General features: G+C 46.9%; 2 protein-coding genes across 3 annotated transcripts; one reads left to right on the top strand and one right to left on the bottom strand.

Moving 5' to 3' along the window:
• Window positions 1-14,952: 14,952 nt before the first annotated feature.
• serinc1 (serine incorporator 1) lies at window positions 14,953-47,806 on the top strand. Its single transcript, XM_072499352.1, has 10 exons — window positions 14,953-15,100; window positions 26,152-26,313; window positions 28,355-28,542; window positions 32,598-32,677; window positions 36,737-36,874; window positions 37,219-37,388; window positions 39,730-39,820; window positions 42,506-42,647; window positions 44,556-44,783; window positions 46,425-47,806. Exons 1-10 carry the CDS (start codon window positions 15,062-15,064, stop codon window positions 46,561-46,563), a joined length of 1,377 nt encoding a protein of 458 aa, XP_072355453.1. The 5' UTR covers window positions 14,953-15,061; the 3' UTR covers window positions 46,564-47,806.
• A 629-nt stretch (window positions 47,807-48,435) lies between these two features.
• On the bottom strand, window positions 48,436-82,805 carry hsf2 (heat shock transcription factor 2). Of its 2 annotated transcripts, XM_072499350.1 has the most exons (12): window positions 82,633-82,805; window positions 80,239-80,347; window positions 71,012-71,139; window positions 69,209-69,333; window positions 67,662-67,737; window positions 66,103-66,164; window positions 64,240-64,321; window positions 64,019-64,143; window positions 61,572-61,820; window positions 60,814-60,919; window positions 56,303-56,372; window positions 48,436-49,091 (listed from the first exon to the last, which is right to left on the bottom strand). In XM_072499350.1, the coding sequence occupies exons 1-12, from the start codon at window positions 82,723-82,725 to the stop codon at window positions 48,805-48,807; spliced, it is 1,512 nt and encodes a 503-aa protein (XP_072355451.1). In that variant the 5' UTR covers window positions 82,726-82,805; the 3' UTR covers window positions 48,436-48,804. The 2 variants fall into 2 exon arrangements, with proteins under 2 accessions (XP_072355451.1, XP_072355452.1); XM_072499351.1 differs by lacking the exon at window positions 56,303-56,372 and having other exon boundaries at window positions 48,913-49,091.
• Window positions 82,806-144,179: the final 61,374 nt, after the last annotated feature.

A 144,179-nucleotide genomic window follows, 5' to 3' on the forward strand; every position in this document is an offset into this window, starting at 1 on the left:
TGGGGCGTCCTGGCCTAGATGGGCCAGGCTGCGGCCCGGGCGACTGGGATGGCGAGCTGCCAGCCTGTCCTGCCCGTTGCCCACCCGATGCACCTGGGACGGAAAGGGGGGAGTCCGAGGTGTCGCGGTGTACCGGGGCCTCCCCTACAGAGGGAGCCGGGACGGACCACACCACCTCCTCCTCCCTCGGGGTGCCCGATGGCCCCCAGGCCTCTACATGGGTGGGGGATGCGAACGGACTGGCCATCCGACGCCCCCCCCGACATCTGGCGCTGCCAGTCCTGGAGGCCCGTGCTGGTATCGACAGGGGTCTGCAGGTTTGCAGCCATGGAGCCCAGGGGGTTGGCAAACCCTGTCTGTGACAGTGCGACGCCGGCTCGCACATGGCCACTGGCGCCGATGCCCTCAGCGATGGCCTGCAGAGACTGGGCCATGGCCTGCTGAGACTGGGCCATGGCCTGCAGAGACTGGGCTATGGCGTTGAGCGCCTCTGCCATCTGGCGCTGGCACTGGCTCATGGCCTCCTGTGAGAGGGCAGCCATTTCCTGGGCCACAGACGCCGCCTGCACGGAAGGCCCCAGGCCTCGCATACCATTCCCCATGCCTGACACCGTCGCACCCATTGCCTCCACCGCGGACGCCACCCATGCGGTGTCGGCCTGGGTGGCACGCATGACCGGCACCACTCCCAGCTCCTGGACGCGGGTGGACTCCTCCACCTGCGACCGCAGCCGCCCGTCACCCTCTTCGATCGTCTCCGGGTCGGTGGTTGCATCGGATCTATGTGTGGGTGTGGTAACTGCAGGAACCCGGGATGCATCTGGGCGGCAGATGTTCGCTTGGGCTGGGCTGCCCTCCGACTGCCCGGTCCCTCTGCTGCTCCTACCTCCACCTGCTGTACCGGGACGGCTGTGTTGTGCGCACCAGTGAGTGTACCAGATGCCTCATCACTAAAGTGCCCAACCGTGGTGAGTGTTTCTGCGATGGTGGAGGGTGTTGGTGACAACAGTGGCGTTGTGTCGTGCTCTTCGTCCCACTCTGAGTCCATGGCACTTTGGGGTGGGGGTTCGTCTCCACCCATCCACTCTGAGTCACTGTCCGGTATTTCGTCTTCCTGGGTAGTGCTGTCCCGGGTAGGGGTGTCCTGGGTAGTGGTGTCCTGGGTAGTGGTGTCCTGGGTAGTGGTGTCCTGGCTCGGATGTGACGGGGGCCTGTGGCTGCCCCCCTCGTCGCTGGGTGGTCGCTCCCGCACGTGACGGGGGTGTCGTCTCCCTGTTGCTCCAGGTCTCTCCGTCTCCCGTGGTGTGCGAGGGGCATCCTGCGGGCGTCGCATGCTGGAGGGTCCGGGTCTCTCCGTCTCCCGTGGTCTCCGAGGGGCATCTTGCGGGCGTCGCATGCTGGAGGGTGCGGGTCTCTCCGTCTCCTGTGGTCTCCGAGGGGCATCCTGCTGGCGTCGCATGCTGGAGGGTGCGGGTCTCTCCGTCTCCCGTGGTCTCCGAGGGGCATCCTGCGGGCGTCGCATGCTGGAGGGTGCGGGTCTCTCCGTCTCCTGTGGTCTCCGAGGGGCATCCTGCGGGCGTCGCATGCTGGAGGGTGCGGGTCTCACCGTCTCCTGTGGTCTCCGAGGGGCATCCTGCGGGCGGTCTGCATCTGCGGGGATGGGTGCCTGGATGTTTGGTCCTGCGATACACAATGAAGCATGCATGGTTAGACATCAGGCATTGATCAGGTGATACGGGGGAGGGGGATATAGGGGAGGGGGGATATGGGGACGGACTGTCGGTGGCTCATTCGCTAGTACGCCCCCGACCTCTGCATCAGCAACCTCCCGGTCCTCAGGTCCGCCAGCCAGTTCCAGGGCCCTTTCCTCGTGTACGGTCAGTGACCTCTCATCAGCGGGCCCTCCTCCAGTCCTCACATGCTCCCTATTGTTGTGTGCGCGCTTCTCCTGTGGGGGGGGGGGCAGGGGTAAAAGGCAACAGTGTTAGGCAGGTATATGAATGCACGCCACCGGTTGCACGTGCATTGCAGTGGTTAAGGTGAGGGCTGGATTCACTTGGGGATATGGGGGATATGGGGGAGGGGGGATATGGGGGAGGGGGGATATGGGGGAGGGGGGGATATAGGGGAGGGGGGATATGGGGGATATGGGGGAGGGGGGATATGGGGGAGGGGGGGATATGGGGGAGGGGGGATATGGGGAGGGGGGATATGGGGATATGGGGGAGGTGGGATATGGGGGATATGGGGGAGGGGGGATATGGGGGAGGGGGGATATGGGGGAGGGGGATATGGGGGAGGGGGGATATGGGGGATATGGGGAGGGGCGATATGGGGAGGGGGGATATGGGGGATATGGGGAGGGGGATATGGGGAGGGGGGATATGGGGGAGGGGGGATATGGGGGATATGGGGGAGGGGGGATATGGGGGATATGGGGGAGGGGGGATATGGGGATGGGGGGGATATGGGGAGGCTCACCCTGCCTGCTCTGACGAGGGTGTTCACCTTCTTGTGGCACAGGGTGCCTGTCCGTGGTGTGAGGGCCACAGCGGTGACGGCTTTGCCACTTCCCTCCACAGACGCCGGCTGTGGCGTGGGGCAACTCTGCGGCCGTGCCCGGGATACAGGGCGTCCCTCCTCTGCTCCACCGCGTCCAGGAGCACCTCCACATCGCGTGACTGGAACCTCGGGGCTGAGCGACGGCCAGCCATCCAGTCGGGTGTTGCGGTCGGGTGTTCCGGTCAGGTGGGGGGGAGCAGCGCGGCCTTATGAGCCGTCACGCCGTGCGGCACGTATGACGCTGCACGGCGTGAACCACTGCGCAAGCGCGGATCCCGTTACGTCGCTGCTAGCCCATTTCGGGCCGGAGACTATCGACCCATTTTTCCGACGTGACGCAAGTCGGATTTGCGCCGTTTTTTGCGCCGATCGGTGGACTTTCCGCCGATAACGGAGAATTTCGCCCCTGAATTCTGGATTTTGCAAATCCAAAATCATATAAATGTTTATTCCAAATTCAACAATATCATAATAAAAGGTCATATATGTTAGGTTTACTTGACAAAATACACCAACAAACAAGAAAGAGAAAATAAAAATATGCGCTTGCATAACTGTATTTAAGCTGTACAGTCAGGTAAAAGTAAATCTTTCAACACCACTAAATGATAAAGCAAAGGTCTGAACAAATCATGAAGATTAATTAAATATCTTCATTACAAGAGGTAAGATGTTGACGCTTAATGAATGATAATTGATTATTGAGCTCACAGCTCGATTGAGAATAATCACCTGGCAGGTTCAGTCTTCAACTAGTGGATACTTCAAACCTCAAACAGGTGAAACCTTGAGCTGGATTCTCCGTTCCTGCGGCCAAGTGCCGGGTCGAATGGAGAATCCACAGGAGGTTCACGTCAAAACATTCGGCGCAAATCCCTGACCGATTCTGGTACTGGTGAGGGACTAGCACCAGCGACGACTGAAACTCCCTCCTCCCGTGCCGAAAACGGACGGAGAATGGCCGGGTCACGGGCCGCACATGCGTACAGCTAGCGACCTGCACCAGTCGCACTGTACAATATGGCCCCGGCTGGCCGCAGACCCAACCCGCCATCCGCGACCCCACAGCTCACCCCCGGCCAGTGGCACGGATCCCAGCCGAGTGTGGTGGCGCTGGACACAGTCCACAGCCGGCACGCTGGGATCACAATTTGTGGGACCACTCGTGTCCCGCACCGTCGGCAACTCAGCCATCAGGGGCAGAGCATCGCGGGTGGGCCGGCCGATGAGGAGCCAACAGCATTGTGGTTGCGCGTGGCATGCGTCATGTTGGCGCCATTTCAGGGGGGTGGAGCCTAACTAACCTGCATCAAACCGGCACTGTCCCCGGTTTTGATGTCAGAGCCCATTCTCTGCCCAATCGCTGATATGATTTCGGCTTTGGGACACGGAGGATCCCGCTCCTTGTGTTTACACTGATGCCGACGTTTATTTATTAAATAATGTTTATTTTAAGCGTTAAAAATTCAGAATGCAGTGAACTCATTATACAATATTTCAATGTGTTTTTCAGTGTTCTGCACTGGTAGTATTTTTTGGTTTGAACAGAAATGAACACAACAGATTTAGTCATTATTGAAACGCCACAGCATGTATCAGGTAAGAGAACTGCCAGATTGGTTCTGGGTGATAAAGAATAGACGTTAATTATAGAAAATAAAAGATATATTCCACAAAACTAATACATTCGAATTTATGATGAAGGGAGAGCAGATTCTATGTTAGTGTGATGTAGATGTCATTAAAAAACTCATAACTACATATATATTTCATGCTCAGTAATTCAGCATCACTTGAATATGGTGCATTTCAATTTGGAGACCACCATCAATAAGTAGGTCTTCCAAAGGATTTTACTGTAATTGGAGAAAACGATCACTGGCATAGATGTGGGTGAAATTTTCTGTTCTGTGAATACATATTTAAATATGATAATAATAATCTTTATTGTCACAAGTCGGCTTACATTAACACTGCAATAAAGTTATTGTGAAAAGTCCCTAGTCGCCACATTCCGGCGTCTGTTCGCGTACACAGAGGGAGAATTCAGAATGTCCAAATTACCTAAGACAGGGCTATAGCGAGGGACTGAATAAATGGCAAGTTAGCAGTTGATATTGCTTCAACAAACAGAAAAAACGAAAAGTTTTCTTTGCAAAGGAGGAAGTGAAAAATGACCTTAAGGCAAATTAAAGAAATTATAATGGAAGTAAAATACTAGAAAAGCAAAATACTGGAATTCTGAAATAAAAACAGAAAATGCTGGAAGTCCTCAGCAGGTCTGGCAGCATCTATGAAGAGTGGAACAGAGTTTAAATTTTGAGTCTAATATGACTTTTCTTTGGAACTGGTGAGAAGTAGAAATGTGATGGATTTCAAAGAAATGATAACGCTTACAGAGTTGTGTTTCTATCACACTTTGTTGAACAGTTACAATCACATATTCATGACTATGCGCTTTGCTCAAAAGTAGGTCCTTGGCTTATTGTCTGTTGATGTTTCACGCTGAGGTATTTTTGGCGCGGGTGTTATCAGTGGAGTTTGCTGTTACCTTCCATTCTCAGGGGAATGAGGAGGCAAGTCTCAAGTTTACCTTAGCCAGAGCAGGAATTGAACCTATGCTGCTGGCATTATTCTAAACCACACACTAGCTATCCAGCCAACTGAGCAAATCACCCTCCACCACGTCCCAAGAAAGTTTTATTTTGATAAAGGGGAAGGATAATTTGGTGTTGTACATTTTATTCAATGTACAGTTAACGTCAACAATATAATTACGGCGGAATCCTACCAAAAAGTAGCAAAGTGTCAGCCCTGTGAGAAAAACGGTGCAAATCTCAGCATTTTTCACGGAATAGTCATAGACGTTTACAGCATGAAAACAGGCCCTTCAGCCCAACTTGTCCATCCATCCAGTTTTTACCACTAAGCTAGTCCCAATTACCCATATTTGGCCCATTTCTCTCTATATCCATCTTTCCCATATTACTGTTTAAATGCTTTCTAAAAGAAAAATTGTACCCGCCTCTACTACTGCCTCTGGCAGCTCGTTCCAGAGACTCACCACCCTCTGTGTGAAATAATTGCCCCTCTGGACCCTTTTGAATCTCTCCCCTCGCACCTTAAACTTATGCCTTCTAGTTTTAGACTCCCCTACCTTTGGGAAAGGATGCTGACTATCTACCTTCTCAATGCCTGTCATTATTTTATAGACCTCTGTAAGATCATCCCTAAGCCTCCTACGTTTCAGGGAAAAAAGTCCCAGCCTATCCAGCCTCTCCTTATAACTCAAACCATCAAGTCCCGGCAGCATCCTTGTAAATCTCTTCTGCACTCTTTCTAGTTTAATAATATCCTTTCTATAATAGGCGACCAGAACTGAACACAGTATTCCAAGTGTGACCGTACTAATTTCTTGTACAAGTTCAGCAAGATGTCCCAACTCCTGTAATCAATGTTATCATCAATGAAACTAAGCATGATGAATGCCTTCTTCACCACCCTGTCCACCTGTGACTCCACTTTCAAGGAGCTATGAACCTGTAATCCTAGATCTCTTTGTTTTATCAACACTCTACCATTAACTGAGTAGGTCCTGCCCCGATGGCCGGTTTAGCTCAGTGGGTTAGACAGCTGGTTTGTAATGAAGAACAAGGCCAGCAGTGTGTTTTCAACTCCCATATCGGCTTACCCAAACAGGCGCCGGAATAGTGACGACTAGGGGCTTTTCTCAATAACTTCATACTTGTGCCAATAAAAGATTATTATTATTATTATTCAATCTACCAAAATGCATCACCTCACATAAATTCCATCTGCCATTCATCGGCCCACTGGCCCAATTGATCAAGATCCCGTTGCAATCCGAGATAACCATCTTCACTGTCCACTATGCCACCAATCATGGTGTCATCTGCAAACTTACTAACCATGCCTCCTAAATGCACATCCAAATCATTAATATAAATAACAAACGGGACAGCAAGGTGGTGCAGTGGTTAGCTCAAGGCGCCAAGGTCCCAGGTTCGATCCCGGCTCTGGGTCACTGTCCGTGTGGAGTTTGCACATACTCCCCGTGTTTCGCCCCCACAATCCAAAGATGTGCAGGGTAGGTGGATTGGCCACGCTAAATTGGCCCTTAATTGGGAAAAATTAATTGAATACTTGATTACTTGGGTAATCCAATTAATTGGAAAATATTAATTGGGAGGCGCACCGCTGGCCAAAGGCCTCCAGTTTAAAAACAACCCTGTATAACCACCTTTGTCTGCTGTCATCAAGCCAATTTTGTATCTAATTGGCTACCTCATCCTGGATCCCGTGAGATTTAACCTTATGCAACAACCTACCATATGGTACCTTGTCAAAGGCCTTGCTAAAATCCATGCAGACAACGTTGACTATACTGACCTCATCTACCTTCTTGGTTACCCATTTCGAAAAACTCAATCAAATTTGTGAGACATGGGGCTGGATTCACTGGTTTTCAGGCTATGTCCTGATGCTAGCGTGGGAACGGTGGTGTTTTACGACCAATAAATCGGCGCAAAACGGTCACCAATCCTCCATCTGGTGGGGGGGGGGGGCTAGCAGGCAGGCAGCATAGAGCGCCCGGCTCCAGCTGCAGATACAGCTGGAGAATTGCTGAGTCCGTGACCACGCATGCGCACAGCGGCGGACTGCAGCGGCCGCGCCGTACAACATGGCGTCGGCCATGAGCGGACCCGGCATGCCAAATAGTCCCCCACTTTGGCCAGGCTCATGACCCCTGGACCAACTCCCAACAGGGCACTCAGCACCTGTCACAGTCCCCCCTGCCTGCGGATCGGCTCTGCTCCGACTGTGGCGCTACTGGACTCAATCTGCAGCCGCCACGCCGAGTACCCGACAAAAAATAGCGTGAGAGTCCCACGCCGTCGGGAACTCAGCCGGTCGGGGGCAGAGCATGGGGGGGGGGGGGAGGGCCTCAGGTAACGTCCTGAGGTCGTCAATACCGTGTGCGGTGTACTCCTAGAGTACGCCGCTTTGGAGGGGCGGAGCATCGCAAAAGCGGCACCGCCCCCGATTTTGCCGTAAACGGGGATTCTCCGGCCGATCGCCAAACGCGATTTGAGCTTCGGAGACTGGAGATTCCCGCCTACTATTTCCCACTCACAAAGCCATGCTGACGTCAATCCTCAGGCACCTACCTGTGGCTATCAATGATTCAAATATCTCTGCTCGGGGACCCGCAATTTCATCCCTACTCTCCCACAACATCCTGGGATACATTTCATCAGGTCCGAGAGGTTTATTTACCTGATGCACTTTAAGACTACCAGCACCTCCTACTCTGTAATATCTATACTCCACAAGACATCACTATTTATTTCCCCAAGTTCTCTTACATCCCTTACAGTAGTAAATACCAATGTGAAATATTCATTTAGGATCTCACCCATCTCTTCCGCACATAGATGACCTTTTAGATCCTTAAGTGGCCCTACCCGCTCCCTCATTACTCTTTTACGCTTTATCTATTTGTCGAAGCTCTTTGGATTCTCCTTTGCCTTATCTGCCAAAACAATCTCATGTCCCCTTTTTGCCTCCTGATTTCTCTCTTAACTCTACTCCAACTACCTCTATGCTCTTCAAGGGATCCACTTGATCCCAGCTGCCGATGCACTCATATGCCTCCTTCTTCTTTTTGACTAGGGCCTCAATATCCCGAGTCATCCAGGGTTCCTTACTTCTCCCAGTCTTGGCCCTTCACTCTAAAAGCAATGTGCTTACCCTGAACCCTGGTGAACACACTTTTTGAAAGCTTCCCACTCACCAGCCATCCCTTTGCTTGCCAACAGACTCCCCCAATGAAGTTTTGAAAGTTCCTGTCTAATACTATCAAATTTAGCCTTGCCCCAATTTAGAATTTTAACTTTTGGGTCAGACCTATCATTCTCCACAGCTATCTTAAAACTAATGGAATTATGGTCACTGGTCCCAAAGAGGTCCCTCACTAACACTTCTGTCACCTGCCTTTCCTTATTTCTAAAGAGGAGGTCAGGTTTTGCCCCCTCTCTAGTCAGGCCATCCACATATTAAATGAGAAATTCCTTCTGAATGCAACACATTTCTCTCCATCCAAGCCACTAATGCTATGGCTGACCCACACAATGTTGGGAAAGTTAAAGTCCCCAACTATTACCACTCTATTTTTCTTGCAGCTATCTGTAATCTCCTTACATATTTGCTCCTCAATTTCCCGTTGACTATTTGGGGGCCTGAAGTAAAATTCTGTCAAAGTGATCTCTCTGTTCTTATTTTTCAGTTCTACTCATATAGACTCTGTGGGCGAACCCTCACATATATCCCCTCTCAATACTGCCATGATATTTTCCCGAATCAAAAATACAACTCCCCCTCCTCTCTTATCTCCTGCTCTCTTTCCTATAGCATCTGTACCCTGGAACATTGAGCTGCCAATCCTGCCCCTCGTTAGCCATGTTTTGGTAATAGCTATAATATCCCAGTCCTATGTACCCATCTATGCCCTGAGTCCATCTGCCTGGCCCATCAGGCCTCTTGCATTGAAATAAATGCAGTTTAATCTAGACTTCCCTTGCTCTCTGCGCTGCTTTCTCAGACCATCTATCCGGTCATGTTTTGTACACTATTCCTGTGTTTTATTTCTCTTAGCCTTACTTGATGGTTTCACTGAGTTCTGCACAGTCTCTGTACTTTGTACTGTGACCCTTTTTGATGTTTGACTTTGGTTTCTCTGCCTTTTGCTTTTCCCCTTACTGCCTTTTGTTTCTGTCCCCACTTTAATTCCCTCTGACTTCCTGCATCGGTTCCCATCCCCCTGCTAAATTAGTTTAAACCCTCCCCAACAGCACTAGCAACAGTCCCCCTAAGACATTGGGTCCAGTCCTGCCCAGGTGCAGACCGTGCGGGTTGTACTGGTCCCACCTTCCCCAGAACCGGTTCCAACGTCCCAGGAATTTGAATCCTTCCCACTTGCACCATCTCTCAAGCCACGTATTCATCTTAACTATCCTAACATTCCTACTCTGACTAGTACGCGGCACTGGTAGCAATCCTGAGATTACTAATTTTGAGCCTCTTTGCCAAAAAAAAGCGAGTGGGCTTAGTTTACGCCGTGAATCTGGCAGGGCGGGACTTTGGACAGCCGGGAGCTGGCTCCAAACAGGTCAGGACGCCATCTTTAACGGGCACCCCAACCTGCGCTGCAGTCGAACGGCCCCCAGCCAACACCACAAAGGTCCCGAGGGCTCCCTCCCCTGGAATTCATAACCGGCACACGATAATTATTCTGGAGAGGGTGCTCACTAATTACATGCCAATGTATTAAAATGAGGTTCCTGGGCTCCCATGGCGTGATTTGCACTACTCCACTGGCGAGAGGGGGTGAAAGTTCCAAAACCCAATCACGTGATTCTCTCTGGATTTTGAGCCTGTGACGAATTTCTCACAGTGGTAGAGTGCAGGCTTAAAATTGCACCCTATGAAGTATATTTAATAGAAAAAAACTATAAAGTACTCAGCAGAGATCTGCAATCTTCGCCTTCATCTCTCTAATAATGCCCCTTATTCATTTAAGTTACCTGTGTCTTGGAGTAGTTTCCTTTACTTCTAAGTGGAACATAAATTTGGGAGATCCTAGAAGTCAATCTGGAGCCACTTAATTCTCGGAAAAAATGTTCCTAGGAAGGTTGGTTACCTGCTTTTGTTTCCTTGTCCTGTTGAATATTTATCAATATAAAATAACTGTAACTCTCAATCCCATTCCTAACTAAATATTCATGCAGGCAACACCTCTAGGAGTCTCATCTTCTAACTTGCAGTTCTAGGCAGCAGAATCATATTGTCACTTTCCTTTGTAGCTGCTCCAATGTTATTGTGATATTGATAATAAATGCCTTATATGTGTAATGGGAGCAAAGTTTCATCGCTGCATCTAACCTTTTGTAATTCTCTTTTAGTTAAGTAAATGCAAATTTTAAAATTGGCTTCCGATGCCTTTATCTTTAAGTTCCGTTTGTCCTTATGTTAAGGCACTGTTTAGTGCCAGAATGGAAATAATTGGATTATTCCCTGTCAGTCACAACTGGTGACTTCACTGCTGTAAGTGACTAAGATTGATTATCTGTGTACGTTAGGAATTATCTAACCCTCCTCTATTCACTGCATTTTATTTTTTTTAAATCAAGAAACATTGGTGCAGTTTTGGTAATTTGTTCTACAGTTTGCAGAGACTCTTTTTTTAAAGTGACGCTGTAAACTGTTTGCTCCAATGCAGTTCTTAAATAGATTGTTGCTGGGTAAATAGACTTGGCTTGTTTTATAATAGTATGCTTGTTGTGAGTTTTACCATCGGTCTCGCTGCAACACCCATTCATTGATGTCAAAACACTGGAGGCGGGAGTGCACATCAGGAAAATTCCCAGCTCCACAAACCTAAATCGGTAGGAAGTGATCTTTGTTCTGTGATGGCAGGTGTTAACTGGAGTTGGGCCTGCCACCCCAGAAAAGAGTTTGGAGGTAGCCACAGGTACCTGCCAAGTGCATAGGCAGACTGTTTGATAGACCCACCTCGGTGCTCCAGCTGTTCCAGCTGTAAAAACTGAACAGAAAATAGTTATCTGGCCCTCATTCCCTAGACCAACTCACCCAGTCCTTATGTTCCATCTATGCCAACTCATGCCACCTGATTCCCCCATCCATTTCCCTTATCCTCTCACATCCTTCAGGCTAGATTGTACCCATCTACCCACCCCCTCATATCCTCCATGCCAAGCCATTTCCCTCTGCCCAAAGCTCTTTATAGTGCCATGACAACTTAGTGCCAACATATGTCATCCCAAACTGCCACAGCCTACAATTAACGACAATGCAGGTGAGCCAGAAACTCACAAGAACAAAATGCCAAGATTTTGACATAAATATTCCGTCAGAGATTTAGGTGGGCAGGAATGAGAACAGGAGCAGGAACCTGGCCGATTCAGAGTCTGCATTTTTTTTGATAAGTATTTTATGCAAACAAAAATCTAAGGACATGGCATTTCTTCTGATATGGAAAAGGACAGACCCCTGAGCCATGCCAATAGTCTTCTGCAAGTCATTTATCAATTGTGGAATACAAGGAATACAAAATCATTCACGCAGGAAGAGCTTTTCATTTTATTTATAATCATCCCCTGCTGTGCTATATTTCAACAGAGCTAGTTGATTTGCCACCAAAGAATGTCGTTCTTCAAATGTGAAAATGCTGGAAAATCTCAGCAGGTCTGGTAGCATCTGCAGGGAGAGAAAAGAGCTAATGTTTCTAGTCCAGATGACACTTTGTCAAAGCTTTGACAAAGGGTCATCTAGACTCAAAACATTAGCTCTTTTCCCTCCTTACAGGTGCTACCAGACCTGCTGAGATTTTTCAGCATTTTCTCTTTTGGTTTCAGATTCCAGCATCCGCGGTAATTTGTTTTTATCTGGTAGTTAAAGATGATCTCTGAGACTGTGTTTTTATGGAGCTGTAGCAGAAATGTGGCAGGGTGTTGTTCCACCAGGCACTCAGCGTCCATTATCACTCCTGGATTTTTAACTGGACATTGACTATGTCTGCCCATATTTGGGTGAACATTCAATTGATAGGTTAATGACATAAATACATGCATTTCTAATTTTTAATGTTTTATCAGCGATGAACAGTTAAGAATTTTGTCATGCTTCCAAAATCCAGCATTACCAAGGAGGTGGAGCTTTAAAAATGAAAAGTTTATCTTTCCCGGTCTAAATTCTTGTTTTTTAAAGACATATTCACAAATAATTATCCTTCCATGGCAACAGTGGAGGTGGTTGCAGAGATTATTCTCACCTCCTCATCGTAGTGACTCAGTAACGGTAATGGTACTCTTGGGACACCGCCAAAAAATAATTAAATCCTATGGGGTCAATGCTCAGAGCTGAATCAGAAAATCCAGCACAATATTTTGAAATCAATGCTGACAACTTACTATGTCATCTGAGCTCTTTAGATGAATGTTGATAGAATCCAATAAAATTATTTGCAACATCGTCCTTAAAGCAAACTAACTTCATTGTGATTTTATGCCTCAGTCCTTTAAACAAAATCATAATAATGTTTCAGCCCTCAGATATAGCTGCAAATGCTATGAATGGTTTAGCCAAAGACTACATCTGGAATTTGACTGGAATGTTCACTTATAAAAATTGTTGTGGACAAAGTTGTAGTTTCCTGATCACTTGTCAATTTCCAGCTGAAACAATCAATTTGATGTTCAGCATGCTACCTAATATTAATATAATAATTGAAAAAGATGTTTTGTTGGCTTTGCAATTGTTTTTTCTATTTTCAGTGATTGGCTGATCAAATAAAAATACATGTTTTGTTGGTTGTTTGTAATAAGCAAAGTACAGACCACACTCAACCAGCCTACGCTTACAAAATCCATTCAAAATGCCTACTGTTAGATGTATTCTGTGATTGGGTAGCACTTGCTGAACAATCCTGAGTGTATTACACTGTTAGCTACACTAACAACTAATTTAAGACAATCAGTTGAGCTTGTCATGTGTCTTATTTATGCTCGCTAGCTGTGTCATACATTACTATGCAGGGATCCGTTGCCTGCGAACAAAAAAATATATGTTCAAGCCTTGCAACTTTTTGAACGACATAGTAGTTTGGGGAACCGATACTTCCCCGTTTCATTCTCCGTGCAATGCCTTGGTGAATCAGAGTCCATTTGTCTTTTTCTCTGTCGGATAAATTGTGATGATTTGAAATTTGGCATTTGAATTTGTCCTGGTCAGTACAAGACAAAGATCTTCGGCAATATGTTTCTTTTCAGCAATATCTGTCTATGTCACTTTACCTTCTCTAATGAAAGTTTCAGTTAATCACAACTAACTTTTATTTAACTACCCATACTCACTATGCTTTGATTCTCAAAGATCTCTTCAAATATTCCTGTTTGGAATTATGGTAATTTTGGTCAACAAACCTAATCATTGAGACCTAGGATTTTTGCCACATTCTTCTTTCTTCATAGATTTTTCCATTTAGGTGCTAAATAATCACCTAAAATAGTACATGGAGGAAACTCCGACATCAACGATTGTAAACAGAAGGTAGCAATGCACAACAGGGGTATTGTCAGGAATAGAAATGCGATAACTTAGAAAGAAATGGATGGCAATCAAAGAGGAAATAATGGATGCTTGTGAGAAAGGGAAATGAATAGTAATTGAGGAAACAGGGAACAGATAGTAACGAAGGGGAATTGGAAGTAATTTAGGGAGAAAAAGGAAACAACTGGGAATAGTGCACACTCGGGTGGAAATGAAGGAGAGGGTAGCATTAATTGGATGGGAGAGGACAGAAGAGAGGCTTGAAAAAATTGTTACAACACCAGGTGAAAGTCCAACAGGTTTGTTTCAAATCACTAGCTTTCGGAACACAGCTCCTTCCTCAGGTGGATTCCTCACCTGAGGAAGGAGCTGCGCTCCGAAAGCTAATGATTCGAAACAAAACTGTTGGACTTTAACCTGGTGTTGTATGACTTCTTACTGTGCCCACCCCAGTCCAACGCCGGCATTGCCACATCTTGAAGAAATTGAGTTAAGGAGTTTCAAAAAATGTGGAATAGGTTATCCAAATACAAAAAGATCTGTATAGGTTGGGAAGGTAGCCTGACCGACGGCAAATTGTAATTAATGAAATGGACAAATGCGATGTCACAAGACTGGCAAAGGGAAATAAATAATGAGAATATAACTATTCATCTTCACCCAAATGTAGTGCTGCAAGAGATTGTAGAAGAGCTACTGAAGGATTTGTTAGGGAAGATTTGTTTTCTACCTAAAGATAGGTCTGACTTATGGCGCCACGACCTCCACCTCTGGTAGGGCAAGGAGACAGGTCCCAAATCCACCTCAGCTGGAACAAGGATTGAATAGTGTGCTGTTGGCACCAGTCTGATACACACAGGCCATCCAGCACACCACTATCCTTCCCTCCCTCCATTCTAAGCTTCTTGCTCAAGAGGTAGGAATACTACCCAATGTGTCACCAGACCTTTATTATGGAATGAAGATTTATAAAGGAGGGGATTTGTAATGGCACTGGACACAACAAAGGAGTCATATTTGGAGATTCTGGTGAAATGCTCATTGTAAGCAGCAGAAAATAACATTGAGGAGAATTCATCAATACAACAGTTCAAATTCATAATATTGAAACAATGCAACAAAAAAGTAGCTGTCTACACCATGGAGGGGACCATATATCTGCACATTTTGGGAACAAAAGATTTTGGAATGTTGTTGCTGAGGCTTGGCCAGCTCCGGAAGGGGCTGTGCTGCTGAATCAGGGCTGGGGATGAGACTGAGAGCGGAAGCGGTGCGGGTGTAAACAAGCTGTCAGTCACTCTGCGGGTCGCCTTCATTCCCAGGGCCAGGAGCCGGAGCGGCGGTGGCAGCAATGGGAGCTGTGCTTGGGGCTTGTTCGCTGGCCAGCTGGGTAGGTGCACAGCTTCAGTGCAGTGATCCGCAGATAATTTAGCGAAAGCGTTCGTCCTAAAGCGGTCGCAAATGGATTGCCTGTGCGGAGAATACGCCGGCTGGCTTTCGTCATCGCTGCAAACAGAGCGGATAACAAAGAGGGAAAAGTAAAGCCTGTGACCGGATCCTAGCTGCTGGGGGTTTTCCTCTTTGCATTTCTGCTGCGAGCTATTTTATTGGGGGGGGGGGGGGGTTGCAGGATTTTTTAAAAGTCCCGTTATTGAGTCTGGGCTGTTTTTAAAAAATGCGCTGACCCGGTGAAGTCACTGACTAGTGATACTGAAGATCTGAGTCATGATGGACTCGGGTCTTTAAATAGCGAACGGCCTTGATCCGATTATGTCAAATTTCGGATAGCTTTCTGTTTAAAAATTGATCGCTGGTGAGGGGAAAATGCATGCGTTGCACCAAATGCCTGGCGACTTATGCCACTCCCTTCCCCACACAAATACCCTGTCCATAGCCAGGTTGTGAAGGAAGCTGGATTGAGTGTGCTGAAGGATGACATTTTGACTGGAGACAGCCTTCCTTAGAAACCTCTAAACCTCTGCCTGCGTTAAATAAGCGGTGAAGCATTACAGTGAGGGATGATGGGGGTGCTACAAGGCACATCTCCATTACAATGGGGAGAAAGGATGATATTCTGTTGTTCCTCATATTTCTGTTTTATGGAAACGGTGTCAAGTGAGGTTACTTCAGCAAATGCAGAGTTTTCAGCAACAAATCTCAAGCTGCCAGTTTGATTGGATGCAAATTGCACGGTGTTATTGGACTGGGCTGCTGTGCAGATAGAGCCTACCTTAAAAAATTCCTCATTGATCTATTGGTTTCCCTTTTGATGCACTATCAATTACCACAAAGACGAGAATCGTGGAACAATTGAGGCTTTATTGAGCAAAGATGTTGTGCCTCCTGTAGCTGGAACCAGAATGGCTGCAGCTCAGGAGTGCACACACATTTATACGCCACCTACTGGGCGGAGCCAGCAGGCAGGGATTTACCCTTGTACCTCTAATATACGGGCAGTGCCATAATACATGTAATATACTACTAGTGATGACTACCACATTCACCCCCTGTTAAAAAAAGAGTCCGGCGGGGGTGGTGGAAATCATTACAAGCTAAGTCTGTTGGGGGCCTTGATCCTCCTCTGCGATCGCCTCAGTCCTGGTGGTGATGTGGGCGCCGACTCCGTCACTTGCAACTCCGGAAGCGTGTTGTCTTCGTCTTCGTCACCTCTGAGTGGAACCAGTGGGAGGACGGATCCTGCTGGGGTGGGGGCTGCGGTGAGGTTCGCTGGAGGGAAGGTGACTGGCGCAGGGGTGAATGAGGCAACCGGGGTGGGGGGGTGCCAGGGCGGGGGTCGTGTGTGGGGATCCCGCGGGTGCCAGGTCCCGGAGGGAGACTGTGTCTTGGCGCCCGCCGGGGTGTGCTACGTAGGCGTACTGTGGGTTTGCATGTAAGAGGTGGACTTTTTCGACCAAGGGGTCCGACATATGGGTCCGCACATGCTTCCGAAGGAGGACGGGGGCAGGAACTCAGCCATGTTGGGAGCGAGACCCTGGAGGTGGACTTCCTGGGGAAGGGAAACACACGTTCGTGAGGGGTCTCATTAGTTGCGGTGCAGAGGAGCGAACGGATGGAGTGGAGTGCGTCGGGGAGGACCTCCTGCCAGCGGGAGACCGAGAGATTTTTAGACCTCAGGGACAGCAGGACGGCCTTCCAAACCGTCCCGTTCTCCCTCTCCACCTGCTCGTTTCCCCGGGGGCTGTAGCTGGTCGTCCTGTTCGAGGTGATGCCCTTGCTGAGCAGAAACTGATGCAGCTTATCACTCATAAAGGAGGATCCCCGATCGCTGTGGATGTAGGTGGGGAAACCGAACAGAGTGCGGGGCTTTAATGACCGTGGCAGAAGTCATATCGGGGCATGGGATGGCGAAAGGGAAACCGGGAGTACACGTCAATCATGTTCAGAAAGTACGTGTTGCGGTCAGTGGAGGGGAGGGGCCCTCTGAAGTCCACGCTGAGATGTTCAAAGGGGCGGGAGGCCTTCACCAGGTGCACTCGATCTGGGCGGTAGAAGTGTGGCTTGCACTCCGCGCAGACCTGGTAGTCTCTGGTGACGGTCCTGACCTCAATGGAGTAGGGCAGGTTACGGGTCTTGATGAAATGGAAGAACCGGGTGACCCCCGGGTGGCAGAGGTCATAGTGGAGAGCCTGGAGTCGGTCCACTTGTGCGCTGGCACATGTACCACGGGATAGGGCATCAGGGGGCTCGTTGAGCTTACCCGGGCGATACAAGATCTCGTAATTATAGGTGGAGAGCTTGATCCTCCGCCTCAAGATCTTGTCATTTTTGATCTTGCCTCGCTGTGTATTATTGAACATGAAGGCAACCGACCGTTGGTCAGTGAGGAGAGTGAATCTCCTGCCGGTCAGGTAATGCCTCCAGTGTCGCACAGCTTCCACAATGGCTTGGGCCTCCTTTTCGACAGAGGAGTGCCAAATTTCGGAGGCATGGAGGGTTCGGGAAAAGAAGGCCACAGGCCTGCCCGCCTGGTTGAGGTTGACGGTTAGAGCTACGTTCGATGCATCGCCCTTCACCTGAAAGGAGAGGGACCCGTCGACTGCGTGCATCGTGGCCTTGGCGATGTCTGCCTTGATGCGGTTGAAGGCCTGGCGGGTCTCCGCCGCCAGGGGGAAAACTGTGGACTGAATGAGTGGGCGGGCCTTGTCCGCATAATTAGGGACCCACTGAGCCTAATAGGAGAAAAACCCCAGGCATCGTTTCAGGGCCTTGGGGCAGTGGGGGAGAGGGAGTTCCAGGAGGGGGCATATGTGATCGGGGTTGGGCCCTAGGACTCCATTTTCCACTACGTAGCAAAGGATGGCTAAGCGGTTGGTGCGGAACATGCATTTCTCCTTATTGTACGTGAGGTTAAGGAGTTTGGAGGTCTGGAGGAATTTTTGGAGGTTTGCGTTGTGGTCCTGCTGATTGTGGCCGCAGATGGTGATGTTACCTAGGTACGGGAAGGTGGCCCGCAGTCCGTACTGGTCAATCATTCGGTCCATCTATCGCTGGAAGACCGAGACCCCATTAGTGACGCCGAAGGGAAAGCTAAGGAAGTGATAGAGGCGGCCATCTGCTTCGAACGCAGTGTATTGGCGGTCCTCCGGGCGGATGGGGAGCTGGTGGTAGGCGGACTTCCAGTCAACAGTGGAAAAGTCTCGATACTGTGCAATCTGATTGACCATGTCAGATATGCTTGGGAGGCGGTACACGTCGAGCTGCGTGTACCGATTGATGGTTTGACTGTAGTCAATAACCATCCTGTGCTTCTCCCCAGTCTTCATTACCACCACTTGAGCTCTCCAGGGGCTGTTGCTGGCCTCAATGACCCCTTCCCGCAGAAGCCATTGGACCTCCGACGTGATGAAGGTCCTGTCCTGGGCACTGTATCGTCTGCTCCTAGTGGCGACGGGTTTGCAATCCAGGGTGAGGTTCGCAAACAGGGAAGGTGGATCAAACTTAAGGGTCGTGAGGCCGCAGACGGTGAGGGGGGGTTAGGGTCCGCCGAATTTTAAAGCTAGGCTTTCGAGATGGCACTGAAAATCCAGGCCGAGTAACAGGGCAGCGCAGAGGTGGGGGTGGACGTAGAGCCGAACGTTGCTGAACTCTATGCCTTGGACGGTGAGGGTCGCGATGCAGTGCCCCCGGATTTCCACGGAATGGGATCCGGAGGCCAGGGAACTTTTCTGGCTGATGGGGTGTACCGGGAGGGAGCAGTGCCTTACCGTAGTGGAGTGGATGAAGCTCTCAGTGCTCCCGCAGTCAAAGAGGCAGGTCGTCTCGTGCCCATCGATCTTCACCGTCGCGGTCGCGAGGTTGCGGGGCCGGGACTGATCCAGGGTGATAGAGGTGAACTGCGGCAGATGCTGGGAGGTCCCGGGCTGGTCAGCGGTGGCGGAGGTAGCGGCAGGCGATGAACGGCCAGACGAGCAGGGGTCCTGAGGCGATGTCCAAAATGGTGGCAAAGATGGCGGCTCCGACGGGGTGCACATGGCGGGCGGCATCAAAGTTGGTGGCGCCCACGGGCCACATGTGGCTTGCGGTGAGGAAGATGACACCGCCCACGGACCGCACGTGGCTTGCGAAGGGGAAAATGGCGCCGCCTCTGGGTCGCACGTGGCGGGGTGTAGGAACGCCAGGCCTGGAAACAGCGGCGACCGACCGGGCCTGGCAAACAGCAGCGAAGTGTCCTTTCTTCCCACACCCGTTGCAGGTCGAGCTCCGCGCCGGGCAGCGCTGCCTGGGATGTCTGTTTTGCCCGCAGAAATAACACTTAGGGGCCCCCCAGAGTTGGCTGGCTGCCGCACGGCACAGGCTTGCGGTGAGCTGGAAACGGCAGCTGGTGGGGCCCACAAGGGTGCCGCGCGGTCGGGGGTGTAGGACTGAACGTTACAGGAGGCCACTTCTAACGAATTAGCGAGCTGCCTAGTTCCCGCAAGATCGAGCGTACCCCCTTCCAGTAGCCGTTGGCTTCATGCCCGTGACGTAAGCATCTCTAATTAAAAGTTCTGCATGCTGGACTGCCGAAACTACCTGGCGGTCACAGTTCCTACCTAGGATGTGCAGGGCATGCCAGAAATCGTCCAGGTACTCCCCGTGGAGTTGCTGTCTCGTGGCCAGGAGGTGCCTGGCATATACTTGATTGACTGGTCGAACGTAATGTCCCTTCAGGAGCTCCATCGCTTCGGAGTAGGTGGGTGCATCCCGGATGAGGGGAAAAATGTCAGGGCTCACCCGTGAATAGAGGACTTGGAGCTTCTGCAAGTCCGAGGGTTCTTCAGCGGCTGACCTGAGGTAGCTTCTAAGCAGGCTAGCCAGTGGTCAAAAACGGATGTAGCGTTGGCTGCTTGTGGGCTCAGCTGCAGGCGATCAGGCTTGATGCGGAGATCCATCATTTAAAAAATTTTGCTCAATAGATTGATGCACTATCAATTACCACAAAGACGAGAATCGTGGAACAATCGAGGCTTTATTGAGCAAAGATGTTGTGCCTCCTGTAGCTGGAACCAGAATGGCTGCAGCACCGGCGAGCGCACACATTTATACACCGCCTACTGGGCGGAGCCAGCAGGCAGGGATTTACCCTTGTACCTCTAATATACGGGCAGTGCTGTAATACATGTAATATACTACTAGTGGTGACTAACACACGTTTAATTACTCCTTTAATTCACTTAAGATACCTGTGCACTTGCCCAAACAGATAGAACATAGAACAATACAGCGCAGTACAGGCCCTTCGGCCCAGATGGGTGGGAGATGTGGGGTGATGTGCCTTTTTTAAATCTAGGGGTGATTGTATGTAGGTTGAAGTAACAAAGGAACGAATCATGATCTAATGCACAATCACTTGTGTAAGTACAACCATATTAAATAAAACAGATACAAAAAAATAACTAATTTCTGTTATGATTCTACACATCCTTCTGATGAGTGCAAGCTCTAACAATAACTCTAGCACCACCAAATCTAATGATTATATACTTCTGTTGATGCCAAAATAAGTATATTCGTGGCTTAGTCAGCTTTCAGACTATAACAGATCATAAAGGAGTAAACTATACTGCACAATGCACTAAACGGGTATTCCAGTATTGAACTATATCTTTACTACATGTATTATTCTTGTTGGACATAACAAAATCATAATTTGCTTCAATGCATGAAGTAATATAAGTTTTTAGTTTGTGTAATTCTCTTCCCCAGAGAGCAATGGAAACTGGGTCATTGAATATATTCATGGCTGAGTTGGGTAGAATTTTTGATCAACAAGGGAGTCAAAGGTTATGGGGGGGGGGACAGAAAAGAAAGCCACAATTTGATCAGCCATGATCTTATTGATCGTGGAGCAGGCTTGTATGGTTAAATGGCCACCTCCTACTCCCAAATCTTGTGTGTTTTCCAACTAAAGTCATTTAGAATTAACATCTCAAAAACGTATATCTCGGGAAAACATCCTTCATTGCTTGGCTTCACTATACAACCAATAGACTTCTACAAAGACAAAAAAAATCATGAGAGATAGTGTGCACAGTTTAAGTAGCATAAAGGAGTGATAAAGATCCGACCAGGGCACAGTATGACCCTCTCCTGCTCCATTGTCTCAATGGGAGTGTTTCATTGTGAATTCATATTTAAGAGACGAAGCCATCAAGGTATAGTCTTAAATAAACCAAGTGATATGTAAGATTTTTAAAAAAATTGTTGGATGTGATTTCTCAGGGAGGGGGGGTATCACAATATATATTTTGAAAGCTCATTTTTAAAAATTAATTTCATGGGATGTGGACATCGCTGACTGGGCCAGCATTTATTGCCCATCCCTAACTGCGTGGCTTGCTAGGCCATTTCAGAGGACATTTAAGAGTCACATTGCTGTGGATTTGAAGTCCCAAGGATGGCAGATTTCCTTCCCGAAAGGACATTGGTGAACCAAATGAGACAATTGACAATGGTTTTATGGTCATCATTAGACTTTTAATTCCAGATGGATAGCTGTGAGATGTAACATCTCCAAACGAGGTTAGCTAAATGTGAAATATTCACTGGAATATAATATTAAAACAATGAGTTTGCAGCTGGACATTGTATTTGTCCAAAGGCTGGATGTGATTTAACAAACATGTGTGATTTTTGAATTAGAAATATACAAAAGAATTATGGGAATAGAAAAACTACACCTGGGATATTAATTTAAATTACATTGCAATATTAGAGAAAAGAAACATTGGTTCAAAGTTGAAGGCCAGTTTGACAAAAGGAAATTATTCTCTACACAGAGCTAAATCAATATTTAGAATAGGCCTCTGAACAGCAAACAAAACAAAAACCTTGGCATCATTTTGAGATAAAAATGTAATTGGCGCCGTTTTTCTGGATTGGGTTGAATTTAGTTAACAAATGGCTTTCCTTATCCTGAACTATGACATGAATGTTGTCTGCCCATTGAACAATAGTTTGGTGCAGGTTAACGTTTAATCTTTGAAATTAGGTCTTAGAATAGTTCTAATGCAACATTTATGATGGCAGTTGGCATATTATGCCTCAATTGCATTAAGGAAGAAAATCATTGCTCTGTCATTGTCATGGTTTCAAACGTTTATGTTGGAATTGGACGGTGTTCATTCCACTTTTAATGCTTTGGAGTAGGTGTTCTAGCACATTAAATGTCTGGGCTCCCAACCAAGCCTGATTATGTAGCCTCATTTAAGTTTGTTGAAACAGAGGCAACATTGTTTCATAGCTCAGGTTCTCTGATCTCTCCTGTCAATTTCACAAATGTTTGTTTACACAAGATCAAGGGTTTGTTGTTTTTGATACTTCAGAGGGCCAGTGTGATTGACGCTTTTGTTAGCTTGCAATGATGGCTTTTTGAAAACATAGGAGCAAGTTATGAATTGACTACTTTTCAAAAATTTTTTAAACACGTATCACTGTACATTATAGGTGGGTATTGTCTCTAGAAATGTGTAATGGGCCAAAATGCATAGAAAGGCCATAGCTTGGCATAGGGTATATGAGGAACCATAGGGGAGGGGAAAGGAAGAACTTGGCAGAAGGGGCATGAGGAAGATCTTTTGAACTTACTTTTTAAAAGATTGCCTCATGCAGAATATGGTTCGTGACCCCTCCAAGGGTCGTGAACCTCGGTCCCCTGAGGGATTGTGAATCTTAGTCCTCTGATGGGGGGTCATGAACTTCGGCTCTTTTAAAAACTTGGCTTGACTCCATGAAAATTGCAGAGAGTAGGCCATATCTATCTCAGCACTGCAGCCAGCCAGGTCTGGCGTTCCAGTTATGGGCTTTTGACAGGAACCAGCCTGCACTCTTTGAAGGCACTCCCTTAATCAGACAGCCAAGAATGGGGTCAGGAATCCTGGATGTGGGACTCGCCTGCTATTTTTAAAAGCTCCCCAGTCAACCCTGACTAGGTGAAAATCCAGGCCTTGGTGCCTGTTTCTTATTCCACAGCATGTTACTCTCAATTGATCCACATTACAATCTGCTTTCCTTAGTGAAATTATTTAACTTGCCTAACATTTCAAAATATTATCCGTGCTCTCAATGCAAGTGCTATAAAAGTACCCTTCCTCCCCCAGTATAATTTGGGTATGTTGTGAAAACCAAGAATCCCAAAATAAATCTCTGCTGATGTCTGCAGGTTAGTTTCCATAAATGGTACCTAGTTCATGTCATTTCACATCTGCTTTTTATTGCTGAGACGGTTTTAAATCCAGCTACCAAATTCAATGAAATTAATTACATTTATTTTATTGTTTTTAAAAAAGATTTATTCCAGTTTGGATCAGAGGAATGTGTAGTCTGTCTAGCCCCACAACACCACAGGTCACACCATTAGTTTAAAAGTTTAATTCACTCACAAAAATGGCCAATCGTTTACCTTCGCAGCTTTTAGAACCAGAATATAAGACTGTAAACAGGCTTCTTTCAGTAAACTCAGAATGATTTTTGTTTCATAATAAATCACTTTTTAAAAAAAACAAATTGCAAGAACTGATTAGCATACAGTTCCAGAAGTATAGCTATCTACCCATTTTAACAATACCCTAGCGCACAAAGGACAAACAGATAAGAGATGGGCTTTGAAGAATAGGCTTTATAAAATAAAGGATAAAGTTTGCATGGTGTTGATGCTGTTGATCTGAAGCTCCCTTGTGTGAAGACAGGCTGCTATTGACTCCAGTAAATGTCTGGAGGTTCTCACCAATGAAGCTTCAGCTTGGAGGTGAATATAGAGCTGGATCAATTCTGTATAGCGCAGAATTCCAAAGACAGATAAGTTCCTCTGAGCTGAGGCTTCTTAGCTGGGTATTGCCCAGTCAATTTATTTCCAGTCAATGCCAGGAGAAGGCAAGCCGGGCAGCCTATACTTTCTCACTTCAGCTCCAACTGAATACAAAGACAAAAGTCCAAAACTTAAAGCTCATTCCTGTCGTATGGTATCCAGTAAATCATTAGCCTTTGCCTTTAAACCAGTTTCCCCCCTCCCCTCATCAATTAAAATAATTGCAGTGCAAACAGGCAGACAACTCTTCGCCCTCCAGTACAATGCTGGTCTGACAATTTTGTGGAAAAGAAAATACATTGTTGCTCCCAGTCCAAAGATAAAGCTATGACATTTCGTAAAACAAAATCCAAGTGTCCAAATGATGGAATATCCTTCCACGTTTTGAAAGGAAAATACAGCTCCAGTCCCAACAGATCTCACATTTAGCTATTTTAGCAAATGATATTGTTAATCTAAGTGAATTATTTCCAAATAGTTAGTTGCTTACTGAATCCCAGTAGATAAGTGCGGTATAGCTTAATATTTTGAGCCCATGCTGATTATTCCATTTAGTTTATTTTGTTTGGACTATTTTTGTTTAACCAGCACTCTTTAGCATGTTCATGTATTTGATTTTATTCAAGTTTTCAATTGTAAAACAAATGAAGTAAAATTGTGATAAACAGAAAGTAGGGTTTCTGGAAAGAATTGTCAATTGCACTGATGCCAGCCTGTACTGACAGGATTATACTTTCTTTTTGGCATTATCATATTGTAAATGTTGGTGTGGCAAAATCGTGGCATGATGGCAATGCCAGGATGGTATCCGATCTTTGTGCCTGCATGTTCTTTTAAATTGTTGATTTAGAACATAGAACATATAGTGCAGAAGGAGGCCATTTGGCCCATCGGGTCTGCACTGGCCCACTTAAGCCCTCACTTTCACTCTATCCCAGTAACCCAATAACCCCTCCTAACCATTTTGGACACTAAGGGCAATTTATCATGGCCAATCCACCTACCCTGCACGCCTTTGGACTGTGGGAGGAAACCCGAGCACTTGGAGGAAACCCACGCACACACGGGGAGGATGTGCAGACTCCTCGCAGACAGTGACCTTGCAGGGAATCGAACCTGGGACCCTAGCGCTGTGACGCCACAGTGCTAGCCACTTGTGCTACCGTTTTGCCCTAAGGATTTCATAGAGTCATTTAAAATACTTCTTTCGTGAGCGGCATGTGGCACAGTGGTTAGCACTGGGACTGCGGCACTGAGGACCCGGGTTCGAATCCCGGCTGTGGGTCACTGTCCGTGTGGAGTTTGCACATTCTCCCCATGTCTGTGTGGGTTTCACCCCCACAACCCAAAGATGTGCTGGTTAGGTGGATTGGCCACTCTAAATTGCCCCTTAATTGGAAAAGAAAAATAATTGGCTACTCTAAAAATACTTCTTTAAAAATGTCGACAGGCAGACTTCTCTTTGCCCGCCTCAAGATACTATATGAAAGAACCATAGAATTTTAAAGCACAGATTTTGATCTAATTCATTTGTACCATGTCTTAGAAAGCCTTGTTCACTTGGGCGCCATTTTACTTTTTGTTTCCATATGCCCTTATTTCTTTTTCAAACGACTAAATCTGTTTTTAAATACCTTCACACATTCTGTTACCTCTACTTTTTTTCTGAGGCTACTTTTTTTCTGAGGCTGTCAGTCTTCTTCAGCTTTCTGTTCTACCCCTTTGATTACCTTTAGCTTTCATAATCGTTATTGGTCAAACTTGCAAGGAGAGGAGAGTTTGAGGCGTGAATTACTATGGGGGGGGGGGGGGGGGGAGAGGTTAATGCCATGTTGACATTACCTCCCCCTCCTCTCTGTAACTGTTTCCAAGATTTAAAAAAACGTGTTTGTAGTGCAGATGCTTTATCCGAATTCATTTCAGCAATGTATGAAAATAATCCCGTGTATACTCTTTCATCAATAATGGGGAGAGAATTAATGAAAGAATAAAAACTATACAAGTTCTTGTAGGTACAGTGCAGTATTATACATTTCACTTACAGTTACTCCCAATATCAAATGCAAACATTCATGGTTTCATGATTTGCCTTTATAGAGGTAGAGTGTCATTGCTTCTTTTCTCTCTCTTTGCAGATACCCTGTTTATGTGGTAGTGCACCATGTCTTCTCTGTGGCTGCTGCCCAAGTGGGAAGAATTCAACAGTGACTCGCTTGATCTTCGCATTCTTTCTGCTGCTTGGAGTGGGAGTGGCTTGTATTATGTTAATGCCAGGAATGGAAGAGCAGCTCAAAAAGGTTGAGTATTCCGTTGGCAGTATATTCCACTACAAGTGCAAAGCATACAAACACATCTTAATATTTTCGATGTGGGAAATTTAGAATAAATCTCTTTACCCGAAGAGTGATGAAAATGTGGAACCTGCTACCACAGGGTATCGTTGAGGGAAATTATATAAATCATAAGATATAGGAGCAGAATTAGGCCATTTGGCCCATCATGTGCTCCGCCATTGGATCATGGCTGACCTCATCCGGCCTGAACTCCACCAACTTGCCCATTCTCTATAACCCTTCAACCCATTACCAATTAAAAATCTGTCTAACTCCTTAAATTTACTCATCCATCGCATTCTGGGGTAGCGAGTTCCACAGATTCACAACCCTTTGGGAGAAGTAATTTCTCCTCAAGTCTTCTAAATTTGCTACCTCTTATCCTAAGACTATGACCTCTCGTCTGCAATGCCGCACAAGAGGAAGCATCTGCTCCACTTATACTTTATCCATATACTTTATCAGCTTTGACAAAGGGTCATCTGGACTAGAAACGTTAGCTCTTTTCTCTCCCCACAGAGGCTTCCAGACCTGCTCAGACTTTCTGCAATTTTCTCTTTGGTTTCAGATTCCAGCATCCGCAGTAATTTGCTTTTATACTTTATCCATACCTTTTATCATCTTGTATATCTCAGTTCAATCTTCCCTCATTCTTCTAAATGCTAAGTAGGCCTAAACTGTTCAATCTCTCTTCATACGACAAACCCCTCATCTCTGGAATCAATCTATGAACCTCCTCTGAACTGCTTCCAGTGCACAATACTCCATGTGTGGTCTCCATTATGCCTTGTACAGTTGCAACAACACCTTATGAACGAGGATCCCAAAATCCCTCTGCAAAGGAGCACCCCAAAATCTCTCCCCATTTAGATAATAAGTTGCCTTCCCATTTTTCTGACCAAAATGCATGACCTCACACTTATCAATTTAAGAGAAAGTGGATACATAGGAACACCACTACCTGGAGGTTCTCCACCAGCCACTCACCATCCTGAATTGGAAATATATCACTGTTCATTCACTGTCACTGGGTCAAAATTGTGAAACTCCCTAACTGCACCCTGGGTGTATCTACCATATGGATTAACCATATAAATACTGTGGCCAAAAAAGCAGATCAGAGGCTAGGAATCCTGCAGTGAGTAACTCACCTAAGTTCAAGAAGGCAGCACACCACCACCTTCTCAAGGGTAGTTAGCGACGGGCAATAAATGCAGTGTGGTGAATGTATAGTGCTAATAATTCACCAGTGGATTTGTATCATGTCCTGCTGTTGTGTTATGTTGTTAACCCTGTGGGCTCCACCTATGGGCCATTGTGTGGCTTCACCCACAGGGGGCTATGTTGGGACATGTACAGGCTCCGCCCATGGCTCCTCACCTTAAGAGGAAGTATAACGTGCAGCTGACCTGCAGAAAGTTCCCAGTATTGTACCAGTCACAGGCAGGCACTGTTCTAAGCTGATTAAAACCACGGTTTACTTCGCGTGTCTTTGAGTGAATTGATGGTCGCATCATGCAGGCCTAGCGAGCGAAGCTCACATCCCAGGAATTACATAGTTGTTCACACCACCCTCTTCCAACTGAGAGGGACTGCACTCACCTGATTCATTCTTATCTATTTAATTTTGGTCAGAGGATTGCCAACATTGACTGCTTTTCCCATTCCTGCACGGCTCCCTCTGGTTTCCCCCAAGGATTTATACTTGCCACCCTCTTGTTTCTCATCTACATGCTGCCCAACTACAACGCCTTCAGAAACACAACTTCATGGATGTGATTCAGCCACAATATTTCTGAAGTGTCATTTTGGGCGAGTTTGGTGGGATGTTTCCTGCTGGCTTTTTGGGTGAGATCCAGTCCAGACCTGGATTCACTCACACGTAGTCATTTTTTGGGCCTTGGTTTCTCCCTGGTTTAGCCAACACTTTGTACTAATGTCTATTTTTAAAAAATAATGATGCCTGAATAGTTTTAATTTCTGCTATCACCTCTTTCCTATTCAGATTCCTGGATTTTGTGATGGCGGGATGGACATTCCTGGAGTCCATGGTCAGGTGAACTGTGACGTGCTGGTCGGATATAAGGCTGTGTACCGGGTTTGCTTTGGCATGGCAATGTTCTTCCTCCTTTTTTCCTTGCTGATGATTAAAGTTAAAAGCAGCCAGGACCCAAGAGCAGCAGTTCACAATGGGTAATATGCATCAATTCCATTTTAAGAAGAAGGCATAGGCCGCTAGCTGGGCATACTTCAGGGACTCTGTTATTAGCAGTTTGTTTTCATACAATAATCGGGTAATCAGCTATAAGCTTTGTAGTTTATTTCGCTAGTCATGTGACGGGAAGTAACTTTGTTATAGTTTAGTCAGTGTATCTGCTCTTGAGCCAACGTTTGTACCACGTTTTGATTTTTTGGTATGAGGTAGCTGAGTTGACCCCTTATGTCATGGCTGCAGCGAAAAGGAAAAAGTGACCTGCTCCCAGGCTGTGCCAGTGCCACTATGTACCGGCTGTAAGGAGGTTTGTAAATGGGCATCAAGTGTAATAAATATTCACTCAAAAAGTCAGTTAAGATTGGAAATATGATTTAAACTTGTTTTGTAATGAAGTTTTCTTATGCATTGGAGATTAGTAGATTTTTAAAAAATGCACATGCTTTCCTTAGGCCTCATGTGAGTTTTCCCCCTCCTTCAATTCATCATTTGTGGTTATGCCTTTAATCACCTTGATCCCAAGTTCTTAAATTATTTCCTTCACCTCTCCATTTTCCTCTCCATAAGATCCTCGGTTTTTGGTCACCCTATCCAACTTTATTCTTTTTGCTTTATTTTTCTTTTGTTCTTTACATGTTCATGAAACATTCTGGAACATTTCTACATTTAAGGCACTGCATTTTACAAGTTGCAGTTGATTGTCTTGTGTAACTGCAATGATCATCTCAAAGTTGCCTCCTTTCCAGATTGAAAAGCCCAAGATTCATCAACTTTTCCTTATAGCTCAAATCTCTGAGAATAGGCAGGACTCTCGGGGTGCGATTTGATCACTGCGTTGCCTCCAGCACGGATCTGTGTGTGCTGGTTATGGCGGGCAAGGCTAAAATCGCGATTTGTGCCCGGCACAAATCAGTGTACCATCTAACCAACCGGCTCTCAATGGAGATTTCCGGAGGTCGCCCAAATATAGCGAGCATATCCTTAACACTAATTTGCATTAACTTCCATCTCATCAGCGAGATTAGGGTCGAATGTAACGGCCTGCCCGGAATTAACCGGCTTCCCAGCGAGAAATCACACGGGCGTCATTAAGTACTCCTTTTTTATAAAGGCAAAGCTGGTGCTGAGGGGAACTGAGGAGGTGAGTAGCCGTTTCCATTCTCTGATGTGCAGCTCAAGGGCTCTGGAGCTGCCCCAGTTCTTGGGGAGTGTAGAGGAATCCCTCAGGGGGGGTTCAGTTTGGTCAGGAGGCTGAAGCATCCCAGGTCTGGGGTCAACCCTGGTGGGGTGGGGGATCATAGAATCATAGAAGTTTACAGCATGGAAACAGGCCCTTCGGCCCAACCAGTCCATGCCGCCCAGTTTTTACCATTAAGCTAGTCCCAGTTGCCCGCACTTGGCCCATAACCCTCTATACCCATCTTACCCATGTAACTATCTAAATGCTTTTTAAAAGACACAATTGTACCCGCCTCTACCACTACCTCTGGCAGCCCATTCCAGACACTCACTACCCTCTGAGTGAAGAAATTGCCCCTCTGGGCCCTTCTGAATCTCTCCCCTCTCACCTTAAACCTATGCCCTCTAGTTTTAGACTCCCCTACCTTTGGGAAAAGATGTTGACTATCTACCTTATCTATGCCCTTTATTATTTTATAGACCTCTATAAGATCACCCCTAAGCCTCCTACGCTCCAGGGAAAAAAGTCCCAGTCTATCCAGCCTCTCCTTATAACTCAAACCATCAAGTCCCGGTAACATCCTAGTAAATCTTTTCTGCACTCTTTCTAGTTTAATAATATCCTTTCTATAATAGGGTGACCAGAACTGCACACAGTATTCCAAGTGTGGCCGTACCAATGTCTTGTACAACTTCAACAAGTCGTCCCAACTCCTGTATTCAATCGATTGGGTGTGAGGATGTCAGATTTTTGTCTGTGAGAACTTCAAGCCATCTTTAAATATTGTGGATACCCATAACTTCCTGTCTGTCCTTCCAAACACCAGAACAGAGCCATATTCTTGGTTATATGCTGAAGGTCACTTTAACTCCCTTTGACTGTGACTGTGAGCAGCCTCTAGCTTCACAGCTGAAGACTGATGCTAATAAGGAAATGGCCTTGTTGGTTGTGAAAGCACTTCACAATTCTCAAGTGGATTCTCGTGGGTACACATGCCATGGTTTAGACGATGATTATTGCATCGCATTTCAATCCAACTTTGAAGCATCAGCACCATAGAGGCAGTAGTTAAAAATCACGCACTCAAGAGCTGGGCTTAGCACTGGGGATATCCTGGCAACCAAAGGGTGAGTGTGAATCAGGGCAGGGCACCTGAGCATGGTCTCCCTACTGTTCCCGGCAGCGGTCTAGGGGCTCCTGATGTGGCCGGAGGGGGGGGGTGGGGGGGGGGTGAGTGTGCAGTGCGAGGTCTCCAGCACAACCAGCTCGCTGAATGACACTATGAGAGAAGGCAGGACACTTATGGGTGGGGGAGGATTGGAGGATTTGAGGGTCCCGGGGCTGAAGCCCTAATTGATTATCGGTCTCTCTCGAGCTTCAATTTCTTACAGGTACTAAAATAAACAGTAGTGTTGGTCCTGCAGAGGATGCCCTTGTGGTGCTGGTTGCTGCCCTGGCCGCCAGACACCGGACAAGGTGGCAGCAATGTCGATGCAGGCTGGAAGTGGCACCCCATGTGAAGGGGGCTGTCACACACCGTGAAGACCCAATCACCTATCAGGCCGAGGAGGAACCCAGAGGGGGCTACCAGTGCTGGGCCAAGGCGTACAGGCGTCATTGGTCTTTTGAGCAGACGACAGACAGCATGTGCTGCGGGAGACTGTACGGCCCCTGTGCCATGTCCTCGCGGACTTGGTACCCCGTGGAGGAGGAGGATATCCACTCCCAGTGTCTGTGGAAGTCTCTGCAGCCCTGAGCTCCTATGCTGCTGTTCATTCCAGGGTTCGAGCGGGGATTTGTGCGGCATTTCACAAGATGCAACACAAATGCTCTGTATGCCTGGGCATCTGACTTTTATCAGCTTTGAACTGGACCAGGCTCAGCAAGATGCCCGGGCTGCAGGATTCACTGCCATCGCCGGGGTGCCTCAGGTCCAGGGGGCAATTGATGGCACGCATGTTGCCTTGCACGCACTGGGACATCAGTGAGTGCCCTTTATTAACAGGAAGGGGTTCCATTCGGAGGCACTTTACCCCTCTTTCCACACCCACCCCTCACCACACAAGTATTGGAGGTCACTCTCCGCCCCCAATCTTCCCTCAAATAAAAACCCACTATTGATGTTACTTATTTTACACTTGCAGGCAAATAAAATAAGGCACAACTTTTACCTCTCCAATAGTTGGTTACATCTTTATTGAAATTTACTGGGCAAGGAGTATTAACAGCTTGAGATATTAGGTTGAAGTGCGAGGGGCAAAGTTTAGAGGAGCTGTGCGAGGGAAGTTTTTACACAGAGGGTAGTGGCTGCCTCAAACTTGCTGCTGGAGGAGGTGGTGGAAGCAGGTAAAATAGTCACATTTAAGGGGCATCTCGGCAAATACATGAATAGGATGGGAATAGAAGGATATGGGCCCCAGAATTGTAGAAGGTTTTAGGTTAGATAGGCAGCATGGTCAGCGCAGGCTTGGCGGGCCGAAGGGCCTGTTCCTGTGCTGTGCTTTTCTTTGTTCTTTGTTCTTTAGAACTGGATGAGCAGTATAATGAAACATAAGAGAACAGCAGTGTTTAAACAACAGGATGTGCTGCTAACCTCTGACTGTTTTTCCTGCCCTCTTACATTGCATTGATACTGGCAAGCTTCTGGTATATAATATATTTGACTACATTAACAATATATGTACAATTGATTGGAATGAAAATATTGACGAGAGATGTGATAAATTGTTCAGACACATTGAAATACTGTATTAAATTTCCTCTTGCTGCTGTAAAATCTCTGCTGCAGTCATGATAAGGATACAAGATTGTCTACTATTTTAGAGACAAGCTGACCAACTTTTTTTTTTCTTTTAGGTTTTGGTTTTTTAAATTTGCCACAGTGATTGCTATCACAGTGGGTGCTTTCTTCATTCCAGAAGGACCCTTTACAACAGGTTTGTATAAGGCATGTAATGATAACACTACTCTGTTGACATTCTTTAACTTGGACTTAGACGATGCATTTTAGTTGCACGGGTAGAATTTTACCAAGATTGGTCAGTCAGGCTCTGACTGAAAACTGGCAGGCTTCTCTCCAGAGACACAGCTGAGTTTTCAGGCCAGGTTTTCTGGCACTTACAAACTCTGGGGGCATGGTGTGCGCCATCACTCTGTCAGGGCGGGGCATTATGGAGCCAATCCACAGACATCTGCATCTAAAATATACTTGCCACCCCCCCACCACCCCACGGACACGGAGGACCACTTCCATCATGCGAGTATCGGGGGCACTTTACCCCTCTTTCCCCACCCACCCCTCACCACACAAGTATTGGGGGTCACTCTTTTCCCCCCTTCACACCACAGCAGTATTGCAGTCACTCTCCCCGCTTCACATCACCCCCACCACACATTTTTTGTTTTTTAAATAAATTTAGAGTACCCAATTAATTTTTCCAATTAAGGGGCAATTTAGCGAGCCCAATCCACCTACCCTGCACATCTTTTGGGTTGTGGGGGTGAAACCCAGGCAAACACGGGGAGAATGTGCAAACTCCACATGGACAGTGACCCAGAGCCAGGATCGAACCTGGCTTTAAATACGCTAATCAGGCTCGCGCCCTTCACTGGCGTGAACTGGATCGCATCATCGGAATTGGCGGGGAATTCAAAACTAAAACCTCACCGTTGTAATCCTGCTTTTGGCCTCTCGCGAGATTTAGCAGCCAATACAAGATTTGTGCCCACTGTGAATTCGACCATTAGACCATTAAATTTTTTTATCTTGGTATATCTTATGTGCATGAAATCTGAATAGAATTGCAATACACTACTATTGCAACATTGTCAAATAAATAACTTCGGGTCTACCAAGTGTCACATGGTCTCAAGTTGAAGACATGCATCATTTCACATAATGCATAGAGAAGGATCCATGCAAGGCCAACTGGGAGAAGAGAAGTTGATTTTTTAAAAACTTTTAATTTACTGAACTTGCATTAACTGAAATTAGGATCAGAGGTGATGTATCTGATCTTGAAGAGCTTAATGCCGACACTGAATACAAAGACATTGATAAACATTTTTTTTTAATCTCAGGAAAGCCAGGACAGGTTTGTTGGCGAATCTTGTTTAGCCAATTTGATTGAGTCTTTGGTAAGGTAACAGAGAAGATTGATGAGGGTAGTGGCATTGATGATGTCTATATAGACTTCCAAAAGTGTTTGATGGAGTGCCACATAATAGGCTTGCCTGCAAAGTTGCTGCCATGGAAGCAAATATATAGTGGCAGTATGGACATGAAATTGGCTGAGCCAGGAAACAAAAGTGGTGAACAGTTGCTTTTTGAACTGGAGGAAGGTATACAATGGGGTCCCTATTAGAAGTTTTTTTTGATCTGCATTGAAGACTTGGACATGAGTATACAGGGTGCAATTTCAAAATTTGGAAATACCACTAAATATTGAAGTAGTGTGAACTGTGAGGAGGAAGGTGATGGACTTCAAGAGGAGATAGACAGGCTGGTAGAATGGAAAGATGTATGGAAGATAAAATTTTAGTGCAGAGATGTGATGCATTTTGGTCAGTAGAAAGAGGAGGGACAATGTAAAATTAAGGCTACATTTCTTTTTTTTTTAATAAATCTTTGTACACAGGAAAAGAAACATATATATACACATACACACATATATAGAAGATAAGGGCACACCCAAACATACCAAAGAAAAGAAAATAGTAAATAGTAAAAAAAGAATACAGTAAACAATAAAATAGAATAACTGGCAGGGTATTATGCACCAGCTCAACAGCAGCAACTCTGTACACCTGGCAAAATTATTTACAACACATAAGTAGGCGACTGTTTGTGGGGGGGAGGGAGGGGGGGTGGAGACTGGGGAGGTAAATATACATTTGGGTGCCGGAGAAACAATTACAGAGGGCAATAATCGAATGGGTTTGGTGTTGTCGCTTGCTTCTCCCGGACGGATCTCGCGCTCACCTCCGCTTCTGCCGTTCTTCCTGTCTTTCATCTTTATTCTCCTCGTTCCCTGCTCCTGGAGATGCCATGTTCGTTATTGTATCCCGTGCCTTCCTTCCGGCTCTCATTTTCCTGCCTCCCCCCACCTCCCTGGTTCTCACTTGTTCCCTGTCTCTTTCCCTGCCCCCCCCCCTCCTCCCCCTCTCCTCCCCCCCCCCCCCCTCCCCCCGCCCCCCCACCACTCTCCTGTGGTTTGCCTTTCTTTCCTCTTAGGTTTGGCTGTCCCCCTCCCTCCCTCCCGGTCTATCTCTCCCTTTCATGTTTTGGCTACTTTCCCCTGTTTCTTGGCTACCTGGCTATTCTTCCTCTTGTTTGTTGGCCACAAACAGGTCCCGGAACAATTGGGTGAATGGCCCCCATGTTCTGTGGAAGCCGTCGTCTGATCCTCAGATGGCGAATTTGATTTTCTCCATTTGGAGAGATTCCGAGAGGTCGGACAGCCAGTCTGCAGCTTTGGGTGGTGCTGCTGACCGCCAGCTGAACAGGATTCTACGGCGGGCAATCAGGGAGGCAAAGGCAAGGACGTCCGCCCTCCTCCCCAAGAGTAGATCTTGTTGGTCCGAAACCCCGAAGACCGCCACTTTCGGGCATGGCTCCACCCTCATCCCACCACTTTGGACATTGCCTCGAAGAAGGCTGTCTAGTACTCCACAAGTCTGGGGCAAGACCAGAACATGTGGGCGTGGTTGGCCGGGCCTCCTTGGCACCGTTCACATCTATCCTCCAACTCCGGGTAGAACCTACTCGTACGGGTTCTTGTTGAGTGGGCTCGATGTACCACTTTTAGCTGCGTCAGGCTGAGCCTTGCACACGTGGAGGTGGAGTTGACCCTATGCAGTGCTTCGCTCCAGAGTCCCCACCCTATCTCAATCCCCAGGTCCTCCTCCCATTTATTTCTTGTTGCATCCAGTATGGTGTCGGCCCTCTCTACCAGTCGGTCATACATGTTACTACAGTTTCCTTTGACTAGTATGCTGGCGTCCAGTAACTCTTCCAGTAATGTTTGTCGTGGTGGTTGTGGGTACGTCCTTGTCTCCTTTCGTAGGAAGTTTTTGAACCTTAGCTCGTTCCCCCTGGGTAGCTGGAATTTCTCTGTCAGTTCGTCCAATGTTGCGATCCTGCCGTCCGTGTATAGGTCCCTGACTGTCAGTGTCCCTCCACCCTGTCCCCACCTTTTGAAGGTGGCGTCAGTCAGTGCTGGTGTGAACCTATGGTTGTTGCAGATGGGAGCTTTGTCCGACATTTTGGTCAGGCTTTGTCCGACATTTTGGTCAGGCCAAATTGCTGCCGTAGTTGGTTCCAGGATAAGGCTACATTTCTAATGGGGTGCAGGAACAGAGAGACCTAGTAGTATAAGCATTCAAAATATTGAAGATGGTAGGGTAGGCTGAAAATATGTGATCCTATGATTTAAGGAAGGAAGTTACGATGAATCTTTATAAAACACTAGTTTGGCCCTAACTCCAGTATTGTGGCTCGATTGTGGACATTGTGTTTTAGGAAGGATGTGAAGGCTTTGGAGGAGGTGCAGCAAAGAATGGTACACAGACGAGGAACTTCAGTTTGTGGATAGATTGCAAAAGCTAGAGTTGCTTTCAGAGAAGAAATGTTTTGAGAGCCGATTTTGTAGAGGTGTCCAAAATCATAGGGGAGGTCTCATAGATAGAGAGAAATTATTCCCATTGGCACGGAAGGGGCTTGAACCCGAGGACCCAGATTTTAAAAGTTATTGTATTTCAATTTTTATACAAACCTATTGTGAAAAGGTGCCCAATTTTACTTGGAATACTTTATACAACTCTTAGGCCCTTTACTTTTTTCCTTTGAAATTTATCTTCACTGATTTGTCACTTTCATAATATATTCAAAATACAGCTTTTTGTGTTTATGTGCAGAAATGATTTTACATATTTACATATTTTAAACGTGATGTAAGCTCTACCGATTTCTCAGCCTCACTTTGTGTTCCTTGCAGTCTGGTTCTATGTTGGAATGGCTGGTGCGTTTTGTTTCATCTTAATCCAATTGGTCCTACTCATTGACTTTGCCCACTCTTGGAATGAATCGTGGGTTGAAAAAATGGAAGAGGGCAATTCCAGGTGCTGGTATGCAGGTAAGGGAAGCAAGCTGAAGAAGGGTAACTCCTGGGCCTGGTGGGATTATGCAGATTTTGGCGGGGCAATTTAGAGTTTGTGCTGAATACTGATGCTGTATTCCTTCATTCATTAACGTGTTTGGCTGAAACATTGATTGTTTCTCATTGGGAGCCTGCTGCAAGACATCGCCATTCATACCACCCAGGCTATGTGTTCATCCTCTTGCCTCATGCCTCAGAATATGCCTACCGAAAGCAAAACCGTTCTAAATGCTGAATTTTTAAAAATATGGTTCGCTGAAATGACTGTTCCAGAATCCCAGAGAACTAATTTCTCACAATTTGCATAATCTTTCAAACAGCACTGCTGTCAGCAACAGGAATGAACTACCTGCTGTCGCTGGTTGCCGTAGTTCTCTTCTACTGTTACTACACACGCCCTGAGGGCTGCACGGAGAACAAGGTCTTCATCAGCTTAAATATGCTGTTATGCATAGCTTCCTCTGTCATGTCCATCCTCCCAAAGATACAGGTATAATCCAGAAACTTTAGAACAATTGACCTAAATTGTGGAGGTTGAATGATAAAATCCAGCTCTTTCAGTTTTATTTTGTTTTGCCAAAGTAGGTGCTGTTTCAATGGTGTGTTGTAAATATATTATCTGCTCTAACAGAACGTCAATAGAAAAAAATATATAAAACAATGCCAAAGGAACAGGAATCAAGAAATAAATGTACTTAATCAGTAAAGTTTAAGACTGTTCATTGCAGCTACTTTCAAACATGGGCCTTTGTTATATTTTGGAGTCATAGTGAACTTGGCTGTGACTGATACAGACCAATGTTTATAGAAACTGGAGTAGCCCATTCAGCCCCAGAGCCTTTCTACCATTATGTTAGATCATGGTTGTACACCTGCATTTTGTTCATATCCCTTGATATCCACTACTTAGCAAATTCATTTGACCCATAATTCACAGCATTTTGCAGTGAAGAGAGTTCTAGATTTCCGTTACCTTTTGTATGGGGGTAAAATGCGGCCTTATTTCACTCCCAACCATCCTAGCTCTAATTTTAAGATTATGGTCTCTTGTGAATTCTCCTCTAACAGGAAATAACTCTTAAATAAATAAATAATACAAACCATGTTTATATAACTTGTCCTCTTAGCTTCACCTTCAGGCCTTGTTATCTTTCTGGTCAATCTGCTATAATAATAATCTTTATTGTCACAAGTATGCTTACATTAACACTGCAATGAAGTTACTGTGAAAAGCCGGTAGTCGCCACATTCCGCCGCAAGTTCGGGTACACAGAGGGAGAGTTCAGAATGTCCAATTCACCTCTTTCGGGACTTGTGAGAGTAAACCGGAGCACCTGGAAGAAACCCATGCAGACACGGGCTGAACGGGCAGACTCCACACAGTCACTGACTCAAGCCGGGAATCGAACCTGGGACCCTGGCGTTGTGAAGCAATGGTGCTACCACTGCTACTGTATCGGGGTATATGGTGGCATAGTGAATGATTAATACAGAATCCCAGACTATTGCTCTGGGGACAAGGGTTTAAATCCCATCATGGCAGCTGGTCAATGGCACCACTGTTGGTTGTCATTAAAAACCCATATAGTTGACAAATGTCCTTTAGGGAAGGAAATCTGTCATCCTTATTTGGTGTGGCCTACATGTGACTCCAGGTCCACAGAAATGTGGTTGACAGCCCTCTGAAAAGGTGTGGCAAGCCACTTGATTCAAGGGCAATTAGGGATGGGCAATGAATCCCATGAAATAATTAAAAATAAATCCCTCTAAAGCCACTATGACCTTCCAGAGATGCAGTGCTCAGAACTGAACACATTACAAAATCACTCTGCAAATGAAGAATTATTTCCTCACTTTTGAATTCAAATTTTCTTGAGATAAAGATCAACAATTGTACCTGTGCACTAGCTTTTAATGATTATTGTATATTGGCAAGCAAAAACAACTCTCAGATGAAAATATTCCTATGTGACTTTCTTGGATCCAAAGTGATTGGCTTTACACCCTCCCACATTGGACGTCATCTACCCAAGTTTTGCCAACTTATTTAATCTCTATGCCCCGGTGGAACTTCCTTCTCCCATTCATACAACTTACTGCATGTCCTAACTTAGAGTCGTCTCTAAATTTGTATTTGCAAATCTATTCCTTCATCCAGTTTATTTTCATGCTGAATAGCTGAGGCCTGAGCACCAGCCAATGCAAATCAATGGGTGTTCCCTTTATCCCTGCTCTTGTCTCTCACCTTCCAATTAATTATCAGTCCATGCCTCAAGGTCATCTCAAATTCTATGCGTTATCATTTATGATACTCTTGTGCAAACCCCTATTAAATACCTTCTGGCAGTTGGTCTAGAAAATATCTATAGACGCTCTCTTATCTACCCTGCCAGCGACCGTTCTCTCAAAAATCAACTAGGTTAGTCAGACATGGTCCACTTTTCACAAATGTGCAAGTCAAATGTGTTTTGTGAAATATATACAGACCTGAGGAAGACAAAGCTGTGACAGTTGACCGACAAATGACAAATTAGGTAACCTAATAGAATCAGATAACAAGTGTATGCTATCTGTATAAATGGAGTGTAATAATAATCATTATTATTAGTGTCACAGATATGCTTACATTAACACTGCAATGAAGTTACTGTCCAAACTCCTCGTCACCACATTCCGGCACCTGTTCTGCATGTCTTGCATATAAAAAGACTGTTGCATGTGTGCATATACAAATAAGTGTGCATATAAAAAGACTGTTGAAACTAAATAAATCTTTGTGAAATGAATGTTATAAACATATTGAAGAAATTGTTGATGTTTTGTTTTTGTAGGAGTCCCAACCTCGATCTGGTTTGCTGCAATCTTCCATCATCACATTGTATACCATGTATCTAACATGGTCTGCTATGACTAATGAACCAGGTAATTTGTTCATTTTTAGTTATTGCGTTTTAGTTCCTACATTCCACTGTCCATGAATAATGTCGTTCAGGAGATAGATTATTTTTGAGTGCATTATGAATAATACCCCGTGATATAAACTAATCCAATTTGGGGAGTAAAAATTACCTCTAAAGTCCAATAGTCCTCCAGCAGCGAATAGCAACCTTTTCATTTTGTACAATGACACTGTGGTACTCCAGGATGCTGCTAGATTGCCTTTTTATTTTTATCTGATTGCGATTGCAGAATTGCTAGGATGGCATTGAAAATTGCACTGATTTAACTTTCTCAACATGCTTTGGTTTATATTTCCTGTTTGGTAAGTAGGCTTTATGGAAGCAGTGGGCTTTATTTTCTCTTTCTTTTAAAATGTAAATTTATTAATTCCTCCAGATGGTACCTTTTAAAAAAAAAAAAAAAAAATATTTGCATCTAGTTGTTTCTCAGAAATCTGCACTCAGACTTGTCAAGGTTCATGCGCGCTTAGAGAAATTGTGTCAGACCAAAAACAAGTGGTAAAATTGCAACTGGTGCTGCCTTGGCCAATACCTGCACTAAAAATGGTGCTTGTTGAAGTAACGCGGTTCTATTGAATTTGAAGAGATGTTTTCTTTGGCAAGTGGGGCGGATATGATCACAATATTCCCAACAGCAATCACAAATTAAAATCTAGTTGCCCCAGTAATTAAATCAGTTATTTGGCTGTTGAGAGCAGGTTAATTTTACATTAATCAAGGGCAGCACAGTGGCGCAGTGGTTAGCACTGCTGTCTCACAGCGCCGAGGTCCCAGGTTCGATCCCGGCTCTGGGTCACTGTCTGTGTGGAGTTTCCACATTCTCCCCGTGTTTGCGTGGGCTTCGCCCCACAACCCAAAGCTATGCAGGGTAGGTGGATTGGCCATGCTAAATTGTCCCTTAACTGGAAAAAATTAATTGTGTACTCTAAATTTATTTTTACATTTTTTTTTGTTAATCTGCTTCTGCATATACCTATTAATAAACGCCACAGACTATGGTCTGTCTGCTGGGGCTGGAAACAGTGTGCACCTCTCAGGCTGCATGCTTTTCATGCAATGTATATGGCTGCATGCTTTTCATGCAATGTATATCACACAAGCATCGCCGTTGTTTGAGGCAGCTCAGAGTCAACATGCTCTGTGGAGGAAAGTTAAACTTTATAATAATAATCTTTATTAGTGTCACAAGAAGGCTTACATTAATACTGCAGTGAAGTTACTGTGAAAATTCCCTCATCACCACATTCCGGCAGTGTTCGGGTACACTGATGGAAAATTCACAATGTCCAATTCACTTAACAAGCATATCTGTCAGGACTTGTGGGAGGAAACCGGAGCACCCAGAGGAAACCCAGACACTGGGAGAATATGCACTCTTCTACAGGTGTGCCATAGAGAGCATCCTAACCAGCTGCATCACAGCTTGGTATGACAATTGCTCGGCCCAAGATCGCAAGAAACTGCAGAGTGGGGTGAACTCAGCCCAACGCATCACACGAGCTTGCCACCCCCACATTGATTCTGTCTACATCTCCCGCTGCCTCAGGAAGGCAGACAGCATTGTCAGAGACCCCTCCCACCCAGGCTTTGCCCTCTTCCAGACCCGTCCATCAGGCAGAAGATACAGAAGTCTGAAGACCCGCACATCCAGACATAGGAACAGCTTCTTTCCCACAGCCACTAGACTCCTCAATGACTCTCCCTTGGACTGATCTGTTCCCTGTAAGAACACAATCCATGACGCCCTGCTCTTGCTCATGTCGTATTTGCTTTGTTTGGCCTTTGTTCCATGCTGTAATCAGTTACTTAATTGTCGATGTACTTTTTCGCATTCACTGTAACTATCACATTCTTTTTTGTCCACTGTGTACATTTCTTTGGTCGCAGAAAATTAGTTTTCATTGTACTTGGGTACACGTGACAAAAATCAAATCAATCAATCAAATCAGCCCGGGAATCGAACCCGGGTCCCTGGCGCTGTGAGACAACAGTGCTAACACCTGTGCTACCATGCCGCCCATTGCACCTTTCGCAACGTCCAATTTGAAATGTTTTGCAAAGGTATTTTTTCTTTCCAAATATTGTGAATAAAATATATTTTTGGGAGAAGAATGATCCCACGAGTTTGTGATACATCAGTCGAGTGAAAATTCTTAAATCATTCAGTAAAATGAACTGAAATGATGGCTGAGTTTTACTGTGATGTAAAGCTGAATGTGTTTTGCATATTGTAATTGGATACAAAATGTGACTCCGACAACATCAAGTCAGATTGAAGCACTTTTCAAAATTAGGTTACAACTATTTGCCTACGCTGAGTGAGTAAAGCACAGATGCCCTTCGGGCTTCATGGATCAGCATGAGTCCAAAACCTTCTGCGTTCTATCTTCAATTAAATTAGCAAACTTCACGAATAATTTATTTTTCACGGTGGATTAAAAACATTGGCATCAGGAGAATGCTTTGCCTTGTTCAAAATTTAGTCAAGTCAAATCTTTAAATCACATTTCTTTCAAGATAATGGGTCTTTAAAAGAGAATATTATGTAGTTTACTATCTTGATTTTGTAAGAACTTGAAGTATAGACAATAAGTTGAAATTAATCACATCAAGGGGAATTTACTTTTGCATGTTAAATTGCTTACAGACCGAAAATGCAATCCTAGCTTGCTGAGCATGATCGGCTACAACAGCACAGGAACCCATGTCCCTGGTCAGGTCATCCAGTGGTGGGATGCACAAGGAATTGTAGGACTGGTTCTATTTTTGCTTTGCGTTCTTTATTCAAGGTGTGTAACCATCAGATCTGTACTTCTGTTAATAGCTGTCTTTTTTCCTAATGATGTCACTTTGATTAGGAGGCACTTTTGAAACAAAAATCTGTTTGTCAGAAGCGTAACAACAAGAGCAAATGTGAGCTAAAGTGACTGTTGCGTGAATTGTATTTGTACTATGTAAAATAATGTGGGGTGGGTGGGCTCTCAGTTTACTTGTAATTTACATACTCAATTGCTACTATATATGATTTGGGTTGTCATTCCCTCAAAGTAATCAAGCAATATATAGGACAGAACCTTGGCATAGAGCCATTGCAGCACAAAAGGAAGCCATTTGGCCCATCAAGTTTATGCCAGCACTCTAGTTAATCCCATTCCTCCTAGTCCTGAAAGTTTATTTCCTTCAAATGCCTCTCCAATTTCCTTTTGAAATTATCGATCATCTCTGCTTCCCACCACCTCTTGCAGATGAAAGTTTTCTGGGTTATTACCACTCTACATTAAAAAAGAAACTTATTCCTCACATTCCCCTTGACCTTACCCAAGATCATAAATCTGTGTCCCCTAGCCTTTGTACTATTAGCTAATGAATTACAGCTTTCACTTTCTAAATATGTCTTACTCTTGTACATCTCAAACAGGTTTTCCCTCAACCGCCTTTACTCCTGAGAAAATAATTTCTCTAACCTAACTTTGCAGCTAAATTCCCTCATTCCTGGAACCATTGCTCCTATGCACCCTCTCAAAGACCCTCACATCCTTCCTAAAGTGTAGGTACAGAGCTAATACTCTAGTTGTGGCCTAACCAGAGCTTTATAAAGTACAGGATTCTCGATTTTGGACACTATGTTCTCCCACCAGAGGATATTTCCTTCACATTTGAATGCATCTCAATTAACCTGCTTTGATGCTAACCACAATTGTATTAATAGACTTGCCATGATTGACAGCTGCTCACCGCATCATAAGGAGCTAAGTGGATGTGTCTCATAGGGTGGGGGGGGGGTCTCTGTTCGGACGGAACTCTTCTGAAGGGTGCTGGGGGGGTGGTGGTCACCCTTAGCATGCATTTGTGGTGAATAATGGTGACCTATTATTCTCATCTTGGATGGGAGTATGCCCCTACTTGTCAGTAGGGGACAGAATTTACTTTGTGGGGGAGGGGGGCCCACCGCTGGACCTCCGTATTGGACCGCCCCCTTTAAACCCGCCTCCCATCTATTGACTCTGTCTACACCTCCCTTGGGAAAGTGGGCAACATAATCAAAGACCCCTCCCTCCCAGCTTACTCACTCTTCCATCGGGCAGGAGATATAAAAGTCTGAGAATACGCACTAACATATTCAAAAACAGCTTCTTCCATGCTGTTACCAGACTCCTAACCAACCCTCTTATGGACGGATCTGATCTCTTCACACATCTTTTCTACCAAGTAGTACTACACCTGATACCTCTGTCTATGGTTTTACATTGTGTATTTTATGTTTGCCGTATTATGTATTTTCCTTTCATGTACGGAATGATCTGATCGAGCTGCACGCAGAACAATACTTTTCACTGTACTCGGTACACGTGACAATTCTCCACAGGTGGGGACATTTAGTCTCCAGAACGGAGCATCCTGGCCAATAGGTGACATATTTTCCATAAAACGTTTCATGTCATAATGACAAACACCAAGATGAGTGCTCCAACCCTCGACAAATTTTACAACAAATTATTTTTCTTTGCCAGTTAATATTTCCCTACTTTGAGTAAAATAAGTGTTAAGTAACTTTTAACAAGAGAAAACAGATGAGGGTAATGTGCCCACGCAGACAACTTACTATTGAATAACTGTTCAATTGCAATAATTGACCTTTTTATGTTGATTTTAAATGATCCCTGAATGTGATTTTAAACTTTTTCATTTTCTCACAGTATCCGGACATCAAACAATAGCCAGGTTAACAAACTGACACTAACTAATGATGAATCTACACTGATAGACGAAGAAGGTCGAAGTGATGGTTCCCTGGCTGATCGTAACAATGAACATCGTGCAGAGGACAATGAGAAAGATGGTGTTACATACAGCTACTCCTTCTTTCACTTTATGCTGTTTCTTGCTTCTCTTTATATCATGATGACATTAACCAACTGGTATAGGTACGTATGCATTTTAAGTCAAAAATCCTTACTGCTGATAAACTACGATCAAAAAAGTTACTGGTTCACTCTGCTCGGTTTTCGAGCAAAAATTATGAGCAATGTCTGTAGAACAAAGAGAAATATAAAAGTGGAATTCCAACACCAAGGAATTATAGAGAATGTCGGCTAATACTAAAAATATGAACCACTTTTGTTACATTAGGTAGTTTAAAATGAAATGAATAGGCATCGTAGCTTCAATGAAATGTGATACATTTCATATTTGTATTTTTTGTTGACATAGAACCATAGAATTCCTACAGTGCAGGAGGCCATTTGGCCCATCGAGTCTGCACCAACCTCTAAAAGAGCATCCTAACTAGGCCCACTCCCCCCATAACCCCATAACACATCTTTGGACATGAAGGAGCAATTTAGCATGGCCAATCCACCAAATCTGAACATCATTGAGCTGTGGGAGGAAACTGGAGCACCCAGAGGAAACCAAAGCAAACACGAGGAGAAAGACCAAACTCCAGTCACCCAAGGCCAGAATTGAACCCGGGTTCCTGCTGCTATGAGGCAGCAGTGCTAACCACTGTGCCGTGCTGCCCTACTGAACCAAAAATAAATCTGTGGCTCCTTAATGGCTTCGTTGTTAAATTAGGTATTGTGGAATTAAGCCATAAAGATGAATGCATTCTCAGATTTGATGTTTGTGCAAAATACTTTATCTTGGGAACATATCAAATAGGAGCTATTTGGCCTGTTGAGCATGCTCCACTACTCGAGTAGATCATGTCTGATCCTCTACTTTTGCTATTTTTCTCCACTATCCCCATAATTCTTGATGTCATTAGTATTCAGAAAACTATTGATTTCAGCCTTGAACATTCTCCATGGCTGCTTTTCCACAGCTCTTTGGGGCTCACCCGTCTTAAGTGGCTTGACCCCTCTGAGACTGTGTCCCCTGGTCCTGGTCTCACCACCCAGGGGAAACATCCTATCCACACCTGCCCTGTAAGAATTTGTAAATTTCAATGAGATTATTTCTCATTAATAATCTCATCACCTCAGTAATTAGTCTGGTGACCCTCCATTGCACTCTTTCTCTATAGAAAGTAGAGCGAAGGAGACTGCTACTCCAGATGCAATCTTGGGAGTTGCTGTCTTTTGTCTCAATGGCCCAAATTGGCTATGGTTCCTGTTGTTGATTACTGTTCAGCTAAAGAATGTACATGTGGGTTTTGGGTGAGAATTGAATTTATGACTCTTAGAGTTCATAATCATCATAATGCTCGGCATGAGTTTACCTGAAAGTATAACTTGCTGACCTTGCACTCCTGGTAGGAAACTATCTGCTGAGGTCGCACATCAGAAATTCCAGTATGTTCTGTACAATCTTCCAAATATCAATACTTGAAAAATCAGGCTGAGAATTTGAAGTATGTGCTCTCCTGGGGAAAGGGAAGTTAGAAAAATACTCCAATGACTAGCCACTTTGGCAAAGTGATGGAGGGTGCTTTCACCTGTTGCCAAATCCATTGAGTAGCTAAAATTATATTTTGAAGGATGCTTAACTTTTAAGTCTGGCATAGTGTAAATTAGCAACTTAATGCAAAAACACAATCCAAGTTGCTTCTTTGCCTCCTTGCTCAGCCCCGATTCCTCATATGAAACAATGACGAGCAAATGGCCATCCGTTTGGGTGAAGATTTCTTCAAGCTGGATCTGCATCATGCTCTATGGGTGGACGCTGATTGCTCCACTTGTTTTGACAACTCGTGAGTTTGATTGAAGAGTGCTAGCATGTGATTTTCTGTTGCGATTAAATGGCTTTGTCATTTGTCTGCAAATGTAGATTTGACTTGGCGATTAAAATTAAATGTATTTGGAAATGACAATTATAAATATGGATGTTCTACCATATGGTAGAATCTATTTTTCCCTCCATTTAATTGCATAACTGGAATAAGTTAAATATTTTAAGATATTTGTTCAATGCCACCTGAAGCACCTTGTAATCTGGTACTGACGACTGAAATATGAACATGGGTCATCAAATCTTTTACATCTGTATAGAGGTTAGAACATGTGACTGAATCTCCAAATAAAGTAAATTGTGCACAAATTTGGAAAATATATCTTTGGAAAAGGGTAAATGAAACTGGTTTGTTTTAAAAGTACATCAGTCTTGAGAAATATGTAACTGGTCTTTCTCGAAATTTTCTGCTTGGTTTAGGCGTGTCTAAGAAAAGGCTCATCAGCATTATGTACAATAGGCCACACTGCAAAATAAATTTGTCTACTGCTATGCTGTTACAAATGCAACTGTTTTAAGTATTGTAGGGATTGTTTTACTGGCTTTTTGAGTGCACTTACTAAACCTGAGTTAGTCAGCTCGTGCTGCTGATTAACTTGCCTCGCTTTCATCTACCTGAACTTAATACACCTATTTTGCTGTGTGAATTTGGTTGTGGAGTTTAATGTAAACAGTATTAAAATGAGTGAATTTGAGTTCCCACTATTTACACTGATTATTTGACATCAAGCTTGCTGGCTACAGTAATATAAATTTGCAATCTATATCAGTTGATGTATTGTGAAATCTCCAGACATAGGAACCCAATGTAGCTTCAGTCTACATGCATTTTGGTAATTCAGACATCCTTCATGATCACATACAATAGTAACTAAATACATGTTCATGAGTGATTACAATTATAGTTTTAAAGACCAATCTCAAAGTTTTAATGCTTCTGAGGACTTTGGATTATTTTAAAATTCACCATTACTGTTCCACTTGGCCTATTTTGGTGATCATTTAGTGAAGAGGATGTCTCTTAGCTCAGTCTTGTTTCTAATTACTGCTGTTTGTTACCACACTCACTTTGATTGATGATCAGAATTAAATTAGACAACACCTGCAAGTATTAGCCACTTTGAAATAGGGGGATTGAGATTTAATTATGTATTGTTGAGATTGTTTATTTATGTGAACTATGTGTTGTAATGGTTTCAAATAAATCATGACAAAGGAAGTGAGTTTTCATTTTGCAAAAACTTTGTTAGTCTAAACTGATTCAGATTTGGGAACTATGGTGCAGCTCTACAGAGCACAAACTTAGCTTCCACTTAAGAGTAATTGCTCACTAGTATAACTGTTGTTGGAATAGATCACAAACTTACCATTTGTCATCTCTGGTACTGACTTTACTCCCGGTTTATATTATGTTTGCATGTGCTAGATTTCAATGCATAATTCTTACCAATGGAATAATACTACTCATAACCACCAAGTGCAGCATTGGACCAAGTATACACTTGTCATGGCTCAACCTCAGCTGACTAAAGACATGACCAAAATAATATTTTACAGAGAGATTTCATGGATGCATGCCTGTTTAGACAAGTGAAAATAAAGTATGACTATAGCATCCTGTGATATTAAGGAGAATGTTATTTTCTTAACACTTTTGAGCATTCTAAATCTACTCAATTTCCTTCTTATTCCTCAAAATAAAAGACCAACAGCCTTAAGGAAATGCAAGGCATAGCCTGTTGGTGTGATGTAATTTGTCTACACTTCAGAAATGATTGCTATGGCAAAGAATCTGGTTACATCAGCTGTAACAGAGGTCACGGAACCATGCCCAAGCTTTATCCAAAACAGGATAGTAAAGGTTTTTTTTTTTAATGGTCATGGAATGTGACATTTTGCACAATGCAAAATTGCAAACAATTGATTTCAATTTCACACACTGCACCATTCGTAACAAAATAAAACGATGCCGTGGCGATAGTACAAAAAAAAGCACACTTGACGTACTTACATAAAGTTGCATTTCTGATGGAATTTTTAGAATACATGGAACAAGGTACTTTGTATATATTAGCAAAAACTTGAATACAACATATTTACATGAAACATAATACAGGACATGAACTACATAAACCATTCTTACAGTATAAATTAAATGTTTCAAGTTTTAAGTTAGTCATTAGCTAGATGTACGGATAAGGACCTTTAACTTATTGGCTAACTGTCCAGTAAAGAATTTTCACCATCTAGAGAATCTGAGGGAGCCAATTCACATAAGTAAAACAATGTTTCTTCACTTGCTTCTTCTTCTGTGAGAGGTTCCAATTTAAAAAGTTGACTGGTCTTTTTTTTCTCATTTTCCCCATCTATCTCATTTCTCTGTAGATGATTGTCCTCATATGTACACTTGAGACCTGTAGTGGGTTCCTTTTCTAATATAGATGATGCATTTCCATCCAAGAAAGTTAGCACAGGGTACATATTGTATTGCATCAGTTGCTTTCCTGCAAACCAAAAATGAAAGGAGTTTTTTTTTTTATATAAAAAGAGAGGAAGGACAGAAAACATAAGCAGACAGCAATCTTTCCACAGAACTCTTGGATAAAAGCATTAAACATTTATTAAACAAACTAGCGTAAGCATTTTTTCTCTGAACAGACAATTAATTGTTTTACAAACTTCCCAGAAGGCAGAAGGAAAAATATCATTGTGTTTACGTTACTGTTCTTGTAATTGAGATAGTCATTAAAAACTCATCAAGTTTGGATCAGCTTGTGACAGAGCCTACTAGGGAACAGGCAATTCTGGATTTGGCGATGTGTGATGAAGCAGACTTGATTAGGAAACCCTTAGGGAGCAGTGACCACAATATGATAGAATTTACCCTGCAGTTTGAGGGGGAGAAGCTGAAATCAGATGTAACGGTATTACAATTAAATAAGGTCAACTACAAAGACACGAGGGAGGAGCTGGCCAGGTTTGATTGAAAAAGGAGCCCAGCAGGGGAGAGAGTGCAACAGCAATGGCAGGAGTTTTTGGGGTTATTCGGGAGGCACAACAGAAATTCATCCCGAGGAGGAAACATGCTTAGGGGAGGACAAGGCATCCATGGCTAACAAGGGAAGTCAAGGACATCATAAAAGCAAAACAAAAAACATACAAAGTGGCAAGGATTAGTGGGAAGCCAGAGGATTGGGAAGCCTTTAAAAGCAAGCAGAAGAAAATTGAAAAAGCAATAAAGGGGTAGAAGATGAAATGAGTGCAAGCTAGCTAGTAATATAAAAGAAGATGGGAAGTTTTTTTTCAATATATAAAAAGAGGTGCAAAAATAGACATTGGCTAGATGTCTGTGTGGCTGGAGAAGTGGTAATAGGAAACAAAGAAATGGCAGAGAAACTGATTAGTTACTTTGCATCAGTCTTCATGGTGGAAGACACCAGTGGGATGCCAGAGCTCCAGGAGAATGAGGGGGCAGTGGCCATCACTAAGGAGAAGGTTCTGGGGAAACTGAAATGTCTCAAGGTGGATAAATCACCTGGACCAGATGGACTACACCCAGGGTTCTAAAAGAGCTAGCGGAGGAGACTGGAGTCATTGGTGGTAATCTTTCAGGAATCACTGGAGGCAGGAAGAGTCCCAGAGGACTGAAAAGTAGCTAATGTAACACCACTGTTTAAGAAGTGAGGGAGGCAGAAGATGGTAAATTATAGGCCTGTTAGTCTGACTTCGGTCATTAGTAAGATTTTAGAGTCCATTATTAAAGATGAGATCGCAGAGTACTTGGAAGTGCATGATAAAATAGGACTGGGTCAGCATGGTTTCGTCAAGGGGAGGTCATGTCTGACAAACCTGTTCGAGTTCTTTGAGGCGGTAACAAGGAAATTAGACAAAGGAGAACCAGTGGATGTGATTTATTTAGATTGCCAGAAGGCTTTGACAAGGTGTCGCACAGCAGTCTGGTAAATTAAGATCCCATGGTGTTAAGAGTAAGATCCTGGCATGGATAGAGGATTGGCTGACTGGCAGAGAGTGTGGATAAAGGGATCTTTTTTCAGGATGGCAGCCGGTGACTAGTGGTGTGACTCAGGGGTCAGTGCTGGGACCATAACTTTTCACAATATACATTCATGATTTGGAAGAAGGAACTGAAGGCACTGTTGCTAAGTTTGCACATGATACAAAGATCTGTAGAGGGACAGGTAGTATTGAGGAAGCAAGGGGACTGCAGAAGGATTTGGACAGGCTAGGAGAGTGGGCAATGAAGTGACAGGTGAAATATAAATGTGGGAAAGTGTGAGGTTATGCACATTGGAAGGAGGAACTTAGGCATAGACTATTTTCTAAATGGGGAAATGCTGAGGAAATCAGAAGCACAAAGGAACTTGGGTGTCCTTGTTCACGATTCTCTTAAGGTTAACGTACAGGTTCAGTCGGCAGTTAGGAAGGCAAATGCAATGTTAGCATTCATGTCGAGACAGCTAGAATATAAGACCAGGGGTGTATTTCTGAGGCTGTGTAAGGCTCTGGTCAGACTCCATTTGGAGTAGTGAGCAGTTGTGGGCCCGGTATCTGAGGAAGGATGTGCTGGCCTTGGAAAGGGTCCAGACAAGGTTCACAAGAATGATCCCCGGAATGAAGAGCTTGTCCTATGAGGAACGGTTGAGGACTCTGGGTCTGTACTTGAAGTTTAGAAAGATGAGGGGGGATCTTATTGAAACTTACAGGGTACTGCGAGGCCTGGATAGAATGGACATGGAGAGGATGTTTCCACTTGGAGAAAAAACTAGAACCAGAGGACACAATCTCAGATTAAAGGGACGATCCTTTAAAACAGAGATGAGGAGGAATTTGTTCAGCCAGAGGGTGGTGAATCTGTGGAACTCTTTGCCGCAGAATACTGTGGAGGCCAAATCATTGAGTGTCTTTAAAACAGAGATAGGTAGGTTTGTGATTTATAAGGGGGAGGTTTGTGATTTATAAGGGGGAATCAGTGGTTATGGGGAGAGGCAGGAGAATGGGGATGAGAAAAATATCAGCCATGATTGAATGGCGGAGCAGACTCGATGGGCCGAGTGGCCAAATTCTGCTCCTATGTCTTATAGTTCACCAATGCCCTTTAGAGAAGGAAATCTGTTGTCCGTACGAGGTCAGGCCTGTGTGTGACTCCAGACCAACAACAACTCTTCACTGGCCTAGAAAGACCCCCCCCCCCCCCAAAGTACTGGAAGGGGATTGGAAGAGCAAATACGTAAGCACATTTCTGAGTGCATAAACAATAGGGCAGTAATAATTGGGGACTTCAACTACCCTATAATCAACTGGGATACGAACAGTGTGAAGGGCACAACATTCTTGAACTGTATTCAAGAGAACGTTTATAGCCAGCAAATAGCAAGCCCAAAGAGGGCACATTTCTAGATTTAATCCTAGGAAATGAAGCTGGGCAAGAGGATGAAATAGCAGTGGAGGCCCGATCAGTGACACTGACCATAATAGTTAGATTTAGCTTAATTATGGAAAAACGACAAAGGTAGAACAAGGGCACAAGTTCTAAATTGGGGGAAGAGAAGGTTTAGAAAGCAGAGGGGCGAACTGGTAGAAGTTGCCTAGATGCAGCTACTAGAAGGGAAAAATAGCGCCAAATGAGTAGGAGGAATTCAAATAGGCAGTGTAGACATGTCCCCACAAAGAAAAAGTGTGTTACAGCCAAATCTAGAGCACCTGCTCTCTTGAAACATACAAGCAAAGGTAAAGCAGAAAAAGAAAACTTGAGTCACAAAAGTAAAAAAGGAAATGAGAAAAGCAAAAGAGAATATGAAAGAAAATCAAAGAAAACACAAATGTTTTATCAATACATTAAGAGCGTGAGAATAACTAAGGAAAGGGTATGATCTCAGAGATACACATATGCAGAAGATGCAGACAGGGTCCTCAATGAGTACTTTGTTTCTGTCTTCATCAATGAGACATTCTAGTTAAAGATGAGTGTGAAATATTAGATAAAATAAACAGTGAGGGGAAGTGCTAGGGACACTGACATCCTTGAAGGTAGATAAGTCACCAGGGCGAGATGGATTGCATCCCAGACTTTTGAAGGAAATAAAGGAGGAAAGAGCAGAGGCTTGGAGGATTATTTTCCAATCCTCACCAGATACAGGTGAGGTACCGGTGAGGCATATCTGTCAACATTGCATCATCATTCAAAAAGGATGAGAGGGATATGCCAGAAAATTATAAGCTGGTCAGTCTGACTTCGGTGGTGGATAAGTTACTGGAATTAGTTCTGACACACATAATCAATTGTCACTTAGAAAGGCACGGAGGGATCAGGGATTATCAGAATTTTGGGGGAAACTTGTTTAACTTAATTGAAAATTTTGAGGAAGTAAGAGGATCGATGAGGCTACTTTAGTGGATATGGCCTGGATATGTAGTGGACTGATCAACCTACAGCAGGCACCTCAAAGCACTGGAGAGTTATCAGCAGTGGTGCCTTTGCATGACCCTCCAATACAGAGTATTCTGGCTTGGGTCACTGTCTGTGCGGAGTCTGCACATCCTCCCCATGTGAGCGTGGGTTTCCTACGGGTTCTCCGGTTTCCTCCCACAGTCCAAAGATGTGCAGGTTAGGTGGATTGGCCATGATAAATTGCCCTTAGTGTCCAAAATTGCCCTTAGTGTTGGGTGGGGTTACTGGGGTATGGGGATAGGGTGGAGGTGTGGACCTTGGGTAGGGTGCTCTTTCCAAGAGCCGGTGCAGACTCGATGTGCCGAATGGCCTCCTTCTGCACTGTAAATTCTATGAAAAAAAGAAAAGTTGACCAGGATGTTACCTGGTATAGAGGGTATTAGCTATGAGGAGAGATTGAATAAACTGGGATTGTTCTCCCTAGAGAGACGGAGGATGAGGGGCAATCTGATACAAGTTTATAAAATTATGAGGGCTATAGATAGGCTGAACAGTTGGAAGCTTTTTTCCAGGGCAGAAATGATAATTACAAGGGGGCACAAGTTCAAGGTGAGGGGGATCAGTTCAGTGGAGATGTGGGGGGGAAGATTTTTCAGACAGTGGTGGTGGCCTGGAATGCACTGCCAAGTGAGGTGGTTGAGGCAGATACGTTAGCGACCTTTAAGGCTTATCTAAACAGACACATGACGGGGTACAGAAGGATATAGGCGGTTGGTCTAGATAGGACACATGATCGGTGCAGGCTTGGAGGGCCAAAGGGCCTGTTCCTCTGCTGTTCTGTTCTTTGGGAGTAGGGGAACATAACTTGCTGCAAGTTTAGGCAGGGACAGTGGGAGTATTGGACGACCTGAAGTTTACAAAGGGTTAGTGATAGTCAGAATAATTGACTCCAAAGGCAATGAAAGCATCAATAAAGCATGATTGGCTCAGTAGCTCTCCTGCTTCTGAGCTAGGAGGCCCTGGGTTCAAATCCCACTCCAGGACTGTTGGCCATGGAAGGAGCGCCCATGTGGTTCAAAGCAAGTTGCGAAACAGCCTGAAAAATCCTTCCAAATACCACACCGTCCTCCAAGGGAGAAAAAAGGTTCAGGAGAACCAACTGCTTCATCATGACCTTCCCTCCATCAAGGTCAAGAGGTGGGATGCTAACATGACGACTTCACTGTTCAGTGCTCAAGGGCGATCAGGGATGGGCAATAAATGTTGACCTAGCCTTTTAAAAGTTCTATTCACAACTCCTCAAATAATAAAGCAGTCTGTTCCTACATGCAAGACTTAGGGGAAACATTCAGGTTTAGGCTGATATGTGGCAAGAAGCATTTGAACCACACTACAGCCAGGCATTGACAATCCCCGACAAGAGATTCTCACAATGTTCCCCATCATATTCAAAGGAATTACTACCAGTGAACCAATCAACAACACCCTAGGCGGGTCCACATTTACTCAGAAACATGACTTGATCAGCCAGATAAATCATTTTCTTAGGCAGTCCCTCCGCATCACAGATGACTTGCTTCCACTCTGGTCCAATGGGTTGAGGTCTGTAGCCTCCAAACATGCAGGACAGCTTGTGCATGGAGGATGAATTGTTGAGGTTTACACTGTCTCAGACACCTTGACTTGGCTCCTGCATGTTCTCAATAAAAGTCTCTCGATGCCTTCCCAACTGAGTCCTTTTCATTTCTGTTAGCCACAAATCAGAGTCCCATGAATCAGCAGAGATATTTGACCTCTTCAAAGATGCTTTGAGGGCATTCTTAAAACGTTTCTAGTGATCTCCTGGGAGTCTCTTGCCACAGGTTCGATTCCAGGTCTGTTCGGAGTCTGCGCTTTGTGTCTGAGTGGGTTTCCTCCCACAAGTCCCGAAATACGCGCTGTTAGGTAATTTGGACATTCGGAATTCTCCGTGTATCCGAACAGGCGCCGGTCTGTGGCGACTAGGGGCCTTTCACAGTAACTTCATTGCAGCGTTAATGTAAGCCTACTTGTGACAATAAAGATTATTATTATTAAATGTCATGCCCAGCCGCTCTGGTTTGAGTGATTAGCGCCTCAATGTGTGGCATATTGGCTTGGGAGAGGACACTGCTTTTGGATAGCCTTTCTTGCCACCAGATTTGGAGGGTCATGCAAAGGCACCACTGCTGATAACTCTCCAGTGCTTGGAGGTGCCTGCTGTAGGTTGATCAAGTCAACTCTGTAGACGAGACCAGGTCAGAGGCGGAGTATTCTGCAACAAGCTATTTGCCCCCAACCCTTTCCAACATCCAGCAGACTCAGGAACGGTGACGGGATATTCTTCACTTGCCTGGATGTGTGCTTGCCAACAACACTTGAAGCTTAGCTTTAGACCAATCACAGCAAAGCAGCTAACAGAGTGCATTGCCTACAGGATGCACCATGCTAACTTGCCAAGTCTTCTTTGACAGCCCCCAACCCAAATTCATGACCCCTACTGCCAAAAAGGGCAAAGGCAGCAGGCATGTGGGTGGAGACACCATCAACTTCATGGCCCACTCCAAGTCACACAACACGACTTGGAAAGACATCACTTTTCCCCTCATTTTTGCAAGCATGAAACCCTACACCACTCCCTGACACCACTGGCGCTGCACCACACAGACAGTAGCAGTTCAAGGTGGCCCATCAACATCTCGAAAGGAATTGGGAGTGGGCTAGCCTTTTATTATTTCACTCTTTCATGAATGAAATTAAAAATTTCAAGGAATCTCAAGGTGATCGCTCAAGGTAATGCATTTTGCCAAGAGATGTTTGTCCATGGTATAATGCTTTAGGTCCACATCCTTTCAGGGTCTTTTGGATCAGGACCAAGAGTCAGAAGTACAGAATTAGAAGTGCATCTCCTCCAAGACACAGGACTGAATCTTACTGAAAGTTGTGCTGACACAGATGAGCGAAGAAGTTAGCATTGTGGTTGGTGCCCCTCATATTTTAAGGTAAGGGAGGACCAAAAACACATACTTTTCTAGTCCAGCTTTACCATAGATTTTAAGAATCTGGAGATGGGACTATGGTCAGAATATGAAGGGGCCTCACTAATGATCTGATCCACAAAGCTCTGTCTATTCTGAACTGCATAGAGACATGCTGTTCTTGTCCAGTACTTGGCGAATTAAGTGCAGCGGGGAGGAGGAGGAAGAAATTTCACCTCCAATCTCATTACAACTGCTCCAGATGCACTCTTACGGCAGTTAATATACCACAAATCCTGCAACCACTAACCAGTATCAGAAGACTTGTTTTCATCCACTTTAGATTCTGTTCCATTATGGTTTTCTTTAGCTCCCGATACCTGCCATTAAAGAAATTCACACCTGAACATTATATTAAACTTAAATGATTGTATGATTTTGCGAACGATATATAATTCTCAAGCAATTTGCAGTTCATCTCGCTCACATTACTAAAAGTGAAGACAAATTTTAGAATTATACTTTCCTGACTGCTCAATAATATAACACAAAAGGACATTCACAGTTGCTTGTCTGTGAACAGCATAAATCTTAAAATAATCAAGATAACGATAAACAATGTTTACAGGTGGTTTCATGCAAAATATATAGGAAATCAAGAAGCTACTCTGTAAATAGGCATACATCAGGGCCGGGATTCTCCCTTCTGGGGACCAAGTGCCCACGCCGGCAGGAGAACCGACGCCAACCACTCTGGCGTCAACAGCCCCCAAAAATGCGGAATTCTCCGAGTTCGTGCATGTGCCGAAGGGCCGGCATAGTTCCTCACATGCTGCGCAGACCGGCCGGCTCATCTTCTCTGCGCCAGCCCCCGGGCAATATGGCGGAGCCCTACAGGGGCCGGCGCGGAAGGAAGAAGTGCCCCCATGGAACAGGCCCGCCCGCAGATCGGTGAGGAGGGATGACTGGCTCTCAGTCTTTATTCAACACACCCTCTGGGTGTTTAATCCCTTTCCCATGGGTACCTTTTCCAAACCCAATAGCTATGTTTAAAAGGAGCCAATTTAAGCAGGCTTTAAGAGTTTTTTAAAATTATAATAATCTTTATTAGTGTCACAAATAGGCTTACATTAACACTGCAATGAAGTTATTTATTAACCTCCAAAAAGGTAAGGATGTACATTCATATAGATTAGAAGTATAAATCGAGTCCAATAGTGAGTAAATACAAAATAAAAAGTGATATGGAACAATCCTTGACTTGTGAGTAGATGAAGTGTGCAGCTGTTACGAATTGATTCCAGTATAGCTGACTTCTACAGGCAAATAGTTGATTCTTAGTTTCCAGTTCCCGGTGGGTTGGCTGAGAAATGCCTGCACTATTTTTCAGCTGCAATCCTTTTGCTGCTTGGGCTGACTTCCCCAGACAGAGTTCTTGGATATTCCGATAAAAGATGGCTTTTTTTCAGGGTGCTGCTTCTGTTACAGTATCACACAACTTCAGTGTGGAATATCATAGAAATAGGATCTTCAGAACGGTTTGATGATTCGTGTGCTTTCTCCATCATTGCGATACTTTCGATACATCATTGAGATTCATTCTCATTTAATCACAAAAGGGAGGAAAATAGATAAAACAAAACACTCACATTCATTCACTCAGCAATTGGTCAATACTAGCTGATCCTAAACTGTTTATATCCTACCTAATCTGGATAATCTGCTTACATTTTTTCCTAAGAAGTTGGTTACATTCATTTAGAGAGCAGCTTTGTATCAAAGTTTCAGTGTTCTTTATCTTATCGAGAATGGAACCCAACTAAGTAAATATAAAATAAAATGTTACATGCAACAGCCTTGACCTGCGAGGCCTAGATGTCGGTGTGCAGCCATTACGAATTGCTCCCAGGAGAGTTGACTTCTGTAGATGCTACAATTCCAGTTGGTGTTATAACTATTAACTCCAGACTTCTTGGAAACCTCTCTTATTTCTTTAGCTTTGTAACTAGCAAGAATGTGTGCTTCTGGCATTGGTTTTCTTAACCATTACTCCGTAGTATGGATTTCCTTCTAGCAAGGCGGAGAAAGATATTCCCACTTTAGCCTTCTAAAACCATCTGCTTCTAGCAGAGCTGTGAGAGCTGTCTTCTCTCTCGTTACCTATCTCTAACTGCAATCAAAACAGCTAAACTAAAATTGAACAGCTTCTCTACTTAACAAGGCTCCAGTTGCTGAGCAATCACTGCTGGTTTATTTACTCTTGCACAGTAGCCCTCTCGAAGCACAATAAAATCAGTTGGAATTAAAACCAACTCCCACACATACAAACACATTAAAACTAATCTCGACACATACAAACATTTGTCCAGCATGAATCTAACTATATGTTTTATCCTTCCGGGCACAAAACATTAAGATAAATCCATTTAAAAGTACACCTCGTTTCTAATATTCACCAATATAAATATATCCCTTAAAACTTCCTTTATTTTCTGAACACGTGAATAATTGATTCGCCAATTTCAGTTTCCTGGGGTTTGGTAGAGTAATTCCAGTCCTTTTCTCAGCTGCAATCCTTTTGTTTCTTGGATTGACTCACCCAGTCAGAGTTTTTAGATATTCCTGTGAAGGATAGCTTTTTGCAGGAGCACTTCTGTTACAGTTTCACATACCATGTGAAAAACCTCCAGCTACTTCTCCTCACAGGCAGCCACTGGGACAGCTCCTTTATATATCCCTTCTTTGTATATTCCAGGTGGAAAGCAGGAATCACTAGTCCATCTAGGCAATTGCATCCAGAGTCTTTGAGATGAGGTGGCCATTACTTTCCTTTTCTCTTTATCAGAGATGGTCATTGGTCTTTGGATGCTTTCGAAGTACCCTGTCTGGAAACGGAGTGGTCCCATTGTCCCTTAGGGAAACACCCTGCAGCCATTCCGGTCAGCTACTAATTATACATTTTCAGCCACCTTCAGGGTTTAAGTCCATTTTAAAATATAAAACTCAGGTCTTTTTAAAATCCAGTATTTCAATTTAAAATCCAGTATTTAAAGTGTATAATTCAAGTTTTTTTTTGCCAACATCGTGATGTATATTTAGTAAATTATAACCTGGTGCCATAGGAACAAATTGCTATTAAATGTTTTCAATAGCTACATGAATGCCAAACCTACTATATGTAGAAGAATGTCCAATTTGTTAAGAGGAATGCAGTCAACTGGATTTTACCATTTATAACCGTCAAGGTTTTCAACAAGAAATATTCATGGTTGCATGTATTTGTGTGCAATGGGCAAACTCCATCCCTCAGCTACTTACCACAAATAAACCATTTTGCATTTAAAACAAAAAACGTGCTCCATTGTTAAACTTTACTTAAATATTTTGTTCGCATTTCTGAACAAGAGAAAGTTGGATATATGGCAAAGAAAAAGGCCATTCAGCCTAACCAGTCCACACTACGACCAAGAAAGCACAACAGCGTCTATACTGCCTCAGGAAACGAAGGAAATTCGGCATGTCCACATTGACTCTGACCAATTTCTACAGATGCACCATAGAAATCTGGCTGCAACACAGCCTTGTACGACAAGTGCCCAAGACCATAAGAAACTACAGCGAGTTGTGAACACAGCCCAGTCTAGCACGTAGCTTTCCTCTCAACCTCTGACTGTCTACACCTCCCGCTGCCTTGGGAAAGCGGCAGCATAATTAAAGACCCCTCCCACCCAGATTATTCTCTCTTCCAACTTTTTCCATCAGGCAGGAGATACAAGTCTACGAACATACACCAATGGTTTGAAAACAGCTTCGTTCCTGGTGTTACCAGACTCCTAAACGAGCCTCTTATGGACTGAACCGATCTCTCCTGAGTAGTATTACACTCAGTATGCTCACCCGATACCTGTACCTATGTATTCACATTGTGTATTTAGTTATGTCTTCTGTTTTTTCATGTATGGAACAATCTTTCTGGACTGGATGAAGAACAATACTTTTCAATGTACCTCGGTACACGCGACAAATCAAATCCAATTAATCTTCATGCCCGTGTATGCAGCCAGCTGGGCTTCAAGATAAGACACCACAAATTCATCTGTGTACTGCAACTCTACCATGTTATTCGGTCTTATGAAAAAATAAGGCCCTATCTCATCAATCTCACTGACACATGGGAACACCACAACATCCAAATCCCCCTGCAAGACACTCACCGTCCTGATTTGGAAATCTATCACCTGCTCTTCTAGGAAGAAAGGTAACTCGATAAAGTTCTCCTGAACAGGGCCAATCATTGGTCTTTTTTGTAGGTACAGTTCCAATTCATTAAAGTAAACTCACCACTAGCTAACATGAACTTTGATAGAAGATCAAAAAGCAGCCCTCTCCACCTAGTACTGAAGATAAATAGATGAAGGAAATAATAAAAATGTACCTACAAATTTCTATATCAGACCCAATAAGCAACTAGAAAGCAACCAGTATGAAGTTTGCAAATTTTCTTAATGTGAAGTTGGTTGACAGCACAGCAAGGAGTTATGAAATAGGAATACTGCATCTTATGAGTGCGATGCATGGCAAAATTCCTTTCTTCCTCGTAGCATGTTTCTGTGTTCTAAATAAGGCCCATCAGCTTCTATACACAGTGACAGCATTTTTGAATAACAGGCAAAAAGAGATAAATACCGTCATTTAAAGTACACAAGCTATCATTTAGAATGCAGTTTTAGCTCATGTGCCAAGTAACAACTACTTCCGAATTATAGACTTGGAAATAAATCAAAGACTGAGCTAAGACCTAACCAAATGATGGGTACTTACATCTGATAGAACATCTGAATCCACATTGAACTGCTTTCCTGATAATGTTGCCTGAAAATCTTCTAAGCTACAGTCAATACTGTCCAAATAATCCATAAGTTCTATCCTGTAAGACCAAAGATAGTTTAAATACTCATTAATTAAATAGCAAATTTAAATACTCAAATAATTCTTGTTCAAGAATCAGAAAGCAGTTTTCAAGCCAAAACTGATTCACTGGCTATTTAATAAGAACTGCGGTCAGAATGACTGTTACCATTAAATAAACAGCAAGGTGCCAGGATTTATAAATACATGCACCATCTACAGAAAAACTATACTTGAACAATTTGGAGTCAGTTCAGAATCAGGAAATTCACACAATGATCTTCTGAATAACCTCAAGTTCAAATGGATCGCATTTTACATTAAGATAAAATGCACAATAACAAATTAACCCTCAGGTGATGATTGATAGACATTGGTCTCAAGATGAACATACTTTTAGACTACATCTAGACTATTAAATATGGTGATGAAGGCGGATACAACGCTGTACTAAAAGAACTAGAATTTGCATTCTAATTTAGGAACCCTTATAACCAATGGATTAATGCAATCACTCAAGCAGGCAAAGAAAGCAACTGATTTGCACACAGCACAGATGAATGGATGACTAAATAATTTATTTTCAATGATGTTGCCTGAACGGCAAAGGTTGGCCAGGAAATCAGGCAACTCAATACAAATAAATCATAATATTCCTCACATTTACTCACTTGCCAAGAAGGTTTATGTTCTGGGAAATAACTGCATTTTCATTCAAAATGGAGTCCATCATGGAAATAGGATCTTCAGAACTGATTGATGATTCAGTGTTTGTTGTTTCAATACTATGATTCATCATAGTGTTCATAACATGGTCAGTACTGCATACATCCATTATCTCAGATGAGGCAAGCTGTTCCTGACTTTTAGCAGTCTCTTCAGACAAAGAATTTTCCTGTTCTACAACTCTGGACATGTCACTAAAAATGCACAAAACGTTGAATTTAAAAGATGATATAGGGAACATTTCTTTTTAATACTGTATGAAAAATGATACACTAAAACTTGAACAAAATAAACTAGGAATAAGAAATCTCATTTTGCATCAAGAGAGCCAAAGAACAATATCCATAACCTATCAAAAACTTTTTCTAACAAAAGGGTACCCAAATCCTATTGGGGCCGCACAGTGGTTAGCACTGCTGCCTCACAGCACCAGGGAGTTGGGTTCAATTCCGGCCTCTGTGTGGCGTTTGTATGTTCTCCCCACGGGTCTGTGTGGGTTTCCTCCAGGTGCTCCGGTTTCCTCCCAGAGTCCAAAGATGTGCAGGTTAGGTGGACTGGCTATGTTAAATTGAAGCTTAGGTTCTGGGCTACGGAGATAGGGTGATGTGGACGGGGGAGTGTAAACGGGTAAGGTGCTCTTTTGAAGGGTCAGTGCACTCGATGGGCCAAATGGCCTCCTTCTGCACACTAGGGATTCTCAAGTTAGTCAATTTAAATGTAATTTTCTGTATCTCTCAATGATTTTTCTCCCCATTGGTCCTTGGATTTGTAGAGTCTTTCTGAAAATCGCTGAATAATTTTCTTCCCACACAACATTGCTAGCACCATTAGTCTTTTCCCATTTGCATTTTTGGCAGAAGAGGATCACTGAAGACGATGCTTAATAGTATGAGGAACATGGTGTCCACTGCAGAACAGCATCTGCAGACACAGATGAACATATCGCACTTTGGGAGACAATTAATGCAGACAGAGGAACCTAATGAAAAAGTGAAATAGCAGACTCAGTGGTAAAAGATATGGAAATGTTTGGTTGTATTTTTAGAAGCACCCTGGTGACAGTAGGTGACATTTTCAATTACATACTGCAAAGTGGCATATCAGCATACCGATTGACCAGTCACTTAGAGTGAACCAACCAGTTCTGTTTCCCCCAGTACATCCCATTAATGACTGGGAGAAACAATCTTCATAGTCTAGGTCAGGCAACCATCTGCAAAGCATTAACACTGGCCATAAAGATAGCTGCAACGACCATGCGGTGTAAGGCATAGCACTCAACAGTTAAGTCAGCTGTGACCCAAATGTTTCTAGATTATGTTGACATTTAAGTTATAAACATGCACTTTTATAAGGACATTATACCATGCAAAACAATATTGGATGGCATTCAACATTTCTGTGCTATCTTACATTTTTCCACTTATTCAATTTGAAGGACTAAAAATAAGTTGGTGAATGCAGAAGCAGGAAACACCAGTTTGGGTGCTTTGATGTAATTGTGCCCTTTTAAGAAATCTCAAGCAATTTGTGGGCACTTATGCAGGCACACTGAAGCTTATGTACCACAAACTGTAGATGAGATGGCGAGGTAAATGTCATTTGGTGATGCTATCATAGGAGTAACGCTGACTGAAACATATTCTAAAACCGTTAGACATGCAAGCTCCCTATTATAGAATTTACAGTGCAGAAGGTAGTCATTCGGACCATCGAGTCTGCACCGGCTTTTAAAAAAAGTTTACATTTTATTACATCCACCTATGGATATGGATGGATGTGGCCCCAAGTTAATAATGCATTTGAAAGACGGCATGTTCTACACAACCTTCCTCAGTACTGCATAGAATATCAGCCTAGATTGCGTTCAATCATAGTGCAGATTTCAAATTCACGATCTTCTAACATGCATTTCTTCGGAGGGTATGAACCCTTACAACAGAGACAAAAGTATTACAAAATCACACCGAAGCTTTGATTACATTATGTTGGTAACCAATCATGCAACTCAATAAAAGGCAAAATTACCAATATAAAAATAAAGCTGGATCCAGGGAAGAGATTCAAATTTAGGACTTGTTCGAAATCCATTGAGTCAAGTCTATTGTACAGAACCCCAAAATAAAAATATATTTTAAAACTTTTTGGCATTAAATATAGTATAAAGATAATTTATTGGAAACAACAATACCTCAACATACTAGTTAGACAATGGTATTAATCGGAGAATGGCATACGACTAGCAGCCATTACTTTCTTACGACAACTTTCTACTATCAAAATTGTAGTGCAAGGCCATTTGTAATCTAGAACTCATTTCTATAATTGAGTGCTGGAATTTGATGCCTCAAGTGTAAAAGAAAGATCAAGCCATTAGGAACTGAATTCATACTCATTAACAGTAAATGTAGATACTTCTTCAGAATTTTCTGTTTTTGTGTCTGTTATGTCACAAATAACGATGTCATCTACTGTTCTGACACATTGCTTCACACCATTCGGTCCATGCACAGGTACCTACCAGGAAAAAGGTATGTATTGTAAATTATTTTTCAGTTCATATGGCCTTTTTAAAAAAAAAAAAAATCACAGAAAAACAAGGTTTTTATTTACATGGGTTGTATCGTCTGGCTCCTTTACAATATGATGAAAATATTTTGGCTTAGAAGGTCCAGTGGTATTAATCATTATTGGCCTATAAACAAAGAAAGCAAAATTATGTTTAACCCCTTAATGAACATAGCAAGCACATATAGCACCCTACTGTCATATCTCAAACAGTATGTTAACTTTCCTCATGATAATTTAATTGGGCGGCATGGTGGCACAGTGGTTAGCACTGCTGCCTCACAACACAAGGGACCCGGGTTCAATACCGGCCTTGGGTGACTGTCTATATGGAGTTTACATGTTCTCCCATATCTGCATGGGTTTCCTCCAGGTGTTCCAGTTCCCTCTTACAGTCCAAAGATATGCAGGTTAGGTCAATTGGCTATGCTAAATTGCCCCTTCGCGTTCAAAGATGAGTAGGTTAGGTGGGGTTATGGGGATAAGGTAAGGGTTTGGGCTAGGTAGATTGCTCTTTCAGAATCAATGAGCCAAATGGCCTCCTTCTGGACTGTAGGGATTCTATGAGTCTTTCTATGAATATGCATATGGGAGAAAATACAAACTACATCCTCAACTACAGAATACATCTACTCGTTCATTTCATATATAATTTAACTACAGCTGACACACATGTTTTATAGTACCCAAATAATCCATTAGACTTCCTGGAAACTATAAAGTTGCTTGTGAGCTTCTAATTTATCAGATGGTACATATCCCCCACCTAATTCCTTATAATAATTTCCATGTAAACATTCAAAGCTGTTGGTCCGCATCTAAGCCAATGGAATTCCAAGCATTGTACTGTACGTTAGATTCCAGACCAAGGTGGCAATCTGCAGTGCAATGGCAACGCAAGACTCGGACATACAAATATCATCAACATTTTAGAAAAATCAGCAATAAATTGCAATCACAAGTAATTGTATGACAAACTCGTTATTGTGATATTCAAAATTCAGGTTTAAAGTAACCGATTGTGAACAGTTGTACACTGTCTAATGTAACTCATTAACAGTAATAGGGAATAAATGACATTTCTAAAAATATTGTTCAAATTTATAACCGCCCCAATTAGAATCCGTATCACATTTTTAAATAACAGAGCTTATAAAATACTCTTAAAGATTAAACTTGTGATAAGTTTCCAATTTTATTAAACTGCTTTCGCATTTACGACAACGCTCGAAAAATCTGAATTAATTTATAAATGTGTCTGCTTTACACATATTTTATATAGCAAACTCCAATGTCGGAGATGACCAATTTTTATTGTCAAATAATAAAATTGATCATTCAGAATTATGAGTTTAACAAACATTTATTCGAGATAAACTGTAGGATAGGCAATTAAATCATTTCAACGTTAGAAGGTAGAACAAAAGAAATCCTAAGGAATTGTGACTGGTGAGTTAATAATATAATTGTTTGATTGTTTAAAAATGACCATAGCTGTAACTGCCTTGAAGATGAATATTTAACTTTTTAAATGTAAAAATGGTTGTGAGCACGTATTCAAATACTGTATGAATTTTATGAACAAACCTTGAACAATGTACCAAATCACATTCAGAATACTTGCTGTACAAATACTTCGTACATTTTGGAGAAAATATCATATTCATGAACACTTAACCATCTCACGAATTTGACTGATGAAGCAAATACTTAATAAATCCAGATGAATTAAAAGTCACCATTCTAAAAATCGCCTGCACTCTGAGAAGCTCTACTTTCAAAGTTAACATTATATTTACACAAATTAAATAATTACATTAGTTAAGTGGAAACTTAGAATGTTTGCAAACAACAGCTAAGAAAATGAGGCTGTTGAATTATTAAACATTATAAAATAGACATGCATACCTTTTCCGCTTCAAGGTAACAATTTGGTTATTCTGGACCAAGCTAACGATAAATTTAATAATCTGAAAAATATGCAGTAAAACCATTTATAATTAAAAACCCAAAATGAAGTCTGTAATTAAATCAACATTTTTGACCTAATAGAAAATCATAAAATAGGTCAATCAAGTAGAACCCTACTGAAAATTACAAAAAAAAATTATATATTTTACCAAAGATCAATCCATTTTTTCTTTTAATTTCTTATTGTTAAAGTTAAGCAGGTCTCAAAGATACAAGAACTTCAGACAACTGGCATTCACATCCCACCTTTATAAAACATTCCAACTGCAACGTAAACAGACAAAAGTTGACATCAAGCCAACGGCAGCTACAGCTTAGTCAAATCGATGTTACAAGGAGGGTCTTACAGGATTAGATTGCTTTGGGCCTAAATGGAAAAAAATACAGCTGTCAAAGGTGGGGCAAAAAATACACCAGAGAGGGAGGAACACAGTGATCTGAGATATAAAGCTGGAGGGGATGATGATTCTGAAGCTGAGGGGGAGACATGGGGGATTTGAACATCAAAATGTGAATTTTAAAATTGAGGTTCTGGTGGACCAGGAGCAAATGTAGCACAGCATCATGCTGAATGGGTCCTAGCATGGGCATGAGATTTGGGATCAGCTCAAGTTTCTGGAGAATGGAAAATGGAGGGCCAACCAACAGGACATTGGAATAGCAGAGTCAGGGAGTAATAAAATTTGAGGCCGGGATTGATGTTATGCAGGTGGAAGGAGAACTTGTGGTTGGGAGGATAGCGGGTCGAATGTTCAGCTGAGGATGCTACGGTTGAACAGTCCGGTTAAATTAAGGGTGGCCAAGGAGTGGGATGGAATCAGTCATTTGGAAACTAAAGTTTAAATGGAAAATATTGCAGTCCATTGAGGACCAGATATCAGATAAACTGGCTTTACAGATCAGCGAGATAGAACTGTGCGTTGCCAGCATACATGTGGAACTTATCACCATGGACAAAACCTTACAGCCTTAGATTCGGGTGCAACTGCAAAACCATTTGTCGGTCGCAAACTCAACCTCCTGATTAGTGAGCCTTCTGGTTGCAGTATACCAGGGCAAAGCAATAAAGTGTCTTCCCCGGGGCCTCTTGACGTTTTACTATAGGCAGAGTGGGGGTGGGCGAGGTTGTCACCTGACTGTACAAAATTAATTTTGAGGACATTTTTCTCCAGTCAAGATGTCAAAATTGAATGTGAACACATAACAGTGCAGAAGGAGGCCATTCGGCCCATCGAGTCTGCACCAACCCACTTAAGCCCTCACTTCCACTTCTCCCGTAACCCAATAACCCCATCTAACCTTTTTGGTCACTAAGGGCAATTTATCATGGCCAACCCATCTAACCTGCACGTCTTTGGACTGTGGGAGGAAACCGGAGCACCCGGAGGAAATCCACGCAGACACGGGGAGAATGTGCAGACTCCGCACAGACAGTGACCCAGCGGGGAATCGAACCTGGCACCCTGGAACTTTCAGTATGTGAGGAAAAGCCTTACCTGTCGGATTACTTGCTGTTGCTGTGCATGTTTCTGTCTAAGATCTGCAATCTCTCTCCAAAGTGTTTCATTCTCCCTGTTGCGCAGAGAAAAAAAAGCCTCTTGTAAATACCACTGACACTGGTGCTAATTTAATAGTTCTGAAGTGAAATAGAGATGATCAAATAATCATGGAATTCCAGTTTGCTAAAGCTCACAGCAGTGGGCAGGGGGGCAGACGGGAGGAGTACAAGTGGAAGAGAGGGGGAAGGTAATATTGATTGATGCTACATACAATTTGGACATTCTGAATTCTCCCTCGGAGTACCCGCACAGGCAGTATGTGGCGACTCGGGGCCTTTCGCAGTAACTTCATTGCAGTGTTAATATAAGCCTACTTGTGACAATAAAGATTACTACAATACTGTATAACACTGAATTATCACCATCAAACACAATGAAAATTCTATCATGTGCGTTGGGCTCTTATATAGGATTTTACAAATTTATACTTTTAACTTCTGGTCTCACTAGCCTGATTCATTTTGAAGTAATGTTTTGCTGCTCAAAGGTGTTACACTCCAAGCACTGGTTACCCTTCAGTACATCATCCAAACAATCATTCTTTTGCAAACCTTGACAATGAGTGTTGGCAGTCTGTTTTATCACCGCGGGTATTCAACTTTCGTCATCTACATGCATATATCTTTGAGATATCACTTGAAAGCAAGGTTGGAGATTTTGCCCAACAATTGATCCAGAAGCACTATTTTAAATTTAGGTTCTATACACTGAGAATGCCTAACTGAGCAAAAACTAAGAATCAAGCTTGAGACTCTCTGCTATTGATTTGTAATAATAATCTTTATTAGTGTCACAAGCAGGCGTACATTAACACTGCAAAGAAGTTACTGTGAAAATCCACCAGTCGCCACACTCCGCCGCCGCCTGTTCAAGACACGAGAGAATTCTGAATGTCCAATTCACCTAACAAACACGTCTTTCCACGCAGGCACGGGGAGAACGTGCAGACTCCGCACAGATAGTGACCCAAGCTGGGAATCGTAGGTCACTGGTGCTGTGAAGTAACAGTGCTAACCACTGCGCTACCAAGCTGCCCATAATTAATTAATTCATAAATTTAATTAACTGATTGAACTGTCATCGTAAGTGATTGGGAAACAGAGATACACAACAAATAGATCCTCTTGTGAAACTAGAATGTAAACTGTAGGATTATGAAGTAAATCTTACAGAATATATCAAGTTGAGTGCCTCCTTATTGGAAATTGGCTCAACTGCTCAAACAGATATTACAAAACATTTTTTAAACTGCAAAATTCAGGCAAATATAAATATATGGCGCCCAATGGCAAAAAAAAGCATCCGGAAAAATGTTCACACTTTTAAGGGATTACAATTCTCAATTTCTCATTTCATTCTTGTATTTGCTGCACTCAAGTGATCCAAGTCAAGGAGCAGGAAATCTTGTCCCTACTTGGTTGTCTAGCTAACAAGCTGTTTTTTTATTAAGAATGCAAACACAAAAGAACAGAACTTAGCAATACCATTTCAAGGAAGTCAATCTTGAATCAAGGTTTTCTTGTTTTCCTTGAATTTCCTGAACACTAGATAAAATTGCATTCAAGCCTTCTTGCTGGATTTTAGCTTCTTCTGGCTTAATCGAGGATACCTAAGATAATGTAGGCATATTATGTAAGTTGAGTTAGCACAACCAAAAACACAAGCCACTGACAGCTACATTTCCATTGGCTTATCTTTCTCTACTACCCACTGAGATCCAAACTCATTTGGGAAAGGATGTTAGGATAGTTAGAAGAATTATAGCACCACAATAATGCAATGGAACATAATTTCTGAGTTAGGCATAACACCAGAACATGCAGTGTCCATTGTGCTTGAAAGGCTCAATATAAAAGTTCTCCTTAAAAAAAACCACTACATTCAAATACATGCAAAAACCCGAATAAATGTTCACATATGCCAATATCTCTTAAGGAAGCATCTTAAAGAGAAAGCAAGGCTGGGACGCTCAGGGAGGGAATTCCAGAGCTCAGAGCCTTGGCAGTTGAAGTCATGGCCACCAATGGCAGACTGATTAAAACTACAGAAGCTCAAAAGAAGAAACACATATCTCAGAGGGTTGCAGGGCAATGACATGACAGAGAAAGGTTGGAGTGAGACCACACAACAAATTGGAAACAAGGATGAAAATGTTAAAGACAAACACTGCTTAACTGGGGGCTATTGTAAGTAAACAAGTATAGGTGTGACTATGAACCAGATCTGGTGCATTTTGAACATGGCAGCAGAATTCTATATGACCTAAAGTTTAGAGGGTAGTAATGGGAAGACTATCCAGTGGTGCATTGAAATAGTCATATTTGGAAGTTAAAAAAAGGCATAGATGATGATTTCAGTGCTGTTACGGAGTTAGGAAGTGTGAGGCAGTGAGCTGGGTGCTGTCCATGCACATGTGAAAACTGATGCATGTAGCATGTAAGAATAGCCCAGGATAGATCCTTTGGAGACACTACAGGCAACAGTGCAGAAGCGGGAAGGGGAACTTTTGCAGATAATTCTCTGGTTACAACTGGATAGGTAATAGGCTGCAGCCTCACCCAACCCAGCTGGATGAAAGCAGAGGTTTTGGAGCATGGTGTGGTTAATCAAGTTAAAGGCACATTGGTTATGTCTGGTCGGTATAGCAACTCGGATAGTGTGAACACGGTAATGGTGTTTAACAATGCACTTAACTCACCTCTACAGTGCAAAACAAATTAAGACCACCTCAGAATTAGTCCCAGTGTGTAATCTGGCCCAAAGATCAATTTTCTTAGATATTTCACAATAAAGAAACATATAATTCGTGAATTTACAAATGTAACCCGATTCAGATTTAATCAGGATGTAGGTATAAATATGAACTCAAGTTTTAAGCTTACAAACACCTTTAGCTCCTTCAAGTCTTCACATTTCAGTATACTTTCAGATAAGCTTTTTTTGGCAAAAGCATGCAAGGTAGCTGGACTGATCATAAGACAAACTCTCAATTTCAGATCAGATACTATAGCACAGGTTCACATTAGATGCTATTCCCTTTTAGCCTCAGCTATCACTTCCTTCTATTTCCATCCCTAACCTTCCACTGTCAACCACTTGTGATATTGAATAGTTTAAGAAACAAGTTGCTGAAAGGAAGAGAAAATGGAACAGTGCTCAGTCAGCATTAAAAAAGTTAACCATGCAACAAATTAACTGAAAAGTGAAAAAGGACAAGGCACAAAAGAAAACTAAAAATAAAGTAAAAGCATTTTTTTCTGCAGTACATTGGAAGTTTGGGAACTCACCTTTCTTTTTATGTTTTCCAATAATTCATCTTGTCCTTGCTTGAAATAAGGATGCTGAAATTCTACAGGCCCATCACGTTCTTGTTTAACTATGCCTGCATCAACATTCAGTACTTTACGAAAGCCATCTGCAATGCAATTATAGGTTATTTCATCTTTGGTAGGTTCCTCAAAGCACTTTATTCAAACAACAAGAGGTAACAAGAAAGATAAAATATTGATGTCCAAAATTCACATTCAGACACACAAGTAAAACCATTTTTCCATCATATTATTATAGATTCATTGCTATAACTGAAACAGGTTTAATCTATTCAAATTAGACCAGAATCATTGGGTCAAATAAACTGACTTGCTGCTTGAGTATTCCCAAAATTAAAAGACTATTCACTTCAAAGTCTATGTCCCAACTTTCTGCCAATTAAAAGCCCAAGACTAAGCATCAATCTCATGGTACGTCTCTGGAACGACATTCTTTTCCACGAGGGAACCAAAACTATTCAGTATCCTAGAAGCAGATATACCAGAGCTTTATATAAAGGACAATCATACGGGTAGTGCAGTGGCGCAGTGGTTAGCACTGCTGCCTCACAGCAGCGAGGTCAGTTTCGATCCCGCTTTTTTCTTCATGAGCCGACCATGGGAACCTTATCAAACGCCTTACTAAAATCCATGTATACGGCATCAGCTGCTCTACCTTCATCTACACACTTAGTTACCTCCTCAAAGAATTCAATCAAATTTGTGAGGCAAGACCTCCCTTTCACGAATCGGTGTTCACTATCCCGGATTAAGCTGCATCTTTCCAAATGGTCATAAATTCTATCGTTCAGGACCTTTTCCATTATCTTCCCGACCACCGAAGTAAGACTAAATGGCCTATAATTACCAGGGTCATTCCTATTCCCTTTCTTGAACAGAGGAACAACATTCGCCACTCTTCAGTCCTCTGGCACTATCCCCGTGGACTGCGAGGACCCAAAGATCAAAGCCAAAGGCTCTGCAATCTCATCCCTTGTCTACCAAAGAATCCTTGGGTATATCCCATCTGGCCCTGGGGATTTGTCGACCCTCCGGTTTTTCAAAATTGCTAACACATCCTTCCTCAGAGCATCTACTTCCTCCAGCCTACCCGCCTGAATCACACACTCATCCTCAAAAACATAGCCCCTCTCCTCGGTGACCACTGAAGTATTCATTCAACGCCTCTCCTATTTCTTCTGACTCCATGCACAAGTTCCCATTACTGTCCTTCATCAGCCCTACCCTCACCCTGGTCATTCTTTTATTCCTCACATAAAAGAGTAAAAAGCCTTGGGGTTTTCCTTGATCCGAACCGCCAAGGACTTCTCATGCCCCCTCCTAGCTCTCAGCCTTTTTTCAGCTCATTCCTTGCTACCTTGTAACCCTCAAGCGACCCTACTGAACCTTGTTTTCTCATCCTTACATACTCTTCCTTTTTCCTCTTGACAAGACATTCAACCTCTTTTGTGAACCATGGTTCTCTCACACAGTCATTTCCTCCCTGCCTGACAGGGACATGCCTATCAAGGACACGTAGTATTTGTTCCTTGAACAAGCTCCACTTAGAAGATTGAACAAAGAAAACTCTGCAGGCACATGTGATTGTATTCAAGGGCAATGGCAGAGGGGGGGCTCTGCCTTTGCCCATGAATACAATCACACCCAAACACACATGCAAGGCAGACACAAACAGCTAAAATCTACTTCACACCTAAACAAAACAAGAACTCTAAGCTCATTGTCTAAAAAACCTATTGTAACGAACTGCAGCAAACCCTTCAAAACTGCTCCCGTTAGCTAACTCTGCAGTTAACAGGGAGGCTTCTGACTAGAGTTAAGAAATATAGTTACAAACATCAAAATACTTAAACCTTGTGCTTTGAAAGGAATCTATGTTAGCATAACAAACAGAACCCCTCAGAACTGAACCCCAAATCTAAACAACTGTAAAAATTCAACCCCAACAAGAACAAGAAAATACAAGAACAAACATGAAAACCCAACAATGCAACAATTCACCATGCCCAAACCCAAAATCCAAATACTCAATTACACCATCCAAACTTGTGTTTTTTAACAAAGGAGTCTGCCTCCCTCGGTGGGTCAAATATATAGTCCTTCCATCAAAAGCTACTCTCAGCCAAGCAGACCACACCGGACTGGACTCCATTTTTATACCGGGTGGCCTTGGCTCTGTTGAATGCAGCTCTTCTTCGCCAGCTCTGCTCCAAAGTTTTGGTAGAACCTGATGGCAAAGCCTTCCTATTTAAAGTTCTGATGTTTCTTCGCCCATCTCTGAACCCGTTCTTTCTCCTTGAAGCTATGGAACTTTACTACTACTGCACGCAGTGGATCCTTGGGATGAGGCCTTTGCCGAAGTGTACATGGGCTCAGTCAAAGTCAGGAGGGGATGCAAATCCTTCCTCGCCCACCATCTTATCGAACATATCTGGAAAGTACTCCCTGGGCATTGGGCCTTCCATCCCCTCCGGCAGCGCTACAGTTTGAATATGTTGTCTCCTGGATCAATTCTCTAGATCATTTACCTTGGCCTTCAACGACTTGTTTGCTTCGACCACTGAAGACAGCTTTGATTCCAGTGAGGCAATCCAATCACTGAGGCTCGAAAGGGCCACTGCCATATCTTTTATTGTGGCTCCATGGGCTTTCACGGTTTCATTATTTTTTTCCCACAGCTGCTCGGATGGGGGATAAGGCCTCTTGCATTGGTTTCTGGACGTCCACCGACATGTCCACTGGGGCAGCACGATAGCACTATGGCTTCACAGCGCCAGGGTCCCAGGTTCGATTCCCCGCTGGGTCACTGTCTGTGTGGAGTCTGCACGTTCTCCCTGTGTCTGCGTGGTTTTCCTCTGGGTGCTCCGGTTTCCTCCCACAGTCCAAAGACGTGCAGGTTAGGTGGATTGGCCATGATAAATTGCCCTTGGTGACCAAAAAAAGCGTTAGGAGAGGTTACGGGGATAGTGTGGAAGTGAGGGCTTAAGTGGGTCGGTACAGACTCAATGGGCCGAATGGCCTCTTTCTGCACTGTATGTTCTATGTACTCCTCATATGACAAGCTCTTCATTCCATGGATGATTGAATGGCGGAGCAGACTTGATGGGCCGAATGGCCTAATTATGCTTTTATGGTCTTATTTCCTGAGACCAAAACTCTCTCCGTCACAGCCTTAAAATATTTAACAATGGGGAGACAGTGGCACAGTGGTATTGTTATGTGATCCAGAGACCCAGGGTAATACTCCGGGGCCGCACGTTCAAATCCCACCATTGAAATTGAATTCAACAAATATCTGGAATTAAAAGTCTAATGATAACCATAAAACCATTGTCGTAAGAAACCTATCTGATTCACGGCCACAGATGCATCTGTCTATAACAGTATCAGCAGGAATGGTCATCGCGCTTGTGGAGACAAGTCCTGTTTTCACATTGAGGATACCCTCCATCATGTTGTGTGGCACTACCATAGTGCTAAATGGGATAGATTCAGAACAGATCTAGCAACTCAAGACAGAATGTCCATGAGGGCCATCAGCAGCAGCAGAATTGTACTCAGCCACAATCTGTAACCTCGTGATCTGACATTTCCCCACTCTATCATTACCACCAAGCCAGGGGATCAATCTGGGACAATGAAGAGTGCCGGAAGGCATGCCAGGAACAGCACCAGGTATATCGAAAAATGAGGTGTCAACCTGGTGAAGCTACAACACTTGTGCGCCAAACAATATAAGCAGCAAGACAGTGCTAAGCCACAATCAACGGATAAGATCCAAGTTATACAGTCCTGTCACATCCAGCTGTTAATGGTGGTGGACAATTAAACAACTCATTGGAGGAGGAGGCTCCACAAATATCCCCAACCTCAATGATGGAGGAGCCAGCGCATCTGTGCAAAAGACAAGGCTGAGTAATTTGCAATAATCTTCAACCACAAGTGCCAAGTGGATGATCTATCTCGGTCTCCTCCAGAGGTCCCCCGCATCACAGATGTCAGTCTTCAGCCAATTCAAGAAACAGCTGAAGGCACGAGATACTGGAAAGGCTTTGGGCCCTGACAATAGTACTGAAGACTGGTGGTCCAGAACTTACCAGACCCCTAGCCAAACTGTTCCAATACAGCTACGACACTGGCATCAAACCAGGAAAATGGGAAATTGCCCAGATATGCCCTGTACACAAAAAGCAGGACAAATCCAACCCAACCAATTACCACTATCAGTCTACTCTCAATCATCAGTAAAGTGATGTAAGGGGACATCAAAGGTGCCACCCAACGGCACGCACTTAGCAATAATCTGCTCACTGACACTCAATTCAGTTTGGGTTCCACCATGGTCACTCAGTTCCTGATCTCCTTACAACTTTGATTCAAACATGGAGAATAGAGCCGAATGCCAGAGGTGAGGTGAGAAAGGCTGCCCTTGACATCAATCCAGCATTTGAAATGAAATGAAAATTGCTTATTGTCACGAGTAGGCTTCAAATGAAGTTACTGTGAAAAGCCCCTAGTCGCCACATTCCGGCGCCTGTTCGGGGAGGCTGTTACGGGAATCGAACCGTGCTGCTGGCCTGCCCTGGTCTGCTTTCAAAGCCAGCGATTTAGCCCTGTGCATTTGATAGTATGGCACCAAGAAGCTAGAGCAAACTGGAGTCAATGAGAATCAGGTAGAAAACTATCCACAAAGGAAGATCGTTGCACTGGATGGAGGTCAGTCATCTCAGTCCTGAAGCATCACTGCATGAGTTCCTCAGGGTAATGTCCTAGGGTAACCATCTGGAGCTGCTTCATCAATGACCTTCCTTACAACAGAAGGTCAGATGTGGGGTTGTTCACTGATAATTGCAGAATGTTCAGCGCCATTCGTGACTCCTCAGACACTGAAACAGTCCACATGCAGCAAGAGCTGGACAACATCCAGGCTTGGCTGACAAGTGGCAAGTAACATTCACACCACGCAAGTGCCAGGCAATGATCATCTCCAATGAGAGAATAAAACCATTCAATGGCATGACCATCACTGAATCCCCTATTATGAACATCCTGGGGTTACCAGTGACCAGAAACTAAATTGGACTAGCCATATTGGCTACAAGAGCAAGTCAGAGGCTAGGAATCCTGTGGTAGGAGGGGTGCTACACCAAAGATCTGTTGGAGAATGCCTCTGAAAATCCCAGCTAAGCATTTGCATGCTAACTGCCCAGAAGTGTCATTTTCCCCTGGACAATTGTGCTGTGAACCATCTGAAAAAGCAGTTTGAATCGCTGACTTCAGGCTCCATCAGGTTTACATGAATAGTTACTCAGAAAACCTGAAAGAAATAAAACATATAACCTGTGCGTAACTGTTTCAAACACCCAGACATACTTCTACATGGGATTCCTCCCCACACTCCTGATACCCCCTCCCACAAACCCCAAAAAGATCCCCCTACCGCAGATTCTGATCAAGGACCACCATACCCAGGTCCCCTCCCCCACCCAAACACACACCCACACACAGGTCTGCGAGGGAGCAGCGGGTAGTGTTTTCTCCATTTTAAAACTATATTAGGGCAAGGTGAGAGCTCTAGCTTTAAATAAAACTTCTACTGGGCATAAAATTAAGGTAAGAATCTATCAACTAAAGTTGTGGCAGGGAAGCTCAATCCTGTGTGTTGCAGCATTTGGGGAGTCAAAGACGGTCCTTGACAGTCTGGATGATCACAGGACGTGCCACCGATTTGATAAACTGGAGTTCGGGAGGTGCATCCGCGAGGCCGAGGTAGACTAATAGCATGTTTTAGGCGTGGTCACCCCGCAACCTAAGGAAGTGCAGTCAGAGGGAACGGGTGACCACCAGGGGCCGGTTTCGCTCAGTTGGCTGGACAGCAAGGCCAACAGCGTGGATTCAATTCTTGTACTGGCTGAATTATTCATGAAGGCCCCACCTTCTCAACCTTGCCCCTCGCCTGAGGTGTGCCCATCAGGTTAAATCACCACCAGTCATCTCTCAATGTGTGTAGAGCTGGAAGATGTAGGAGACGTTTTAAATGAGTACTTTGCAACTATGTTCACTATGGAGAAAGATGATGTAGGCATAGAAATCAGTGAAGGGGACTGTGATACACTTGAACAAATTAACATTGAGAGGGAGGAGGTATTAACAGTTTTTGCAGGCTTAAATGTGGATAAACCCCCAGGTCCAGATGAGATGTATTATGCTGCTGTGGGAGGCAAGGGAGGAGACAGCAGAGGCACTGATAATTTTTAAATCTTCTCAGGTGAGGTGCCGGAGGGCAGCTATTCAAGAAGTGAAGTAGGGAAAAACTAGGAAATTAAAAGCCAGTGAGTCTAACTTCAATGGTAGGGAAACATTCGGAGGGATAGAATTAATCTCCACTTGGGGAGGCAAGGATCAATCAAGGATGGTCAGCATGCCTTTGTCATGATTGAATTCTTCAAGGTGACTAGGTGTGTAGATGAGGGTACTGCAGTTGATGTAGTCTACATGAACTTCAATAAGGTTTTTGACAAGGTCTTAAATGGTCAAGATGATAAGAGCCCATGGAATCCAGGGCAATTTAGCAAATTGAATGCAAAATAGGTCCCTTGCTGTTTGTAGTGTTCATTAATCATCTGGATGTGAATATAGGATGCATGATCAGTAAGTTGCAGATAACACACAAATTGGTGCGGCAAATAGTGCAGCTTTCGATTATAGGACATATAAATGAGGTGGTTTATGGACAGAACAGCGGCAAATACAATTTAACCCTGAAAAGGGAGGGGTAATGCATTTTGGGAGGACAAACAAGACAGTAATATACAATGAATGGTAGGACCCTAGGAAGTACAGAGGATCAGCGGAACCTTGGTGTACATGTCCACAGAGCCCTGAAGACAGCAGGACAGGTAACCACAGAATATCTACAGTGCAGGAGGCCATTTGGCCCATCGCGTCTGTGCCAACCCTCCAAAAGAGCATCCTACCCAGGCACACAACACTGCCCTATCTCTGTAGCCCCATCTCACCTCCACATCTTTGGATACTAAGGGGGAATTTAGTATGACCAATCCACCTAAACTGAACTGTGGGAGGAAACCGGAGCGCCCAGAGGAAACCCACGCAGGCACAGTGACAATGTGCAAACTCCACACGGACAGTTGCCCAAGGCAGGAATTGAACCCACCATGTCGGCCTATATAAAGGTGGTTGAGAGGGCATATGAGATACTTGCCTTTATTCACCGAGGCATAGAATACAAGAGCAGGGAGCTGTATAATACACTGGTTAGGCCACAGCAGAAGCACTGTGCGCAGTTCAGGTCATCACACGATGGGAAGCAAGTGACTGCACAAGAAAGGGTACATAAAGAGGGTATAGAGTAGATTCATCAGGACCTTGCCTGGAATGTTTCAGCTTGAGAGAGACTGTAGAGAAGCCTGAGGGGGGGACCTAATTGAGGTGTATGAAATTATATGGAACATAGATAGGATGAATAGGGAGGAACTTGTCCCCTTAGCGGAGGGGTCAATCACCAGGGCATAGATTTTAAAAATAAATAAATTTAGAGTACCCAAATATTGTTTTTTCCAATTAAGGGGCGATTTAGCGTGGCCAATCCACCTAACCTGCACATCTTTGGGTTGTGGGGGTGAAACCCACGCAGACATGGGGAGAATGTGCAAACTCCACACGGACAGTGACCCACAGCCGGGATTCGACCCCGGGTCCTCAGCGCCGCAGTCCCAGTGCTAACCACTACGCAACAAGCCATCCTCCCAGGGCATAGATTTAAGGTAATGGGCAGGAAGTTTGTAGGAGATGCGAGGAAAATCTTTTTCACCAAGAGGCTGGTTGAAATCTGGAGCTCTTTGCCTGAAAAGGTGGTATAGAGGTGAGACCACTTAGAACATTTTAGTATTTAGATGTGCACTTGGAAATGCCATCGCATACCTATGCTATGGCTACCGATCAAGTGCTGGAAAATGGGAGTAGAGTAAATAGGTGCTTGATGGCAGGCAGCACAGTGATTCTCACTACTGCCCCACAGGGAACCAGGTTCAATTCTGGCTTTGGGTCACTGCCTGCGTGGAGTTTGCACGTTCTCCTCGTGTCTGCCTGGGTTTCCTCCGGGTGCTCGGGTTTCCTCCCACAGTCCAAAGATGTGTGGGTTAGGTGAATTAGCCATGCTAAATTGTCCTTTAGATTCCATAGATGTGCAGGCTATGTTATAGGGCAGATGAGTGGACATGGGTAGAGTGCAGTTTCAAAGCGTTGGTACAGATTTGATGGGCCAAATGGCTTCCTTCTGCACTGCAGGAATTCTATGACGGCCTGCGTGGATATAATGGGTAAAGGGCCTCTTTCAGTGCAGTAAAGGCTTTATGCCTCTATGACTTGACCCCCGACAGGACCACACAGAACCCACCCTCACTGTACTGCCAGACAGCCTCCACCTCGACTCATCCAAATCCACCCCCCCCCCCCACCCAGCCAGACCTCCACTCCCCGAACTCTCCCCTGACTCAGCTAGATCCCCCACCAACCACTCCCGACTCAGCTAGACGTCCTCCCGAACCATCCCCCGACTCTGCTAGCCCGCCCCCCCGACATCCCACCAGACTCAGCTAGACCCCCCCCCACACCCGACAGCCCGCCAGACTCAGCTAGATCCCCGCCATCCCCCGACTCAGCTAGACCCCCACACCCCGGTCCTGCCCCCACCACAAACCAGGTTGGATCACCTTCCCCCCCCCCCCCCCACACACACCTCGAAACGGCTGGAAATCCCTTAACCCTCATCTACATATCTTCTCCCTGGCCCGTAATTTTCAATCAGATCTTTAAACGTATCTGCTCTATGGCAAAAAAGTGGGCACATCTCCATCACCCTCAGACTTCAACACTGGGCCCCAGGGACAGCTCATTGCCTGGATCTCGTTCAGCCCATGTCGCAAGGTCAGACGTTGAAGAAATTTGGGCACAAGCAAGTGGATACGAAGAGGCAATCTGACACGGACTGCTTCTGAAAAAGTGACCTCATCCCACGGTCCAGTGTTGAACTTTTGCTGTACTGCCTCCAATAAATATCCTTTCTCAAATATGGCGAGCAAAACTCAGCAAAGTCCTGCACAATTGAAGCAAGACTCCTTATTCTTGTACTTCAATCCCCACGCAAATGCATTTATACTTACACATATTGAGCTGCCGCACAAAGCTAGCCATGTTGTTGTGTTTGAAATACTTGGGCAGAATCTCTTTGGCGAATCGCTGCTCATCCAGAACCAGGAATCCGTGGCCATTCTAGTGCGGAGAAGGGGAACAACAAAGAAAATTAACCCACTCCACAGTGAAACTTCTTAAACTCATGCTGACATCTGACGCGTCCTCACCGCCCGGCGAAAATCCCGGCCGCAGGCTCCCCCCACCCCCGGCCGCTGGCTCGCTCCTCCCGGCCGCAGGCTCGCTCTCCACCCCCCCCCCCCCCGGCCGCAGGCTCGCTCTCCACCCCCCCCCCCCCGGCCGCAGGCTCGCTCTCCACCCCCCCCCCCCCCGGCCGCAGGCTCGCTCCCCCCCCTCCCCCCCCCCCCGGCCGGAGGCTCGCTCCCCCCCCCTCCCCGGCCGGAGGCTCGCTCCCCCCCCCTCCCCGGCCGGAGGCTCGCTCCCCCCCCCCTCCCCGGCCGGAGGCTCGCTGCCCCCCTTCCCCCTCCCCCCCCGGCCGGAGGCTCGCTGCCCCCCTCCCCCTCCCCCCCCGGCCGGAGGCTCGCTCCCCCCCCTCCCCCCCCCCGGCCGGAGGCTCGCTCCCCCCCCCTCCTCCCCGGCCGGAGGCTCGCTGCCCCCCCTCCCCCTCCCCCCCCGGCCGGAGGCTCGCTTCCACCCCCCCCCCCCCGGCCGCAGGCTCGCTCTCCACCCCCCCCCCCCCCCGGCCGCAGGCTCGCTCCCCCCCCCCCCCCCCCCGGCCGCAGGCTCGCTCCCCCCCCCCCCCCCCGGCCGGAGGCTCGCTCCCCCCCCCTCCCCGGCCGGAGGCTCGCTCCCCCCCCCCTCCCCGGCCGGAGGCTCGCTCCCCCTCCCCCCCCGGCCGGAGGCTCGCTGCCCCCCCTCCCCCTCCCCCTCCCCCCCCGGCCGGAGGCTCGCTGCCCCCCCTCCCCGGCCGGAGGCTCGCTGCCCCCCCCGGCCGGAGGCTCGCTGCCCCCCCTCCCCCCCCCCCCCCCGGCCGGAGGCTCGCTGCCCCCCCTCCCCCCCCCCCCGGCCGCAGGCTCGCTCCCCCCCCTCCCCCCCCCCCGGCCGGAGGCTCGCTCCCCCCCCCTCCCCGGCCGGAGGCTCGCTCCCCCCCCCTCCCCGGCCGGAGGCTCGCTGCCCCCCCTCCCCCCCTCCCCCTCCCCCCTCCCCCCCCGGCCGGAGGCTCGCTGCCCCCCCTCCCCCTCCCCCCCCGGCCGGAGGCTCGCTCCCCCCCCTCCCCCCCCCCCCGGCCGGAGGCTCGCTCCCCCCCCTCCCCCCGGCCGGAGGCTCGCTCCCCCCCCCTCCCCCCCCCCCGGCCGGAGGCTCGCTCCCCCCCCTCCCCCCCCCCCCCGGCCGGAGGCTCGCTGCCCCCCCTCCCCCCCCCCCCGGCCGCAGGCTCGCTCCCCCCCCTCCCCCCTCCCCGGCCGGAGGCTCGCTCCCCCCCCTCCCCGGCCGGAGGCTCGCTGCCCCCCCTCCCCGGCCGGAGGCTCGCTGCCCCCCCTCCCCCTCCCCCCCCCCCCCCCCCCGGCCGGAGGCTCGCTGCCCCCCCTCCCCCTCCCCCCCCGGCCGGAGGCTCGCTGCCCCCCCTCCCCCTCCCCCCCCGGCCGGAGGCTCGCTCCCCCCCCCTCCCCCCGGCCGGAGGCTCGCTCCCCCCCCTCCCCCCCCCCCCGGCCGGAGGCTCGCTCCCCCCCCTCCCCCCCCCCCGGCCGGAGGCTCGCTCCCCCCCCTCCCCCCCCCCCCCGGCCGGAGGCTCGCTCCCCCCCCTCCCCCCCCCCCCCGGCCGGAGGCTCGCTCCCCCCCCCTCCCCCCCCCCCCGGCCGGAGGCTCGCTCCCCCCCCTCCCCTCCCCCCCGGCCGGAGGCTCGCTCCCCCCCCTCCCCCCCGGCCGGAGGCTCGCTCCCCCCCCTCCCCCCCCCCCCGGCCGGAGGCTCGCTCCCCCCCCTCCCCCCCCCCCCGGCCGGAGGCTCGCTCCCCCCCCCCTCCCCCCCCCCCGGCCGGAGGCTCGCTCCCCCCCCCCCCCCCCGGCCGGAGGCTCGCTCCCCCCCCTCCCCCCCCCCCGGCCGGAGGCTCGCTCCCCCCCCCCCCCCCCGGCCGGAGGCTCGCTCCCTCCCCCTCCCCGGCCGGAGGCTCGCTCCCCCCCCTCCCCCCCCCCCGGCCGGAGGCTCGCTCCCTCCCCCTCCCCGGCCGGAGGCTCGCTCCCTCCCCCTCCCCGGCCGGAGGCTCGCTCCCCCCTCCTCCTCCTCTCCCGGCCCGCATCTCCGTTGTTCTCCTGCCGGGCCCACGACCGGCTCTCAGGCCATGGAGTCGCAGTTATCTTTGGTGGGATCCCGGCAACTGCGGAGGTGAGGTGAACCCGCTGCCGTCGGTTACCTGATTCCAGCAGATGAACTCGTTGGTGTGCGGGTCCTCCACCAGGGCCCACAGTTTGGTGAGGAAAGCCGGCACGGGAACCGCCTGCTTCATCCCCGCGGCGGCCCGAGCGCCCCACGTGACCCGTGCACAACAACAGACCAACTGCCGGCCTGACGTCACCCGGCGCGCGCGCGCGCGCGCACACCCTTCTAATGAGGGGGGGGGGGGGTAATGATATGCACACAATAAGATACAGACAGGCAGTGACAGACACCCAGTACAGCCAATCAACACACAGGACAGAACACAACCAATCACCAGGCAGAACACTAGAAGGTGGTTTCCCACTATAAAACACACGAGGCATCAGCACGCTGCCTCTTTCCACTGGTGACAACTGGAGTAACAGTCAGGGTGTAGATAATCAGTTAGTACCTTCTACACGTGGTTCAGAGCTAGTCTGGTCTAGTTAGTTATAGTAAGGACGCTTGGGTTAGTAGAGTGTCAAACCCACAGCGAACTGTGCACTGCTCAACAGGTTCAATAAAACATTTGAATGAACCTCAACATTTGGAGTGTACTTTCCAGTACAGCTGCATCCAGTTGCAGTCCGTGTTACTCCAGGGTGATTAACACAACGGGGGGGGGGGGGGGGGGGTCTGAGGGGTCTGAGATGGGAGGGGGCTGTGTAATAATAATAATCTTTATTGTCACAAGTAGGCTTACAATGAAGTTACATTCATAGTGCTTTTAATATCCATCACATAAAAATTGGTGATGAGGCAGTGGCAGGAAGCAAGGTGGTGCTGAAAATTTGTGGCACATTGTGCACACCAAGGTCCTTCCATAGAGAAAAATTGTGGGAGTTTTTTGGCAATGTGGGATGAGAATACAGAGCGATGCATCTCGTGTATAAAATATATACGAGAACTGAAGTCTCTTTTAAATAAGCACTCACCTCTCCCAGCAACCCTGCAGCCTGTGGCCTCCTCCAGGAACTGAAGTCTCTTTTAAATAAGCACTCACCTCTCCCAGCAACCCTGCAGCCTGTGGCCTGCTCCAGGAACTGAAGTCTCTTTTAAATATCTTCAGCTTTACTGAGATATCCTTCATGCTTCCCAGCTCACCGTTGAAGACAATGGCATGTTTCTTCAAGATTTTGGGTCGATCTGATTCCGAGATCTGCCATGAGGTTTACCTCGGCCCAATTTAATCGGATCTTTTCCAGCCAAGTTGTTCCCATTAGTGCCGGATAATTTCCTTTGACTATATGCAAATACAAATATGCCGTCTGTCCAATTAATTTCACTGTTAAATCAATGTGCCTCTAAATAGTACCACTTCGCCAGTCCAGGTTTTTAACACGATCGTCAACCGTTGCAGAGTGATATGTCGGAACTTTTCTTGATAATCTCTGACACCAGCAAGACAGCTGCCCCGTGTCCAGCTCCATCTTCACCGGCTGACCATCCACTAATGGAGTGGCCCAATATTCGATTGTTGCTCCAGCAATAGCGAGTACATTTAATGGCAATTTATCAACGGCCTTGAATCAAGTTTCTTCTCACACCATTTTTGCTCCATGTGGACACTTTTCCTTTGATACAGCTTGCTATTTGTTCCTTCCTGCAACTTTTGCCTGAAGCTTGTTTCTTTTTCCAACAAACCCTTTCTGCCAAAATTTCTGAAAAAAGTGAAATTTGGAATGTTGCAGCCGGCAAGACTGTGGGTAACACACCAGGGCAAACACCACTACTTCGAGACGGCGGAGGAGGCGTGGGCATTTATTCAAGAAGAGAAGTTGGACTAGATTTTAGGAATGGATGTTTGGAAAGAAGTAGCGAGGTGGTGGCAAGGAATTGTAAAGGGGGGAGAGGGGGAGGGCTTATCTGTAAAAATAAGCGAGAACCTTCAATGAGGCTAATCTGTTGGACGGGAGAATTTGTTCTCCCCCACCCCCAGAGGGGGGGGGGACACGAAGAAATGTGGGCGCCGGTGGGGAAGGAGACAGGGAAGGGGAGAGGGAACTGCGCCACTAGGGGCGGGGCCGAGAGGTAAGCGCGGGCTTTTCTCCCGCGCTACGGAAATTGTGGCGGGAAAAGTGGGCGCAGGAAGGAAGGGGGCCCCAGGGAGGCCAAGGGTAAACGGGGGAATCCGAGGTCAGCCAGAGTTTGCTGACTCCCGGAGGCAATATGGGGGAGCAATCAAGCTAGAAGGGAATCTAGTGGGGTGGGTGGGTGGGGGGGGGGATTAACTGGGTTGCTGCTGCTGAGGGTAAGGGGGAGCTGATATGGGATGGGATGGTCGGGACGGGAGGGCGCCGTCTGGGGGACAAACGGGTGCGTGGGACCCGGGTGAGGAGCTGGTTTAAAAAAGGGGATGGCTAGTCGACGATGGGGGGTAAAGGGCCCCCCAACCCGGTTGATCACGTGGAATGTGAGAGGGTTGAACGGGCCGATTAAGAGGGCAAGGGTATTTGCGCACCTAAAGAGGCTAACGGCGGATGTGGTTATGCTTCAAGAGACGTACCTGAAAGTGGTGGATCAGGTCAGATTAAGGAAAGGATGGGTGGGACAGATTTTCCACTCGGGATTAGATGCGAAAAATAGAGGGGTGGCAATACTGGTGGGGAAACGGGTACTGTTTGAGGCTAAGACCATAGTGGCGGACAGTGGGGGCAGGAACGTGATGGTGAGTGGCAGATTGCAAGGTGAGGCGGTGGTGCTGGTGAACGTGTATGCCCCGAACTGGGTTTTATGAAGCGTATGTTGCGGCGCATCCCGGACCTAGAGATGGTAAATTTGGTATTGGGTGGGGGAACTTCAACACGGTGCTGGACCCAGGGCTGGACCGGTCCAGATCTAGGACCGGGAGGAGGCCGGCAGCGGCCAAGGTGCTTAAGGGGTTTATGGAGCAGATGGGAGGAGTAGATCCCTGGAAATTTGCTGGTAGATGGGAGGAGTAGATCCCTGGAGTAAGGAGTTTCCCTTCTTCTCCCACGTCCAGAAAGTATATTCCCGGATAGACTTTTTTGTCCTGGGAAGGGCGCTGATCCTGAAAGTGGCAGGAACGGAATATTTGGCTATAGCCGTTTCAGATCACGCCCCACACTGGGTGGATCTGGATCTAGGAGAGGAGAAGGAGCAGCGCCCACTTTGGAGATTAGACATGGGACTGTTGGCAGATGAGGGGGTATGTTGAAGGGTGAGGGGATGTATTGAAAGGTACCTAGAGGTCAACGATGATGGAGAGGTCCAGGTGGGAGTAGTATGGGAGGCGCTGAAAGCGGTGGTTAGGGGGGAGCTGATTTCCATAAGAGCCCACAAGGGGAAAGGAGAGGGTAAAGAAAGGGAGAGACTGATCGGGGAGATTCTGAGGGTGGATAGGCAATATGCGGAGGCCCCGGATGAAGGGTTATACAGGGAAAGACGGAGACTACAGACGGAGTTTGACCTGCTGACCAAGGGTAAGGCGGAGACGCAGTGGAGGAAGGCACAGGGAATACAATATGAGTATGGGGAAAAGGCGAGCCGACTGCTGGCCCAACAACTTAGGAAGAGGGGGGCGGCGAGAGAGATCGGAGGAATTAGGGACGGGGAGGGAAGGATGGAACAGAGGGCGGAGAGGGTGAACGGGGTGTTTAAGTCATTCTATGAGAGGCTGTATAAGTCCCAACCCCCGGAGGGGAAAGGGAATGATGCACTTCTTGGACCAGTTGGAGTTCCCGAGGGTTGAGGAGCAGGAGGTGACAGGTCTGGGAGCGCAGATTGAGGTGGAGGAGGTGGTAAAAGGAATCGGGAACATGCAGGCAGGAAAGGCCCCGGGACCAGATGGGTTCCCGGTGGAATTTTACAGGAAATATGTGGACCTACTGGCCCCACTCCTGGCGAGAACCTTCAATGAGGCTAAGGAAAGGGGGACACTACCCCCGACGATATCGTTGATCCTGAAACGAGACAAAGACTCGCTGCAGCGCGGGTCATACAGGCCCATCTCCCTCCTAAATGTAGACGCCAAGTTACTGGCCAAGGTGATGGTGACTAGGATAGAGGACTGTGTCCCAGGGGTGGTACATGACGACCAGACAGGGTTTGTTAAAGGGAGGCAATTGAATGCCAACATACGAAGGTTGCTGGGGGTAATGATGATGCCCCCACCGGAGGGGGAGGCGGAGATAGTGGTGGCGATGGATGCAGAGAAGGCATTCTATAGAGTGGAGTGGGACTACCTGTGGGAGGTACTGAAGAGATTTGGATTTGGAGAGGGGTTCATCAGATGGGTTCAGCTCCTGTACGGGGCCCCGGTGGCAAGCGTGGTCACAAACGGGCAACGATCCGACTATTTCCGATTACATAGGGGCACAAGACAGGGGTGTCCCTTGTCCCCGTTACTGTTCGCTTTGGCAATCGAGCCATTGGCCATAGCGCTGAGGGGCTCTACGAAGTGGAGAGGGGTGTTTAGAGAAGGAGAGGAACATCGGGTGTCATTATACGCGGATGATCTGCTGCTATATGTGGCGGACCCAGTGGAGGGGATGCCTGAGATAATGCAGACACTCAGGGAGTTTGGAGAGTTCTCGGGATACAAATTGAACATGGGAAAGAGTGAACTATTTGTGATGCACCCCGGGGAACAAGGCAGGGGAATAGACGATCTGCCGCTGAGGAGAGTAGCAAAGGACCTTCGATATCTAGGGACCCAGGTGGCTAGGAACTGGGGAACCTTGCATAAACTTAACTTGAAGCGACAGGTAGAGCAGATGGAGGAGGACTTTAAAAGGTGGGACATGGTGCCCCTGTCATTGGCGGGTAGGGTACAGGCGGTCAAAATGGTGGTCCTCCCGAGGTTTCTTTTCGTGTTTCAGTGCCTCCCCATACTGATTACAAAGGCCTTCTTCAAGAAAGTGGATAGGAGTATTATGAGCTTTGTGTGGGCTGGAAAGGCCCCAAGGGTAAAGAGGGGGTTCCTGCAGCGTAGGAGGGACAGAGGGGGACTGGCACTGCCGAGCCTGAGTGATTACTACTGGGCCGCCAACGTGTCTATGATATGTAAGTGGATGAGGGAAGAAGAAGGAGCGGCGTGGAAAAGGCTGGAGGTGGCGTCCTGTAGGGGAACAAGTTTAAAAGCACTGGCGACGGCGCCGTTACCGTTTTCCCTGAAAAAATACACCACAAACCCAGTGGTGGTGGCGACTTTGAAGATTTGGGGGCAATGGAGACGACATAGGGGGGTGACGGGTGCCTCGGTGTGGTCCCCGATAAGGAACAACCACAGGTTCGTCCCGGGAAGGATAGATGGGGGATTCCAATCTTGGCAACGAGCAGGAATTGTGAAATTGAAGGACTTGTTCTTGGACGGGACGTTCGCGAGTCTGGGAGCACTGGTAGAAAAATACGAGTTGCCACCTGGGAATGCCTTCCGATATATGCAAGTGAGGGCATTTGCAAGGCAACAGGTGAGGGAATTTCTGCAGCTCCCGCGCAGGGGATCCAGGACAGAGTGATCTCGGGGGCATGGGTCGGTGATGGTAAAGTGTCCGATATATACAGGGAAATGAGAGACGAGGGGGAGACGATGGTAGAGGAGCTAAAGGGTAAATGGGAGGAGGAGCTGGGGGAAGAGATTGAAGAGGGGCTGTGGGCAGATGCCCTAAGTAGGGTAAATACCTTGTCCTCGTGTGCCAGGCTCAGCCTGATCCAATTCAAGGTACTACACAGGGCGCATATGATGGGAGCAAGGCTGAGTAGATTTTTTGGAGTAGAGGATAGGTGCGGGAGGTGCGGAAGCCTGGCAAACCACACCCACATGTTTTGGTCATGTCCGGTATTGCATGGGTTCTGGGTGGGTGTGGCAAGAGTGATCTCAAAGGTGGTGGGGGTACGGATTGAACCAAGCTGGGGGTTGGCTATATTTGGGGTTGCAGAAGAGCCGGGAGTGCAGGAGGCGAGAGAGGCCGATGTTTCGGCCTTTGCGTCCCTAGTTGCCCGGCGAAGGATTCTACTTATGTGGAAAGAAGCTAAACCCCCGGGCGTGGAGGCCTGGATAAACGACATGGCAGGGTTTATAAAATTGGAGCGAATAAAGTACGCACTAAGAAGTTCGGCTCAGGGGTTCACCAGGCGGTGGCAACCGTTCCTTGACTATCTCGCAGAGCGATAAGGGAAAACAGGAAAGACAGCAGCAGCAACCCAGGGGGGAGGGGGGGGGGAGGGGAGGGTACATGTGGGTCCTTGGTTTTTTTTTGTTCTTTTCCATGCTAGTTGTTTATAATTATATTTATTTTTTCAATGTTATTATTTCTTTTTCTGCACTTGTTGTTAGTTAATATATTGTTTAAATAACGGTCAATGTACATTCTGTTACAAAGTTGTAAAAATGGAAAATTCTTTTTGATCGAAAACTTTAATAAAATATATTTCTAAAAAAATAAAAGCGACTTCAGTTCCTGGAGCAGGCCACAGGCTGAAGGGTTGCTGGGAGAGGTGAGTGCATATTTAAAAGCGACTTCAGTTCCTGGAGCAGGCTACAGGCTGCAGGGTTGCTGGGAGAGGTGAGTGCATATTTAAAAGTGCTTAGTTTACAGGTCGAGTGGCAGTTGGAGACTTCACTTCCTGGAGCGGTCCTATTGGCTCATTGGAAATCAGGCAGGGTACAAAAGGTGTGGCAGGAGCACCTTTAGTCACGGAGTGTTGATTGAACAGAGTGCATCTGAGTTTAGGTGAGTGTCTGAGTTTGGGTGAGTGGCGAGAGAGGGCTGTGTTTTTGTTGGTGTTTGGGTTTATCCTTGAGGTTCTATAAAAATGTTTTTTAAATTATTTAAATTAATTAACTAGTTGAATATGGCTGGACAGGTGATGTACTGTTGCTGTATGATGATGGAACTGGTGGATCCCATTGAGACCGTCAGTGACCACATCTGCAGCAAGTGTTGGTTGCTCGAGGAACTTCGGCTCAGAATTGATGAGCTGGAGACCGAGCTTCACACACTGCGGCACATCAGTGAGGGGGAAAATTACCTGGACGCTTTGTTTCAGGAGGCAGTCACACCGGGTAGAATAAGTACTGTTAATTTGGTCAGTGGTCAGGGACAGAGTGGTGTGACTGCAAGGGAGGCAGGTAGGGGGATCCTGAGTTTAGGAGTTGAGGAGCCTCAGCCCTTGACCTTGTCCAACAGGTATGAGGTACTTGCTCCCTGTGTGAATGAGGAAGAGGGCTGTAGGGAGGATGCGTTGACTGACTACTGCACCGTGGTACAGGAAGCCATTCAAGAGGGGGGAGCAAAAAGACAAGTGGTAGTTGTAGGGGATTCTATAATTTGGGGGATTGATGGCATCCTTTGTAAGCCAGATCGTGAGTCCCGCATGGTATGTTGCCTGCCCGGTGCCAGGGTGAGGGACATCTCTGATCGGCTTGAAAGGATTTTGGAGAGGGAGGGGGAGGATCCAGTTGTTGTGGTCCACGTTGGGACTAACAACATAGGTAAGACTAGGAAAGAGGACCTGTTTGGGGATTATCAAACACTAGGGACTAAATTAAAGAACAGGTCCTCCAGGGTTATAATCTCTGGATTACTACCCGAGCCACGTGCCAATTGGCATAGGGTTGAGAAAATTAGGGAAGTTAACACGTGGCTAAAGGAGTGGTGCGGGAAAGAGGGATTCCATTTCATGGGGCATTGGCATCAGTACTGGGGCAGGAAGGACCTGTACCGTTGGGACGGTCTTCACCTGAACCATTCTGGGACCAGTGTTCTAGCGAATAGGATAAATAGGTTGGTCACAAGGACTTTAAACTAGCAAGTTGGGAAGGGAAGGGTAAAGCTATGGACAGTATAATGGTTAATGGAGAGCAAGGCAGCAGGTTACGTGACAGGTTATTATGAAGAGATATGGGTTCAAAGACAAGGAAAATTAGGAGAAAGGGTAAGAGGAAAAATAATTTGCGAAAAGTTACTGATCAAGGTGTTAGGATTCATAACAAAGACATAAAAAACAGCATAAGTGTACTTTACCTGAATGCTCGCAGTATACGGAATAAGGTGAATGAGTTGATGGCGCAAATCATCGTGAATGACTGATTTAGTGGCCATTACTGAAACATGGTTAAAAGATGGTCATGACTGGGAGTTAAATATCCAAGGGTATCAGACTGTACGAAAGGATAGAATGGACGGTAAGGGCGGTGGTGTAGCTTTGTTGTTTAAGGATGGCATCCGGGCAATAGTAAGGGATGATATTGGTTCTATGGAGGACAAGATTGTGGTGGTATGTATTAGGGGTCATGTGGGACTGTGAAGCCGTGATGCTATTGGCTGACAGATCCCGGGTCCTGGTTGGCTGTTGACTCCTGGCTCCGCCCTGAAGGCGGAGTATAAGAACCCGAGCTTCTCCCCGCCGCTTCATTCTATTGCTGAACTGCTGGGGACAAGTCTCGCTTAATAAAGCCTCATCAACTTCATCACTACTCGTCTCTCTCGTAAGTCATTGTGCGCTACAATTTATTAAGCGAGCTGAAAGGACTGTGGAGCTCCGGATCGCCCCGGAATGCCTGCGGATCAGCCCCCACGCAGCGAACTCGGCAGTAGTTTTTAAACACTGGCAAGCTTGTTTTGAAGGCTACCTCCGAACGGCCCCTGGCCGGATCACAGAAGACCAGAAAATGCAAGTCCTGCATTCGAGGGTAAGCCCGGAAATTTACCCTCTCATAGAAGACGCAGAGGATTTCCATACAGCGCTCGCAGCACTGAAGAGCATCTACGTTCGCCCCGTGAACCAGGTCTACGCACGCTACCAACTCGCAACGAGACGGCAAAGTCCCGGAGAATCGTTAGAAGAATTCTACGCCGCGCTGCTAATTTTGGGACGGGGCTGCAGCTGCCCGCCGGTGAACGCGATCGAACATACGGACATGCTAATTTGCGTTGCGTTTGTAGCAGGTATGAACTCTCCCCAAATCCGCCAAAGACTTTTAGAAAGAGAGTCGCTAGGACTCTCAGAGGCACGGGCCATTGCAGCTACCCTAGATGTGGCCTCGCAAAACGCCCGCGCCTACGGCCCCGACCGCGCGGCAGCCCCTTGGGCTCCGTGGACCCCCGTCGCGACAAACCCCCCCCCTCACAGGCTTGCGCGGTTAAGGCGCCAGACCATCCCGGGGGGGGCCCGCTGCTATTTCTGCGGGCAAGCGAAACACCCCCGGCAGCGCTGCCCAGCCCGCGCAGCTATTTGCAAAAGCTGCGGCAAGAAGGGCCATTACGCGGCTGTGTGCCGGTCCCGGGGGGTCGCCGCAATCCCCGGAGAAGAACGAGCCCAGCGCATCCCAAACGCTCCCCAACCCCCCCAGCGCTCCATGTGCGACCCGCGGGCGCCGCCATTTTGGGTCCCGGGCACCACGAGGGGAGGATGGGCGCCGCCATCTTGTGACCCCCCAGCCACGTGCGATTCATGGGGGCAGCCATTTTGTCCACCCCCGACCACGTGCGATCCATGGGGCGGCCATTTTGTCCACCCCCGGCCGCGTGCGATTCATGGACGCCGCCATCTTGGATGACAACAAAGGACCCCAGCATCGACGGCTCCACGGGGTCCGAAGAAGACGCTGAGACACTACGACCACGACTGGCTTCGGTGACGCTGGATCAATCACGGCCCCGGACGCTCCAGACGACGACAACAACGGTGCTGATCAACGGACACGAGACATCATGCCTGATCGACTCCGGGAGCACCGAAAGTTTCATTCACCCAGACACGGTGAGACGCTGTTTTCTGACCATCCATCCCAGTACGCAAACGATTTCCCTAGCTGCAGGATCCCACTCCGTAGAGATCAAAGGGTTCTGCATCGCGAACCTAACGGTGCAAGGGAGGGAGTTTAAAACCTACAAGCTCTACGTCCTTCCCCAACTCTGCGCGCCCACATAACTGGGATTAGATTTCCAGTGTAACCTGCAGAGCCTAACATTTCAATTCGGTGGCCCAATACCCCCACTCACTATCTGCGGCCTCGCAACTCTCAAGGTTGAACCGCCGTCCTTGTTTGCAAACCTCACCCCGGATTGCAAACCCGTCGCCACTAGGAGCAGACGGTACAGCGCCCAGGACCAGATATTTATTCGGTCTGAAGTCCAGCGGTTGCTGAAGGAAGGCATAATCCAGGCCAGCAATAGTCCCTGGAGAACCCAGGTGGTAGTAGTAAAGACCGGGGCGAAGCAAAGGATGGTCATAGACTATAGCCAGACCATCAACAGGTACACACAGCTAGATGCGTACCCTCTCCCCCGCATATCCAACATGGTAAATCGGATTGCCCAGTATAAGGTTTTCTCCACCGTGGACCTCAAGTCCGCCTACCACCAGCTCCCCATCCACCCAGGTGACCGCAAGTACACAGCCTTCGAGGCAGACGGGCGTCTATACCACTTCCTAAGGGTCCCATTTGGTGTCACAAACGGGGTCTCGGTCTTCCAACGGGAGATGGACCGAATGGTTGACCAGCACGGGTTGCAGGCCACGTTCCCGTATCTCGACAACGTAACCATCTGCGGCCACGATCAGCAGGACCACGACGCCAACCTCCAAAAATTCCTCCAGACCGAAAACGCCTTGAACCTCACATACAACGAGGAAAAGTGTGGTTTTAGCACAAACCGGTTGGCCATCCTGGGATACGTAGTGCACAATGGGATAATAGGCCCCGACCCTGAACACATGCGCCCCCTTATGGAATTTCCCCTCCCCCACTGCTCCAAAGCCCTGAAACGTTGCCTGGGGTTCTTTTCATATTACGCCCAGTGGGTCCCCCAGTATGCAGACAAGGCCCGCCCGCTAATACAGTCCACTACCTTCCCCCTGTCGACAGAGGCTCGCCAGGCCTTCAGCCGCATCAAAGCGGATATCGCAAAGGCCACGATGCGCGCCATCGACGAGTCCCTCCCCTTCCAGGTCGAGAGCGACGCCTCCGACGTAGCTCTGGCGGCCACCCTTAACCAAGCGGGCAGACCCGTGGCCTTTTTCTCCCGAACCCTCCACGCCTCAGAAATCCGCCACTCCTCAGTGGAAAAGGAAGCCCAAGCCATAGTGGAAGCTGTGCGACATTGGAGGCATTACCTGGCCGGCAGGAGATTCACTCTCCTCACCGACCAACGGTCGGTAGCCTTCATATTCGATAATGCACAGCGGGGCAAAATTAAAAATGACAAGATCTTAAGGTGGAGGATCAAGCTCTCCACCTTCAACTACGAGATCTTGTACCGTCCCGGAAAGCTGAACGAGCCGTCCGATGCCCTATCCCGCGGCACATGTGCCAACGCACAAATAGACCGTCTCCAAGCCCTCCACGAGGACCTCTGCCACCCGGGGGTCACTCGGTTCTACCATTTTATAAAGTCCCGCAACCTCCCCTACTCTGTGGAGGAGGTCCGTACAGTCACCAGGAACTGCCACATCTGCGCGGAGTGCAAACCGCACTTTTTCAGGCCGGACAGAGCGCACCTGATCAAGGCTTCCCGCCCCTTTGAACGCCTCAGCCTGGATTTCAAAGGGCCCCTCCCCTCCACCGACCGCAACACATACTTCCTGAACGTGGTGGACGAGTACTTCCGTTTCCCCTTCGCCATCCCCTGCCCCGACATGACAGCGGCCACAGTCATTAAAGCCCTTGGCACCATATTCACACTGTTTGGTTGCCCCGCATATATCCATAGCGACAGGGGGTCCTCCTTCATGAGTGACGAGCTGCGCCAGTTCCTGCTCAGCCAGGGCATAGCCTCGAGCAGGACGACCAGCTACAACCCCCGGGGGAACGGGCAAGTAGAGAGGGAGAACGGCACGGTCTAGAAGACCGTCCTACTGGCCCTACGGTCCAGGGATCTCCCAGTTTCCCGGTGGCAGGAGGTCCTCCCGGAAGGTATCCACTCCATCCGGTCGCTGCTGTGTACCACCACTAACCAAACACCTCATGAGCGCCTCCTTGTCTTCCCCAGAAAGTCCTCCTCCGGAACGTCGCTGCCGACCTGGCTGGCGGTCCCAGGACCCATCTTGCTCCAGAAACATGTGCGGGCGCACAAGTCGGACCCGTTGGTCGAGAGGGTTCACCTCCTCCACGCGAACCCGCAGTACGCCTACGTGGCGCACCCCGACGGCCGACAGGACACGGTCTCCCTGCGAGACCTGGCGCCCGCCGGCAACACACACACCCCCCCGACACCGATCATCCCCTCCCTACCACCGGCACACCCCGCGACCGCCCCCTTCCCGGGAGGATCGGTCCTCCTCCCGTGCCCGCCCAGGAGTGAAACAGGAACGAACACCGAAATGCTCCCGAGGACGACAACGCCAAGAATGTTGTTGGACTGTAACAAAACATTTTTTCTCTTACTAATATTGTAAATAGTTGCACAAACCTTGTACATAGCCCAGTGTAGGGCTAAAACTGTAATAACATGCCCCAAATTTTCCTCCCAGGACCAGCCTTGTAAACTCCTGCCACCATGCGAACCACCACCCCGCCGGGCTCCTTTTTAACAAGGGGTGAATGTGGTGGTCTGTATTAAGGGTCATGTGGGACTGTGAAGCCGTGATGCTATTGGCTGACAGATCCCGGGTCCTGGTTGGCTGTTGACTCCTGGCTCCGCCCTGAAGGCGGAGTATAAGAACCCGAGCTTCTCCCCGCCGCTTCATTCTGTTGCTGAACTGCTGGGGACAAGTCTCGCTTAATAAAGCCTCATCGACTTCATCACTACTCGTCTCTCTCATAAGTCATTGTGTGCTACAAAGGTTGAATCAATTTGGGTGGAAATCAGGAATAGTAAGGCAAAAAGGTCACTGATAGGAGTAGTCTATAGGCCACCAAATAGTAACAGGATGGTAGGGCAGGCAATAAGCAAAGAAATAACGGATGCATGTAGAAATGGTACAGCGGTTATCATGGGAGATTTTAATCTGCATGTCGATTGGTTTAACCAGGTTGGTAAAGGCAGCCTTGAGGAGGAGTTTATAGAATGTGTCCGGGATAATTTCCTGGAACAGTATGTAATGGAACCTACAAGGGAACAAGCGGTCCTAGATCTGGTCCTGAGGCAGGATTGATTAATGATCTCATAGTTTGGGATCCTCTTGGAAGGAGCGACCACAATATGGTGGAATTTAAAATACAATTGGAGGGTGAGAAGGTAAAATCAAACACTAGTGTTTTGTGCTTAAACAAAGGCGATTACAATGGGATGAGAGAAGAACTAGCTAAGGTAGACTGGGAGCAAAGACTTCATGGTGAAGCAGTTGAGGAACAGTGGAGAACCTTCCGAGCGATCTTTCACAGTATTCAGGAAAGGTTCATACCGACAAAAAAGAAAGACGGTAGAAAGGGGAAAAATTGACCGTGGATATCTAAGGAGGTGAGGGAGAGTATCAAATTGAAGGAAAAAACATACAAAGTGGCAAAATTAGTGGGAGACGAGAGGACTGGGAAGTCTTTAGGGGAAAATAGAAAGCTACTAAAAAAGCTATAAAGAAGAGTAAGGTAGACTATGAAAGTAAACTTGCTCAGAACATAAAAGCAGATAGTAAAAGCTTCTACAAATATATAAGACAAAAAAGAGTGGCTAAGGTAAATATTGGTCCTTTGGAAGATGAGAAGGGAGATTTAATAATGGGAGACGGGGAAATGGCTGAGGAGCTGAACAGGTTTTTGGGGTCAGTCTTCACAGTGGAAGACACAAATAACATGCCAGTGACTGATGGAAATAAAGATATGATAGGTGAGGGCATTGAGATGATTGTAATCACTAAGGAGGCAGTATTGGGCAAGCTAATGGGGCTAAAGGTAGACAAGTTTCCTGGCCCTGATGGGATGCATCCCAGAGTGTTAAAAGAGATGGCTAGGGAAATTGTAAACACACTAGTGATAATTTATCAAAATTCACTAGACTCTGGGGTGGTCCCAGAGGATTGGAAAGTAGCAAACGTGACACCACTGTTTAAAAAAGGAGGTCGGCAGAAAGCGGGTAATTATAGGCCGGTAAGCTTAACTTCGGTTGTAGGGAAAATGCTGGAATCTATCATTAAGGAGGAAATAGCGGGGCACCTGGAGGGAAATTGTCCCATTGGGTAGACGCAGCATGGGTTCATAAAGGGTAGGTCGTGTCTGACTAATTTGGTAGAATTTTTTGAGGACGTTACCAGTGCAGTAGATAACGGGGAGCCAATGGATGTGGTATATCTGGATTTCCAGAAAGCTTTTGACAAGGTGCCACACAAAAGGTTGCTGCATAAACTAAAGATGCATGGCATTGAGGGTAAAGTGGTAGCATGGGTAGAGGATTGGTTAACTAACAGAAAGCAGAGTGTGGGGATAAATGGGTGTTTCTCTGGTTGGCAACCTGTAACTAGTGGGGTCCCTCAAGGATCAGTGTTGGGCCCGTACTTGTTCACAATTTACATAGATGATTTGGAGTTGGGGACCAAGTGCAATGTGGCAAGGTTTGCAGACGACACTAAGATGAGTGGTAAAGCAAAAAGTGCAGAGGATACTGGAAGTCTGCAGAAGGATTTGGATAGGTTAGGTGAATGGGCTAGGGTCTGGCAGATGGAATCCAATGTTGCCAAGTGTGAGGCTATCCATTTTGGGAGGAATAACAGCAGAATGGATTATTATTTAAAAGGTAAGATGTTAAAACATGCTGCTGTGCAGAGGGACCTGGGTGTGCTGGTGCACGAGTCGCAAAAAGTTGGTGTGCAGGTGCAACAGGTGATTAAGAAGGCAAATCGAGTTTTGTCTTTCATTGCTAGAGGGATGGAGTTCAAGACTAGGGAGGTTATGCTGCAATTGTATAAGGTGTTGGTGAGGCCACATTGGTGAGGCCATATCTGGAGTATTGTGTTCAGTTTTGGTCTCCTTACCTGAGAAAGGACATATTGGCACTGGAGGGAGTGCAGAGGAGATTCACTAGGTTGATCCCAGAATTGAGGGGATTAGATTATGACGAGAGGTTGAGTAGACTGGGACTGTACTCATTGGAGTTTAGAAGGATGCGGGGGGATCTTATTGAAACATATAAAATTATGAAGGGAATAGATAGGATAGATGCGGGCAGCTTGTTTCCACTGGTCGAGGAAAGCAGAACGAGGGGGCATAGCCTCAAAATAAGGGGAAGTAGATTTAGGACCGAGTTTAGCAGGAACTTCTTCACCCAAAGGGTTGTGAATCTCTGGAATTCCTTGCCTAGTGAAGCAGTTGAGGCGTCTTCTATAAACGTTTTTAAGAAAAAGATAGATACCTTTCTAAAGAATAAAGGGATTCGGGGATATGGTGTGCGGGCCGGAGAGTGGAGCTGAGTCCACAAAGATCAGCCATGATCTCATTGAATGGCGGAGCAGGCTCGAGGGGCCAGATGGCCTACTCCTGTTCCTAGTTCTTATGTTCTTATGTTCTTATCATGGAAGAAAGTCAGGCAAGATGCTTATGTAGCCATGTAAAATGGCTAACTTCCGATTAGAATGGCCAAACCCCGATTTAAAATGGCGAACGGAAGAGGCTGATGGGAAAATCAGCCAATAGGACTCAAACAGACTGCTGCAGGTAAAACAGTGCATTCGCCTCTGGGGAAGCCAGACCGAATCGATACCTGCAGCCATCAACACAACAATACACCAGCCATCTGCATAGTAAGTAGCAATCCTGGGAACAATATCCTACAGATTAGTAGCACAAAGCCGACCCAGACCTTTCGGCGCCAGCAAGAGCTTACACAAAGAGAGGTGAATGACCATCCCTTGATCAAGGAATCGCTCCAGCATTGGAGGATATTGGACCAAGTGATTGGGACCAAGTCCAATCACTTGGAACCAGGTTCGAGGTCCGTCCCGAGAGGCGGGAAGCCCCTGGGGACTATAAGAATAGGGGCCAAGTTCAAATCAACGCTTCTTCCCTTCGCCTCCTCTCCGCACCCTTGGAGACCCTTCTGATGACCTTCTACAACGACCAAAACAGTAAGTCTTACTCCAATGCTCGCTACGAGATAGGCACTCCTGACTATCGACCTGTACCAGCTTTGAATCCCGCAGGCTCAGAACCCATACGAAAGGCTATTCATTTCCCTGACCTGGTGGGCCATTTCCAAAGTTAAGTATTGGCCTGTTAGTTGTAGGAAGTAGCTTAGAAGTAGAATTAATGAAGTAGTATTGATTGCTGTATATAATAAATGTGCGTTGATTTAACTCTTACTAAGCGGTGTGTTGGATTATTGCTCATTACTCTGACTTGGACCACGTGGCGGTATCAGAAAGATACCTGGCGACTCAAGAGCAAAGGTGACAGAACAAGAGCAATTAAACTAAGGCTAAAACGAGCAACATTTTGGCGACATCCTGACGGGACCCGATCTGGAAGTGGAAAACCACTCCGGGAGAACCCAAGAAATTTGACTTAGAAACCCAATTGGAAACAGAAAACCACAAGTGTTCAAGCAGTTCTGATCAATAGTCAGAATTCGGAAGTGTGTGTATGCATGCGTAACTAACAGGGCTGTAAGGTAAAACTGATAGATTTTGTTGCGTCAAAACTGTCGGAAGTCTGTATTTTTTGGAAAGTAGTGAAAGCCGTACCCGCATTTACAACACCACCTTAGCTCCCTGTTCCAAATTTAGAAGAAGCAGTCGGATAGGAAAGATGGCCATGCAGGCAATGCAGCGCCTCATGAACCCTGAGGAATTTGTGGTTGCAGCGACCAGCAGCAGTAGAGTGGGACAGTGTCCCATTTGGAAGGAGGAAATCCGGAAATATCTCAAAGGCAAAGGATGGCCCCTGTGGAATGATTTTTGCGATAATGAGGAATCAGGTCCCGGGAGTATAGGGCATACTTGGTGGGAGAACCTGAGCGAGATACACAAAAAGAGCTTGGGAAAAGTTCGCAAGCTGATGGCAATCGTGTCCTGTTTGGCACAATTGCGAGGCACAGAGGAGGTTGTCAAGACGCTCCGCAAAGAAGTTGAGGGCATACATCGGATGAGTAAAGTCGATGTAAGCGAAGTTGAAAAAGAGAATTTAGAATTAAGGAGGAAATTGGCAGCAAAGGATGAAGAGGCGGCTGACGGCAAACGGGGTCACCAGTCTTGTCTGGCGCATTTAAGCAGTTTCCAGTCGCAGTATGAAAAGGCCTATCAGGACACGCAACGTGCAGTCCTGGTAAGAGAAGAGAGAAAAGCGGGTAGAGATATTACAAAAACAGTGTAGTGATCTCAAGGCAGCCTTAAGAGCACTCCACGCTGCCACCACAGAACAAAGACAGAGCACCTTAGACCACGCAAAGTGCCGGAAGCAGATTGCAGAGCTGCAATCACTGCTTTCAGTTCAGAAAGGTTTTCAGGAAACCTTTGGGGAAAAGTTAGACCAGGAAGACGGCCCTGATTGGGAAGAGTTACACGAAACAGCGCAGAGATATGTTCAGGGAACATGTGCGCAGGGAAAGCCATAAAAGAGAAAAGCACCCCAACCCCCCACACAGCAGATAGTTCAGGCTCCAATGAACCCTATAAATACCCACTGCACAGCCACAACGGACGATGCGGAATATCTATATTCCACCCCCTTAACAGTGACCCAATTACGGGACGCGTGCGAGAAGATCACACCGTTCCTCCCCGCCTCAGACCCCCACCATTTCTTTGCCACAGTTAGACATCAGGCGAACATATACGGCCTCGACGAGAGAGAGCATGTAAAACTCATGGTTTTAAGTTTAGATCCGTCGATAGCAGCAGCCCTTCCCGACCCACAGAATGTAGGAGGAGGCACCCTTGCAGAAATGCATACCGCGATCCTGGATGCGATCGGGTATAACCGGGGTGACCCCATAGATGGCCTCAATAAATGTAGGCAGAAGAAATCTGAGCACCCCACAGCGTTCGCTGGACGCCTGTGGATTCACTTCGCAGCAGTCTTCGGAGACGTAGACCGTGCCCATTTGTCCCCAGACAACATGGCCAAATGGACCCGCACCCTTATCTCCCATGCCACAAATGCAGGACAGAAAGCCTGTATGAGTTATGATCCCTCCGCGGAGGCCCACAACGAGAAGTGGGTAGTTAAAAGATTGTCCCGCGTACGGGAGCAATCTGTTCAGAGCAAACCCACCGTTAAAAATAGCGAGGAAAAGCAGGCCGCCGCAGACAAGCAGGCAGTAAAAACAACACACCAGAACTCCGCATGGGTGAATGAGGGAAAGAACAGCCCCCCAACAAAACCGCAAGAATGCTACAATTGCGGACAGTTGGGACATTTTGCCAAAGAATGCAATGCCCCTAAAAAGCCACCGAGAGCCCAACAGACAGGCACTCTCAGTAAGAAAAAGACAGAGCCCATACATAGCGTTAGCGCCCGTTCGGATCAGACGGACTTGACCGGAACGGAGTGACGGTGTACAGGCTCCCCCAGTTGGGTCTGCGACACCCTTTGGGATAGGTCAGGACGACCAGTAGTTGCAGCGAAGATTCGGGGACAGCCTATTGAATGTCTCTGGGACACAGGAGGGTCCCGCACCACCATAAATTCCTCCACCCTATTTCAAAAAGACACGTGGCCCACTACAGCCACTATCACCCTCAGCGGCTTTACAGGCCACTCACAGCAGGGACACATCACAGCTCCTGTACCCATTCAATTTGGTAACATTACCCCCAAACACCCCGAGGTTTTAGTAGACCTGCCCACACAGCAGAACACATTCTGGGAATTGATTTCATGAATTCCCACCACCTTTCATTCAATCCAGTCAACCAGTGTGTCTTAACGATGGCGAAATCCGCAAGAGCCCCCGCAACGCTCAACATAGGCGAATATATGAACAAAATTAGCGCCGTAGGCGAATTTTGGTTCAACCCGACCACGCTTAGCATGGACAAGCAGGTTAGGGCAGTCCTGCAAAAGAACAGGGCAGCATTCGCGACCACAAGCACGACTGTGGACGGATGACTGGCTCCGTACAAGTAACAGGACCTGACCCTAGACCCCAAAAACAGTACGGATTTCCCCAAGAGGCAGAGGGAGAAATCCTAAAAGTAATCGAGAGCTTATTAGAGCAGGGCGTACTTAGATCAGTAGCCTCCACTAATAATGCCCCGATTTGGCCAGTGAGAAAGCCCGATGGATCATGGCGACTGACCATTGATTATCGGGAACTCAACAGAGTCACCCCCGCAGCAGCCCCCACCGTAGCAACAAATCCCGAGACCATGCTCAAGCAGGGACTCAATTCCCGCTACTTCACGGTTTTGGACATCAGAAATGGATTCTGGTCCATTCCATTGGCAAAGGCGTGCCAGTACAAATTTGCCTTCACCTTTAAAGCGCAGCAGTACACGTGGACATGCCTGCCACAAGGATTCCACAACTCCCCTCCATTTTTCACCGACAGCTGGCAAATGGATTAGCAAAATTTTCTTGCCCCGAATGTCTGGTACAGTATGTGGACGATCTACTACTGCAGACAGACACCAAGGAAGAGCGCATTGAGCTTCTGTCCGAACTCCTGGAACTATTACATTCAATTGGTTGTAAAGCCAACCCCAAAAAGGCCCAGATTTTGGAAGAAAAAGTGGTATATTTGGGAACAATTATCACGCACGGTAAACGCGAGATCGAGCATAAAAGGACTGACTCGATTGCGAAATTGCCCCTTCCCCAGAACGTTTTAGCCCTCCGGTCGTTTTTAGGACTGGTTGGCTACTGCCGAAACCACAGTGACGGTTTCGCCAGCAAGGCAGCACCCCTCTCAGACCTCCTAAAGAAGGGAGCCTCCTGGGAATGGCTTCCGCAGCATACGGATGCTGTGGACTCTTTAAAACAGGCACTCATAGCAGCCCCCGCACTACAAGTTCCAGACCCGCTTTCCCCTTACGCCATAGAGGTAGCGACCACAGACCGCACCCTTTCAGCCGTGCTCCTCCAGGAACGGCATGACCAGTTAAGACTCGTAGCTTCCGCCTCCCGACTTTTAAATGCTGTGGAGCAGGGATTTTCAGACTGTGAGAGGCACCTGCTCGCAGTTTTCTGGGCAGTCCAGTACTTTTCGTATATTACCGGACTGAACCCCATCACAATTCTGACCGAACACATCCCCACCCAACTTTTACTGGACGGACGACTCAAGGACGGTACAGTAAGCCAAATAAGAGCAGCTAAATGGACCCTTCTCTCGCAGGGACGGGACATCACTGTGAAAAGGACAAAGACACAAACCTACTTAGCCGACAATTTACAGTACCCTGGATCCCCCCATGAATGTGCGATTATCCCTCCACGCCACAACACAGGCCCCTTTATCGCTAAAACACCCCCCAGAAAGATAGATAGTTCAACTCAGCGTCCCCCGCACACGGACATGTGTGAGCCCACAGTCTTGGATGAGAAGCGCATAACAGATTGCGGGATTTATGTCGAGGACGCGCAGGGACGCGCCCTTGAGGAAATAGCGTTAAAACTACCCGGACACTTAGGCGCGCAGGCAGCAGAGCTTGCGGCCATCGCATACATAGTTGAGCACCCAGATTCCTTCCCCAGCCCAGCAGACATATACTCGGACAGCCTCTATGTCTGTAACAGCCTTACTGAATTTCTGCCCCTGTGGGAAGCAAGAGGATTTGTTTCCGCAGATGGGAAACCCCTCCCCTCAGCCCCATTGCTCCGCCATATTTTAGAGAAAGTCCAGAACAGGACTTTTGGCATCATCAAAGTCCGCAGCCACCATCGTTCCTCCCCCCCTGGAAATGTAAAAGCCGACGCACTGGCTAAGGCAGGTTCCAGACATGGGTATTTTTGGAAACCCCCCAAAAGCGTGCCAGTGAGTGCAGTTCAGGTCACACAGATTAGAATCGAGGATCTAGTAGAGGCCCAGAAGCAGGACAGCAATCTCAAAGAGATTGTAAAAGGGAAGTATCCCGCCTCCTACGAGAGGTTTAGAAATACACTGACCACACATGACGGTGTGGTGTTAAAGGACACCCTTTATGTGGTTCCTGAACAGGACAGGAACCAATTGATTTGTTTGTTCCATGATGGTCATGGACATCAGGGAATCGATCCCACTACAGCCCACCTCAAACAGCTTTGTTGGTGGCCAAATTTAAAGGAAGATGTAAGCAATTACATAGAAAATTGTCTTATCTGTGCGCAGAATAACCCCGACAGATATGCCAAAAATGCCCAACTCAGCCACACCCGACCCGTTAATGGCCCCTGGACTAACCTCCAGATTGACTTTATAGGTCCATTGCCCCCTTGCAGGAATGGCTATAAATATGTACCTGTGGTCATAGACACATTCACAAAATGGGTGGAAGCATTTCCAGCCCGCACCAACACCGCGAAAACCACAGCCAAGATTCTAACCCACCACATCTTTACAAGATGGAGACCTCCCCGCAGCATTGAATCTGACCAAATTTTACGGGCCGTGTCATGCAGAACGTCCTCACGATATTTGGCATCACCCAAAAATTCCACAAGCATACCACCCATAGTCGAGTGGTATCATGGAGCGCATGAATCGGACCCTAAAAACCACCCTCAGAAAAATGGTCCAGCAGAACAACACCACTTGGGACTCAGTCCTCCCTTTTGCGCTAATGTTTTTGCGTAACACTATTTCTACATCCACAGGTTACACCCCACACACCCTCATGACCGGACGCCCCATGAAAGGCACAGAATACTTGTTAGTTTTGGACCTGACCAGCCCCGAAGTAACGCCCCTCATACTCGAGAAAGCCGTGGCGCAATTAGTTGCAATTGTTAAAACGGCTCAGTTAGCAGCCGCAGTAAAATTGGGCACCAGAAAGAAACAGAGCAAGGTTTGTTTCAACAAGACAGTGCATGCGACTGAGTACGATATCGGACAGCAAGTGATGCTGTCTGTATATAACCCCAGCACATTCCTGTCACCTAAATACTCGGGTCTGTATTCCATTGCGGATAAAGTAAGTCCTTCGGTGTAAAGTACCCCAATGGTAAGACTGCCTGGTTTCATATAAACCAGCTGAAGGTTTATGGAACACAGTCGAACCACGCACACCACGTCATGCTCGACGCAGGACACCACACCCCGCCCACAGCCAACGTAACCCTACCAACCCCCACCATGTCCAGCCCAGCCACGGACTCGACCTCGACTCCACCCCCGAAATATACACTCCGCCCCAGAACGCCCACAGACTGCAGCAGCAGAGACAGCGACTGTGACTCGGACGACAGCCACAGCACGCCTCCCTACTATCCCCATGCAACCGGACCCACACCCAGCGACTCCGACTACGATCCAAGTGATCCCTTCCTGATCACTTTTCTGAACAAACCCCACCACCGACCACCAAACCACACTGACGACCCCGATTTTGTCCCCACCCAACTAGACACCAATTATTGGCACCGCGACAACTCATACCAACCCGTCCGCAACGACAAGAGCAACCCCAACTCACATCATGCAGCCCTTTCAGCCCTAATCCACTCCAGAGTTTGGCACCCGGGAGAAGAGGATGACCTTGGTTCTGACTCCCAAACCGCCAACCCCTTTGCGACCCTATTCGCAACCGAGAACTGAGGTGTCCAGATGATGTTTTAAAAGGAACCGCTTGGGAGAAGTGTTGTCCTTTCTGATGGAACCTGCAGAATGTTTTATGTTGTTTGTACGTTTGTTAAATGTTGTATGTCCGACAGTAGAATTTTTTTCTCACTGCCACATGCCCATTCGGCCGAAACCTCTGAGGACTTGCCTCAGAGACCCACCGTTGCCACACGCTTGTTCAGCGGAACTAGCTTGTCTACAGAAACTGGTCAAGAGACCTACCGTTGCCACCCGCTTGTTCAGAGGAACTAGCTTTTCAGCTGATACTTGTTCAAGTATCAGACGCTCGCTCGTAACTGCCCTTCTGGTTCGAAGGATAGAACCACTACGGCAGCCCCACCATGATGACTACATTTTTGCCCGTTCTTGTCGGTTGCTCAGGCAGTGGAGAAACGGCTTGAGACCCGCCCTGCCTGGGGACCCCCCCTGTTGGTCAAACACGCTCGGGTAGGGGAGATACGGCATTGGTAGCCGTCCTACCCGGGGACTCCATCCAAATCTTACCCGTCGCGGCCCATACGCACCTCATTTCGCATTTTCATTTCAAAAAGTTTTGTTTGTTTAGGTAACCCTTAGGTTGCCGGCCATCTGCTATTTACATCCTGGAACATTTGGATGGTAAATCAGCACTGGTTCATGATTGGGAAGTGAGCCGTGTCCTAAAATTTGTTTATTGAAAAAAAAAATGAGGGAGTCACACATAGTGACCAATTATAAAGGGAATAATTGGCACCAAAGGACAGACACACTAGCATACCAGATATTAAACAAAGATAGTTACAGACACTATGCTTGTTTCTACAGAACTCCAGAAGCTCCAGGGCCGGAGAAAATAAAGAGAAGAGAAGAAAGAGAAGGAAAGAGATCAGCCATGAGGACTTCCTTCATTGTGATCAACATACTGTTTATGGACATTTGGTTGCGCGTGACCGCGAACCCCATGACTTCAAACAGCCCAGCCGTTAATGTTTCCCAGTACCCAGAGCCGAGTCAGCAGCGACACTACATCTTCTTGGTGTGCCAGGATCATAACCTAGTACTCCCTGTCCTATGTGATCGAAACACTATTAGCGTTGGTGATACTCTGCTGTGTAGTGCAGACTATGAGTCGACGAAAATGGAGAAGGAGAGCCTACCGCGTTCAAACCCTGGCATATAGGATCAGAGCCCCGATGTTCGGTTACGACCAGACCCCCGACCCCCGCGATTTATTATAAAATAATAAAGTACATTCACTTGCGTTTATTGTTGTTGTAAATAAAGAGATGTAAAAAACTTTTTCATGAGCAAAAATTGTATGATCCTGAGCTTGACTGCCAAGCCGGGAAAGACTGTATGAAATGCTGTGATTTTTGTTGTATGATTGAGGAAGGTAGGATAATGGAATGTTTAATGAGGGTAGTATACTAAGGATAAGTTAGAGGTTCCAGGTTTGTTGTTTTGTAATGCATGTCCCTGTCTGACATAGCGTCCTTAGAATTGTTAGTTAAAATTTTTTGTGCATAGTTATGGTCAGTGCAGAGGCCATGTAGGAGGTGTCCCCCCTGGTCAGGGAATGGAAAATAACAATTATGATGTGATCCTTCAATCTTCGCGTTAGGATCACAAGGAGGGAATGAAGCCATGTAAAATGGCTAATTCCCGATTAGAATGGCCAAACCCCGATTTAAAATAGCGAACGGAAGAGGCTGATGGGATAAATCAGCCAACAGGACTCAAACAGATAGCTGCAGGTAAAACAGTGTATTCGCCTCTGGGGAAGTCAGACCGAATCAATACCTGCAGCCATCAACACAACAACACACCAGCCATCGGCATAGTAAGTAGCAATCCTGGGAACAATATGCTACAAATTAGTAACACAAAGCCGACCCAGACTTTTCGGCGCCAGCAAGAGCTTACACAAAGAGAGGTGAATGACCATCCCTTGATCAAGGAATCGCTCCAGCATTGGAGGATATCGGACCAAGTGATTGGGACCAAGTCCAATCACTTGGAACCAGGTTCGAGGTCCGTCCCGAGAGGCGGGAAGCCCCTGGGGACTATAAGAATAGGGGCCAAGTTCAAATTGACGCTTCTTCCCTTCGCCTCCTCTCCGCACCCTTGGAGACCCTTCTGATGACCTTCTACAACGGCCAAAACAGTAAGTCTTACTCCAATGCTCGCTACGAGATAGGCACTCCTGACTATTGACCTGTACCAGCTTTGAATCCCGCAGGCTCAGAACCCATACGAAAGGCCATTCGTTTCCCTGACCTGATGGGCCATTTCCAAAGTTAAGTATTGGCCTGTTAGTTGTAGGAAGCAGCTTAGAAGTAGAATTAATGAAGTAGTATTGATTGCTGTATATAATAAATGTGCGTTGATTTAACTCTTACTAAAGTGGTGTGTTGGATTATTGCTCATTACTCGGACTTGAATCACGTGGCGGTATCAGAAAGATACCTGCCGACTCAAGAGCAAAGGTGACAGAACAAGAGCAATTAAACTAAGGCTAAAACGAGCAACACTTAAAAGCTAGGTCAGTGCCTGATGCAATCAGATCTAAGGTAGAGGGAGAAATAGAATGATTGGTGAGAGCTGGAGCCCTTAAACCCGTTAACATGAGTGATTGGGCTATGCCGATCATACCCGTGATGGATCAAGATGGATCTGCATGCATTTGTGGGGATTTTAAAGTCACTATTAATCCTGAACTGTGTGCAGAGCAGCACCCTCTACCCCGATTGATGACGTATTCACTGGATTGGCTGGAGACCAACACTAAAGTAAAATCGACCTCAGTCAAGTCTATCTTCAAATGAATGTGGATCAGGATTCACAACAGTTCTTGATGATTGTGACACACAAAGGGTTGTTTCTATACAAAAGATTACCATTTCCATTCACTTCAACACCAGTATTGTTCAAACGAGCTATGAACCAAATCTTAAGAGGATTAGATGGAGTCCAGTGTTACCTGAGTGTCATCTTGGTTACTGGGAAGAATGAGGAAGAACATCTCAGCAACCTAGATGCCACATTCCAGAGGTTAGAAGATTATGGATTGTGTCAGAAAAGACGTGAATCTTTCCAATCTTCAATTGAATATCTGGGTCATGTCATCAATGTTAAGGGACTGCATAAGTCTTCTTCGAAAGTCAATGCCATTACCAAGACACCCACTCCTCAACATATTAACCAACTTTGATCTTTCATAGGCTTACTAAATTACTGCGGAAGGTTTGTTTCTATTCCGGCGACTATTCTAAAACTCGTGGAAAATTTACTATGTCAAAATAAAAAGTGGAGGTGGGGGGATCAATGTGAGAGAGCAATCATGCAAGCCAAAGAGGCACTTCTCAAGTCAGAAGTCCTGACATATTTTGTTCCAAATTTACCCTTGCAACTGGCATGTGACGCATCAATTTATTTTCAACGTCCATACATTTGAGAGATTGGGTGAAATGTTCAGCAGATTTGGTTACCCTGAACAATGGTGAGAGATAATGGACTGCGGTTCATATCTCAAGAGTTCTTAAACTACTCGAAAGAGAAGGGAATTCAACACATCAGGTCTATTCCTTAACACCTGTCACAAATAGGCTGGCAGAAGATTTTCTACAGACGATGAAACATTCATTAAACGTAACCAGTGAACAAGTTTCATTGTCTAAACATTTGAGTCAATTCCTGTCAATTCTTCGGCGATCACTCGCTAACCAGTTCTATTGGTTCATGCATGGCTGACGAGCCTGATCCTCGAGTCAATTGCACACTTGGCAGGTGTTTCCAGGAGGTGGAATCAGTCCGAGGAATCTAGATGGCAGAATTCCTTTCTCAACCTCCTTTTCCAGGCCTCCTCTTGCGGTTGGGTATCCTCCAAGAACTGTGTCCCTTCAATCAGGAGGTTCCTCCAAGTAGGTCTCTTCTGAGCAAGGGTCTCCCAGGCGTTGATGTCTGTGTTGCATTTCTTGAGGTAAGCCTTCAGGGTATCCTTGAAGCGCCTCCATGGTCCTTCTCTTGTTAAGAAGCCTTCCTTGAGCTTGGCAAAGAAAATTTGCTTTGGCAGTCAGGACTCTGACACCCTGAGCACATGGCCGGCTCAACAAAGTTGGATTTGGATGATCATGGCCTCAATACTGGTGCTCTTGACTCCCTCAAGCACACTAATATTAGTACACCTGTCTTCCCACCTGATGCAGAGAATCTGTCTCCATCAGTGTTAATGGCACTTCTCCAGGGCCTTAAGTTGCATCTGTATGGAGACCACGTTTCTGAGCTGTATAGAAAAGTTGGGAGAACCTTGGTGTCATCAGGGATGTCACCATCGTCAACGCTCTCGTTCTTAGGCGTCAGAATGAGGCGCTCGCGAATTGGATATGATGTTGGATCTCTGAATTGATGTCAGCCCAAGAGGAGGAGTGTCCAAGTATGGGAAATGTTCCACATTTAGTAGGATTTCTCCGTTGATCTTGATGGAGGGAGAAACCGAATCTTGCCCCAGGGTGGGTTGGGAAAGGACTTGAGTCCTCTTGAGGTTGAGGCTGAGGCCAATTCTTTGATATACTTCCACAAAGGTGTTAAGTATGGCTTGGAGATTCTCTTCTGAGAGAGTGGAGATGGCATTGTCATCTGTACTTTGAAGCTCCACGAGCAATGTCAGTGTCATTTTCTTCTTGGATTTCAACCGGTTGAGGTTGAAAGGTTTTCCATCCATCCTGTAGACGATGTCTACTTCACTTGGATGCTTGCTCTTAACAAGGTGAAGGACGGTAGATGAAGATGGAGAAATGGCGGGGGCAATGGCACATCCCTGCTTGACTCCAGTCCTGAACTCAAAGTTTTCTGTCTTAGTTCCGCCGGTGAGGACTGACGCTGACATCTTGTCATGGAGAAGTTGGAGAATGTTGATGAATGTCTCTGGCTAGCCGGTCTTTGACAGGGTCTTCCATAGCACTTCCCAATTGATTGAGTCAAAAACCTTGGTCAGATCGATGATGTCCATGTAGAGTGGTTGATGTTGCTCCTGGCATTTCTCTTAAAGTTACCGAGCAATGAAATTATGTCCATGTTCATGGTTTGGTTGGAAACCCACACTGGCTTTCTGGAAGGATTTCTTCAGAGACTGGGGGAAGGTGGCAAGTGACGATTCAGGAGAAGACCTTCACGGTGTGGACAGCAGGGAGATTTCTCGGTAATTCCCACAGTCTACTTTGTCTCTTTGGCGATAACAGCATCCTTGAGGTAAACAGGAATTTCTTTCCTGCCCAGATTTCCAGCAACAGTTGATGGATGATTTCTTCTCCTCCAAGTTTGAAAATTTCACTGGGATCCTGTCCACTCACACAGCTTTTCTATTCTAGATATAGTTATTATTATTATTTTTAATTTAGAGTAGCCAATTATTTTTTTCCGATTAAGGAGGAATTTAGCGAACCAATCCATCTAACCAGCACATTTCTTTTTGGGTTGTGGGGTGAAACCCACGCAGTCACGGGGAGCCACTGCATACAATTCTTGATGTATTTAATGTCCACACTTGGGAGACCAAAATCATCTTTGACAGGAAGTTGGGGATTTGCTCAAATACTGGACTCCATTTATGGTTGTATCACAGTTTAGGAGTTCTTTGAAGTGTTCTCTCCATCGAAGGCCGATGTTTTCTCTGTCTGTCAAGAGGATTCCATTCTTACTCTGCACCAGTTTGAGGCCTGGGGTATTGGGTCCATATCCCGCCTTCGTGGCACTAAAGAAGCCTCGTGTGCCATGCTTGTCAGTGAAGAGTTGCAGATCGTTAGCTTTCTCAGTCCACAATTCTTCTTTGTACCTCCACCTTGGATAATTGATGAACTCTCCTCTTTGCCTTGCAGATTATGGCTTTTTGCCAAGTGTGATGAAATTTCCACTTCTTGTCTATGAGGTCTTGACTGCTGCATTCATTCTCATCCAGTCTTGGTCTTGTAGCCGATGGTTTCTTCACAGCATGAGATGCTAGCTGTCTTCAGCTCTTTCCAGTTTTCCTCCATGCCTTTAGAATGGTTACTTTGGAGATTTTGGAGAAGACATTGTTGGAAATTCATGCTTGGCTTTGAAGCTGCTCAACCTTGATCGTTTTTCTGAGCTGTTTCTTCATCTTCCTCTGCTTCGGGTGGAGTTTGATGGTCCTAGAGGAGCAGATGAGCCAGTGATATATCCAGCAGTCATCTACACTGGTCATCGCTTTGGTAATGAGGACCATCCTTTTGGTTTCAGAATCGGACGCTGACAAAGTCGATCTTGTGCCAATGCTTTGATCATGGATGTCTCCAGGAAGTCTTGAACTTGTCGTTTTGGCAAAACAGTGTGTTTGTGATGACAAGCTGGTGTTCTGTGCATTTGGCAATCAGGAGAACCCCGTTGGAGTTGCAATTCCCAACTCCTTCCTTTCCGATGGTTCCTTTCCAGATTTGGGAGTCCTTTCCAACCCTGGTGTTGAAGTCCCAAGGAGAATGTTGGCTAGTATGATGTCCAGGGTGGAGTAGAAGCCTTTTTTTTACTCATAATTGGCATCAAGGATTGGGGCATAGACACTCAGCCGTTGCCTGCTGGTCTTGGCAAGTTGTAGATGCAGGGTCATGAGGCGCTCGTTGATGCCAACAGGGAACTTCGAGGGTCAGTTGACAAGTTTGTTCTTGATCGCAAAACCCATTCTGTGCATCCTGGCTGCTCCTTGGGTTTTCCATTCCAGAAGAAGATGTAACCAATGCCTTCTTTCCTCAGTTGCCCTTCACCTGCATTTCAGGTCTCTTGCAGGGCAGCGACGTGAATGTTGAAGTCCCTGAGTTCATGGCAACGAGGACTGCTCTGGTCAACTTTTTTTCTCATTATCCATGAGGGGTTGTACACTCCAGGTACCCAAATGTAGTTTAACTTTCTTCGCAAAGTCGAGGAGCCTGCTTGATGCGGTTTTCCAGCCAGACTGGGGACAGAACGGATGATTTTTAGGGTTCCTTTTCTAGCCGTTTTCCGTGCGGTGTGAGCTACTCAGTCCTGAAGAAAATTGGTGAAACACTCTCCTGTTCCTATTCCAAGAGCAAGACAACTGACTCAAACTCCACTGCCTACTTGCCGGTCAGAAGCTAGGAGCTTCCAGATCTCATGGTCCTGTCCCCATCACCTCTCGCTGATCGCTGCAGAGCTTGTCTGTAAGTGAGGGAGGGGGGGATGTGGGTTTCCTCTAGACAGACGACTGGTGCGGAACATCTTTTAACTTGGGTATGCCATTGCACATCAGCAGACATGCGGTCCATGACAGAGGGTTGGTCCAGTTCCAATGGCAAGGGAACCTCGACAACTGAGGATCTCCCGACTGGTGCAGCCTTCATCCGCCATCGCAGACATTGATACCATATGAGGATCTCCTGTCTGATCTTCCGTTGAGAATTTGTTTTGGATTATGCTTTGTCTGGTTCATCTCTAACCTTACCATCATGGGTGACCCTGCCAGAAGCTTAAGTCTGCTGGTGGCATTGTCCTTGGGATCAACAGAACTTTCAAGCCTCTCCACCACGACAAGGTGGCAATCCAAGGAAAGGCATGTACAGGAATGCTGCACACTCAACAACCCAAGTTTCTCCAGCAGTGTTAATGGTTAGACGTCAGCTACACACAGCATTAGATTTGCTAAAACCACTTTAGACAAAATAAATTGTCGAGAAAAAGCAGCAGGACCAGATGGTAGGGGAACAAGGCAAAACTTTGTGTTTTTTCACCAGATCCAAGAAGCTGTGGCAAGGAATTATAGAACAAGTGAAAAGTGTATTCCAGCCACCATCCTAGCACAGATAGGAACATCCTCCTCACCCTACAGACCCGAGACAATGAAATATGGAGAAAACGGCGGATTAACTTTTGGCGACAAGAACCAATCCACCAGAGGCAGAACCGGCATAATCTAAATCCAACTATGCCGAGATGACCTGGACTTTCCCGAGAACCTGACACTAACCAGCACCTCAATTGCCATGAAACACCGAGTCAGACTCGGATCACTACATCAACTCCGGTTAAGATAATCACCGACGACGCTCACACCAAGCCAAATGCTCTAGGATTTGCGGCAGATAGTAAAAAACAGGCATCTGAGGTGTCGAATGTCCAATTTATGACTGTTGCTGTTGAGTGGTTATTCGTGTTGCTAATTGATTGTTAATGTTATATTGTGTCAGTGTTAAGATTCCCACTAATGTTACCTGCAAGAGTATCTCAAAACCCCAAAGGATAATTTCAAACACTGGTTCTTAGTGGTGTATATTTGTTTGGAATTATGTTGATTGCTTGATTGAGTTGATTTATTGTCACGTGTACCGAGGTACAGTGAAAAGTATTATTCTGCATTCAGTCCAGACAGATCATTGCATACATGAAAATCTTAGGACATATGATAAATGCACAATGTAAATACATAGGCACAGATATCAGGTGAAGCATACGGAATGTAGTACTATTTAGTGGAGAAGATGCATGGAGAGATCAGTTCAGTCCATAAGAGGGTCATTTAGGAGTTTGGTAACAGCAGGGGAGAAGCTGTTTGAACCTTTTAAGCGCATGTTCTCAGACTTTTGTAACTCCTGCCTTATGAAAGAGGTTGGAAGAGAGAATAACCGGAATGGAAGGCGTCTTTGATTATGCTGCCTGCTTTCCCAAGTCAGCGGGAGGTGAGGAGCAATGTGAGGAACCAGTGGTGGGGGGGTGGGGGGCAGTCCAGTTTGTTGTGTAAACAATTAATAAAGAATGTTTATTATAGTAAAAGAAAAGAAACAAACACCTAACAAAAGATGAATATACACTATAACACTCAAGTATTTGATAACTAAACACACCATTTCTTCTGAAGACACTTTTGCTCCCAAAATATAGCCGCTTTCCCTGGACTCACTGAAACATCCCTTTTCCCAAGCAACAGACAAGTTCTGTAACTATACAGGTGAAAACCAACTCCTAATTACCTCACAAAACCAAGTCTGGGACAACGTCTCTTTCTGATTCAGCGAAGGAACAAAACTGTGTCTTTTAGAGGGAAATATCTGCAATCTGCCATGGCTCTAAATGATGGATGGAATAGGCCTCCATGACTCGATTATAGATGGAATGGGCCTCTCTGACTGTTGGATGGAGAACTAGCCTCCTTCCCCAATGAGGGTGCTAACAATTATACTGTTCAGTCTGTTTTGTATCCCACCCTGTGGACTTGGCTGTCTGCATTTCTCAAATTCCTTGCCTTTCGAAGTTATCATTTGGATAGCCCCACTGATCTCTGGTAAACAATGTTTCTGTTAAGCCATTTGCAACTGTCTCTAGATGCCTACTAATCTTATTGGGCGTATTACATCTCATTATTCCTCGAGACACCTGTTCATCTTGTTGCTAGTCTGTTATATGGTTTTAATCTCAAGTCCACTATTGACCTCAGTTTCCCAAATTCCTAGCAGTCTGGACCTTTGACTTAAAGGGGGGGGATGAGTATTCATAGTATTTTTATATGTCCTCACAAGCAGCCTTGTAGCTGAGCAGGGACACTTTAAGAGAACGATTGAAGAGAGGGGGAAGAGGGGGATGGAAGATGGGAATGGCGAGAGGGAAGGAAGGGGAGGAGGGGAAGATGAGGGGGTTGGGAAGGGGTGAGAAAGGGGAAGGGGTAGAATGGGGTAGGGGAGAGGTGGGCGGAGGGAGGGCGAGGGGAGGAATGGGGTCAAGGGAGGTGGGGAAAAGGGGAGGGCATATGGGAGGGGGAAATGGGGAAGGAGGGGAAGGGAGGAGGGAAGAGATGGTGGGAGGGGGGAAGTGGTGGGGATGGAGGGGTAGGAAAGTGATTGAGGGGAAAAGGAAAGGTTGGTGGCATGATGGCAATTGAGGAAGAGGAGGTTAAAATGGATGGTTGAGGAAGGGGGTGTTTGTGCAAGGGAGGTTTGAGGGAGGGAGAGTGGGGTTTGAGAATGAGGGGACATTTGAGGGCAAGTGGGGTTTATGGTGGGGGGTTGGAAGGAGGGAGGGGTTTTGGGGGTGTGGGTTTGAGGGAACGATGATGATTTGAGAGACATGTTCAGACTTGACAAGGCATGTAGAAATAAAAAGATGGAGGGGTGGTCGAGGAGTGGGGGTTAGTCAGGTGGTCAGGGAGTGGGTGTGTGTGTCAGGGATGAGGAGTTTGGGGGAATTAATTGGGTGGTTGGCAGGCACTCAGTGGGGTAGAGTGGTTAATCGGGTGGCCAGGAGGGACTGTTGGGTAGGGAGGGAGTTCATTGGAGAATGGAGTTTTGGTCAATGGGGAAATGATGGGTGGAGGGGGGTGGTTCTGGGTGGTCAGGGATTAGAGGGTTAACCTGGGGGGTCTGGGAAATAGTGGGAAGGGTAATGGGGTAGTTGGGGATGGGGTGGTTTGTCCGGAGATTAGCGGCAGGATTCTCCGACCCCCCTGCCGGGTCGGAGAATCGCCGGGGGCTGGCATTAATCCCGCCCCCGCCGGTTGCCGATTTCACCGGGAGTGGGAATCGCGCCGCGCCAGTCGGCGAGCCACCCCCGGCGATTCTCCGGCCCGCGATGGGCCGAAGTTCCGCTGCTGGAATGCCTGTCCCGCCGGCGAGAATCAAACCACCTTTCTTCCCGGCGGGACTAGGCGGCGCGGGCGGGCTCCGGGGTCCTGTGGGGGCCGCGGGGCGATCAGGCCCCGGGGGGTGCCCCCACGGTGGCCTGGCCCGCGATCGGGGCCCACCAATCCGCGGGCGGGCCGGTGCCGGGGGGGGCACTCTTTTCCCTCCGCTTCGGCCACAGTCTTCACCATGGTCGATGCGGAAGAGACAACACCACCCTGCGCATGCGCGGGGGATGAGGTCAGCAGCCGCTGAAGCTCCCGCGCAAGTGCGGACTTTCGCCGCTCGGCGAAGTCCTTTAGGCCCCGGCTGGCATGGCGCCAAAGGTCTTTCCCACTGGTCGGGGGCGCGCCAAACACTCCGGTGCCGCCTGGCCCCTCACTGTGAGGGCTTGGCCCCTAAAGGTGCGGATCCGCACCTTTGGGGCGGCCCGACACCGGAGTGGTTCACGCCACTCCATCCCACCGGGACTTTCCCCCCCCCGCCCTGCCGGGTAGGGGAGAATCCCGGCCCAGGAGTCTCATGTTAGCCCGGGAGAGGGGAAGGGTGGTGCATGATTAGGGTTAATCAAAGGGTAGGGACATTCAATTGGGTGGGGGTTCCGCTGGCGGTTTGGGGTTTCAATAGTATAGTTACCCAGGAGCTGAAACTTGTTTTAATTCTTCAAACATTTCCTGGTTCGCTATTCTGCTAAGAGTCGGAACCTCCCCAAGTCTCCGACTTTAAATTGGAGTTTCGGCGGGTTCCAGGCACGGGGTAATTGCCCACCAGAAGTTGAAATTGTATCGGGCAATTCCCATGAGAATTTCCAAAGGGTCTCCAGTGCATTTTTCAGGGTATCCACATGGACCCTCCCAGGAATGGAAGCTCTGCTCCACAGTATGGTTTCAAAATATTTTGAATCAACCTGCAATTCTGGGCTCTGGACACTGGGTGACACTGTGCTGTAAACATTCTTCTGCCTACGTGCTCTGTCATGATTTGACTAAAGCCTCTGATACTGATCCACTTTCCCAGCTATTCCCATTCTCTACAATTGCAAAATACTGCAGATACTGGAAATCTGAAATAAAAACAAAATGATGGAAACACTCAGCAGGTGTAGCACCATCTAGGCAGGGAAACAATGTAAACAATTTAGGTCGACGAAAGGTGACAATGAAATGGGTTTCTTCAGTGGAAGTTGAAGATTTTTAAATTTGGGGATAGTTTTAATTCTCACTTGTTCAATTATACATTGTGTAGCACAAATACACAAAATCTCAAAGTTACAGAAAATAATATGCTCATCAAACATGGGTTTAAAGGTCGCGTTACCCTGCATTTGTGGTTGTACTGATTCATGACAGTGATTGCTGGGCAATGTCACTCAGGAGCCCGTTTCAGAGATTTTTTAATATAATGTTCAAATATAATAACAGAAGAAGCAGAGATTAAGTGACTGAAAATGAATTTATTTCATTAAGTCTGTGACGTTGCCTGCAATTTTTGGTCTGATGATAAAATGTACCCTAAAAAGATGGTAATTAAAAAAAATAAAAATATATATTTCCAGTGGGGGAAACTATATGATATGAATTTGGGAGTTCAGGTTCACAAAAATTAAAAGAATTCCAGGATTTTGACCCAGTTACAGTGAAGGAACGGCAATATATTTCATCTTGTAGATGGTACATATAACTTTTAAAAAATAAATTTAGAGTACCCAATTCAATTTTTCCAATTAAGGGGCAATTTAAAGTGGCCAATCCACCTACCCTGCACATCCTTGGGTTGTGCGAGCGAAACCCACGCAAACGCGGGGAGAATGTGCAAACTCCACACATTCACTACCGGAGGAGGTGGTGGAAGCAGGGACGATAGTGACATTTAAGGGGCATCTTGACAAATACATGAATAGGATGGGAATAGAGGGATACGGACCCAGGAAGTGTAGAAGATTGTAGTTTAGTCGGGCAGCATGGTCGGCACGGGCTTGGAGGGCCGAAGGGCCTGTTCCTGTGCTGTACATTTCTTTGTTCTTTGTTCACACGGACAGTGACCCAGAGCCGGGATCGAACCTGGGACCACGGCACGGTGAGGCGGCAGTGCTAACCACTGCGCCGCCATGCTGCCCTTGATGGTACACATGATTGCCAACATTCGTCAGTGGTTGAGGGATTGAATGTTTGTGGAAAGAGGAGCAATCAAGCGAATTGCTTTGGCTCAATGGTGTTGAGTTTCTTAAGGGTTGTTGCAGCTGCACTCATTCAGGCAAGTGGACAGAATTCCATCACTCTCTTGATTTGTGTCTTGTAGTTGGTGGACAGGCTTTGTGGGAGCCAGGAGGTGAGTTGCATGCTGCAGGATTCCTAACCTTTGACCTATTCTGGTAGTCACAGCATTTATAAAGTCATGGAATCCCCACAGTACAGATTGAGGCCATCCTGCCCATCGGTTGTGCACCGAACCTTAGAAAGGACATTACCCATATCCATTCCCCCATCCACCCCGCCCTATCCCTGTAACCCCATAACATAACCTGCGCAACCCTTGCCTTAAGGGGCAATTTAGTACAGCCAATCCACCTAACCCACACACCTTTGGACTCCAATTCAGTTTCTGGTCAATGGTACAACCCAGGATGTTGATGGTGGGAGATTCAGCGATGGTAATGCCATTGAATGTCAAGTAGCGATAGTAAGATCCTCTCTTGTTGTAGATGGTTATTGCCTGGCACTTATGTGGCGTGATTGTTTCTTATCACTTGTCAGCCCAAGCCTGGATATTGTCCAAGTCTTGCTGCATTTGGACATGAACTGCTTCTCTATATGGAGAGTCACGAATGGTGCTGAACATCCCCATTTCTGACATTATGAAAGGGTCGTCACTGATGAAGGAGCTGAAGACGGTTGGGCCTGGGACACTACCCTGAGGAACACCTGCAGTAATATCCTGAAGCTGAGATGATTGATGTCCAACCGCCACAACCATCTTCCTTTGTGCGAGGTATGACTCCAACCAGCGGACAGTTTTCCCCTGATTCTCACTGTGTCCAGTTTCGTTAGGAATCTTTGATGTCATACTCTGTCAAATGCTGCCTTGATGTCAAGGACAGTCACTCTTATGTGGACTCACCTCTGAGTTAACTTCTTTTGTCTATGTTTAAGAAAGGCTGTAATGAGGTCATGGTATATTTCTTTGTTGCCGCAAAGAGAAAAGGTATGGAGGTGCCACGCTCTGGATTCTTGTAAAGCACAATGAGAGGTGTATCTAGGGTGTTCCGCATACAATCAAGATGGTGATCTACTCAAAGCCCACCCAAACACTCTGCTGACTTCACTGCATGTGCTGCAGAACTAGCAAGAATGAATTCCCAGATGCATAACACCCTTCCGTCTTCATTAGTGCAACAACAATAGACATTTATACAATGGTTCACCCGATATGTTATTTCTATACAGATATACAATTCAATAAGACACTCTCTGTGGTGGACGTCTATTCCTTTTTGGTAAAATTTGGTGTTCTTGAACGTGGCTACTTGTGACCTCAGAAGTATCCTCATTCCTTTCTGTAGATGGTACTTCTTGAATAGTTATTTCAGTATCTGCCACTAAAGGCATTGAAAAGTTCTCAGAATCTCGCCACGGTTTCTGGTCTCTATTCCAAAGTATAGCTCTCTAGATCTTCCAAAGGAAGAGTCCCTTGACAAGTTTCTGCAAACTCACTTTGTGCAGCAAGTAACTGATCAGCATGATGTCGCCAAACTCTTTCATCATCCGTCCGTACAGTGTATGATATTGGACCTGTTTTGCTAGGATAGGTGATACCCATTTCTTGTTGGTGGTGTAACTCCTAGCTAGCACTCTGTCTCCCTGATTGAATGTGTCATGCCTGTTTGTCACACAGCAAAGTATGTAAAGGCTTCAACCATGATGCAAAATTCAGCACACATTTACCATAATAATTGATTAATCCTAAAAACAAATTAGTTTTGAGGACGTAGTGCTTCTAAGATTGCTGACATTTTCTTTGGTTATTTGTGTGAACTGTCTTTGTCGGTGATATGACCAAGGTGGTTTATGGATGACTTGAAAAAATCAATCTTTTCCTTCTTAACTCTCAAGTTGTGGCTCTGTAACCGCTTCTGAGTTGCTTCCAAATTCCCAAGTGTTCCTGTTCACTTGAACCAGTGATGGGTCAAGTAAATAACATTGCACTCCATTCAACCCACTTAGAATTTGATCCATGGATCTTTGCAAAAGAGGAGGCACAAATGTTATTCAAAAAGGAAGTAACAAAACAGGCCCTTGTGAGTATGGCTGTGATTCAGCAGCCATATTCATCTGCAGAATCTTCAAGAAGACCACCATAATACCAATACCAAAGAAGAACAAGGTAGCCTGCCTCAACGACTACCGACCGGCGGTGGCCCTGACGTCCATTATCATGAAATGCTTCAAGCGGCTAGTCATGAGACGGATCACTGCCAGCCTCCCACACTGTCTTGATCCACTGCAGTTTGCCTATCACCACAACCGGTCCACAGCAGATAGTATCTCCGTGCCTCTACAATCAACACTCGAACACCTCGACAACAACAAGGACACATATGTAAGATTGCTGTTCATAGACTACAGCTCCGCCTTCAACACCATTATCCCGACAAGACTAATAACCAAACTCTGCAATCTTGGACTTAACCCCTCCATGTTCAGCTGGATCCTTGACTTCCTCACCAATGGACCGCATTCAGTCAGGATAGGCAACAGCACCTCCTCCACAATAGTCCTCAATGCCAGGGTCCCGCAAGGATGTGTGCTCAGTCCTCTACTGTACTCCCTATACACACATAACTGTGTGGCAAGATTTAACTCCAACTCAATCTATAAGTTTGCGGATAATATGACTGTGGTGGGCCATATCTCAAACAACGATGAATCAGACTACAGGAGGGAGATAAATCACTTGATTGCATAGTGTTCTGAAAACAACCTCTCTCTAAATGTTGGAAAGACCAAGGAACTGATCATCGACTTCAGGAAGCGTAGCATGACACACACTCCCGTCTGCATCAATGGCTCCGAAGTGGAGATGGTCGATGGGGGTCACCATCATCAACAGTCTGTCCTGGTCCATTCACGTTGATGCAACAGTCAAGAAAGCCCAACAACGTCTCTATTTCCTGCGGAAGCTAAAGAAATTTGGCATGTCTGCATTGACTCTCACAAACTTCTACAGATGTGCCATAGAGAGCATCCTATCCGGCTGCATCACATCCTGGTATGGCAATAGCTTGGTCCAAGATTGCAAGAAACTGCAGAGTGTGGTGAACTCAGCCCAACGCATCACACAAGCTTGCCACCCCCACATTGATTCTGTACACACCTCCCTCTGCCTCAGGAAAGCAGACAGAATTTTTAGAGACCCCTCCCACCCAGGCATTGCCTTCTTCCAGACCCTTCTGTCAGGCAGAAGGTACAGAAGTTTGAAGACCCGCACATCCAGACATAGGAAGAGCTCCTTCCCCACAGCTACAAGACTCCTCAACGCCTCCCCCTTGGACTGATCTGTTACCTGTAAGAACTCTATTCATGATGCCCAATGCTGCTCTTGCTCATGTACTTGCTTTGTTTGACCCCATGTTCCGCCCTGTAACCGATAATGTTTGTCGATGTACCATTTGTCAATGTACTCTGTTGATTATTCTTTTTGTCTGCTATGTGCGTACTGTGTACGTTCCCTCGACCACAGAAAAATGTACTTCAGTACATGTGACAATAAATCAAATCAAATCAAATCAAATCAAGATATGCCAGTGATGAATAATTTTACTAAATTTCTATCCTCCAGAAAGTCCAGCAAACAAGTCTTCAATCAGCAACAGTGAATAATGATCTACGCACAAAGCTGGGTGAATAGTAGTTTTAAAATCTCCACAAATTCTCACTGAGCCATCCAGTTTTAATACAGGAATTATTGGTGTCACCCGATCACTTATAACAACAGGTTCAATAACTTCTGTCCTTACTGATCTTTTTAGTTCTTCTTCAGATGAGGCTTGATACTGTATGCTACGGTTCTAGCTTTGAGACATTTGAGCGTACTGTTTGGCTTGATTTTTGGGTGTAGCTCAACTCCAGTAATAGTGCCTAGTGAATCTTAAAACACCGATTCATACTTTTGCAGAAGTTGTTGCACGTTGGTCTTTGAATCCACTAATTGATTGACTATTTCCCAGTTAAACATAATCTTAACCAATCATGCTCTTCCAAATATAGCAGGAATGTTTCAACGGATGTGAAGAGGCAACTTCACCATCTGCCTATTTGCTTCTACTTTCACCATTACGCACCCTTTTAATGGTACAACCTATTCAGGGTGTATCCTTTGGATCATATTTGATGTTTTAAATGCAGGTGCCTCAGCTTTTGATGATAAATTGGCTCAGGAATTAGCGATACGGCCTGTCTCCACTTCCATTTCCATTTCATGACCTTCAAGGTTCGGCCATGCTCAAAAACGTTGCTACTTGCCTGCTTTGCCAAAACACCTCACTCTAGCTCTTGCAGTAGCTCGTTTTGTTGATTTTGAGCTTCATTAACTAATTTGCAATTTGACTAGATTGTTTACTTGTGTTATTCTTCTTGCACCTTTTTGCTGTAGAGAGGTTTTCTGAGCCCAACACACCTCAGCAATATGGTCCTTCTTGTCACATTTCTTGCATGTATTTGATTTACTCCAGCATTCCCCTGCTGGGTGTACAATCTGTATACAATGGTGACATGATTGCTCATTTGCAGCCCTCTTCCTTGAGGTATTCATTTTGTGGATCTTCGCTCCAGCCCGTATCTGCAAAGCCTCTCTCATTGTAAGTTCCTAGATGTGGCAACTTCCACAGCAAATTTTAGAGTTAAATCACTTACAGCAATCCACAAACCAGTATGTCTTAAAGAGTATCATCAAGTGTTGTGCCAAATTCACAATATCTAGCTAATCGTCTTAAACTGTAACATCATTTCACCTTCTTCCTGATATCATGTGAGAGTACCTTTAAGAAATGAATGTTTATAAATGGGTGTGTATATCAATATCTGTAGTGAGAGTACCTTTAAGAAATGGGTGTTTACTGCAGTGATGTCAGAGAGTGGGTGGAGCTGGGCTGTTTGTCAGCTTTTTACTTTCGCTTTAGGCTTTTTGCTGCAGGGTGGGTTTGGTTTCATTTTAGTTTTGGAGAAGCTGCAATCACAGCAGGATGTGTGCGAATCTCAGCAAGCTTATGAATGTCCATTTGCTGATTTCTTAGTGTTGTATTCTTTGGGGGCTGTATTTGAATTGATGGTTGCTGAGGTGTTCACTGTATGTTTTAAAAAGGTTAACTTGAGTTCATAAAATAAACATTGTTTTGCTTTAAAAAATACTTTTCCATTTCTGCTGGACCACACCTGTAGAGTGGGCCGTGTGCTTCCCATACCACAATCTATTAAAAGTTGTGGGTCAGGTGAACTCCATGATACACTTTGGGGTTCTCTAAACCCTGGCCCATAACAAATGCTCAAATTGAAGAGAAAGTTGGGCAATGGCAATCTTGTGCAAAACTAAAGAACACTTTGGGGTTCGCTAAACCCTGGCCCATAACACTGACTACGGCTGCGGAATCAGAGCCTTTCTGCAATCGATAACGGTTTGGGAGAGAAATGTCTCTTTATGATTTTCATTAATTAATTGCAGAACTTATCTCCTGGGTTTGCTGGGTCAACAAGGTCCTGAAGCAGCATAAACAAGGCCCGGAAAATGTGCTGTTAGGTAATTTGGACATTCTGAATTCTTCCTCTGTGTACCCGAACAGCCGCCGGAATGTGGCGACTAGGGGCTTTTCACAGTAACTTAATTGTAATGTAAGCCGACTTGTGACAATAAAAGATTGTAAAAAACAAACATTTTACGCCCAACTTAGCTGAAAAATGTTGCAAACTTTAGGTCCTCCGGTATCTGATTAGCTATTACAAACAATTGGGATCTTTCTTCATACTAATTCCATGTTTCATAATCCTCATCAAACATGTCCAGTGTGCCTGTTTTTCCTGCCATTTTTGGATCCCGGCTCCTCGGGTATACACTTCCACTCTTCCGACTGTGTTGAAAAGTAGAGCACAAACAATACCTTGACCAGCAAGGGTAGCACAAGTGGGCAGCACGGTAGCACAAGTGGATAGCACTGTGGCTTCACAGCGCCAGGGTCCCAGGTTCCCCGCTGTGTCACTGTCTGTGCGGAGTCTGCACGTACCAGGATGTTGCCTGGTATGGAGGGAAAATCTTATGAGGAAAGGCTGATGGACTTGAGGTTGTTTTCGTTAGAGAGAAGAAGGTTAAGAGGAGACTTAATAGAGGCATACAAAATGATCAGGGGGTTAGATAGGGTAGACAGTGAGAGTCTTCTCCCGCGGATGGAAATGGCTAGCACGAGGGGACATAGCTTTAAACTGAGGGGTAATAGATATAGGACAGAGGTCAGAGGTAGGTTCTTTACGCAAAGAGTGGTGAGGTCGTGGAATGCCCTACCTGCAACAGTAGTGAACTCGCCAACATTGAGGGCATTTAAAAGTTTATTGGATAAGCATATGGATGATAATGGCATAGTGTAGGTTAGATGGCTTTTGTTTCGGTGCAACATTCGGTGGGCCGAAGGGCCTGTACTGCGCTGTATCGTTCTATGTTCTATGTTCTATGTTCTCCCCGTGTCTGCGTGGGTTTCCTCCAGGTGCTCCGGTTTCCTCTCACAGTCCAAAGATGTGCAGGTTAGGTGGATTGGCCATGATAAATTGCCCTTAGTAACCAAAAAGGTTAGGAGGGGTTATTGGGTTACGGGGATAGGGTGGATGTGAGGACTTAAGTGGGTCGGTGCAGACTCGATGGGTCGAATGGCCTCCTTCTGCACTGTATGTTCTATAAGTGTCTATGAGTGTCTAACAGCAACTAGGAAATCTTTCTCTTTGGATGGCATGGTGGCAGAGTGGTTAGCATTGCTACCTCACGGCACCAAGGACCCGGCTTCGATCCCAACTCCGGGTCACTGTGCGTGCAGAATTTGCACATTCTCCCTGTGTCTGCATGGGTCTGACCCCACAATCCAAAGATAGACAGGGTAGATGAATTGGCCACGCTAAATTGCCACTTAATTGGGTGGACTAAATTTATTTTAAAAAGGAAAATCTTCCCTTTTAATGCTGGGTATTTCAGCTTTGAATCGAATTAGCTGAAGCTTGGCATCTGTGATGCTGAGGACCTCCGAGATGTATCATCCCAGTCGGCACTTCTGGCCGAACATTGTTGCGAATTCTTCAGCCTTACCTTTTGCACAAATGTGCTGGGATCCTCCATCATTGAGGATGGGGATATGTGGGTGCAGGTGAGGATGAGGATATATGAGCATTAAAGGATGAGGATAGGGGCTGGTTTAGCAGAGAGCTAAAGAGCTGGCTTTTAAAGCAAACCAAGGCAGGCCAGCAGCACGGTTCAATTCCCGCACCAGCCTCCCCGAACAGGTGCCGGAATGTGGCGACTAGGGGCTTTTCACAGTAACTTCATTTGAAGCCTACTTGACAATAAGTGATTTTCATTTTCATTTCATGCGTGGAGCCTCCTCCAGTGAGTTATTTAATTGTCCACCACCATTCTCGGCTGCATCTCGCAGGACTGCAGAGCCTAAATCTGATCTGTTGGTTGTAAAATTGCACAGTTTTGTCTATTACTGCTTATGCTGTTTAGCATGCAAGTAGTCTGTGTTGTAGCTTCATCAGGCTGATGCCTGGTGCTGCTTCTGGCAATTCCTCCTGCATTCTTGATTGAAGCAGGATTCATCCCATGACAGAGTGGGGGATATGGCAGGCCATGAGGTTACAGATTGTGGTGAGTACAATTCTGCTGTTGCTGATGGCCCACAGCGTCTTGTGGATGCCCAGTCTTGTGTTGCTAGATCTGTTCGAAGTCTACCCCATTTAGCTTGTGGTAGTGCCACACAACTAGATGGAGGAGTATCCTCAATGTGAAGACTTGACTTTTTTTCCACAAGGACTGAGTAGTGGTCACTTCAATTCCAACCCCCAACCATCCTAAAAACCTTACGGCAGGAGAGCATGAATTTCTGGCCCATCTTACATTGTTTATAAGTCTTATATATTAACCTTAATGCTGTTATGACATTATTGCCATCACAGTATTAACATTAACAACATTCTCTCTATCCCATCTACCCTATTCCTGTCATTGAAGTTAGAGGTTCAGGCAGTCTGGTGGCTTTATAATCCTCCACATCTCGCTCGCCATTTTGTCGGGAGAGTGGCAAGCTCTAGAGTCATAGTCATAGATGTTTGAAGCATGGAAACAGGCCCATCGGCCCAGCTGGTTTCTATCATTAAGTTAGTCCCACTTACCTGCATTTGGTCCATATCCCTCTATACCCACCCTCCCCATGTAACTGTCTAACTGTTTTTTAAAGGAAAAAAGCGTACCCACCTCTACCACTGCCTCTGGCAGCCATTCCAGATGCTCACCACACTCTGTGTGAAGAGGTTGTTTCTAGTTGTTTCTAGTTCTTATTATTGGCTTGGAGGTTGGACTAGCATTTGGTATCCTTTAATTCTTCTCTTCCATCGCTTTCTGTTTACGCACGTCTGGTCAGTTTGAATGTTGCTTTCATCCATGGTTGCTGTTACTCTTGATCGTTTTGTGCGGGGTGGATGAACATGATATTCATCTCTTAGGTGCTGCTTTTGCTTCTTCAGTCTGTGTGTAGGCCATCTCAAAGCCCTCTGAAGCTGAGGAAGAACATTCTTGTGACAAGAGGAAAATTTAGTGGCATTCTCACCTCTGTATTTTGATAACAAAGCATTTTTGATGTTGATTGAGAGATTGGTACCAGGTTCCAGCATGCCTTGTGGTTATGACATGCAAGCTGTAAGTTGCAGTGTGTGCACAGCACTTGATGTGTCAACCAACTGTCCCATCATTTTAGTTTGAGGTAGAGGCTTCTCAGACTGCTGATCATTCTCTGGATACTGCTTCTATTGGAAGTATTATGGTAATCCCGAGGGCGATAGGTTGGCCTGACAATTGGGGGTTTTCGGAAAATGGAATGATAATGGATTAATGTGCTCCACAAAGAGAGAAGAGAGGTGAAAGGTGAAATCCGAGACTGGACTCTTTCGTGTTTATTCTTTAGAATACTCAGGAGTCTGCTGTTCTGACTGATTAGGGACAGTGGTAGTCTTCATGTCCTCTGCCGTCTGGAGGAGATCCAGGACTTTGCAAGCACCCCTGCTCAGGGGACAGAAATGGATGGCGTACATCAGCTCAAAGATTTGTTTACTGTCCCATGTTGTAATCTCTCGACAGATCGGTTTTACATTGGTAGAGTGTAATACTCTGTGCTATCTTTTCAGTACACATTCTGTAATTGTGCTTCTGCGAATTGATTTTGAAAGATGGTTGTTGTAGTTAGAGGCCAGTCACCTCAGTCCCAGGACATCACTGCAGGAGTTCCTTAAGGTAGTGTCCTAGGCTTAACCATCTTCAGCTTGTTGTTGAAAACTCACCACTATTCTTAGAATTCCCCCTATACCAAAAAGGGTCGATATTCTAAATGGTGAACAGGGATTCTCACACCCTGACTCCTATGCAGGCTTCAGTGGGTGCTATTCAGGTCAAACTATGTTTTCAAGTTATCCCCCGGTATAACCCATACCTTCACAAAAGATTTCATCTACTTACCACTTAGTAGCATCGATCCTGGGTCCCGCATTGCTAAGTAAGCAAAGTAGACTTTGGAATAACCACTGTTTCAGGTTAAAACTTTTAAGTTATTTTATTATTATTCTTTTCTTTTAAAAGCTGCAATCACTGTCTTTACAGAAAGGTAAAAAGATCTTGTTTCTGGACCCTCCTGGTTGGTTGAAGGGACCTTCAGGCCCACCTGGACAATCAATCTTCTTTAAATTCTTTTGGTCTTCCTCAGATGTATTCGCTGTTCTGCTCGGTTGCTATGCTCTATCTTTCCCATGTACCGAGCTGTGAGAGCTGGCTCTGCTGGCTGTCTCTGAGCTGACTCTGCCTCCTCTTTAAATTGTGGTCTTCCTTAGATGTATTAGCTGTTTTAGCTTGGCTGCTTTGCTCTGTCCCATGACTGAACTGACTGCAAGCTGACTCTGCTTGCTTCTCTTGTTCCTTCTCTGCTTCTCTGCCCCTTTCTCAGGGTTTATATATTTTTCTAACAGTTATTAAGTTTTTATGACTTTATTGTAAAGTAACTTTTATTTCACTTGGATTGTAAAAGGTACCTTTAATCTGAATTTTTCTAACACAACTAAGTATTCATTTTGGGCATGGCCTCAGCCGATAGATCTGATTACATTGTCCTTTGTGATGTTCAAAATGCTTTGATTTCAAGACGGGTGTGAATTTTGATCCCTGTCATTTCTATAGTTTTATTTTCCAATTGTGTCCCCAGCTCATAATTTTGACTTTGATTTTGGCTTTAAATTATGTTTCTCGTAGACTGATAGTCTCCAATTTTCTTTAATTTACCTGATTTCAGCAGAGCTTCACACCTATATATTTGACCCCCTAGTCATTCTTTTCTATCATAGAATTTACAGTGCAGAAGGAGGCCATTCAGCCCATCGAGTCTGCACCGGCTCTTGGAAAGAGCACCCTACCCAAGGTCAACATCGCCACCCTATCCCCATAACCCAGTAATCCCACCCAACACTAAGGGCAATTTTGGATACTAAGGGCAATTTATCATGGCCAATCCACCTAACCTGCACATCTTTTGACTGTGAGAGGAAACCGGAGCACCCGGAGGAAACCCACGCACACACGGGGAGGATGTGCAGACTCCGCACAGACAGTGACCCAAGCCGGAACCGAACCTGGGACCCTGGAGCTGTGAAGCAATTGTGATATCCACAATGCTACCGTGCTGCCTACTGCTGATTTTACTTCAATGAAGGTGTGAATCATTGCTTTTAGCGTAATGCTAAATGTCCACTTGGTTATAACTTGAAAGGTTTACATTTATCACCTAACTCAGCTGAAACCCTCATCCATGCTTTTCCAGATGCTTACTAAGATGGTTAATTTCACACCTTTCCATATTATCAATTACAAGCTGCTTCATCAATGACTTTCCTGCCAACACAAAGTCAGATGTGGGGAAGTTTGCTGATGATTGCACAATGTTTAGCACCATTCATGACTTCTCAGGGACTAAAACAATCTATGTGCAAATGTATTATAAGATTATAAGATTATAAAAGACAAGATTTATAATCATCTAGATAGGAATAATATGATCAGGGATAGTCAGCATGGCTTTGTGAAGGGTAGGTCATGCCTCACAAACCTTATTGAGTTCTTTGAGAAGTTGACTGAACAGGTAGACGAGGGTAGAGCAGTTGATGTGGTGTATATGGATTTCAGCAAAGCGTTTGATAAGGTTCCCCACGGTAGGCTATTGCAAAAAATACGGAGGCTGGGGATTGAGGGTGATTTAGAGATGTGGATCAGAAATTGGCTAGCTGAAAGAAGACAGAGGGTGGTGGTTGATGGGAAATGTTCAGAATGGAGTACAGTCACAAGTGGAGTACCACAAGGATCTGTTCTGGGGCCGTTGCTGTTTGTCATTTTTATCAATGACCTAGAGGAAGGCGCAGAAGGGTGGGTGAGTAAATTTGCAGACGATACTAAAGTTGGTGGTGTTGTCGATAGTGTGGAAGGATGTAGCAGGTTACAGAGGGATATAGATAAGCTGCAGAGCTGGGCTGAGAGGTGGCAAATGGAGTTTAATGTAGAGAAGTGTGAGGTGATTCACTTTGGAAGGAATAACAGGAATGCGGAATATTTGGCTAATGGTAAAGTTCTTGAAAGTGTGGATGAGCAGAGGGATCTAGGTGTCCATGTACATAGATCCCTGAAAGTTGCCACCCAGGTTGATAGGGTTGTGAAGAAGGCCTATGGAGTGTTGGCCTTTATTGGTAGAGGGATTGAGTTCCGGAGTCGGGAGGTCATGTTGCAACTGTACAGAACTCTGGTACGGCCGCATTTGGAGTATTGCGTACAGTTCTGGTCACCGCATTATAGGAAGGACGTGGAGGCTTTGGAGCGGGTGCAGAGGAGATTTACCAGGATGTTGCCTGGTATGGAGGGAAAATCTTATGAGGAAAGGCTGATGGACTTGAGGTTGTTTTCGTTGGAGAGAAGAAGGTTAAAAGGAGACTTAATAGAGGCATACAAAATGATCAGGGGGTTGGATAGGGTGGACAGTGAGAGCCTTCTCCCACGGATGGATATAGCTGGCACGAGGGGACATAACTTTAAACTGAGGGGTAATAGATATAGGACAGAGGTCAGAGGTAGGTTCTTTACGCAAAGAGTGGTGAGGCCGTGGAATGCCCTACCTGCTACAGTAGTGAACTCGCCAACATTGAGGGCATTTAAAAGTTTATTGGATAAACATATGGATGATAATGGCATAGTGTAGGTTAGATGGCTTTTGTTTCGGTGCAACATCGTGGGCCGAAGGGCCTGTACTGCGCTGTATTGTTCTATGTTCTAAATTCTATGTAGCAAGACCTGGACAATATCCAGGTTTGGGCTAACAAGTGGCAACTAACATTCACGTGACACAAGTGCCAGGCAATGGCCATCTCCAATAAGAGGGAATCAAACCATCACCCCTTGACATTCAATGGCATTACCATCACTGAATCCCCACAATCAATATCCTGGGGTTTTGGATTGATCAGAAACAGAACTGGACTAGCCATAAAACATTGTGGCTACAAGAGCAAGTCAGAAGCTAGGAATCCTGCAGCGTGTAACTCACTTCCTGACTCCCCAAAGTCTGTCCGACATCTACAAGGCGTCTGAAGTGTAATGGAATACTTCCCATTTGCTTGGATGAGTGCACTCCAACAACATTCAAGAAGATCGACACCATCCAGGGAAAAGCAGCCCGCTTGATTGACACACGTTCCACAAACTTTCAATCCCACCAATGAACAGTGGCAGCCGTGTGTACCATCAACAAGATGCACTGCAAGAACTCACCAATGCTCCTTAGGCAGTACCTTCTAAGCCCACAACCACTACCATCCAGAATGACTAGGGCAGCAGATCCATGGGGACACCACCACCTGGAAGTTTTCCTCCAATTCTCTCACCAGCCTGGCTTGCAAATATATTGCCATTCCTTCACTGTTGCTGGGTCAAAATCCTGGAACTGCAATTTTGGATGTACCTATACCACATAGATTGTAGTGTTCAAGAAGGCAGCTCACCACCACCTTCTCAAGGCAATTAGGGATGGGCAACAAATGTTTGTCTAGTCAGTGAAGCCCAACTCCCGTAAGAAAGAATTAAAAAAACAATCTCATGCTCTTTCGTGAGAACTTCGATCTTCACTTACCATTCTATGTTCTTGATTTTCATCTCTTCATATACCTCTTTGGGAATGTAATTTTTTTCCAGTATTCCTTCCAAATGTACAATTGTTTCCTTCAGCACTGCAGCCTCTTTCATGTATTTCTTAGCTTCCTCCCAGAATGTTGAACATTCATGAGTCTTCTCTGAAAACTTCATCAGACCTTTCAGAATGGCATTAACTATGTTGGCCTCAATTTTCCAGCCGTTCACACCGGCAGGATTTTTAGGTCCTGCCGATGGCGTGCCCCTGCCATGGTTTTTCCAGCGGAGCGGGATGCATTCAATGGGAAACCTGGTTGATAATGGCAGGATCAGAAGAACCTGCCACCGGCCAATGAGGAGCCACTTCCGCCGCCACTCCACACGGACAGTGACCCGGAGCCAGGATCGAACCCGGGTCCCTGATGACATGAGGCAGCAGTGCTAATTGCTGGTTCAGTTCAGGAAATGTGTCCATGTCTTCGAACAGGAAATAATTTGAGACATCTGTCTTGGACTTCTCATAAAGATATATTATTGGGGCTTCTGTAAAGTTTTATGCCTTTCTTGAGCCCACGTGTGGTTTATTTAGGTGTTGTCCTTTACCTTTTTATCATTTTGCTGGGTTTTCTATACCTCTTTTGAAGCTCTGCATACTCCTCTACTTGAAGATTGAAACATTTGTCAAAGACTGTTAATATTTCATCAAAAGTGGTTGAGGTTTCGTCAATGCACTGCATTAGGATTATGGCATCAGTAAGGTCACCAAAATGCATTAGGATTACATTGTTAGCAAGTTCAGCAAATGAGGACAAAAAGGTATTACTTTGAACTTCTGATTTGTGACTGAGACCTGGGGTGAAATTCTCTCGAAACGGCGCGATGTCCTCAGACTGGCGCCCAAAACGGCGCCAATCAGACAGGCATCGCACCGCCCCAAAGGTGCGGAATGCTCCGCATCTTTGGGGACCGAGCCCCAACCTTGAGGGGATAGGCCGGCGCCGGAGGATTTTCCGCCCCGCCAGATGGCAGAAACGGCCTTTGTTGCCCCGCCAGCTGGCGCGGAAATGACATCCCCGGGCGGCGCATGCGCGGGAGCGTCAGCTGCCGCTGACAGTTTCCCATGCATGCGCAGTGGAGGGAGTCTCTTCCGCCTCCGCCATGGTGGAGACCGTGGCGGAGGCGGAAGGGAAAGAGTGCCCTCACGGCACAGGCCCGCCCACGGATCGGTGGGCCCCGATCGCGGGCCAGGCCACCGTGGGGGCACCCCCCGGGGCCAGATCGCCCCGCCCCCCCCCCCCCCCCAGGACCCCGGAGCCCTCCCACGCCGCCTTGTCCCGCCGTTCAAAAGGTGGTTTAATCCACGCCGGCGGACAGGCAAATTATCGGCGAGACTTCGGCCCATCCGGCCCGGAGAATCGAGCGGGGGGCCCTCCAACCGGCGCGGCGCGATTCCCGCCCCCGCCGAATATCCGGTGCCGGAGTCTTCGGCAACCGGCGAGGGCGGGATTCACGCCAGCCCCCGGCAATTCTCCGACCCGGTGAGGGGTCGGAGAATGACGCCCCAGATGTCCTCCATTAGTTTAAAAATTTTGTTCTCCCGGACATCAGGTTATTCATTTGGTTTGGACCTGGGGTGAGTCTAAACTGATCTTGTGAATTGCATTTTTGATACATGGCCATTTCATATTTATTCTGCAGCTTTAAATGTTGTTGGCCTTTTAGGAATGGCTGTACTGTAATCTTTTCTTTCTTCAAAATGACTACCGAGCTGCTGTTTTTTTCTTCTCTGATCTTATCACGCTTGTCAGTTTCGGCAAGCTCCTGTTCCAAAATGTTCCAAAAAATTTAAATTAACTGTAATCACTCAGCCTGATCCTTCAAATAAACTCACTGCAGAGTCCACCCTGAAGCTTCAGGCCTTCTTTTTGGTTTCTTCTTGAGTAAATATTGCAGACACTGCCTGGACATTCACTGACCAAATTCAACGTCTTGGCATCGGTCACATCAGTTGGTTGTTCTGTGTGTCTTTAGCGCATGCAGGAAATACACCTTACCTTGGCTGAATGCTACATGAGCCATGCAGGAAGCGAGTGCAGGCTGATGAGACATTAGCTCATTCCATCTGTAAAATGTGTTCACTATGCAGAATCTCAGACAAAATGAACTGGATTTTCAATTTGGGACACTGAGGGCGGGATTCAACTGCCTTGCTGTGGTAGTCACCACTGTTGTATTATATTGTATATATATGGGTATTACGGTAAGGCCCCTGTACTATAGGTACGGGGGTAGATCCCTGCCTGCTGGCTCCGCCCAGGAGGCGGAGTATAAATGTGTGTGCTCTCCGAACAGCAGCCATTTCGTAAGCTGCTGTAGGAGGCCACACATCTCTGCGTAATAAAGCCTCGATTACATTCTACTCTCGTCTCGTTGTAATTGATAGTGCATCAATTTATTACACAGAGATTTTTCAGAGATGGACCTCCACATCAAGCCGGATCGCCTGCAGCTGCATCCTCAAGCAGACAACACCAAAAAGGACTTCCAACATTGGCTAGCTTGCTTTGAAGCATACATCGGGTCTGCGGCAGACCCAATCTCAGAAGCACAGAAGCTCCAGATTCTGTAAACGCGGCTGCGCTCCAACGTTTTTCCCCTCGTCCAGGCCGCGCCTACCTATGCAGAGGCCATGGCGCTACTGAAGGAGAATTACGCTCAGCAGACCAACAAGATCTACGCCAGGCATCTCCTATCCACGCGGCACCAACTTCCCGGTGAGTCTGTGGAAGATTTCTGGCGTGCCCTGCTCGCTCTGGTGAGGGACTGTGACTGCCAGGCCGTTTCGGCCACTGAACATTCGAACTTGCTAATGAGAGACGCGTTCGTTATGGGCATAAGGTCTGCCGACATCCGCCTGCGCCTCTTAGAAGGGGCCACGCTTGACCTCGCGGCGACCAAGAAACTAGCGTTCTCGCTCACGGTCGCCTCACGCAACATACAGGTTTATACCCCTGACCGCACAGCCCACCCCCCCTATGCATCGTGGACCCCACCAGCGGCCACCCCATCATGGACCCCATCAGCGACCGCCCCCAGCCAACCCCACGCCTGTGCCGTGCGGCAGCCAACCAACCCCGGGGGACCCAAGTGCTACTTCTGCGGACAGACAGAACACCCCCGGCAGTGATGCCTGGCGTGGAACGCGCTCTGCAAGGCCTGGTCACGATCGACCAGTCCCGACCGCACAACCTTGCAACCGCTTCGACACAGTGAAGGTCGAAGGGCACGAGATATCCTACCTTCTGGAGTCCGGGAGCACTGAGAGCTTCACCCACCCCGATATGTTAAGGCGCTGCTCCCTCGCAGTACACTCCGCTAACCAAAGAATCCCCCTGGCCTCCGGATCCCACTCCGTGGCGATCCAGGGGTACTGCATCGCCACCCTCACCATCCAGGGCGTAGAGTTCAGTGGCTTCCAGCTCTACGTCCTCCCCAACCTCTGCGCTGCCTTGCTACTTGGCCTGGACTTTCAGTGCAACCTCCAGAGCCTAACACTGAAATTTGGCAGGCCCCTACCACCCCTTACTGTTTGCGGCCTCACGACCCCTACGGTTGACCCGCCTTCCCTGTTTGCAAACTTCACCCTGGATTGCAAACCCGTCGCCACCAGGAGCAGACGGTACAGCACCCAGGACAGGACCTTCATCAGGTCTGAGGTCTAGCGGCTGCTGTGGGAAGGTATCATCGAGGCCAGCAACAGCCCTTGGAGAGCCCAAGTGGTAAGTGGTGAAAACTGGGGAGAAAAACAGGATGGTCATTGACTACAATCAGACCATCAATCGGTACACGCAGCTCGACGCTTATCCTCTCCCACGCATATCTGATATGGTCAATCAGATTGCACAGTACCGGGTCTTCTAGACGGTGGACCTGAAATCTGCCTACCACCAGAACCCCATCCGTAAGGCGGACCGACCATACACTGCGTTTGAAGCAGAAGGCCGCCTTTACCATTTCCTTAGGGTTCCCTTCGGCGTCACCAACGGGGTCTCGGTCTTCCAACGGGATATGGACCGAATGGTTGACCGGTACGGGCTGCGGGCCACTTTCCCGTACCTGGACAATGTCACCATCTGCGGCCACGACCAGCAGGACCACGACGCTAACCTTTCCAAATTTCTCCACACCGACACTCTCCTCAACCTAACTTACAACAAGGAGAAATGCGTGTTCAGCACGAACCGATTAGCCATCCTCGGCTATGTGGTTCAGAATGGAGTTCTAGGGCCCTCCCCCGATCGCATGTGTCCCCTCATGGAACTCCCCCTCCCCCACTGCCCCAAGGCCCTCAAACGATGCCTGGGGTTCCTTTCGTATTACGCCCAGTGGGTCCCAAGCTATGCGGACAAGGCCCGCCCACTCATTCAACCCACCGCTTTCCCACTGACGGCCGAGGCTCACCAGGCCTACAACCGTATCAAGGCCGACATCGCCAAGGCCGCGATGCATGCAGTCAACGAGACGCTCCCCTTCCAAGTCGAGAGCGATGCATCAGTCGTCACTCTGGCCACCACCCTCAACCAGGCAGGTAGGCCCTTGGCATTCTTTTCCCGCACCCTCCATGCCTCCGAAATTCACTCTCCTCACTGACCAACGGTCTGTTGCCTTCATGTTTAACAACACACAGCGGGGTAAGATCAAAAATGATAAAATCTTGGGATGGAGGATCAAGCTCTCCACCTCCAATTACGAGATTTTGTATCGCCCCAGTAAGCTCAACGAGCCCCCCAATGCCCTATCCCGAGGTACATGTGCCAGCGCACAAGTGGACCGACTCCGGACCCTGCACGACGATCTCTGTCACCCGGGAATCACCCGCGTTTACCACTTCATTAAGGCCCGCAATCTGCCCTACTCCATCGAGGAAGTCAGGGCTATCACCAGAGGCTGCTAGGTCTGCATGGAGTGTAAACCGCACTTCTACCGGCCAGACCGTGTGCGCCTGGTGAAGGCCTCCCACCCCTTTGAACGCCTCTGTGTGGACTTCAAAAGGCCCCTCCCCTCCACCGACCGCAACACGTACTTTCTTAATGTGGTCGACGAGTATTCCCGATTCCCCTTGCCATCCCATGCCCCGATATGACGTCTGCCACCATCATCGAAGCCCTCAACATGATCTTCGCTCTGTTCAGTTTCCCCGCCTATGTCCACAGCGACGGGGATCCTCATTTATGAGCGATGAGCTGCGCCAGTACCTGCTCAACAGGGGCATTGCCTCGAGCAGGACGACCAGCTACAACCGCCGGGGAAACAGGCAGGTGGAGCGGGAGAATGGGACTGTCTGGAGGGCCGTCCTGCTGGCCCTGCGGTTCAGAAATCTCCCGGCCTCCCGCTGGCAGGAGGTCCTCCCCTACGCACATCTCTCCATTCGGTCGCTCCTTTGCACCGCAACCAATTAAACCCCCCATGAACGTCTCCTTGCCTTCCCCAGGAAGTCCACCTCCAGGGTTTCACTCCCAACGTGGCTGGCAGCTCCAGGACCCGTTATCCTCCGCAAGCACGTGCGGCTCCACAAGGCGGACCTGTTGGTTGACAGAGTACAGCGACTCCATGCGAACCCGCAGTACGCCTACGTAGCGTACCCCGACGGCCGCCAAGACCCAGTCTCCCTCAGGGATCTGGCACCAGCTGGGTCACCACACCCCCCCCCTCTGCCCGGCACCACCCTCCCTTCCCCCAGCACACCCCACCGCAGCCCCCTCTCCAGGACAATCCGTCCTCCCCTTGCTCCCACCCGGGGATGAAGAGGATGTCGACACGCTCCCGGAGTCACTGAAGACCAAGCCGACGCCTGAGTCGCCACCAGCACTGCGGCGCTCTCAACGATGGTTCAAGGTGCCCAATCGTCTAAATTTGTAACCTTCTCTGTAATTTTAAAACCAATCTGTATGTATATAGTTTTCCACCACCCCCGCTTGACTCATTTTTAACAGGGGGTGAATGTGGTAGTCACCACTGTTGTATTATATTGTATATATGGTAAGGCCCCTGTCCTACAGGTACGGGGGTAGATCCCTGCTGCTGGCTCCGCCCAGTAGGCGGAGTATGAATGTATGTGCTCTCCGAACAGCAGCCATTTTGTAAGCTCCTGTAGGAGGCCACACATCTCTGTGTAATAAAGCCTCGATTACATTCTACTCTCGTCTCGTCGTAATTAATAGTGCATCACTTGTCACACCTGATTTAGTGTCAGGACAAGGTTGTTGAATCTCATGTGAGGCCTATTTCGAGATTCACAATGCTCCGAATCATTTCACGCGATTCAATGGAATCTCGCAAGAAGTTGTGATCTGGATCTTGCACTTGCTGGGTTTGATCCAGATATGCTGCTCATTTAAAGATGCATCCACCGAATTCTCCTTGGGCCCAGGATTTACCAGCCATGCCTGGGAGACCTCGCCAGGGCACTGTTTAGTGCTGGTCTACGCAAACGTGGACCAGTCATAACGGCACCTCGTGGGTTATTTTCCCAGGCCATTGGAGATCCCGGGGTGGTCGGGAATTTAGCAGAGTGGAATTCTGCCACATCCGCTGGCACATGGGAACCTGGGCAACCTGACACCCAGCCACTGCCAGAAGGTGGCTGGGTGTCAGGTTGCTCATGTGAAGAGTTGGACCCTGCTGGATGAGTTAAGTTGGGTGAAGTAGGGGAGGACCAGAGGCCACGGTGGGGTCGCTGATGGGGGTTGAAAGATTGGGACTGCCCCGATCTGGTCGCCAGTGCAAGAAATGACTAAAGTGCAGCCTCGACGGGAAGTTCCTTGCCGAGACCAAAAGAATCTAGCAAAATGCCATTAAATAGCAGGTTCTTGCACTGAGAATCCCCTGCTAAACATGCCTGAAACGGCATATAGAATTTTTTTGATTGAATTGCGCCCTAAGGGTCCGATTTAACTAATTGGGAACAATGCCCTACAGTGAGCGTTTTTAACCACGTGTTTCCCGGTGCTCGCAGCGCCGAGAAACATATGGCTACACAACACGACTTGCGCTGTATAAATGGCCTCAGTTGGCAATGCACGGCCCAGGCCGCACGCACATAGTCTTGTTTTATGCATTGGGAGCACTGCTTGATAGAATTCCCCAGTGTAGCGAGAGATCAGGATGCCATAAAATGGCGTCCCAATCTCTGGAATCGCATAAATTTCTGCAGATCCACCCCCCCCCAGCTCGAACGTACAATGGGAGGGTCCCAGGCACTCTCTGAACACCCACACAGGGCACCCCCGACCCACTCACATGCATGCAAAAAATACGAGCTTGGCACCTTGGCAGTGCAACCTGGCACCAGCCACACCAAGGCATCATCCTGCCCAAAGGGCATGCAACTGGTGGCCTCCGATCCCCTGGGAGGCCCCCCAAAGTGCTGTTTTATCTGGTCCCCGTTTGTGAAGACTAATGCTGAAAGGCACTCAACCAAGGTCACCAAGGAAAAAGAGATGAATTCCAAAGCCTCAGCTACCTCGGGAATCTGCACATTAGAGTGAGACTAGCAGTCTTGCTCTAAGATGCAGATTTGCCAAAATGTGATCCCGTCCACAACGGGCGGGGTTTACATCACAGCATCTCGCAAGATCGCGTCGGATTTCACAAGGTGTTATGAGCCGGGTAGATCCCGGAGCGGGCCCCCCCAGCTTTTATCAGCCATGCAGCGCCATGGCCAGCTGCTTTTCAGGTGCAACATGGCCATTGGCACGCACCCTAAGTGTCACTGCTGGAAGTGAATCGTGTGCAATTCGCGTTCCACTGGGGCCACTGTTCGAGCCAAGTTCAGCAGCTGCAAATTGGCCATGATGATGTCCATTCCTGTTGGTTTCTGATTCACTGGGGCTGGAATTCACATTAAAGAGCCTGACAAGCTGGAGCTGCTTATAAACACTCCACCCATCACATAATCAGTCTGAAATGGACTGACTGCCCAATGTTGGGGCTGGTTTAGCACAGGGCTAAATAGCTGGCTTTTAAAGCAGGCCGAGGCAGGCCCGCATCGCGGGTTCAATTCCCGTACCAGCCTCCCCGAACAGGCGCCGGAATGTGGATACTAGGGGCTTTTCACAGTATCTTAATTTGAAACCCACTTGTGACAATAAGCGATTTTAATTTAATTTCATTAATTTCATTTCATTTCAATGCCAGTGAGGAGAACGGAAGATCACTAAGTGGAGTTGGGATTCAACCCCACCCTCCTGAACAGTGCTTGCGAGGAGGTGGCAGAGACAGTCAGTGCTGCCAGGATCACTAGGAGGACCGGCACGCAATGCTGGAAGAAAATGAATGACCTCCTTTGGCTGTGGATCCTGGCAAACCTGCTCCAGATTGGAGGTGATGTAGTCCGATGGCCGGGAGCATAGGGCATCCATCACAGCTAGGATGCAAGTGTGTGCGGACATTTGTGAGATCCACAAAGGTCCTCACTCAAGCCCTGGAATGAGCCAGAGGCACAACAATTCAGGGGGCTGGGAGCGGGTGTCCTCCTCCAAACCCTTGCATCTGGCATAGATGGTGCATGGTCACCCTGGTGAGCCTGAGTTGGTGTCAGCATAGGCGGTCCAGCAGCTCCTCGAAGGACAGGACTTCTCCTTCGCACCTCCTCCTCGGCCTGTTGAACAGCAGGTAGTTGAGGTTCACCGGCTTGCCCCGGCTCTTCTGGCACAGGCTTCTCTTGCACAGTGTCCTCCCTGGGCAGGCCCTGGCCTCTGTGCATCCGCAATGGCAGTAGTGGCCAGCTAGATAGCGAACATAGCTGGCTGTGCTCCGAGATCCATGTATCTTCAGGGATGGGATGGGGAGGTAGTTGGACAGAGAATGTTTGCAAGATGAGGATTCCCTTGACCATCCAATGCCACCAAGTTACATGGTCACCCTGAGTTGCACTACTGCGCCAACCTCAACACTGCCTCCACCAGCAGGGGCTGGAGCATCGTGTCAGAATCGGCGCTGGTGCAAATTCTGGGACTATATTCTCTGGTTCCCCCAGCCGCTTGTTTCTTGACGGCTCGCCGTTTGCTGGTGACAGGATTCGATACTCTCGCCACTTGTCAATGGGATTTTGCATTGTAACCATCCCACACTGCAGCGAAACCCGCTGCTGGGGCTTGTTTAGCCCAGTGAGCTAAATAGCTGGCTTGTAAAGCAGAACAAGGCCAGCAGCGCGGGTTCAATTCCCATACCGGCCTCCCCAAACAGGCACCGGAATGTGGAGACTAGGGGCTTTTCACAGTAACTTCATTGAAGCCTACTTGTGACAATAAGTTATTATTATTATGCTGGGGGTGTACTGCCAGCAGGAAAATTGAATCGCAGCGATCAGAGAATTCTGGCCCTGATTTGTTGCTGCATTCAGCATTTTCCGCTTGATCACGATTCTCGCTGCCAACGTCAGGCAGCAAAGAATCCATCCCAACACTTACCACAGAGTAAAATTGCATATTCTTGCAATGGAGTGCCCTCTGCTGACAGACTGAAATATTTCTTCTCAAGTATCTACATTCAGAACATTACATAACAAATATGGCGGAATTCTGCGTTTCAGAAACTAAGGGCGGGATTCTCTTTCCCGCCAGTCCCATTTTCTGGCGCAGCATCCCCCGCCGGCAGAGGAATCCTCCGTCCTGGCAGCCGGCAAATGGGGTTTCCCATTGTGGCCGCTCCGACGCCGTCGGGAAATCCACGGACGTGAATGCGCTGCCTGCGAAGCGGAGGATCCCTCTGACGGAGAATCCCGCTGAAGGTGTTGGTGCCAGGACTGAATCGGTGGTGTTCAATGCCAGAAACATTGGTGCTGTTCTCAGAGCAATGCATCAACCATTAATGGGCTGGCACGAAAGAGACTGACAAACTGCAGCCACATATAAGCATACATTCATTCCACCAACAAGTTAGCAGCAAGGAGAGCGTTACCGCAGTTCATGGAAGCTAACCTGGAGATACTGTTGGCCGCCGTGGCAGAGGCGGGCCATCCTGCACCCCAGGGTGGGAAGGAAGCGCCACCCACCACCGTGACCCAGGTCTGGGTGTTGGTGGGAGAGTCCATGAGTGCCGTCGACAACACTGCCAGGACCGGCCAACAGTGCAGGAAGAAACTGCACGACCTCCTCTGGGCAGCCAGAGTGAGTAGGCAGCACTGTCTCCCTGGCACTAACTGCACACCAGTTATATCCCCCACCCCGCGGTGGGCGACCGAATCCCCACCCTGTACCACCTGCCAGCACCCATCCGGGCCGCCATGACTGGGTGCCCTGGTCACGGAGGCCACCAGCTACTGTGCTGCTTGCGCCTGACTGTCTAACTGTGTGTTTTCTGTCTCCCCACCACCCCCATCCCTGGAGAAGTCGCACCGTAATAGTCATGAGAGGGAGAAGACCAGAAGGCGACTTGGGCAGCACGGTAGCATTGTGGATAGCACAATTGCTTTACAGCTCATGGTCCCCGGTTCGATTCTGGCTTGGGTCACTGTCTGTGCGGAGTCTGCACATCCTCCCCGTGTGTGCGTGGGTTTCCTCCGGGTGCTCCGGTTTCCTCCCACAGTCCAAAGATGTGTAGGTTAGGTGGATTGGCCATGATAAAATTGCCCTTAGTGTCCAAAATTGCCCTTAGTGTTGGGTGGAGTTACTGGGTTATGGGGATAGGGGGGAGGTGTTGACCTTGGGTAGGGTGCTCTTTCCAAGAGCCGGTGCAGACTCGATGGGCCGAATGGCCTCCTTCTGCACTGTAAATTCTTTGATTGTAAATTCTATGATGGATCTGCGCCTCCCTGCAGGGGCTACTGTGGGTGCTGTCCTTGGGTGGGTGATGTGCTGCCTCGCTGGTGGGTGGCGGCCGGTCAGGAGCGGGGCAGTGGGAGTTGGTCGGTTGGAGAGGGGGACAGGGATGCTGGGGGTGGTGGGTGGGGTCACCCATATGGCCGGTGGCACTCTGCACAACCAGGGGCCGCGGAGGGTTCTCAGTGGGATGCGCAGCAAGATGGCTGCTTTGCAGGCCGCAGCAATGGCGATCCGTGCCTGGACGCCCCAGTCCTGTAGGGGTTACCCCAATCCCATGGCCCATCCCCTGGTCACCATCTGTCATCCCCCACTGCCTGGCAGAGCCCCCCCCCCCCCACCCATTCCTGCCAGCGGCAGGATCGGCAGCCCACAGTCGTGTCCTACCTCCTCTCTCTCGCCCTCATCGGCCAAGGCGCCTGTTTGGCGATTTTTAATACCACAAGTGAAACTCACCGTCGGTAATCCCCCTGGCGGAGGTGGAGTATCACAGAGGCCCCGGAAAATACCTCAACTCCCACTCCTGTTCCTGGTGCATCACATGGGCAGTGGATAGAACAAGGCAGCAGCACGCCACCTGGGACACCTGAGCAACCGATCCCATCCAGGACCCCAGAAGACAGCTGCCAAAGGGGACCCAGAACACAGGGCTTGAATTACAGTAGATCATCTCCACTCCTGATGTACTGCCTGGGGACACACCTAGGCATAGCGTTAGGTCCGGTAATGCCAAAAAAATAGATACCATTTAGGTTGGCATAGGTGCTGGGGCAGGGCACAGTATAGCTTTAGGGGCTATAGCACAAACCTATATATATTTGTTCACATTAAACACCTGTGCACAATGTTACAATTTGCCTCCATGCTTTGTCACAAGGGTGTGAGGGGTGGGCCTGATTGGGCTGGCCGCAGAACGGGCATGGGGGTGTGAGGGGGAGAATTGGTGGATGTTGAGGGTGGGCCTGGGATTCCCAAGGATTAGATGGGACCGTGTGATGGAATGGCCTGCAGGGATCACCCAGGTGAACGGTGGAAAGTGCTACTGTGGGCAGGAGTCAGACGTTGTCAAATGATGCGGAGCACCAGAGCTGACTGGAGTGGGGGTTGGGGGGTTGGGGGGCGGTGGTGTGGAGGTGATCAGTCTCCCTACCCTCCCCACATCCTCTTTGTCGGATGATGACTGGCATTTATCCTCCTCCTCCAGCACATTATCCCTCTGCCGCACAATTTTGTGGAGGATACAGCAGACCACCACGAGTGGGTGACCCTACCAGAGCTTTATGGAAGGTCCCTCCAGAGCTGTCCAGGTACCTGAAATGAAAATCGCTTATTGTCACGAGTAGGCTTCAATGAAGTTACTGTGAAAAGCCCCTAGTCGCCACATTCCGGCGCCTGTTCGGGGAGCCTGGTACGGGAATTGAACCGTGCTGCTGGCCTGCCTTGGTCTGGTTTAAAAGCCAGCTATTTAGCCCTGTGAGCTAAACCAGCCCCTGATCCCCATCTTCAGGGCGATTAGGCTTCTTGATCAGGCCCCTGGTCACTGCATGGGCATCGTTGTAGCGCGCCTCTGCGTCGGTCTGCGGCCTCCGGATAGGCATCGTCAGTTCAACCACAGAAGGTAACCCCTGTCACTGAGGAGCCAGCACCCCGCCCCGCCCCCCCCAGCTGTGGATGCGCCTCGAAGAGGCCAGGAACCGTCGGGTGTGCCAGGATGAAGGCGCCGAGCACACTGCCTGGGAATGGGGCGCAGACATATCAGCTGCCCGTTCATTCAGTGTTACCTCTTTCGGTTTGTGAAGATCGACCTGTCACCTGCAGGTGCTCGTAGGGCAACATGCATCCATGAACCTGGGGCATCTCAGTGATGTTGGTGAACCACGCTGCCCAGGCATCCTGGTGGGTTCAGTCCACATTGAAATGGATGTATTGTGCCGACTGGGCATAAAGGGCCTGCATGATAGCACAGATGCACATGTTCATTGAGTTCTGTGAGATCCCAGATGGGTCCCCACTTGGCACCTGGAATGCCCCCGTGGCATAGAGGTTCCGGTTGACTGTCACCTTGACAGCCAACGG

This window comes from Scyliorhinus torazame, chromosome 4 (assembly GCF_047496885.1).
Source record: "Scyliorhinus torazame isolate Kashiwa2021f chromosome 4, sScyTor2.1, whole genome shotgun sequence".
NCBI lineage: Eukaryota > Metazoa > Chordata > Chondrichthyes > Carcharhiniformes > Scyliorhinidae > Scyliorhinus > Scyliorhinus torazame.

Bases quoted from the DNA above. Each gene is read 5' to 3' on its own strand.
- serinc1 (XM_072499352.1), top strand. From the start codon at position 15,062: ATGGGAGCTGTGCTTGGGGCTTGTTCGCTGGCCAGCTGG. The intron at 32,678-36,736 runs GTTTGTATAAGG...TGTTCCTTGCAG, and splicing joins AGAAGGACCCTTTACAACAG to TCTGGTTCTATGTTGGAATG. The intron at 37,389-39,729 runs GTATAATCCAGA...TTGTTTTTGTAG, and splicing joins CCATCCTCCCAAAGATACAG to GAGTCCCAACCTCGATCTGG.
- hsf2 (XM_072499350.1), bottom strand. From the start codon at position 82,725: ATGAAGCAGGCGGTTCCCGTGCCGGCTTTCCTCACCAAACTGTGGGCC. The intron at 61,821-64,018 runs GTATGAATTCAG...GTGCATTTTTAG, and splicing joins TCTACATTTACTGTTAATGA to TGACATGTCCAGAGTTGTAG. The intron at 49,092-56,302 runs GTTAGTGGTTGC...TTTGGTTTGCAG, and splicing joins AAACAAGTCTTCTGATACTG to GAAAGCAACTGATGCAATAC.